We start from the raw sequence: 133586 nt of genomic DNA, 5'->3' as shown, positions 1-133586 counted from the left end.
GGTAGTGGTCCAAGAATATCCATGGCCACCCGCTCAAGGGGGGCCCCCACCTGGTGTAATTGAAGGGGGGCCCTCATCCTCTGTGCTGGTCCCTTTTTAGCAGTACAGGCGTCGCATCTCCAACACCAGTCCTGTATATCGCGCCCCATATTTACCCAATAGAACCTCCGGCGGACACGAGATGTTGTCTTTGTCCTGCCCAAATGGCCGCCGGTGCGGGTACCATGCACCTGCTGTAATATGATGTTCTTGAATTTATTTGGGACTATTACCAACCAGGAAGTTCTTTCAGAGGGAACCTCCACCCACTTGCGATACAAGATGTTGTCTTTCAATTCTAGGGTCTGCCACTGAGCCCAATATTCCTTTGTTGGCGCCCCGAGGGGGGTGACCTCTTCCCCATTAGGTCTTTGCCCCAATCTGACCCATTCGTACACCGGTCCCAGGACGGGATCCTCCCGCTGGGCCGTGCTCCAAGCCAAAGTTCCAAATTCCTCATCTGCGGTTAGTGGCAAAATTGGCCCTCTCACCCGGGTTGCACGGACAACGAGGGTAGGGGCAGAATCGCCCAATTGCTCCCTCTCCTCTTGTCTCGCACAAAATTTGCAGTTTTCCCCCAAACAGGGACGCCGAGAGAGTGCATCGGCCTTCCCATGGGCCTTCCCGGCCCTATGGGTAACACTAAAATCGTACTGCTGCAACTTTTCCAACCACCTTGCAATTTGGCACCGCGGTTCCTTTTCAAGGAGCCATATGCGACAGGACAACCCCCGGTTCTTGCCAGGGAAAGGTGAGTTTTGGGCACCTACCCTTCCGCCTCCGGGGATTGAAGAACCAAATCTTCATCCCCGGAGCGTACTGACTCCCCTGGCTCCAGTGGTCGTACCTGCGCTTCATCTTGCCCCCCGCCAATTGGAGCTGGCGGTGGGCGAAGCTTGAAGGAGCCCTTTCAAGGAGGAATGGTCAATTCGAACCAAAAATTTCCGCCCGTACAAGTACGGGTGGAAATGGTTCATCGCAGCCAGCATAGCCAATAACTCTTTGCAAGTGACGCAATAATTTCGTTCGGGCCTACTCAAGGCCCGACTATAATAAGCGATCACTCTCTCCATACCCTCCTGCGTCTGAGACAAAACTGCGCCCAATCCTTCCTGGCTTGCATCCGTGTCCAGGGTAAATGTCCCGTCACTAATGGGGTACGCTAGAATGGGTGCGGATGTCAAACACCCCTTCAATGCTAGGAAGGCCTCTTGGCACTCCCTTGTCCAATTAAATCTCGTCCCCTTCTCTGTAAGCCGGTGAAGGGGCCGGGCCAACTCTGCAAATTTTGCCACAAAGCGCCGGTAGTAGGAGCAGAGTCCCAAAAATCCCCGCACCTCCTTGATGGTACGTGGTGCGGGCCACTCCTCTACCGCGGTAATTTTGCCTGGGTCTGTTTTTACCCCCTCGCGACCGATAACATGACCTAGATAGGCCACCTCTCTTGCGAACAAAGTGCACTTACTCGGACTCAATTTCAGCCCTGCCTGTCTGAGGCACCCAAACACCTGGTCCAAATTAGCTATTGCCTGGGGGAATGTCTTCGCATGTACCAGAACGTCATCCAGGTACACCAGGCATGACTGCCATGGCATGCCACCCAGAACATGCTCCATTAGTCTCTCAAAGGTGGCGGGGGCGTTACACAAACCAAACGGCATCAGAGTGAACTCATACAGCCCCTTACCTGTGGAAAATGCCGTTTTCTCCTTCCCTGCCCTATCCATCTCCACCTGCCAATACCCACTCTTGAGGTCCAAAGTTGAGAACCAATTTGAGCCCGCAACGGCATCGAGGGTATCGTCAAATCTTGGCAGGGGATATGATTCCTTGAGTGTCACGTTGTTTAGCTGGCGATAGTCCACGCAGAAACGCGTGGTCCCATCTTTCTTTTTGACCAGCACAACAGGTGACATCCAAGGACTTCCCGAGGGCTCGATGATACCTGCATCGAGCATTTTTTCTTCCTGCTCGTCAGCTTCCTCCCTCTTGCTCCAAGGGAGCCGTCGGGCGGGCTGACGAATAGGCCGGGCCTCACCGGTGTGGATCTGATGTTTCACCAGGCCCGTACGTCCAATATCCTCGGGGGACAGGGAGAAGATATCCAAATGGGATTCAATTAATTTGTGTAAGGCCTCCCTCTGGGTACCTCCCAACTCTATGCTACTTCGATTTACCATCTCACAAATGGGCTCGGGCCAATTCCTAGTATTTATTGAAGGCTCCCCCTGGGGCCGGCAAGGCTGGACGTTCTCGCCCCTCACTGCCGCGACTTCGTTAACTGGGGTGCAGCCGGCTATCTTCGTGCCCCTTACTATAGTGCATGGTTCCATACTAATATTTATTACTCGGACGGCCACCACTGGCCCGTCCGTTTTTACGAGGGTGCGGCCCACGATTAAACCCGGGATGGACTGCGCTGCCACCGCTTCGACCAGGCCGCAGGACTCCTGCCATGTTTGGCGAGCTGACCATCAGGCCGGCACTATGGCCTCGGCCCTCGTAGGGATGGTCACGGCCTCGGAAGCCTCCAGCTCCATCCTCTCGGCCGTGCTTACCCCCTCCAATGGTAGCTCTTCTACTCCCACTTGCAGGGTCCCCCAGCACAAATCGATTTTACAACCGCTGGCAGTCAACAAATCCAACCCTATTAAGCATGGGTCGCACACCTCCGCCACCCAAACTTCTATTTCCCTCTTTACCGACCCCAACTTGAGGGTTACAAAACCACGCCCTATGATCGGGGCCGTTACCCCGGTAGCCAGCTGCAAACTATAATTTTCCAGACGCTGGATTTTATCCCAGCCGTCTGCACTCAAATTGAGGATCACAGGGCTGATGATCGTGGCGCGAGCTCCTGTGTCCACTACGGCGTCTACCCCCACGCCTGCAATTTTGCACCGAATCGTCAAGCTACCTGTTCCAATTTGGCCACAATGAATGACCTGTCGCGTCAATGAGGGCGCTTCACCATCCCCTACTACCGAACACGGCCCTGTATTTTTTTTTTTTTTATTTTTTTATTTTTTTTTTGTATACAAGATCGAGGCTCGTGAAAGAGCGAACATTAATCACACAGAAAGACAAACAGACACATAAAACAAATAACATCGGGAGCGGTAGACAAGATGGGGAGAGAGGGGGAAGGACACAAACACAACATTTGAGAGCAGGGACCGAGAGACATGGAGACATCGAGAGATCTGTGGGAGGGAGAGGGCTTTGGGGGGGAGGCATGTGAATGGGGGGAGGCATGTGAAGGGGGGGAGGCATGTGAAGGGGGGGGGGGGGGGTGGGAGAGGTATAAACATATGGACACTGCCAGGATTTCCAGGAAATAAGTTGGAATTTCAAACAAGGTGGATCTGGGGTGAATTAGTGGGGGTAGAAAAGATCAAGGTTATGGATGGGGGAAGATAAGAGATGGTGGTGAACAGCTGTTTTAAAGACCTGGAGGGAGGAGAGGGATTGAAGGGAGTGTGGGAGTTTGTTCCACAGGCGGGAGAAAAGAGGAATGAAAGAGTGAAGGTGAGCAGAGAGCCGAGATTTCGGCAGTTTAACCATCAGAGGGTTGCTGGCAGATCTTGTGCGACCTGTAGGAATATTTGGGGGACAGAGCACAGAGAGAGCTGGGGGAGCAAGGCCGGAGAGGAGTCGGTAGAAGACAGAAAGACCACCTACCTGCCTGCGGTGAGTGAGTGAAAGGCCCTCAGAGATAGCTTCATCGCGGGAGATTCCAATGATTTTGAAAGCTTTGGATTCAACAGCGTGAAGCCGAGCCAGGTGTGAGGCAGGAGCACCAGCCCATAGGGGAGAACAGTATTCCATTGAGCTGCGGATGAAAGTCTTGTAAGTATGCTCGGCACCTTCTAGTTTCCCAGGCCCTAGCGGGGAGGGGGGGGGGTGTCTGGGGTCGGCTAACCCGACCCGTACGGGGCGGAGTTGTTTGTCTCGGCTGCTGGGGTGCGTCCCGGCGAGGAGCTCGACACTCCCACGCACGGTGACCCAGCCGGCTACAATTAAAGCACCTCACCTGGTAAGGTGCCTGCCTCCGGAATTCCAAATTCCCCCCTCCCCCTGAATGTCCGAATTGGGGCATTTGATCGTGGCCTCCGGGGCCGCCTGCCATGGTCCAGGCCCTGCCAGACGCTGGTTCACCAGCCTCCGGACCATGCTCTCCAGGTCAGGGCCCCCTTCGGGGGCGGGCCCCCTTGGGGGCCGCCACCCATCACGGGCCCTGCCTGGCGCACCGCCACGGCATGGCGCTCGCCTCCCTGAGCCAGGGGCCTCGCTGCTTCCCAACGGGCCGCAGCGTCAGCCGCCTGGCTCAAGGTCTGCGGGCACCACATGGCGAGCTATTGTCGGAGCTCCGGATCTGGGAAGGCCTGGATAAAGTGATCCAGCGCCAGGCTTTCCTGGGAACCCGCTGCCATGTCCGCATGTGCAATCCCGACTGCGCGGCGAATTTCGTAGGCAAGTTCCCCGATGGTTTCCTGGGGCTTGCGTTTTCGCACCGCGAGCTGAGCTTTAACAAGCTCGCTCTGCTGTTCAACTCCGAATCTGTTAATTAAAGCCGCACGGAGGGCTGGAAGGGTGAAATCACCCGGTGGTAAGGCGGTCAGCACCTCCACCGCCGTGCTGCGCAGTGCCCCCACAAGGTGTACTCCACCTTCGTCCGGATTCCAACCGTTTCCCTTACACACATACTCGAACTGCGCCAGGTACGCCCTTAGATCACTCTTACCATCATACGGCACGAGTGGGACCTTGTGGGTGCCCGAAGACCAGACCCCGTGCGTCGCTCCTTGTGGGGTTAGCACGGGGCCGAACCATTTGGGCCCCCACAGTACACTATTCCCGGGGGGGCTCTCGTGCATCTCCCGTCCCTCTAAAGACTACCCCTGTCGGTGTCGATGCTTGGGTTGCTCCTCCGCAACCCGCTACCCACTCCATACTCGCACACCCTGGCTCACCAATACCTCTCGCACTCCCCATGGTCGGACATCCTTGCACAAACTCTCTTTCCACACACTCCGGACCAGTCACACACCTCACCATTGGCCTCTCACGAACACCCGGTTCTATACCAACACCCAAGCTCGCTGAACCTCCCCTCACACCATATACATTTCCGAGCATATCGCCACTCACCTCGGCGCCTTGTCTTCTTCGCTCCTCCTCCGCCACCTGCAAACTCTTTATTTGGTCAGTAAGCACATCATCACGCTGTGAGCACAGACCTTGCACCAATTCCATAACCTCCTCCTTTATTTCCTTCTTGGTCTCCCTCCGTCTCTTTTTAATTTCACTCACCCCTTCTTCCACTTCCTCTAACTTTCGTTTCACCTCTTTTATTTCCCGGTGTGCCCCCTCAATTTCTTCCTCTAAGGCCACTTTGGTCGTCTCTATATGCTTCCTGACGTCCCGGTCTCTTGTCTCCAACGTCTTTGCTACCTCGTCCAGCCTCTTTGTCCGTCCCTCGTGTACCGTCTGACATTCTTTCTTCGTCGCTATTAGTTCTTTCTTTATTTCCTTCTGTGTCACTTTCAGCCCCCCTATCACAGCGGTGTTATTCTCTAATTGCTCCCCTAACTCCTTTTGTCCCACTGTCAGCTGATCTACTCCTCGCGTCAGATCTTCTATGCCCCCCTGTAACCTAGCCGTACTCTTCCTCACCTCTTTCTCCATGTGCTTCTCACACTGCTTTACCTAATCGCGTACTCCTCTGACCTCTTCGCTCACCCCGCGCCTTATATCCCCCCCCATGTCTACTATTTCCTTGGTAGATGCCGCCCTCATCTGTTCTAGCTCCCCCTTGTGGGTGTCCAATTTGTTTTCTAGTCCAATTTTACCTCCTCTATCTGCTCCCCCATTCGTTTGATTTCCCGGGCGGATTGATCCCCTATCTCCCTCAATTTGCCTTCCATCCTGTTTTCTAACCCCGTTAACCCATTCTTCACCCCTTCCATTTGGTTATCCTGGGTGGCCATTCTATTTTCCAATCCCGTTAACCCGTCCTTCATTTCCCCAATTTGACTACTCACGTCCTCCAATTGGCCCCCTAATTTGCCCTCTAATCCTACCAATTTGACCTCTAGGCCCCCAATTTGGCTTCCCATGTCATTTCTCAATTCCCCAATTTGGCTTCCCATGTCATTTCTCAATTCCCCAAATTTACTGTCTAGTCCTTCAAATTTTGCTTCTAATTTATTGGTGTTGCCCATTGCTTCTTCCCTCATTGCATCCATCTTACTCCCCGATTCTACCATATAGGCCCTCATTTGTATCATAAACAATTGGAAGTCCCCTGGCCCCGCGGGCTCGGCACTCGCCGCCACCTGTGAGGCGCCGCCATTTTGTGCGCCTGCAACCCCTACTGCTGCATCTTCTTCAACCTCCTCTTCCATTTCTCCCACCTCTTCCCCTGGGGTTCTGGGTTAACTCTAGCCCCTCTTCTATCTCCCCCACCGGCATCCGATCGCCTTGATTATCCATGGCACGATTTTAATTTGGTCTTAGTAATAATTTCGGCCGCTCGTAATTTTGACCAAATTTTTTAGATTATATAAAAATTTGGTTCGGGCTTCAAATCCCACTCCCCGCCACCAATTGTTGCGGATCCGGGGGTCGGCGCTCCCCTTACCAAGGGGGGCGGGGGTTAATCCCCTTGTCTTTTACACTGGCCGATCATCCGTTCCTGGACATTATCTCCCTGCTTTGCAGAGAGATTGGTAAGCAGGTATTTGGGAGTCCATCTTGACCAATCACCCTGGCCAATCTCAACCCCGCAAAGGAGCGTCATAATTTCCAGGAACGGAGGATCGGCCAGTGAAAAAGACAAGGGGATTAATCCCCCCTTGGTAAGGGGAGCGCCGACCCCCAGATCCGCAACAATATGTATAAAGTTTACTCAAGCATAGTATAAAGACAAAGCCATTGATCAGGTCTTACCAAGATGAATGCAGCGCAGACCAGTACATGGTGCATTCAGAACGTGTAATTCTCCCTTCACACATAAAGAGCACTCAACTATATCCAGCATGCATTAGATCACCACACCCCAGAATATTCCTCTCCTTCTTCTTCAGTTTCACTACAGTAAACTTGGTAGCTAAGGAGAAATTGTAGTGGAATATTAAGATGATGGTATTGCCGAATCTGTGCTCCGACGTTCTCCTTCGTCATGACTTTTTGAATCAGCACGGGCGTTTAGAGATGCGATTCAATAGTGAACAACCCACTAAAATCTTCTCGGTATGCAGCTTGATGGAAATGTCGATTGAGCCACCCCAGCTGTTCCCGTGTCTGACTCCTAATTATCACCCTATTACTGTGAAGTCTAGGCGATATTGGCGCCCTGACACACAATTTATTGCTGACGAGACCAAGCGGCTGCTAAGCGAGGGTGTAATCGAACCTAGCAGCTTGCCCTGGAGTGCTCAAGTTCTCATAGTCAATAATCCTAATCACTGGAAGTATATGGTCATCGACTATTCTCAAACGATCAATCGCTTTACCCAACTTGACGTCTACCCGATTCCCAGGATCGATGACATGGTCAGAGAAGTATCTACCTACCTACAGGGTATTTAGCACCTTGGACCTCCGAAGTGCTTATCACCAGATATCTATTGGGGAGAATGATCGTCCTTACACTGCTTTCGAATCTGCTCAGCGGTTGTATCAATTTCGTAGAATCCCCTTTGGGGTCACTAATGAAGTTGCGTGTTTCCAACAGGTGATGGATGACATTTTAACCAGAAAACAGCTGAAAGATGTTTTCATGTATGTCAATAATGTCACAGTATGTGGCCGTGATCAGGAAGACCATGATTCGAATTTACGGCGGTTTTTGGATGTTCCGAAGAAATGCAGATTGACCTTCAACGAGGAAAAGTGTAACTATTCCGTCAAAACAGTGAATCTCTTGGGGTACACCGTGACCGATTGGGAGATATGACCTGACGCTGCTCGGCTGCAACCTTTGCTTTACATGGCCCCTCCCATTGACCGTGCGGCATTGCACAGAGTAATGTGATTGTTCATCCATTATTCCAAGTGGGTTTCAGGTTTTTCAGAGAAGATAAGGCCATTGGTGGAATGTAAAATATTTCCACTGAACGTGGCCGCAAAGGCTGCATTTCAGCGGCTGAAAATCGACATAGCTAATGCTGTTGTGACCTCGATTGACGAGACTATTCCTTTTATGATCGAGATAGATGCTTCAGACTGTGCTATAGCAGCTACCCTCAATCAAGCTGGAAGGCCAGTCGCTTTCTTCTCTCTAACACTGTCTGTTAGTGAAAAGCGACATTCTGCTATCAAGGAGGAAGCTTACGCGATTGTAGAGGCCGTCAGACAGTGGTGCCATTTCCTTCTAGGGAAAAATTTCCAGCTGATTACGGACCAGCAGTCTGTGGCTTTCATGTATGGCGAACGCCATCCTCAGAAAATTAAAAATGAGAAAATTGTTCGCTGGCGCGTTTAATTAGCTGACTTCAGTTTCGACATTGTGTACAGGCCAGGATGAGATAATCTGGCTGCTGATGCGCTATCTCGACCTGTATGTTCGGGAATGACCACCGGCGATTTACGTGCTATTCATGAGTCGCTTTGTCACCCCGGGGTGACTCGATTGGCTCACTTCGTGCAGAGTATGAATCTGCCTTTTTTTTAGATGACGTCCGTGTCTTTGTAAAACATGCTCCGTGTGCACCAAAGTAAAACCGAGTTTTTATAAACCGTCTATGGGAACACTGATTTATGCCAGGCGGCCATGGGAGCGTTTGAACATGGATTTCAAGGTTCCATTGCCGGCGGCATGGATCGCAATCAGTGCACACAGCTCTGCCTTCTGAGCTGAGAATGTGCCTGGTAGCCGTGCTTGCGTCACCACCTTGTGGTCCATGCACACTGCATAGCCTGCTTGCATTGTACCGTCCGGGGCTCGTGCAGCTGATCCGTCTGTGTACAATACAAGGTCCGCGTTGTCAAAAGCAACACCAACTAATAGACCTGAGCCTCCTATACCACTGGTACCTCACCTCCCGATCGGTCTACTGACCAGTTGGCAGTTAACTTCGCCTGTCATCAAACTCCGCTTGGAAGCACGTGGTTGCACATTACCCCTACGTCTCGGTGGTTAAGGCCGTGATTCTCAAACCATTCAACTAACTTCTCCCTCGCTCGGTGTGATTCCGTTAACAGGGGCTTCATGGTTTGTTCCATAGCTGTCAACTCAGTTTCCTTCCATGGTACATGCACAGTATGCGCAGCCTGGATCCCCTCCATGTTTGGGAGTCTCAGCCCTATTTCACACGTGGGCATAGTTAGTAGGGGAGGGGGTCTCTCCATGGGTTTTGCATTTCCCATTCCCATCTGGACCCCCGCTACCGAGCGGTATGTAGCAAATGAGCTAACCAATGGGTTGGTGGGAGAAAATGGTGAAAGGGTAGGGATAGGGACAGGTAAAGGGGGGTAGACAAGTGGAGCTCGGCCATCGGAACTGCATTCGCCACTGCTGAGGCTACTGATCGGGCCCTTTCCCTGGTTTCATTATTTGAGCCAGTTTGGCGATCAGGGCTCGGTAGGGATTCCCAGCCACTCCCGTCCCCAGCTGGGCCACTGGGCCAGTCTCCCTTTTGGTTATGTGGCCTCCACTGGTCTTCCTCCCCGTTGGGGAGGCCCTGCCGCGACTACCTGTTGTACTGCCGGCAGCATCTTTTGCACTTCACCGATGGTATTCTGTGCATTTTGAAGGCTTCCCCTCAAACTGGCCCTCACAGATAGATCCTCTCGACGGAGGAATTCCTCAGCCCACCAGCCAAACCATTTCCAGTTTACCTTAGATGTAGTGATCATTTTTTTTCTCCTTTCGACTCGATTCGATTCGACTTTCGATTCGACTTCGCGTAAATTTTCAATGCACTCGCGTTTAAATGTCCCCTCAATCAGGAACACCAGTCTGTCATTTTTGCTACTCCATGTCCATGCATTCCATAGCTCTATATCCCTTACAGCTTTTTCCCCATGCTTTTTAAACATATATTCCGCGGCTGGCCCGTCCTCGGGAAGATTCGGGCCACCAGATGTTCCTCCATTACCCATCTTGCTGGTATTATTTCCCTTACTCCGCAACCCGTTAGGTAATAGGGGGTGCCCCTTATCCCCCCCCCCCTCACTGACTGGTGCATGGCAATACCCTAAGAGTGTTTCCGTCGCTCAGGCCCTCAAGGCAGAGTACCCTCTCTGGCCTCTCAGCAGGGTGTCCCAGGTGCGTATGCGAATGTACAGACTGTCTTTAAAGCCTGCCACTTTGAAACACTCAAAGCACGTCTGAGTACAACACTCCCTCCGGACCTCCACGTGTTCGAGTGTCCAGACCTTTTTTCAAGGCTGCCTCTTTGAAATACTCACAGCGTGTCCGAGTGTCCAGGCTGTTAACCAAGCCTCCTGGAAACTCCCCCAAGTGCTCGGGGCCCCAAGCCACTTGAATCTTACCTCTTTATCTTTAATAAATCTCTGCATCCTGTCCGTTCCATTTACCTTTCATTTGGATCCGCGCCAAAGATCAAGCAAAGACAGAATCCTTCACTCAATGGCGGCAAGTCTCACCGTTCTACCGAGAAAGTTCTCACCTCTTTATAGGGTGCCCGGAAACCTTGCCGCCATCGAGCAACAACGTCGTCTCTCCCCCCCCCCCCCCCCCCCTCCAGGCGAATCCCATCCTTCGTCACCAGCTTTTTCATGGGTTTCATCCCTCTACCAGGAATAAGCACCTTGTTAAACTCAGACAGTGTACAAGAGGTTTATTAAAGATAAGAATACATGCATGGTAGATGCTGGCGTGGCATGTAGGCTAGTAACACCACATCACAGTGACATCATGTTCCTCACACAGCCGGCCCCAACATCTCAGCCAGCCACAACCCGTAGTCGGCTTAATATACTTTCCTCGACGACAAAGGAACTCAAGGACACAGACTGCTGCCTCGAAGATAAATTGTACAAAGTTGACAGGGCATGTTAAGTCTCATTCGACAAGAATGTCTTGCCGAGGCCAAAGCATGGGATAATGTCAACAGTTTTTCAAAGCCAGACAACCAGACGCCAGGGAATTAGGTCACAGGTTTTTCAACCTGGAACACTGCTGCCCCCCTCAGGATAGGGATTTAATGAAATCCCCTTCAATTTTGTGTACCTGTGTAGTCATTATGATGTCTGTGAGAGGGTCTCTTCAAAAGGTGATTGTGTGTACCTGTGTACTCGTGGTGATATCTGTGAGAGGGTATCTTCAAAAGGTGATTGTGTGTATCTGTGTAGTCATGGTGATGTCTGTGAGAGAGTATCTTCAAAAGGTGATTTTGTACCCCTGTTTGGTCATGGTGTTGTCTGTGAGAGGGTATCTTCAAAAGGTGATTGTGTGTACCTGTGTAGTCATGGTGATGTCTGTGAGAGGGTATCTTCAAAAGGTGATTTTGTATACCTGTTTAGTCATAGTGTTGTCTGTGCGAGGGTATCTTCAAAAGGTGATTGTGTGTACCTGCGTTAGTTTATTCCTCACCTTACAATTACAACCCCTCCATCCCTCCAAAATAAATAAAATAAACTCCCTGGTGATGTTGCTGTGCGCCATTGTTATATTCTCCTCCTCCCCCAGTGAAATCATGTCAATAAACAGATATACAGTACTGAGTTAATGAGTTACAGTGATGTTAATAGAGAACAGGCATGTTCTGCTTCCTCTTCTTCCTCTTCTTCTTCTACTTCTTCATCTTCTATGTATGCAGCATAGGACTGTGGGTGAGTGCAATTGCGCAGTCATGATAGGACGAATGGACTCCCTTTAAAATGAAATTGTATACAAAGTCGACGTAGAAGAGCTTTAGAGCTAGAACATAGAACGGATCAGGACGTAACAGAAGCAAATGATCAGAAAGATACTGTTGTGTGGTGCTGCACACACACACGACTCGATTGCCAGAGAGGTAGGCCACAACGTGTAGGTACAAAAAGAGTCTTTATTAAGAGCTCGCACTTCAGCACTGGGCGGGCTCGAGCTTAGAGCCCGCATATATGTCCCGAGGCCACGCCTTGTCCTCGGGCATGGTCGGTCGGCCGAAAGGCTGGGCATGCATTCCAGTTCCACGCCTGGCCGCTCGCGCCACCCACTGGTGCGCGGAATTATTGCCAGATGTGCCCGCCACACGGGCCCAGAATTCCCGCGCACCTGAAGGGTGAGCTTGCGGGGAAGCCGGATGACCCGGCCGAAACGCCCCCTGACGATGCGTGCAGGGCTGGGGGGTAGCGGGACGGCGGGGCTGGGGGGTGCCGGGGGTCTGACCGCCGGTGGGCGGCCTCGACGCAGAGGCAGAGCTGCTGGCGGGGGGTGGTCAAGATCGAGGTGGGCCGGCTTGAGGCGGTCCACGGAGATACACTCTGGAGCCCTGCCGATGTCCACCGTGAAATGTTTGGCCCCGGTCTCCAGCACGCGGAAAGGCCCGTCGTACGGGGGCCGCAACGGTGCCCGGTGGGCGTCGTGCCGGACGAACACGTACTCCGCCGTGCGAAGCTCCGGGGCGACGTTGGAGGGCGGGCAACCGTGGTGTGCCGTGGGCACCGGGGCAAACCTCCTGGCGGTCTCCTGTAGGGTGGAGCGCTGTTGCGCCACGGACCAAGGAGCCGTGGAGTCAGGGATAAATTCGCCTGGCACCCGCAGCGGCTGTCCGAAGACCAGCTCCGCCGAGGACGCGCGCAGGTCATCCTTGGGCGCCGTCCTGAGGCCCAGCAGGACCCAGGGGAGCCTGTCGGCCCAGCTGCCGTCGTGGAGTCTGGCCCGGAGTGCGGCCTTCATGGAGCGATGAAAGCGCTCGCACAGGCCATTGGCCTGGGGGTGGTAGGCCGTGGTGCGGTGCAGCTTGACGCCGAGCCCTTGCGCCACCGCGCCCCAGAGCTCCGAGGTGAACTGGGGGCCGCGGTCGGACGAGATGTCCGAGGGGGCGCCAAACCGGGCAACACACGTGGCGATGAAGGCTTGCGCAACGTCAGCCACAGCTGTCGCCGCCAGCGACATGGCCTCCGGCCACCGGGTGGTGCGGTCCACCATGGTGACGAGGTGTGTGAACCCCCGCGAGGGGGGCAGAGGTGCCACCAAGTCGACGTGAACGTGGTCGAACCGACGCTCGGGCACCGTAAACGGGGCCAATGGGGCCCGGGTGTGGCGGTGGACCTTTGCGCGCTGGCACGCGAGGCACGTCCTGGCCCAATCGTGGATGTTCTTCCTGAGGCCATGCCAGACGAACTTCGCCGCGACGAGCTTCTGGGAGGCCGTCGTGCCCGGGTGGGACAGGCCATGGATGGCATCGAAAACCGGGCGCTACCAGCCAGCGGGCACGATGGGGCGAGGCCAGCCGAGGGAGACGTCGCACAAGAGGGCCGTGCCCGCGACGTCGAACGGCACCTCGTTGATGCGGAGGCCCGTGACGGCGGTCCGCAAGGCCTGGACGCCGGGGTCAGTGGTCTGGTCCTCCGCCATCCGGGCATAGTCGATCCCGAGGTGGACCGCGTGTGCGACGGACCGGGAAAGGCAATCCGCCACCGGGTTGTCTTTACCCGCGACGTGGCGGATGTCCGTCGTGTACTCGGACACGGCAGAGAGGTGACGCTGCTGCCGTGCCGAACATGGCTCGGCGACCTTGGCCATTGCGAACACAAGGGGCTTGTGGTCGACGAAAGCCGTGAACGGGCGGCCCTCAAGCAGATGGCGGAAGTGTCGGACCGCCAGGTGGAGCCCGAGCAGCTCGCGGTCGAAGGTGCTGTAGCGGCGTTCGTGCGGGCGAAGCTGCCGGCAAAAAAACGCCAGCGGCTGCCAAGCACCACGCACTCACTGCTCGTGCACCGTGCCCACCGCGTAGTCCGACACGTCGGTGGTGAGGGCGATCGGTGCATCGGGCGCCGGGTGCGCCAGCATGGTGGCATTAGCCAGGGTCAGCTTTGCGCCCGCAAATGCCGCGGCCATCGGCTCCGACCAGGCGATGTCACCTTTGCCCGGCTTGCCCCGGAGGGCCTCGTGCAGGCGGCGGAGGAGCTTGGCGACATGGGGCACGAAGCGGTGGTAAAAATTTCCCATGCCCAGGAATTCCTGCAGCCCCTTGATCGTGCGGGGGCACGGGAAATCCCTGACCGCCTCCACCTTGGCCGGTAAAGGGACGGCCCCGTGCCTGGTGATGCGGTGCCCCAAGAAGTCGATGGTGGCGACGCCGAAACTGCACTTTGCAGGGTTGATGCTTAGGCCATGCTGGCCCAGGCGTTCGAAAAGCGTGCGGAGGTGGAGCAGGTGCTCCTCCCGGGACGCGCTCGCAACTAGGATGTTGTCCAGGTAGACATAGATGAAAGGTAAGTCGCGCAAGACGCTGTCCATGAGCCGTTGGAACGCCTGGGCCGCATTCTTCAACCCAAAAGGCATTCGCAGTAACTCAAAGAGGCCGAAAGGGGTGATGATGGCCGTCTTTGGGACATCGTCCGGTTGTACGGGGACCTGGTGGTAGCCCTGGATGAGGTCCACCTTGGAGAACACGGTCGTGTTTGCCAACCGGGCGGAAAAGTCCTGGATATGCGGGACCGGGTAGCGGTCGGGGGTGGTGGCATCATTGAGCCGGCGGTAGTCACCGCACGGCCGCCATCCTCCGCCGGGCTTCGGCACAATGTGCAGAGGAGAGGCCCAAGCGCTGTTGGAGCGCCGTACGATCCCCAGCCGTTCCAGCGTGGCGAACTCCACTTTCGCCACGGCTAGTTTCGTGGGGTCGAGTCGGCGTGCCCGGGCATAGACCGGCGGCCCGACCGTGGGGATATGGTGCTCCACCCCGTGTTTAATGGCCACCGCTGAGAAGGTGGGCCGTGTGAGGGCTGGGAAACTGGCGAGGAGGCGGGTAAACTCGTCCGCTGCCGGAAGCGTACAAACTAAACTCGCCGGGACGGAACTTTTCAGCAAGCCGCTCAGCTCTCTCTGAGAGCCGCTCAGCTCTGAGAGCCGCTGAGAGCTGCTCAAGAGCCGCTCAGCGAGCTGCTCAACGAGCCGCTCAGCGAACAAGCGAGCGAGCTGAAGGTTTCGGCCTGGACGAGACGTCTGCACTTAACGTCGACCAACAGACCATGCGCACATAGGAAGTCCGCACCGAGCAGGGCCATTGGCATGCTGGTGGTGACGAACGACCATTGGAAGCGCTGTCCTCCGAACCGCAGTGAGAGGCAACGCTTCCCAAATGTGCGGATGGGTGTACCGTTGGCGGCAAGCAAAGCGGGGCCCTGGCCCGCGGCTTGCTTGTCGGACGCAGAGGCAGGGAGGACGCTTACCTGCGCTCCCGTGTCGCAAAGAAAACGGCGCCCGGACGAGGTGTCCGTGATGAACAGGAGGCTGCCAGAATGGCCGACGCTCATGGCCGCAAGTGAGTGTCGGCCCGGTCGTTTTTCGACCTGTCAAAAGAACACGGCGGGCGGCACGTTTTAGCCTTGCAGCCGAACCTGGCATGGTAGTAGCACCAGGTTTGCGGTGGTGGCCCCCACGGCGGCCGTGCCGGCGGCGGTGGTGGTGGCGGCGGCGGTAGTGGGTGGGGCATAGCAGCGGCCACGAGAGGAGTAGGGGGCGCTGTAGCCTCCGCGCCGGGATCCACTACGGCAGCACCGTACATCGACCGCGTGTCGCAGGCCGCGAAATACTTGTCGGCCTCTCCAGCCAGGGCGCGGGGTTCCGTTATTTTGGAACCGGCCAGCGCGAGGCGTACCTGTATTGGTAGCTGGCGTAGGAAAAGCGCTCGGAATAAGAAATCCGGGCGCTGGTCTCCAATCAAGGACAGCATGAAATCCATCCGGACGGATGGTCGTGTGTCGCCGAGGGCGGGAAGGTCCAGGAGGCGGTCGGCACGTTCGACCTCCGTGAGCCCGAACGTGGCGAGGAGGAGACGTTTGAGTGCCTCGTACTTGCGGTCGCCCGGCGGGCGCCGAAGGATGGACACGACGCGGGCGGCAGTGCCGGGCCCGAGGGCGGCAACCACGTGGTAGTACCGGGTCTCGTCCGCCGTGATGCCCCGGAGTTGAAATTGAGCTTCGGCTTGCACAAACCAAACGTCGGCTTGCGCTTCCCAAAACTCCGGGAGTTTGATTGCGACGGTGTTGGTAGCCATGGCGCGTTCGGGGGTCAGCAACAGCTGAACCAAGCGGGCTAACCAGTGTAGTGTGGTGCTGCACACACACACACGACTCGATTGCCAGAGAGGTAGGCCACAACGCGTAGTTACAAAAAGAGTCTTTATTAAGAGCTCGCACTTCAGCACTGGGCGGGCCCGAGCTTAGATCCCGCATATATGTCCCGAGGCCACGCCTTGTCCTCGGGCGTGGTCGGTCGGCCGAAAGGCGGGGCATGCATTCCAGTTCCACGCCTGGCCGCTCGCGCCACCCACTGGTGCGCGGAATTATTGCCAGATGTGCCCGCCACAATACAAACAATAGGGATGAGGAACAAAATAGAGGGTGACATGCAGAGATAAGGGATATGGGGAAGAACGAGGACAAGGGGAGGACACATTGAGTGAACAAGATGTATGGATACAGTTCAAGCCAATTCTCAGGAAGGAAAAACTGGAAATTTGGTGGGTAATGGGTGGTTTAATGGGGTAGAAAAGATCATGGTTTTTGATGGGGAATAATCTGAGATGGTGGATTAAAATTTAGCATTTTAGAAATTTGACAAAAGTTGTTGAGCTTTGGCCTATGTCACAAACAGACAGATAAATAAACAGACAAACAAGAAAGATGTCGTACAGAGCACGATCTTTGCGGAATCCCTAAAACCTCAAAAAAGGAATCAAAAAATCAAAAAAGGAAAAGGGAATCCTCAAAATTAATTGGTGGTTGAATTTAGTGACCTGATATGCAAATCCTCTTCAAATTTCAAGGCAATTGGATGAAAATTGACGATTTTAGAAATTTGACAAAGTTATTGACCTTTGACCTGTGTTGACCTTTTAACCTCAAAATCATTAGGCTTCTTCCTTATTAAACCAACTCTACCATTTGGTGAAGTTTCGTGAAGATCGGTTTGAAATTGTGACCTGCAGGTGACTGACAGACATACAGACAGCGGTAAAAACATAACCTATGTCCACCTTCGTTGACGGATGCAATCCGACTTAGGGACACGCTGGAGGCCAACCTACAAGGGGATGAAAACCTAATGGGATTTAAACCTGGGATCACATCCCATCGGCTACGTGCTCAGATGGGATCGGCTACGTGCTCAGATGGGAACGGCAAATAGGTGAAGCCGAAACGAGAACTGGAAGGACAAGACCATTGGACAGATGCTAAAGGTGATTCCACAGACGTGACGGTAAAGGGCGACGAAGGGGGAGTATAGGTGAGTGAGTTAACGATGTGGACATCAGCCGGCTTAACCCCATTACTATACCCCCAAAACAGCGGTGCTTCACAATGGAGCGTCCTCCGTAAAAACGTCAATAAATAAATCACGTCGTGCGCGCTGACGTCACGATGCGTCGTCCGCGCATGCGCAGTGCGGCGCAGAGCTCCTGACGGAACTGTTGTTGTGGTTGAGGTGGTTCGCCCGTCATCATGTCGCTCATGGATCTCGTGTCCAACCCGTTCGGCTCGCCCGTCGGACAGCGCATTGGTGAGACCATTTACACGCTACCCGACGTCCCACTGACGCTTTGCTTTTTCTCTCAGCGATCACGGCGGTCATTGCTCACATCCTCCACTGACTGTGTTGTGTGTAAATAGCACGGAAATATAACTACTACAGTACTAGTACTTCTAACGACGATGGTATATATTAAAGGTGAAGATTTTATTTCCAATTTAATTTCAATGTGCTTATTAATACCTTATATAGGCCTACTTAATACCCCCTTTCCCATAACAGCCTTACACACATCGTCTTCTTCTTCCTCTTTACAGCCACAATTATTCCCATGTTCTTGTGGGTTTGGCCGGCGGAAAATCTTCCCCCAAATCTTTCACGAACCGGTTGGTCGGGCCTGACGTTCGGGCGGGAATTTGTAATTTTGCCAGGGTGCAGGAGATAGCTCGCCTACTCTTTGTGAAGGACCCCGTGGGTTCTTTAAACGTCCACTAGCTAATCCTGGCAGATGGGACGCCCGGTTTAGGGTCGGCACACCGACTGATTAATCACCCTGCTTGTGAAACATCAGGATGGAAGTTTATAGCTAGGTCGGGATTTGAACCCAGGCGAGACAGCTCAGAGGAGAGTGTGCGTACGTCTAAACCAATGGTTCTTAACCTGGGGTGCACCGTGCATGCACCACCCTCCCCTGGGGGTGCGAAACGTAATTTCTTGTGGGGGTGCGAGACGTCATTTTTGGTGTGGGTGCGAGACGTCATTTTTGGTGGAGTGCGAGACGTCATTTCTGGTGGGGGTGTGAGACGTCATTTCTTGTGGGGGTGCGAGACGTCATTTTTGGTGGGGGTGCGAGACGTCATTTCTTGTGGGGGTGCGAGACGCCATTTCTGGTGGGGGTGTGGAACATCATTTCTGGTGGGAGTGTGAAACATCATTTCTTGTGGGGATGCGAGACGTCATTTCTGGTGGGGGTGCGAGACGTCATTTCTGGTGGGGGTGCGAGACGTCATTTCTTGTGGGGGTGTGAGACGTCATTTCTGGTGGGGGGTGTGAGACGTCATTTCTGGTGGGGTTGTGGAACATCATTTATTGTGGGGATGTGAAACGTCATTTCTGGTGGGGGTGTGAGACGTCATTTCTGGTGGGGGGTGCGAGACGTCATTTCTGGTGGGGTTGTGGAACATCATTTATTGTGGGGGTGTGAAACGTCATTTCTGGTGGGGGTGCGAGACGTCATTTCTGGTGGGGTTGTGGAACGTCATTTATTGTGGGGGTGTGAAACGTCATTTCTGGTGGGGGTGCGAGATGTCATTTCTGGTGGGAGTGTGAAATATCATTTCTTGTGGGGGTGTGAAACATCATTTCTTGTGGGGGTGCGAGACGTCATTTCTGGTGGGGGTGTGAGACGTCATTTCTGGTGGGGGCGTGAAACGTCATTTCTTGTGGGGATGTGAAACGTCATTTCTTGTGGGGGTGTGAAACATCATTTCTGGTGGGGGTGCAAAACATCATTTCTGGTGGGGGTGCGAGACGTCGTTTCTAGTGGGGGTGCGAGACGTCGTTTCTAGTGGGGGTGCGAGACGTCATTTCTGGTGGGGATGTGAAACACCATTTCTTGTGGGGGTGCGAAACATCATTTCTGGTAGGGGTGCGATACGTCGTTTCTGGGAGTGTGAAACGTCATTTCTTGTGGGGGTGCGAGACGTCGTTTCTGGGGGTGCAAAACATGCTGTATTTGTGGTTTTGTTGCGAAAATAAAGGAGTGCTAACTGTTAATAATCTCATTATAAGTCTTTAATTCTAAGACTAGTCCTAAGTCATAGATTTTTGACAAGTAGTATGAGAAAGTATTCTGAGAACAGAAGGGGTGCAACCACCAAAAAAGCTTAACAACCACTGGTGTCTAGGCTGTCCAGCCCCATTCACTTAATGCTTTTAAAATCACATTTTGCAAACTTGTACATTGAACCGATGGAAGGGTGATTGCACACATCTGTAGTGATTGTGGTGTCTGTCAATGGGTGATTGCACACATCTGTAGTGATTGTGGTGTCTGTCAAAGGGTGATTGCACACATCTGTAGTGATTGCGGTGTCTGTCAAAAGATATTGTCGTCGGTGTTTGTGCATTCCTCATCCTAAAACTGCCTTCGTCCCCTCTCCCCACGCAAAATACCAAAAATACCAAGTATAAATAAATATATAACTTCATAAATTAATTTTTCTTAACCCTGGTGATGTCCCTGAGGCCTTTGCACTGTTCTTTGCCACTCCTCCCCATCACCCAATGATATTAAGTCGTTTTGATGGATTTATTTAATCTGGCGTTGATGTAGCACAGGCATGATGGGCCAAATGACCTCCTGCATCAAATTTATTTGGTGTTCCTTGTTAACCGTCTCACAACAAACTCATCTGTACTGAAATACTGTATCTTACCATTTGCTTTCTTTAATAGCTCGTGGAGTAGTGCAATACAAACCACAGACACATGCAGACACGTACACGAGAAAACACCAGACTGGACTTTCACACAAACAGTCGGTGAGATTGGGTTCAGTGATAACTCTGGGTAACAGCGACGTCATTTTTACGACGTCGCTGTTTTCTCCGCACTCAGCATGGCAATGGAGGAATAATTTCTTCCTCGCCATGGATGCCAACCTGTGGTATAGTTGTTTGTCCGTGTTGTATCCTTTAAATGCTGATCATCAAGCAAGGAAGCAGCAGGTACCATTTCTAAAGTCTTTGCTATGATTCGGCTGGGGTTCGAAGCTCCGGCCTCCCAGACTCAGAGCGGACACCCTAACCATTACACCACCGAGTGACGTTTGAAGTTTGACTTTAAGGTTATAGTCCGGCAGCTAAGCTAAATATAGCATAACAATTGTGCATTTTGTGAGGAAAGCACCAAATTTGGCACACTAGTAGACTATCATATTATGAAAAGATCTGGATATTGTGCCATCTCAGATTCAGCCCCTGATGGCTATGGCAGCCATTTTTCAAAATGGCCGCCAGCGGTTACTGTTATGATACATATCTACTTTACTTGAGAGGAATGCAGGTTGACAGTGAAGGTTTATTTACTAATAAAGGTCCAATAATGGTCAAAGAAAGTGACAATTTGATTTGGTGTCACAAAACCAGAGCAGACTGTGTCACTGATTCAGAACAATTTCGATATCATACCAAACAGTAAACAGATGTTCACTAGTATGTGAATAACTCGATGCCATTAGTGGCGGCCATTTTGAAAACAAAACGGCCATCTTTGATTTTCTAGTGGCATGCAAGTTTTTAAATATTATGTTTTAGAATAGTCTAACTTTGGCAAATTGACACTAAAATCATTTAAATCAGACAACTCGATCAATTTCTATGAGTGAGATAGTCGCCCGGTACAACAAATAATTAGCGGCCATCTTGAAAAATGGCGGCTATCTTTAAACTTGAGGTGGCTACAGGTTATGTTTTTCTTAATTCAGCTTTTAATAAATGTTCAGACCAATGTTAGTGTTAGTATTATCCTTTGAACGACTGGTACACTAAGGGTTTGTGAAATTATAGTAACCGCTAGCGGCCATTTTGGAAAATGGCTTGAAAAGAAAAAAAAAAAAAAATCCAATCTGGGATTGTTCATATCCAATATCCAAATCTGTTCATAATAGGATAGTCTACTAGTGTGCCAAATTTGGTGCTTTCCTCACAAAATGCACAATTGTTATGCTAAGTTGCCCCACTATTACATCTTCCTATTACCAAAAGCTTTGCCATCAAAGCTTCCAGGTGAAATGGGAATCATTTGAATGCATGTTTTGCACCGGTTCCAGCTCCAAACTGGAGGGCAGATCGTGGAAAATATACCGAAGGAGCAAGAGCAGTACATTGCCCAGAAAGGTGGCATGGCAGAAGTGCTTGGCCATCTTAACCGTAACTGAACTGGGTGATTTTGAGCTTTCCCTGACTGGGGGCTGGAGGGGGCGGGGCAGGAGCGAGGGGGAGGGGTTAATTCAGAGAAACATCATCTCAGGTTTGTCTGTACAATCTTACCCAAGTTTTCTTACTTTGGCCTTTCCGTGATGTACATACATACATACATACATACATACATACATACATACATACATACATACATACATACATACATATACAGTGCATTCAGAAAGTATTCAGACCCCTTCACTTTTTTCACATTTTGTTATGTTGCAGCCTTATGCTGAAATCGTTTAAATTCATTTTTCCCTCATCGATCTACACTCAATACCCCATAATGACGAAGGGAAAACAGGATTTTAGAAAGGTTTGCAAATTTATTAAAAAGAAAAAACTGAAATATCACATTTACATAAGTATTCATACCCTTTGTTATGACACTTGAAATTTAGCTCAGGTGCCTCCCATTTCTCTTGATCATCTTTGAGATGTTTCTACACCTTGATTGGAGTCCACCTGTGGTAAATTCAATTGATTGGACATGATTTTGAAAGGCACACACCTGTCTATATAATGTCTCACAGCGGACAATGCATATCAGAGCAAAAACCAAGCCATGAGGTCGAAGGAACTGCCTGCAGAGCTCAGAGACAGGGTTGTGTCGAGGCACAGATCTGGGGAAGCCTACAAAAAAAATTCTGCTGCATTGAAGGTTCCCAAGAGCACATTGGCCTCCATAATTCTTAAATGGAAGAAGTTTGGAACAACCAGGACTCTTCCTAAAGCTGGCCGCCCGGCCAAACTGAGCAATCGGGGGAGAAGGGTCTTGGTAAGAGAGGTGACCAAGAACCCGATGGTCACTCTGGCTGAGCTCCAGAGATCCTGTGTGGAGATGGGAGAAACTTCCAGAAGGACAACCATCACTGCAACACTTTACCGATCTGGCTTTATGGCAGACTGGCAAGACGGAAGCCTCTCCTCAGTGAAAGACACATGAAAGTCCGCTTGGAGTTTGCAAAAAAGCACTTGAAGGATTCTCAGACTGTGAGAAACAAGATTCTGTGGTCTGATGAAACCAAGATTGAACTGTTTCGCTTCCGTCTGGCCACTCTGCCACTCTGCCCAGATCGGTGGAGTGTTGCGGTGATGGTTGACCTTCTGGAAGTTTCTCCCATCTCCACACAGGATCTCTGGAGCTCAGCCAGAGTGACCATCGGGTTCTTGGTCACCTCTCTTACCAAGACCCTTCTCCCCCGATTGCTCAGTTTGACCGGGCGGCCAGCTCTAGGAAGAGTCCTGGTTGTTCCAAACTTATTCCATTTAAGAATTATGGAGGCCACTGTGCTCTTGGGAACCTTCAATGCAGCAGAATTTTTTTTGTAGGCTTCCCCAGATCTGTGCCTCGACACAATCCTGTCTCTGAGCTCTGCAGGCAGTTCCTTCGACCTCATGGCTTGGTTTTTGCTCTGATATGCATTGCCAGCTGTGAGACCTTATATAGACAGGTGTGTGCCTTTCCAAATCATGTCCAATCAATAGAATTTACCACAGGTGGACTCCAATCAAGGTGTGGAAACATCTCAAAGATGATCAAGAGAAATGGGAGGCACCTGAGCTAAATTTCAAGTGTTATAGCAAAGGGTATGAATACTTATGTCAATGTGATATTTCAGTTTTTTCTTTTTAATAAATTTGTAAAACTTTCTAAAATCCTGTTTTCTCTTTGTCATTATGGGGTATTGAGTGTAGATTGATGAGTGAAAAAATGAATTTAAACGATTTCAGCATAAGGCTGCAACATAACAAAATGTGAAAAAAGTGAAGGGGTCTGAATACTTTCTGAATGCACTGTATGTATATATATATATATATATGTATATCTCAGTTGCCCCCACACCGCCCTTCTTCTCCTCCTCCCCCCTACTACGTTTGCGTCGCCACCCCTACTAGATCAGAGGTTGTGTCAACATCCCCGGAGGGAAAAATACATGAATGACTGCGTACGGTGTGCTCTTACACCGTGGTGATTACATTGCTTTCCAAACATCGGCAAGCTGTGAGCTGTTAATGTGAGGACGATCAAGCCGGTTTCAGAATCTGCTTTGGAGTTTAAACGGTGTCGTGGATTGTAAGAATAATTAGGATTTAATTATCAACAATATCTGATTGACAAGATGTGTTGTCTGACGTTTGGAGAAGTATAAGGTCTACCCATGATGCAATGCAACTTTACAGGTTTTACTTGATCCCTTTCCATTTAGCCGGCATGTGGTTTGGTGACATTTTTTCACGTTTTGGGAATTTATTTTAAGAAGATTATCTCGTGTCTTTTTTGAGTGTCACTTTTTCATCTTCTTCCTCTTCGTCTTCTTTGGTATGCATCATTGGCTGAGGGTGTGGCGGTGCCGATGATGTAAATCCCCCTCTGTAGGTTAGAGCAGGTATTTGTAATTGTTCAAGGTGCAGGCGATACCTCGCCTTCTCTTCGAGAAGGACACCACAGGATCATTAATGTCCTCCAGCTAATGCTGACCAGGGGCGCCACCAGTGATTTTGGGCCCCATGAAAAGATATCACAATGGGCCCCTATGAAGCACGTGTGCACATTTTTACCTCATGTTCTCATAATTTTTAGGGCCCTTGGGATCATCCTAATGCCGACAGACAGGATGCCCAGTTTAACGTCCATCCGAGGACGGCACACACATTGGATGTCTCGCCCTGCCTTTGAACCCACAGTATGACAGTTTATAGCCGGTTCAGGAATCAAACCCAGATTATATAGCTTGAAGGGGAGTGTGCGTACCTCTCCGACATCCTACCAGGTAGAGAGTCAGTGTTTAGCCATTTCCTTACAATTCCGTATTCCGATTGTTGGTCTTAGTCCATGTTGCAAGACTCGTATCAAAAGTTGTTTTCTCGAAGGGTGGATTTTATTTTCCATGAATAAATGGAATACGTGCAATTTTTCACTCCCTGAGAAATTTATTCGGCTTTGCCCGAGTGGTTGATTTTAAGTGGGCTGGTGAAATTTAGCTAATAGTTATGCTGACTCCCTTCGCTCGAGAGTATTGTAAGACGAAGAGATCTCTGATTGAGAGCAATGCACACCCTTTGGCATTGTCGCCATGTTGTGCCACCTTGGATCGTTCCCCTTCCTGGCAACATGCCCTCCATTCCTCCCACCTCCGCTTTCACTTGCACTTTGGCCTAGCTTCTGCCCCACGCAATCGCCTAACTTTAACTATCCACAGCTATGATGCCGAAGCCTGAGGCTAATAACTACAACCCTATTCTTCGATGAATGCTATGATAAAGGAGGCTGTGAGGATCCTCGGACGTTTGCATTGTGGCCCAATAGCCTACCATAGCACCAGGTTGAACCCGGTAGCTCGAGGATTCCCGCCACGTTGGCAGCCAGCGTTGTCCTGCACCCACTCGTTCCTCATCTTGTCTAATCCTTCCTAAATCGTCCGGGTGCCTTCTCCTGATACTTCATTCCTGCCGAACACAGATTGGACCCTATTCTTCGATGAATGCTATGATAAAGGAGGCTGTGAGGATCCTCGGACGTTTGCATTGTGGCCCAATAGCCTACCATAGCACCAGGTTGAACCCGGTAGCTCGAGGATTCCCGCCACGTTGGCAGCCAGCGTTGTCCTGCACCCACTCGTTCCTCATCTTGTCTAATCCTTCCTAAATCGTCCGGGTGCCTTCTCCTGATACTTCATTCCTGCCGAAGATGGCATTGCCTCCAAAGGAGCCGCAACTGAAAGCAGGTGAAGGCTGGTGGGAAACGCATTGCGCAGAAACACATCTCCAGCGTTCCAGCTGCACCCCCAACTCCTTCCAGTGATGATGAGGAATACATAACGGAACTCCACCAAAGTTGCCTGTGGTGGTGTCTGGGGTCGTGACAAAGGGAGATAAATATTTCACCCCTCAGGCTGCCCAAGTGGCGCATCAAAAGCCCCTCCCCAACACAGATTGGACCAGATGTATTGTTGGTTGGTATTCTGTGTATTGCTTTTTACAGTCTATTCTTTCCATGTGCATGTCTCAATAAATACTGTCCTGTCACCAGTGGTTAAGACCGCTGGATGATGGATAACCAAGACAGTTTTACTCCTGAGGCGGCACCCCAAAAAATGGCGGTACTTCTGTCGTGCGCATTATGAAGGGAGCCGAAGCGTTTACCTGAACAGAACACACGGGTTTATTCCAAAACCACTAACAAGTAAACACGACAGTAAATTCAACAAATAATTTAATGAAAATAAATGCAGGAGGGAAATGTTTAAATAAATGTTGAGGTAAATAAAATTCCTATCTGAGGTACTTCCACATACAGACTCAAAAACAGACAAGGGGACAGATGAAAGAAAATAAAATCCCTTTTTGGCCGTCCGGCACTCAGCTTTGGCCTCAAGTCGCCCTTTTTGAGGAGAGTGGTGGTGACGATGCTCAGGAAGCACATAAGATGGCGACCGCTGACGAAAAGCCCGCGCGTCAAAGGCGCCCAGAGTCGTCGGGCGAGCAGTGAAGACCACCTACTTTCAGATTCCACTGCCTGGCTGAGCACAACGCGGCCTCCAGCTCACCCAAAGAGCACCACAGCAAAAACCTCTTTATAAAAGCTGCCGACGCAACAAAAGCTCCACTGGCCCTCCACTTAATTCAGCACCAAAATGGCCAGCTTCTTGTCGGACCCAGCAGAAGAAGCGCACTCCTCTTCCTCCCGAGCGAGAACCAATCTCGTCCCTTGGGGCGTGGCCTGCCGGCCTTCTTCTTCGCCCACTGATCCTTTGCCTCTACTGGGTTGTTAGTGTTCATGTGGGCGGGGCTTAGTTGCTGTGAGTGTTCATAGGGCTGTGAGGCGCTGGTTGTAAAGGTTGTTTAATGGGGGTTTTCATGGCCGGCCTTGTAAATGTAAAACTTTAGGGAAAACGACAGAGTGGAAATCACATACTGGGGAAGACTAACCTTAATCTCTAACTAATTATGACTGCTTCACCCCTCTTGTGAAGACGCATAAACAATCTTAAGCCATATTTTTCCTACTTAAGTACATTGAGATTTCTCCTATGCATCCACGGTCCATGCTATAATTATACAGTCCTACCTTACTATGGGATTCCTTCATCTACTCCTATAAACGTAACGATACTTAATATTAACTACGTGAGGACCTAAATTCCTCCTCAACAATCTCCTAAAGAGTCTGCTCGGATCACATCGGAGGAATGCATTTCACGATACTTTCTGTGCAAACTTTTTAGCGATGGAGGTGCTGCTGTTTCCGCACGGACTGACCTAATGGATATAGTTTCATAAATCCCTCCACCACACTTTGTGTGTGGACACACTCGCAATGGCATTCGATAGACTTTGGAATTAAAATTCTTTCAACGGGAGCATTTTGCCGGCGTTCCTTTGTACTCCTTTGTACCCCATACTAAGTTCTGCCGTGCCATCGTGGTGACCTCTCTCCTTTGTTTTGCTTTATCCATGCACAATCACATTTCTGTCCATTGCACCTGCTGCCCGGAAAGCCGTCTGCAAATGCATTTTCTTTCTGCGTCGCTAGATCGGTGCACAATGCATGAAGGCATGCATGCCCTTTTGGCTTTGCTATATCGCAGAGCACCCTTTGTAACACATCAAGGCCTCACATTATTAAGGTGATAAGTTAGGGTTGCCCCGATTGTTTTTTTTCTTCTTTAATCTTTTTATACAGAGCGAGCAACCAATGGAGCTCTCAAGTCAGAGGACTGGGCTCTCAACATGGAGATTTGTGATCTGATTGCAGAGACGGAGGATGGGTAAGCAAATAATCTAAACGAGACGATCAAGTTGTGCAGTCGACATTGCAGTGTATGGTTGCACACTTGTTGCCCTGACAACCACTTTGTCAATGCAAGCCTGTTGGGCAACTTTGTGTCGACTCCGCAGCACATGTTGATCTCTGAACATTCCGGGAGGGGTTTAAACGGACAAAAGTAGCTAAACTGAATCAAAAAAGTTTTCTTTTTTTGTTGCCGCAGACCCAAGGATGCCATCCGAGCTCTCCGCAAGAGATTGAGTGGAAACAAAAATTTTCATGAAGTGATGCTTGCTCTCACCGTAAGTGTAAACTGGAAAATTGTTTTCCAAGATAGATTCCAAAATTGGGCCGATTGTTTGTTTTCGAAAAATAAACCTCCAAGTTGGGCTGATTATTCCAGACACACCACTCTTGTTACCTCCAACTAAATTGGCCAGATTGTTTTCTTGGGTAAATAAAAAGCCCAATAAATGGGTCGGTACTTTTAAAATCGCGTATATTTATTTATTTTACTTGGTCCATTATCTGTGGAGGAGCTGCAATACGTACCTCTGCAATACGTAATATAGCGCACACACAGACAATTACGTGAGACCACACCGGAGTTGACTTCAGCAAAGCACATCCTGGTGACGACACCTTTCTCTCAGCATTCGGCATGGTTATTAAAGATAAATCTCCCCCCTCCAATGCAAATTTTAAGGAGACATCCTCTCCCCACACTCCTTCCTCCTCCACCCCCACCCATGCGATGCCAACCCACGTTGTTTGTTCCATCCTCTGTCCCCTAAATGTTGACCCTCAAGCAAGGAGACAGCACAAACCCCAACCAACACCACAAGAACGTGAGAATAATTGGGGCCGGTGAAGAAGAAGAAGATGCATTCTTCACTGGCATAGACACAAAAGTTTGTTACAATGTCCTGCAAAGCCTTCTGGTTGGCCTGTTTCATGTTCTCATTTTAAACTATCGTTATTTTTTTGCTCTGAAGAAGGGTTAATGCCCGAAACGTCGGCTTCTTGCTTTCTAATTACCTCCGCCACCAAAGGTGGATGGAGGTTATGCTTTCAGTTTCACCCCTGTCTGTCTGTCTGTTTGTTTGCCTGTGAAGAAGATATCTCAAAAAGTTGTGGACGGATTCTGATGAAATTTGGCGGAGAGGTAGCGTATGTGACAAGGACGAAATGATTAGATTTTGGTGAAGATTCGGACCTGACTAGTATAATTTTTTAAGTGATTCTTCACCATTGGGAGATAGGGCTAAAACTGATACACAGCATGATATCTCAAAAAGTTGTGGATGGATTTTGACAAAACTTGGTGGAGAGGTTGTGTGTGTGACGAGACCGAATCGATTTAATTTTGGTGAATATCTGAATATGGATTCGGATACGATAATTATTTAATTTTTTTAAGTGATTCTTCACCATTGAGAGATCGGGCGAAAAGCGATATGAATGAATGAATGAATGAATGATCGTTTTAAGGCCATTTTCCCCGCTAGAGCAGGGGTTAGCCTTGCAGGCCCCATGACAATCATGGTTCCCTGTTTGAGGCAATGTTTTTATGGCCGGATGCCCTTCCTGACGCCAACCCTTGGTCATGCTCTTAGGATGCGCAGGGATACAGTGTACCTCTTCTAAATCGGGGTACACACCGTGATCATTCATCCCAGCAAGCTGGTACTCAATTTGCCGACCTCGGAAGGATGACAGGCTGAGTCAACCCCCCTGGCGTTAATTCAGCGATCGACCGGGATTCGAACCCAGGATCCTAGGATCCCAATCCATCACCCTAACCGCTAAGCCAACACCAGGATATATAACATGATATTGTTGCGAATATGGAATTTGGCCTCCATATCCGCTTGTAAATATTCCCCTATTTTCTCCGATACTCCCCAACTCTCCCTTACCCCATTCCCTAGTCCCATTGTCTGTAAACAACACCCATTAGAGCCGATCTTCCCCTTCATCCCCCCATTAAATGTCGTGCCCAGGTCCCCCGCACCACACGTAGACAATTATAGGACATCTTGCTAGTTATTCTTAATCTATGTCAGTTAAGGACTTGTTTCCATTAATTATGACTCTTCGTTGCACCAGAATGTGATGATATGGCACCAGTAGGAGTTTAGGACCTTCCCATACCTCCCCGCATCTCTTCCCATCATCTCAAGCTCCAACAACAACCACAACAACAGCGGCTTTGCGTCCTCACTCCGGCTCGGTTGGCCGCCATTGAACATGTGCTCGACGGGGTTACCCAGAAGGGGGCTCCCTGTCGGCCCCTCGTCAAGGGCGGAACCGGTAACCCCCGCACCCAATGAGAAGCCATGGGCCGATGCCATATGGGGCGGAGCTAACGAGCGAGGGCGTGACTCCCCGCCGGATATACGCGGCCCCGCGCCGGACGTGACGTTAGAGATGCGCCCCGAGCTTGGAAGGACAAGACGCCACCCTCCCGAGCGCTGAGCGACCTCCCCGGCATCTCCACCAAAGTCGCGACCCACGAGCGCTGAGCGACCTCCCCGCCTCTGCTGGACACCAACGTACGCGATTCTGTCCCTGAGCCAGGTGCACCTGAGCCATCGACTGCCGCTTTCCTGGCCATCAAACCCCGTGTGAGTGAGCCTTGTCCCGTTTATCTGTGGTCTGTCTAGGGTTAATATAAGAGTGTGTTTAAGTGCCCACCTTCCTATGTTTCCCTCTTGTCCTTGTAATCTAACCTTTTTCCGTACGAATATACTTGAGAACTGAACCCCTGGTGTCGTATTGTGTCATTATAGCCCAGCCGGGTGTCTTCTCTTTCCTATTGAGCCAGCGTAGCGCGATTAGTTAACATTCGGGCACAATCGGGTAACTTGTACGGATACGGCGGCCATCCCGCTCGGCCCACCATACCATCAAAGTCGTATCTGTAACAATTGGTGTCGGGAGTGAGATTCGAGGCCCGACCAAATTTTGAAGAAAAAAAAAAAACGAATAGAGGAAAAAAAAAATTTGGTCAAAATTTGGAGCGGCCGAAATTTGTTTTGTTTTACGAAACTCGAATTTTGCAAGTCGCGCTATGGCGGATCAAGACGGCTGGGGTCCGGTAAAGGAGAGTGAGGTAGGGTCGGTCCAGGACCAAATTGAGGGACATGAGGAGAGCGAAGCAGTGAGGGCGGCAGGTTCGCAAAATAGCGCCGTCACGCACGAAGTAGCGGGCGCGCAAAATGGCGCGCTCGCTCACGTGGTTGAAGGGTCCCAAAATAGCGTCGCCGCGGAGGGCGAGCCTGCGGTGGCGGCTGGGGACGCTGGGCAAACCGGGTTTGACCTCAGATTATTCTTGACCCAACTGAATGCAAAAATGGATAGGATGGAGGGCCAAATGAGGGTTGATAGTGGGCGATTAGAGGGCCAAATGAGGGTTGATAGTGGGCGATTAGAGGGCCAAATGGGGGTAATGGGAAACCAAATGGGGGTAATGAGGGACGAAGCGAGGGGTACCGGTGAGAAGTTAGACAATAATTTTGAGGAGTTAGACAAGAAAATTGAGAAGTTAGACAATAATTTTGAGGGGTTAGACAACGGGATAAAAGAAGTGAAAAATGGGTTAATGGGGGTAGAAAATAGAATGGCTGCCCAGGAGAATCAGATAGAGGGAGTGAAAAATGGGTTAGAGGGGTTAGAAAACAGTATGGAAGGCAAATTGAGGGACATGAGGGACCAAGCGGAAAGGGAAGTTAAACAAATGGAGCAGCAGATAGAGGGGGTCAGAATGGGGGTAGAAACCAAACTGGATGCTCACAGGGAGGAAATGGAGCAGATGAGGGTGGCATCTGGGCAGGAGATGCAAGTGATGGGAGAGGAGATCAGAAGAGGAGTGAGTGAGGAGGTCGGAGGAGTGCGCGAGGAGGTGAGGCACTGTGAGGAGCACATGGAAAAGGAGGTGAGAAAGGGGACTGTAAAGTTACAAGGGGGCATAGAGGACCTGACGCAGGAGGTGGAGCAGCTGACGGTGGGACAGACGGAGTTAGTGGAGCAGGTTCAAAGGAACACTGCGGTATTAGGGGGTTTAAAGGCGACACAGAAAGAACTAAAAGATGACTTGGTAGCGACGAAGAGGGAATGTCAGATGGTACGTGAGGGACTGACAACGAGGTTGGACGAGGTGATAGAGGTAATGGAGACGAAGGACCGGCAGGTGAGGACGCACATGGAAACGGTCAAGGTAGCCTTGGAGGACGAGCTTGAGGAGACGTACCGGGGAATAAAGGAGGTGAAGCACAAATTAGAAGAAGTGGAAGAAGGGATGAGCGAAATTAAGAAGCGACGGGGAGGGGATAAGAAAGAGATAAAAGAGGAGATAAAAGAATTGGTCCAAAGTCTGTGTTTGGATCGTGATGATGTGCTCATTAACCGGATGAGGGATTCGCAGGTGATGGAGGAGAAGCGAAGAGGAAGAGGACCCGGTGTAAGTGGTGACCAATATGGTCGTGCGTATGATGCGCCAGGTGATTTAAGAGGCTTGGGGGTCGAGATAGACCCGGGTGTTCGTGAGAGGCCGTTGGTGAAGTGTGCGACCGGTCTGGTGTGCGAAAAAGGAGGTGTGCGAGAAAATCCGACTCTGGGGTGTGTGAGGAAAAAGTGCGTGCCAAGGAGTGAGTGTGCTGGCGAGAGTGAGTCGGACGTAGCGTGTGTGCGAGGGAGCACATGGAAGCGCGGTGTGGTGAGTGTTACAGAGGGTGTAACGGGAGAGTGTGCGCAAGAGTGTGCGCGAGAAAGGTGTGTAACGGACAGGTGCATGAGGAAAGAGTGCGCTGTCAGAAATAAGGAAGAGTGTCCACCTGTGGTGAGTGTTACAGAGGGTGTAACGGGAGAGTGTGCGCGAGAAAGGTGTGTGACGGACAGGTGCACGAGGAAAGAGTGCGCTGTCAAGAGTAAGGGTGAGTGCGCTGTCAAGAATGGAGGTGAAAGTAGTGAGAGTGACATGGAGCGTGAGTTAGTTGTGACAGGTGAGCGAGGATGTACACCTGGGATGGAAGGATGCGCACCTGGAATGGTAGAGCGTGAGTGGGAATGCACGCTGGAGTTGGTGGTGAGGCACGTGGTTGGGTGTGCGAATGAGGGCACACCTGTGATTGTCACAGAGGAGGTGACAGAGGAGGGGGCGCGAAGAGGTGTATTGGTGAGGTGTGCTACCAACGAGTGTGTGCCAAAGTGTTCGGTGGTCAGGTGTGTGACCAAGGCGGTGAGTGGAATGGGTGTACCTGGGTGTGTAAGGAACGGTACGAGGGGCATGGAAACGGCTGGATGTGTGAGCAAGGAACGGGCTGCGGGGTGTAAGCATGCAGGTGAAGCATCGACGTTAGACGGGGTAGAGTTTAGAACGACTTATAGCCGAGTCGGGCCCTCGGTGCGTGCTGGGCCTCGCTTTGAACGGCCGCGTCCAGGCTCCACTAGGCGGAGCTGGCAGCCCGATAGAAAGGGTCGTCATGGCGACCACTTTTTGGTGAGACGTGCCGGCAGGTCGAGATCGGGGCATTGGATGGCTCCACGCCGAGGTGGTGCGTGGGATCTCGGCACGGGTAAGCCCCCGTCCCTGCACCGAGTGCCGGACGCATCCAGCCGCTGGCACAAAACAACCAGCATCCATTGCTTGGCTTTACGAAGCCAGGCTTTGGACAGGAATTGGCGCACCGAGAGGCAGTAGTGAGTAGACTGGGTGATGAGGTTAGTGTTTTGGACCCAAAAATTAGAGAAAAACAAAATTTGATGATTGGCAAGGGATTGGCAGTAGTGATTGGCAGATGATGGGCAGTGATTGGCAAATTTTTAATTTGTTGAAATTTGATGTGCAAAATTGGTAGTGAGAGACCCCCGATGTGGTGGGATGGCAAATCCACCATCCTTCCCATGGGGGGGCAAATGCGCACTAGCTTATGGGGTGTATGGCGGTGAAAACTAGCCCGGGTGGGTTAGGATAATGATAGGGATCTAGAAGAGATTGACATTAGGTGACGATAAGTTTAGTTAGTGACTGATACCTGTAGTGGGGACGCAGGCAGATTAGTGTGGATTATAATGACGTGGGAGCGCAATAGTTTAAAGGGACGACTGGGAAGCGCAAGTTTCAGAAGGGAGTAGTTAGCTGAGATGATGCCGTGTGTGTGTGAGAATTGAACAGGTGTGATTGCACAGGTGTGCAACTGGACAGGTGTGATTGCACAGGTGTGCAACTGGACAGGTGTGTGGAGCAGTGTATGAGTAGTGAGTGTGTGGATCAGCGCGAATGCGCTTGGGGAGAGAAGGGTGCAGGTGGCACCAGGTGCGAGAGCACAGGTGTGCAGGTACAGGTGTGTGGAGAGAGTTGGAGTAAGTGGTACGGAGTGGTGCGAAGGTGTGGATGGGGGAAGAGTGGACCCCTTTCACGAGTACCCGGGGCGGGTAGTGTAAGTGTTAGGTAGAGGGTGCAGGTAAATTGTGGTTGGATATTGGCATTTGTGGTGCGGTTGCAGAATGGTGTTGTGAATGGGTGCATTAGTGTTGTGGAAATGGCTGGGCGTGTAGCCTGTTAGTGTGTGTAGTTGGTTGGGCACTCCACCACTGTGAGGATGTCGGCCAGGTGAGGCCGCAGGTGGGCTCTGGGAGCCGGTAGTTGTGAGTGGGTGCCTGAGGATCCCGGGTGTGGATCGGGCAGCCCAGTGCCAGAGAGGGCACGGAGTGGGGAGAGAGCCAGAGGGCCTTCCCCAGGTAGTTAGGTTAGGGTGAGGAGCAGGTAAGCTCGGAGGCAACTGCAGTGGTGGAGGTGTGCAGGTGGGTAGACCCACTGGGAGAGGTACACGCCGCAGCCCAGAAATTGTGCGAGGGCACCGGGAGATGAATCGGGGGAGTGAGACCCCAAATTGAAGAGCACCACAGTTTGGCCAATGGGAATTGGTTTTTAGAACCCATAGCGTAAGAGGGCCAATGGTTTGGCCGGAGAAAGACCCCGGGTAGTGTAAAGTTGTTAAAGTCATTTAGGAAATAGTTAGGATTGATGAACCTGTCGCACCATACGCAGCCACTTACCTGTGGTGATGATGATGACTCCACACCTGTGTTTTCTTTGTTTTGTGCAGGAAATGAGAATTGCTGTTGGATTGGTGAGACGCATCACGACGTGGATGAGACATTGGGGTGATTCCATCTCTCCCTCCCTAGGAGGGACTGATGATGAATTGGTGATGGCAAATTTTGATGAGAGTTGAAAATGGCAAATTTGATTGGTTAGGAGGGAGAGAAGACGAATTTGGTATATGGGAGGAACGGGGAAGACAGTAGGGATGTTTGTGGATTTGTAAAGTAGATGTTTATGGGTAGTGTTGTGTTTTGTTGATACAGTAAGGGGTAAGGGAGGGGCCATGTAGGTTACCTGGTGGGGGGGGCGTACGGTAGGAACGTACCTGTCTCACCTGGTTCCCATGTGCCCCCAGTGTGCATCACCTTGCATTGCGTGCACTTTTGCGCCTTTACCACCTTGCTCACTTGTCTTGTTTTTGTCTCCCACCTCCGAGGATCTGGCTTTGGGGTAGAGAGAGAGGAGAGAGAGGTGCTGGCTGCGCAGTTGTGGGCCTGCACTTTCGCTGTTCGCTGCCTGGATCGGTACACCATATGGACCGCAATGTTTGTGGCCACCCACAATGGACCGCAGTTCGTTTGCGGCCAAGCACCACCCGGGGATGGACCTATGGATCAACGTGGCACCTATGCCATACAGGTGAACCACTAATAGTTAACACCACCAAGTGCACCACAAGAAGAGCAAGAGACACCTGCAGGGTTAGGGGTTGTTGAAGTTATTTTTATTCCAATGAACAATGGTGACTGCACCGATTGGTGGTGGGGTGGTGCTGTTGATGCTCGGGAAGGGTGCTCTGCACGTTATTAAAGGCCGTCGGCCACAGAGCACTCGTGGGTTGGTGTATCGATGTTGGCAAGCGCGCTCTCTCTATGCATAACATCTGCATGTGTTCCTCCAAAGACAGGTCCTGGATCGTAGTGTAAATATCAGCGTAGTCTTGTAAATAATGCTCCCTACCGGCTGTATGTTTAGTTTGAGAATTCTTTCCGGATTCGGTTATCCTGTGGGTGTGTTTCTGTGAGGAGAAGGGTGCAACGTCGCAGGGGGACATATTTACTCATTTGTGAATATCTGTAAAACTGTCGCACTCAGGGTAGAGTTAATAGTAGAGGGAACTACATTGCGTGCCACACTAAAGTAGGTAAAAATTTATCGGGTCGGGACGCCCCGAGGGTAGAGAAGGGTGCAATGTTGCGAATATGGAATTTGGCCTCCATATCCGCTTGTAAATATTCCCCTATTTTCTCCGATACTCCCCAACTCTCCCTTACCCCATTCCCTAGTCCCATTGTCTGTAAACAACACCCATTAGAGCCGATCTTCCCCTTCATCCCCCCATTAAATGTCGTGCCCAGGTCCCCCGCACCACACGTAGACAATTATAGGACATCTTGCTAGTTATTCTTAATCTATGTCAGTTAAGGACTTGTTTCCATTAATTATGACTCTTCGTTGCACCAGAATGTGATGATATGGCACCAGTAGGAGTTTAGGACCTTCCCATACCTCCCCGCATCTCTTCCCATCATCTCAAGCTCCAACAACAACCACAACAACAGCGGCTTTGCGTCCTCACTCCGGCTCGGTTGGCCGCCATTGAACATGTGCTCGACGGGGTTACCCAGAAGGGGGCTCCCTGTCGGCCCCTCGTCAAGGGCGGAACCGGTAACCCCCGCACCCAATGAGAAGCCATGGGCCGATGCCATATGGGGCGGAGCTAACGAGCGAGGGCGTGACTCCCCGCCGGATATACGCGGCCCCGCGCCGGACGTGACGTTAGAGATGCGCCCCGAGCTTGGAAGGACAAGACGCCACCCTCCCGAGCGCTGAGCGACCTCCCCGGCATCTCCACCAAAGTCGCGACCCACGAGCGCTGAGCGACCTCCCCGCCTCTGCTGGACACCAACGTACGCGATTCTGTCCCTGAGCCAGGTGCACCTGAGCCATCGACTGCCGCTTTCCTGGCCATCAAACCCCGTGTGAGTGAGCCTTGTCCCGTTTATCTGTGGTCTGTCTAGGGTTAATATAAGAGTGTGTTTAAGTGCCCACCTTCCTATGTTTCCCTCTTGTCCTTGTAATCTAACCTTTTTCCGTACGAATATACTTGAGAACTGAACCCCTGGTGTCGTATTGTGTCATTATAGCCCAGCCGGGTGTCTTCTCTTTCCTATTGAGCCAGCGTAGCGCGATTAGTTAACATTCGGGCACAATCGGGTAACTTGTACGGATACGGCGGCCATCCCGCTCGGCCCACCATACCATCAAAGTCGTATCTGTAACAATATTTTAAAAAAGTTGTGGACGAGCTATGACTCAATTTGTGGGTCGAGTTAGTTAGGTGACAAGAACAAGCGATTCGATTTTGATTAAGATCCGGATGCAGATCCGGTCTATCAGTGGATACAAAACATTAACCGTTCAGCCTGGCGGAGGTATGCGCACCAGTTTAACCTTGCAGTTGGTGTACCTCAACCAATGTCTTGTTTGTTCATTCATGGAGGAAATGGCCCAGCACCAGTTATTGATGCCATTGACAGAGGAATGATGTTTATGTTCCTGAAACTTTATCGCTTTATGAATAGGGCAACGTTCACTTACCCATTGTACTGCTTTGATTTGTCGATTGTGTACTAATGCCCTTGTAATTATTGTTATAGAACACTGGTGTCTCCAAATCTCCTAGGCCTGCATGTGTTATACACAATGTGCAATCACCTCCATGAGACTTGGACCACTTAAATAAATACATAACTAATCAACTAAATAATAATCAATCAAAACGCTCTTAAATTGTTGTATTAATAATATGTCGATGCTCTTCTAATCATCTGTTGTGTTCACTGTTTGGTTTGGTAGGTTCTTGAGACTGGCGTGAAAAACTGCGGGCATCGCTTTCACTCGCTCGTCAGCAGCCGGGACTTTCTCGAGGGGGTCTTGCTACGTCTCATTCAGTCCAAGAACAACCCACCGATGGTGGTGCAGGACCGTGTACTTTTACTCATTCAGGTAGCTGCCAGACTTTGACATTGTACTCCTCGGCAGGTTTTTGGGGTCTTTTAAGTCTTTCACGAACCAGCTGGCCAGGCCTGATGTTTATCTGAGGTTAAGGCAGGAATTTGGTATTTGGCCAGGGTGTTGGCGATAGATCGTCTAATGTTCTTGAAGGGCACAGTGGGATTTTAACATCAACCAACTAATGGTGGCTGATGGGATGCCCAGTTTAATGTCCATCCGAGGGACGGCACACACATTGAATCACCCTGCCTGTGAAACACCGGGATGACAGTTTATAGCTGAGTCGGGATTCGACCCCAGGCTAGACCACTTAGAGGTGAGTGTGCGTACAGTGAGGCTATCCTGCCAGTCCTTCTGTTAATATTATTATTATTAATATTAATAATACTAGGGCATGCCCGTACTATATATATATATCTAAAATTATATCCCCCCCCTCTATTTACATGAAATGGTTTGGTCCAAAGCGAACGGCTTGCGAGTACGGTGACAATCCCCCCCCTCTATTTACATGAAATGGTTTGGTCCAAAGCGAACGGCTTGCGGAGTTTGGTAAAGAAATCGCCATAGCGTGCACAAACGCGCAGGAAAGCGAAAGAATCGCAAATTAGTTTTAATTAGTTTTAAAACATAGTTTAACGCCAACATAGTTTGCCAACGTGAAATAAATGAATACGCTCTCAAATGTGCCGTCCGAGGCAGAGTCTGTTCGCCACGTTCGGCACACGTGATAACTCGCTGCTCTCTGATTGGTTGAATCGTTTTTTGGACATAGCTCGGTAACTACTTGTCCGATTAATATGAAACCTTGAAAAGGCACATCCTCGGGTCCCCAGCAATATACCTGGCAAGTTTCAAGTATATCGGACCCGTGGTTGTCGAGAAACAGCGGTCACAGACATACAGAGATTACTGGAATTATAGATAGATTATCATTATGCCATTATCATCGAATGGAATTGGCTGATTAATTTGTGGTTATAATAATTTTGATGAAAAATCAAATTGGGATGACATAGAGGCTGGAGTCAGGATTGGAGGAAGATGTATCTACATCGAAGGTTTGCTGATGATGACACTCTGTTGGCAGAAAGTAGAGGAATTGATGAAACTGCTGCAGATAGTGAAGAAGGAAAGTGAAAAGCTGGTCTATATTTAAATTTAAAAAACAACTATAACGACACTCTTCGACGTCACAACGTTGGCCGATATGCCTCCGCCCACATTATTACATCATTATATTACTTTTTTTTCTTTCTTTTTTGTATACAAGTTCGAGGCTCGTGAAAGAGCAAACATTAATCACACAAAAAGTCAAACCGACACATAAAACACAAAATAAGGGCAGCGGTAGACAAATGGGGAGAGAGGGGGAAGGACACAAACACAACATTTGAGAGCAGGGACATCGAGAGAACTGTGGGAGGGAGAGGGCTTGCGGGGAGGTTGGAGAGGTATAAAACATATGAACACTGCAAGGACTTCCAGGAAAGAAGTTGGAATTTCAAAAATGTGTCTGGGATGAATTAGCGGGGGTAGAAAAGATCAAGGTTTTGGATGGGGGAAGATAAGAGATGGTGGTGAACAGCTGTTTTGAAGACCTGGAGGGAGGAGTGGGATTGAAGGGAGTGGGGGAGTTTATTCCAGAGGCGGGAGAAAAGGGGGAATGAAAGCGTGAAGGTGAGCAGAGAGCCTAGATTTTGGCAGTTTAACCATAAGAGGGTTGCTGGCAGATCTTGTGCGACCTGTAGGAATATTAGGGGGACAGAGCACAGAGAGAGCTGGGGGAGCAAGGCCGGAGAGGAGTCGGTAGAAGACAAAAAGACCACTAACCTACCTGCGGTGAGTGAGTGAAAGGCCCTCGGAGTTAGCTTCATCGCAGGAGATTCCAATGATTCTGAAAGCTTTGGTTTCAACAGCGTGAAGCCGAGCTAGGTGTGAGGCAGGAGCACCAGCCCAGAGGGGGGAACAGTATTCCATTGGAACAGCTGTGGATGAAAGCCTTGTATGTGGTGAGGAGCTCAGGTGTGCCAAGGAAGGACTTCGCACGATGGAGGATGCCCAGTCGGCGACTGGCTTTGGAGGCCAGATTTGAAATGTGGTTTTCCCAAGAAAGATCATGGCAGATAGTGAGACCCAAAAGCTTGAGCGACAGAACTTCTTGGAGAGGATTCTTGAGAAATTAGATGGGAGGGTTTTCCAGTCGGTCTTTTCGTAGAGACATAGTAAGTGTGAGATTTGTCAGGATTGAAAGACATGTTCCACTTTTTGACCAGTCTGTGATTTTGTCCAGGTCTGCAGAGAGTGAGGAGGCTGCAGACTGCCGATCTGAGGGATGAGGAATGGAGTGGCAGATAGTGGAGTCATCAGCAAAGAGATAGGATTTTCCAGAGAGTCGATACTTGTACCAAGTTTGCTTTAAATCCATACAGCTGTTCTCAACTTATCACATTTTTACCTGACATGACATCTGACCTTTGACCTCTTGACCCCAAAATTTAATCAGTTCATGTTTGCATTGTTATACATACCTGTACCAAGTTTTAATTTAAATACCTTCAGCTGTTCACAAGTTATCACATTTTTACCTCACATGACCTCTGACCTTTGAAATCGGGACCCCAATCAGTTAATCTTTACATCATTATACATAAGTGAACGGAGTTTTAATTGGATCACTTCGGCCATTTTCAAGTTATAGACCTATTACAGACTTTGATCTTTGACCTGTTGACTCCAAAATCTAATCGGTTAATCTTTACATCATTATACATAGTTGTACCAAGTTTTAATGAGATTAACTCAGCTGTTCTCAATTTAATGCCCTATTACAGATTTAGACTTTGAGATTTCACCCCAAAGTCTAATGAATTAATATTTATATCATTATACATACCTGTATCAAGTTTTAATTAGATCACTTCAGCCGTTCTCGTTATAGACCTATAACTGACTTTGATATTTGAACTTTGCCCCCAAAATCTAATCAGTTTATCTTTACATCATTATACATACCTTCACCACGTTTGAATTCGATCACTTCAGCCGTTCTCAGGTTATACACCTATTACAGACTTTGACCTTTGAACTTTTCCCCCAAAATCTAATCATTTAATCTTTACATCATTAAACATACCTGTACCAAGCTTGAATTAGATCACTTCAGCCATTCTCAAGTTATAGACCTATTACAGACTTTGACCTTTGACCTATTGACCCCAAAATTTAAACAGTTCATGTTTACATCATACATACCTGTACCAAGTTTTAATTTAAATCCCTTCAGCTCTTCACAAGTTCTCACACTTTTACCTGACATGACATCTGACCTTTGACCTCGGGACCCCAAAATTTAATCAGTTAACCTTTACGTCATTATACATACCTGTACCAAGTTTTAATTAGATCACGTCAGCCATTCTCAAGTTATAGATCTATTACAGATTTTGACCTTTGATCTCTTGGCTCTAAATTATAATCAGTTAATCTTTACATCATTATACATACCTGTACCAAGTTTGAATTAGATCACTTCAGCGGTTCTCAAGTTATAGACCTATTAGGACTTTGACCTTTGAGCTTTGCCCCCAAAATCTAATCAGCTAATCTTTACATCATTATACATACCTGTACCAAGCTTGAATTAGATCACTTCAGCCGTTCTCAAGTTATGGACATATTACAGACTTTGACTGTTGACCTCTTGACCCCAAAATCTAATCGGTTCATCTTTACATTATTCTACAAGCCTGGTGTTGGGCTAGCGGCTAGGGTGCCAGCTTAGGATCCTAGGATCCTGGGTTCGAATCCCGGTCGATCGCTGAATTAACACCATGGGGGTTGACTCAGCCTGTCATCCCTCCGAGGTCGGCTAATTGAGTACCAGTTCACTGGTAATTCCCTGCTTGTCGTAAAAGGCGACAGGAAGGGCATCCGGCCGTAAAACATTGCTTCAAAAAGGGGACCAAAAAAAAAACAACAACAACCACGGTCCCCGCAAAAGGCCAACCCCCGCAAAGGCCACACAAAGGTGGTTTGTGGTTTTTTTTCCATTATTCTACAAAAGTGTACCAAATTTGGTCAGAATCCCATCACTGGTTCACAAGTTATCGTGGTAACAGGATTTTTACCGAACATGACTTCTCACCATTGGCCTTTGACCTCGTGTCGCCAAAATCTAATCAGTTCATCTTTACCTCATTATATATACCTGCACCAAGTTTGACTAAGATCCCTTCAGCCATTCTCAAGTTATCGTGATAACAATAACCTACACTAAATGGCCAAAAGTATGTGGACATACGAACATCACACCCGTATGTGCTCATCAAACATGTCATTCCAAAATCATGGGCATTAATATGGAATTGGTCCCCCTTTTGCTGCTATAACAGCCTCCACTCTTCTGGGAAGGCTTTGCACTAGATGTTGGAACATTGCTGCGGGGATTTGTTTCCATTCAGCCACAAGAGCATTAGTGAGGTCGGGCACTGATGTTGGGTGATAAGGCCTGGCTTGCAGTCGGCGTTCCAATTCATCCCAAAGTTGTTTGATGGGGTTGAGGTCAGGGCTCTGTGCAGGCCAGTCAAGTTCATCCACACCGATCTCGACAAACCATTTCAGTATGGACTTCGCTTTGTGCACGGGAGCATTGTCATGCTGAAACAGGAAAGGGCCTTCCCCAAACTGTTGCCTCAAAATTGGAAGCACATAATCGTCTGGAATGTCATTGTATGCTGTAGCGTTAAGATTTCCCTTCACTGGAACTAAGGGGACCTAGCCCAAACCTTGAAAAAGCCCGAACCTTGAACAAGGGGCCTAGCCCGAACCTTTTAAAACAGCCCCAGACCATTATTCCTCCTCCACCAAACTTTACAGTTGGCACTATGTGTTCAGGCAGGTGGCGTTCTCCTGGCATCCGCCAAACCCAGATTCGTCCGTCCGACTGCCAGATGGTAAAGCATGATTCATCACTCCAGAGAACGCGTTTCCACTGCTTCAGAGTCCAATGGCTACGAGCTTTACACCACTCCAGCCATCGCTTTGCATTGCGCGTCGTGATCTTAGGCTTGTGTGCAGCTGCTCGGCCATGGAAACCCATTTCACGAAGCTCCCGACAAACAGTTTTTGTGCTGACATTGCTTCGAGAGGCAGTTTGGAACTTGGTAGTGAGTGTTGCACCTGAGGACAGACGATTTTTATGTGCTACACGCTTCAGCACTCGGCTGTCCCGTTCTGTGAGCTTGTGTGGCATACCACTTAGTGGCTGAGCTGTTGTTGCGCCCAGACATTTCCACTTCAAAACAAGTCAAGTGAATCCACTTGGATTCCGCCCAGGTTGGCACATGGAAATTATGATGTAGCATAATTATCATCTCGGGTCAAGATTTGAAATTATGCCATGGTTTTTGTAAAATTGCTACTAGTATTCACATTATGTACTTTTACCAAAACATACATCATCATAGAAACATACATAGAATTTGGGTCCTCTGGGTCATTTGGGTCCTCTGGGTCATTTGGGTCCTCTGGGTCATTTGGGTCCTCTGGGTCATTTGGGTCCTCTGGGTCATTTGGGTCCTCTGGGTCATTTGGGTCCTCTGGGTCATTTGGGTCCTCTGGGTCATTTGGGTCATTTGGGTCCTCTGGGTCATTTGGGTCCTCTGGGTCCTCTGGGTCATTTGGGTCCTCTGGGTCATTTGGGTCATTTGGGTCCTCTGGGTCCTCTGGGTCATTTGGGTCCTCTGGGTCATTTGGGTCCTCTGGGTCATTTGGGTCCTCTGGGTCATTTGGGTCCTCTGGGTCATTTGGGTCATTTGGGTCCTCTGGGTCCTCTGGGTCATTTGGGTCCTCTGGGTCATTTGGGTCCTCTGGGTCATTTGGGTCCTCTGGGTCATTTGGGTCCTCTGGGTCCTCTGGGTCATTTGGGTCCTCTGGGTCATTTGGGTCCTCTGGGTCATTTGGGTCCTCTGGGTCATTTGGGTCCTCTGGGTCATTTGGGTCCTCTGGGTCATTTGGGTCCTCTGGGTCATCTGGGTCCTCTGGGTCATTTGGGTCCTCTGGGTCCTCTGGGTCCTCTGGGTCATTTGGGTCCTCTGGGTCATTTGGGTCCTCTGGGTCATTTGGGTCCCCTGGGTCATTTGGGTCCTCTGGGTCATTTGGGTCCTCTGGGTCATTTGGGTCCTCTGGGTCATTTGGGTCCTCTGGGTCATTTGGGTCCTCTGGGTCATTTGGGTCCTCTGGGTCATTTGGGTCCTCTGGGTCCTCTGGGTCCTCTGGGTCATTTGGGTCATTTGGGTCCTCTGGGTCATTTGGGTCCTCTGGGTCATTTGGGTCCTCTGGGTCATTTGGGTCCTCTGGGTCATTTGGGTCCTCTGGGTCATTTGGGTCCTCTGGGTCATTTGGGTCATTTGGGTCATTTGGGTCCTCTGGTTCATTTGGGTCCTCTGGGTCATTTGGGTCCTCTGGGTCATTTGGGTCCTCTGGGTCATTTGGGTCCTATATTCCTATCCTATAACATATATATCCTATAACCTATCCTATATATATCCTATATCATATAACATACTGTATATCCTATATATCCTATAACATAACATATAACAAATATATCCTATATTATGTACTAGCGAGCGGCCGCGTACCAGCCAAAGGGGTAGCCCATGGTTAGCCTAAATATAGATTTGATGACGTCATGTTTACACATCTGAGCGACAGAAACTGGCTACACATCTGAGCGACAGAAACGGAGCTTCACTTTTGGAGAGACAGAAATTCCCAGGCAAACGCTATAACGCACCAGGTTTACAACCTGTGCGTTAATAACAGCACTTCCAGTTGACAGGGGCAGCTACAATTTTAAGGGCAGAAATTTGACAAACTGACTTGTTGGAAAGGTGGCATCAAATGATACCATGTTGAAAGTCACTGAGTTCTTCAGTACGGCCCATTCTACTGCCAATATTTGTATATGGAGATTGCATTTGATTATATAGAACTGTCAGCAATAGGTGTGGTTGAAACAGCCGAATCCACTAATTAGTAGGGATGTCCGCAAACTTTTGGCCATGTCGTGTATCACGGGACAACGGAGGGATGGACAATCTTTAAACATAATGTCTCCGGCGACTTCGTCAACGGAGGCATAAAAACTAAAATCTTGTCAACTGAGAAGATTTCCGTGTTCAGATTGGGAGACGGGCGATACCATGGAAATAGTGTAAAGTTTCATCTTCCTGGGTTCTAAGATTGAAGTGAGTGGAGAATGTAGATAGGATAAATGGGAAATGAATATCAGATGATTCTTGTTGGGGAGAACAGAAATATCAGTGTTGACAAGGATCTGGAAAGATAAAGATGTAACAATACAAACCAAGAGGAGGCTGGTAAATGCTCTGGTATTTCCAGTTGCAATCAATGTATGGATTAGAGTCGTGGACAGTGAAAAAGAAAGAAAGGAACAACATTTATTTCGGAAAAAAATTTCTGCAAACTGCAAAAATAACAAACAAATCAGTGGGTGAACAAATTACAACACAATGTACATTAGAAGCGCTAATGCTAAAACATAAAATGTCGTACTTTGGGCACATCATGCATGCAGAACATGAAAGTCTGAAGAAAGCAACCATCCTGGGTATAGTTGAGGGAAGAAGAGGAAGAGCAGACCTTGTTCATGCCTGATAGACGGGTAAAGGCTGCAACCAAGCTGTCTCTGCGAGAGCTTCGGAAGCAGAGCAGGATAGGGAATTTGGAGAAATCTGATCATGAATGTCACGAGAAGTCGGACATGATTTGACGGAACTGGATAACTGCTTATAATTTTTACCTGTGATTGGTGTCTGGACCAGTGACTCTTAGCCAATTCACCGCCCATGTGTAAGTACATCCAAATGTTTCAAAATTTCCCTCAGGTGAGTATTAGACAATGCTATTGACCATTAGGAATAGCACGATGCATTGAATAGAGGTCACAATTAGACCATAATAGTGTTGGGGGTACATCCACTCTTTATAGTGGACCAGCCACCTAGCTAAAAGAGCGCTAGAAAAGGTTTTGATGGCATGGCGTGTTAAAAGCAGTCATCCATGTTCAATCTGCTCTACATGGCGTGGGGATTAGAAAGTGCCCGGATGACATTCTCAAATTTGACTGTTAAGGTCATTTCTGAGGTTACAAAGGTCACGTGGGGTCAAATAAGGACAATGTATCTAAATTTTGCAATAACTCATGAATGGAATATACCTGCGTGTTCAAACTTTGGCACTAGATAGCGCATTGTATTGGGCTTATTTTAAGGTCATTTGCATATGCATAGGTAAAAAGCATCATGGGAAAATTCAATATGGCGTCCACAAAATGGCCGCCAAACCTGTCTCTGGTGTGGAGTAATGTACAACATGTCTTTCTGTAAGCCATAAACTCCCCAAACCAAGAACATTAAACTTATCAAGTATGTAGCTTACACTATTGGGCTATTCAGAAGACTATTTGCCTGACAGTGCGAGAAAAGGATCATGGGAAATTCAAAGTTGCGGCCACACAGTGTTGTCACAGATTTGTGTTGCTCTGTTTTACTATACTAGGGCATGCCCGTACGTGGGTGCCCGTTCCTTGCCAAAAAAAAAAAAAAACGCTACCCGTACGCTCTACCCCGCCCGTACGCCCGTAAACAAAAAAAACAACGCTCTTCGCTTCCGCCCTTCACTCTGACTGAATTGGGAGAAATAATGCGCATAAGAAATCGAGAAATTATTATTTTCTCCGGAAGAAATCGAATTACGAACCGTAATGGCGCACGCGCTCGGCTCGGCTCGCTCTCACATCGGCCACGCCTACGCAACAACGCGTTCTGTGATTGGCTGCCGGAAGTGCAGTCTTCACTGTCCGGAAGGTCGCAAATCGCAGTTACGATGAATCGCAAATTAGTTTTAATTCGTTTTAAAACATAGTTTAACGGCAACATAGTTTTCCAACGTGAAATAAATGAATACGCTCTCAAATGTGCCGTCCGAGGCAGAGTCTGTTCGCCACGTTCGGCACACGTGATAGCTCGCTGCTCTCTGATTGGTTGAATCGTTTTTTGGACATAGCTCGGTAACTACTTCTCCGATTAATATGAAACCTTGAAAAGGCACATCCTCGGGTCCCCAGCAATATACCTGGCAAGTTTAAAGTATATCGGACCCGTGGTTGTCGAGAAACAGCGGTCACAGACATACAGACATACAAACATACAAACATACAAACATACAAACATACAAACATACACACAGAGATTACTGGAATTATAGATAGATAACATTGAATGTTGCGTACATGTTCTTGTGGAAGTGTCTTTACAATGATATTTTCTCTTCTCGTTGCAGATTTCACTAGCTTCTCGTCAGAACAGAGATCAGGATTATGGATCCAGTAGCTGTGATTAAGCGCAAAAGCCAGAATCAATCGCACTACACACGTTGTTTCTTCTTGCAGGAATGTACAGCAACATCTGTCGATCTGCGGACAGCGTCTATCGAAGGAAAACGCCGAACTCTCATTGTTGCTTCACAGAGAAGAAAACTTAATGATACAAACAATCTAGATGTGCTAGATAGATTGGATATTGTGTCAGAAGTAAATTTTCTTGCAGAAGAAATGAAATGGCCCAAGGCATGTTACAGTACATTTACGTCCGAGAGCCAGATCAACAGGCTTAAAAAACGACTTGAATCGTGTGTCAGTCCTGTTAACCTTCCTGTTGCTGCAACTTCATCATATACTGAACCCATCCAGAGACGTAGTTCTCAAGCGCCAATTAACTGGAAAGCATGTATGTTTTGTCAGAAGGCTGATGACGAGAAGGCCCATAGAGTCACAACAATGAGGAAATCCGAATGTATCATTGAAATGGCCCAAAATGACCCAGTTATGAGTGTAACTCATACGTTCAATTTGATAATTTGATAATTGATAATTTGATAATTTGATAACTCAATCATTCCTAAATCAATGATTTGATAGCAGCTGAGGGTTGTTATCACCTCCGATGTTGGGTAGCGTTTGACAGGCAAAACAAGCAGAAACACGTTGCTTCTGCATCAGGTCTCGAGCACGATGCGAGTATGGGCACTCTGTGTTGCGAGTTGATTACAGGATTGTCTTGTGGCCATGTGTATGACATGATGGATGTATGGTGCAGATATGAGTGCATATGTAAGGAAGCTGGTTCAGATGTTCCTCTGAAATACCAATCAAGGAGGAAGACTTTCTATGAAGATATTCAGCAGAAAGTTAGGCATAAGGGAAATTATGTTCAGCCTTTAGACCCAAAAGCATACCTTCTTTTGTACCCTGGAGAGAAGTCAGAGTTTCTCATCTCTAAAACTCTCACGAAGGCAGCAGAACAACATGTGGCCTCATCGGAAGAGGAGTCCACCGATGAGGAATTGACATTATCTCTTCATCCTAGCAGTATATTCCAGGAAATGGTGCATGCTGCTCTACGTGTCAGACAAGACCTACAAGATACCCCGGGTCATTCAACCACATAGCAGGGTATTGATCAGGTTCATGTTGAATGGGTGATTCCTGAGAGTTTATACCTGTTCCTGCGCTTGTTATTTGGCGGCACGGCTGTATTGGACGAAAGCCCAGAGGATTACGATGATGATGACGTCAAGCGCAAAGTGTGCAGCATTGCGCAAGACATAGTGTATGCTGTTTCTGACAGTTCTGACAGTCATAAACTAACTCCAAAGCATATTGGATTGGGTTTGGCTCTTCACCAAGCCACCAGATCCGAAGCACTGGTGGATATGTTTCATGCAGAAAACCACACCATTGGTATTGATACCATCAGACGAATTGACACTGCAATAGCACAAAACATCCTAGACAAGATGGAAAACAATGATAACGTGTTCATACCGGAGAACATAGTTGAAGGGCACATGGTTCACTGTTCATGTGACAATATCGATGTGCTGGAGGCCACTCTGGATGGCAAAAACACCTTCCACTGTACACAGATGGTGGTTTGGCAATGGGGGCCGGAACCAGAACGGGATACAACTAACTACATTGACCCCACCATTCAGAGAGCAAGAGCCATAAAGCCTGGGAGTTTGTAGACATTTCAAATGATTGATCGCGCACGCTTTCTATCGGGCCAGAGGCCATCACCTGTCTTTGGTAAAGATGCAGAGATTGATGCTCGTGTTTGGTTCAACCATGCTGATGAGAGATCAAAAGTCTCTTCACAAAGGGCAAGAAGGACCTGGAGAAACTTCCACCGACCAAGGATGCTCTATATCTTCATATCACTTCATATCACTTCATATCAGAGTTAATCACCAGGCGAAAATCTGGCTACAGGCCGACAAGGAATTAATGGAGATCCAGGACCCTGTTAGCACAGAGGCATGGACAGCAGCTGACGATGGTGCTCTTCAAGTTGTATGGAAGAGACTTCCTTCTGTACCAGATGCATGTCTGGAATTGATCACGTGTGGTTGCAAGGCGAAATGTGGCTCTGCAAGGTGTCGTTGCTTCATTGAAAAACTTGAGATGCACTCCTGCTTGTGGTTGTGATGCAGAGGACTGTAGCAACCCTGCAGGACAATAGATTGACTCGCGTAAATTCTCTAGTTCGATAGTTGATCTCAGAAGATATATCAGGGATGGAGGATGGGACGGACTGATGATTCTTGTTTCTCTAGCTACATTCTTTAATTCTGTAGTTAAAGCACTATTTCTGGCAATCAGATATGCTGCGATGCTTTAAGATTTGTGGGAAACCATCAACATGTGGATCTACCAGAGAAATATTACAAGAATTGAAATATACTAGGGCATGCCCGTACTATATCTATATCTAAAATTATATCCCCCCCCTCTATTTACATGAAATGGTTTGGTCCAAAGCGAACGGCTTGCGAGTGGTGACAATCCCCCCCCCTCTATTTACATGCAATGGTTTGGTCCAAAGCGAACGGCTTCCGGAGTTTGGTAAAGAAATCGCCATCGCGTGCACAAACGCGCAGGAAAGCGAATGAATCGCAAATTCGTTTTTATTAGTTGTAAAACATAGTTTAACGCCAACATAGTTTGCAAACGTGAAATAAATGAATACGCTCTCAAATGTGCCATCCGAGGCAGAGTGTGCCCGCCACGTTCGGCACACGCGATCGTTCGCTGCTCTCTGATTGGTTGAATCGTTTTTTGGACATAGCTCGGTAAGTAATTGTCCGATTAATATGAAACCTTGAAAAGGCACATCCTCGGGTCCCCAGCAATATACCTGGCAAGTTAAAAGTATATCGGACCCGTGGTTGTCGAGAAACAGCGGTCACAGACAAACGTACAAACGTACAAACGTACAGACAGAGATTACTGGAATTATAGATAGATGCCCGATGATTTGCAAATATGACAATGTAACTTGTATCTGATATGACCAGCTATGTGATAACGATGTTTCGTCTTTTTGTTCTGTCAGTTGCCATACAGACACTTAAAGATCCCAAAAAGACTCTTAGAATGACCTATTATTACGATTGACCAAAGGATCAACATTAGAATGCCATATTCTGTATGGCTATTCTGTATTGCCGACAATGACCACTAACAACACAAGCACGATCTCTGAGGATGCTATATGGTTGCCCTTTAAATTTCCCATGATCCTTTGCATAGATTCTTATGCAGATCAGATTTGAAATGGAAGCAGGTGTTGAGCTATGGAGTTGTGAAGTTTCATATTAAAATATTGATTGGTATAGAAGTAAGAGAAAAATACACTGCATTACTCTACTTTAGAGCGACTTTTTAAATACCTCAATTGGCAGCCATGTTGAATTTTCCCATGATGCTTTGTATTTATGATTATGCAAATTGATTGAAAAAAGCCCAGTACACTGGCCTATCGAATCTCTTCTCGTTTGGGGCCTCAATTGTTTTCGTCCCAAATATATTGCAAAAACCAGATAAATATTACTTATTTGACCTCACGTGACCTTTATGACCTAAAAAATGACCTTTAAGGTCAAAACTGAGAATGTCATCCGGTCACAACTTTATCCCCATCACATGTAGAGTTGATTAAGCATGGATGACTGCTTTTAACACGCCATGCCATCAAAAGTTGTCTTACGTCCCTTGGCTGGCCAACTATTAAGGGGGTGGCAGGAAAGGCCATGTTCGGGAGTAATGCATTCGATCGTGTGTGTGTGTGTGTGTGTGTGTGTGTGTGTGTGTGTGTGTGTGTGTGTGTGTGTGTGTGTGTGTGTGTGTGTGTGTGTGTGTGTGTGTGTGTGTGTGTGTGTGTGTGTGTGTTCGTGTACAAGATATCTGGAAAAGTTCTAAACGGATTTGGATGAAAGTTGGTGGGATGATTGCCCTTGGGATAAGGAAGAATTGATTAGTTTTTGGTGAAGCTCAGGATATTATTCCGGATCCAGGAATTTTTTTTGGGGAATTTATTTTTCTGTTTTACTGCATTCAAGCTTTTATTCTTATTCTGAAATAATGTTTTTCTCCTCTAATTCCGAGATATATCAAAATTAATTATCTGACAGTTAGGGCCTACTTTCTTTTTCATTTATTGTTTTGGGGAGAGGGGATGTTAAACAAAACGTATTATTCCAACTTGACCCACGGCGGGAGTATGCGCTCTACTGAGTGCCGTTCTTGTCTTCTTTATGGTCTATAGATTACAGTAGATCTCGGCTGAGGTCTGTTAGTCTGTGATGGATGCGATAAGCATATAATGCCTCAAGGGCATCAGGATTCCTCCAGGTTTGTTTCAGTTTAGTGTTAAACAGCAGTAGTAAATAGTGGTTAATAATATTTTTTTACTTCTGGTAGGCGTGCTGTGCTCCCATGAAACGCCATGATAAACTGTTTGCACACGTTAACACGGCATTTGTCCAAGGAGGAAGAACTCCTTGGGGAATGGGGGTATGAGTCGTATTAATATTGTTTTGTAATAACTAACATTAATATTATGCTATTATTAGTTATGCTAATATTATGCTATTTACCTCACCCCTTGTAAAGGGAAAAGGAGGAGAACAACAATAACATTAATGTTGTTATTACCCTCACCAGAGAGGGTATTGCATTTGGGTCCGTTTGTTTGTTTGTCTGTCTGTTTGTCCGCATGGAATAAGTATGCTTTTCTCTGCAACCGTTGGTTCGATTGCCACACATTTTTCACCATAGGAGCGCCTCCTCCTGTATAATTTTTTAAATGATAATTATGACGTCATATGTCACGTGGTACGGGCGCAATCTTGGAAAACCCGAAAAACATTGCACCTCTATATGTCCGAAACCGCTCCATGGAAACAATTGAAGCATTACTCATTGTCAAGTGCTCCCGATGGGGAACAACATATATTCATGATGGTGTCAGCGTTGCCTTCATTATGATGTCATAATTAGACAAGTAGAATGCTTGATCCAATCGGTTTGATATCTCTTGAGCATGATCTACACAAAAATGATATGGGAAAATTCAATTGACGATGTCATTGGTCACGTGTTTTGGCAGCCATATTGGATTGAACATAAATCTATGTCATCAATAAACCACACAAACACAGCAGCTAATAAACACACCACAAAATACACCACACAAACACGTCCTGGCGAGGGTCTGCAATCTCTGATTGCTCTTTATTGTTATTTTTGTTATTAGGAGCAGCTTTGGAAAAACGCCATGATTAGCTATCTTCACACGGACATGCACCTTAACACAGATTTCGCTCAAGGCGGTAAAACTCCCTTGCTGAGGGGGGCAAATGAAGTCGCTACAACCTTTATCGTGTGACCCTTAGTCCTCCTGTCAAGATTGGATAAGTAACGACTGAATATATCGTGGTCAGACAGATACCCACAAAATTGCATATTTTGGTTTGATGATGGGGGCATTTGCCCGGTATTTACATTTGCGGGGATATAATCCTGCTTTTTGAGTTTTTCCTTGGTTATGGATAATAAAATTGGTTGTGGATATCAAGTGCAAAATTAATTAAGTGAACAGAGAAATAAATATAATGGTGATATGACACAGGCCTGATGGGTTAAATGACCTCTTGTATGTTATTTTGTTTTACAAAAAGGTATGCTTATCATGAGATTTTCAGTGTTTACTCAAGTGGTCCTACTTTGGATTTCCGCAAAATATTTTTCTGAAATATTTGGAATTTTTTTTTTTGGGAATTTTTGGATATGCCAAAAATTAAGTGCATTTCCAAGAATGTGCCACAGCACATTGCTCACCGATAGTGGGCCGAGAAGGGCACTCCAACCCGGAAGGTGGGATTACCTACCCGCGAGTGTACTATATTCCATGAAGCATAGTGTTTGTGTTGTGATGGGTATGCAAACAAGATGGTTTCTGTTCTGCCGCGCTGATACCTGGTGCCAGGCCTGGGCTGATGCATTCCGGAGTTCGCCAGAATTGACGGGAGCTGTGCACGTGTACGAGGATCTCAAAAGGAAGGGAGTGGAGTTTCCAGCCATGGTGTCTGAGCCTCTGTCACCCATTCACACCCCTCGCAGGGTGAGGGTAATTTATCTACTGCAATCAGTATTTATTTGTCTTCATACTAGATGATAGTTTATTCTTTAATTGCATGCTGATTTGCCCATCTTCCCAATTCAAATTTCATATTCGTTAGAGTGTTCGGGCACCTCTCAACAACACCGTCAAGGTACCAGCGACGACGGCGGCCGCCCAGTGGAGCTTTCTGTCCCAACAGAACACGGCGACAGACGCCTGGGTTCCCACACCTCTTACAAATCAAGGTGTTGGGGGTTTCGTCCCCACCACTGAACAGGTCAGACGTGTGCTGTAAACCAAAGCAAGCTAAGTCAATTTTACTTTTTACTTTTGTCGATAAGTGGCCATCTTGTATTTTTTTTAATTCAGCCTCATTGCATACTCCTTTAATTGACAGGTGACCAAGTTGGAGCAGGAGGTGGAGGTAGTGCGGGGGAACATACGCGTTCTCTCTGAGATGCTGCACGAGCTTGCACCGGGGCAGGAAACACCCTCTGACCTCGAGCTGTTGCAGGTGACTTGGCAACGTCATGTTTCTATGCGCTGTGCCATCTGTGAGTGTGCATATAATGAAGGGATCTTGCAATACAGCTGGGCTATCTTTCTCATGCAACGTTTAGAATCGTCCTCAGCATCTATGCATTGGTTTTTTTCTTGGTTAGTGGGGGCACTAGGACAGCCTAGGCCTTAGACGTTAGTGTATTTACATCTGAGCTGTTTGATTCACGGTTTGATCCCGACTGAAATCGCAACCAACGAAAAATTGGCACACTGGGGGTGCTGCATTGTGGATTGCGTAACGTCTTATTGCATTGACATTGCTCTCACTGGTATGGGTTTGATCTGAAACCTGGCCTTGAGAGGAGATGGCCACCACCAGGCCTATTTGTCCTTAGAAACAGCACCCCAATGACCTCGATTCGGTTACTGGCCCTCTACAACCAATGGAAAGCCCCCATAATACTTGAGGCTTGATATTCTTGATAATCACTGTAAGGATGATTATACTGTGATGTATTTTTACTTTATTTTTTTTGTATACAAGATCGAGGCTCGTGTAAGAGCTAACATTAATCACAAAAAAAAAAAACTGACACATACAACATATGATAAAGGAAGCGGGAGACAAGATGGGGAGAGAGAGGGACACAAGTACAACAGCAGAGAACAGGGACATCAGGAGATCTGTGGGAGGGAGAGGGCTTGGGGGGAGGAGGCATGGGAAATGGGGGGGTGGGGGGGCGGAATGGGGAATGAATGTTGAGGATCCATGTAGCATATTGGGTGGAGTCAAAGATCTAGCCATATTTGTGTGTCGTAGGCAGTTGGCCCCATACTTGAATCTATTTCTTGTAGGTCGTGAATATATGTATAGTCATCAATTTACATGCGTTAAATATTTTTGAAATGTTTTACTTCAAATACAAGTTTTTATTTCATCGTTTTTGACCTTTTCACGATGAGAAATTTCAATTGGTGCGTGTCTTCGTACAATCGCTCCTTAAATGGGGCAGCGTTAAGGAGACCAGGCACTTGGCTCATGTCCATGAACCTGGCAGGACCTCCACGGGACGTGCCATGCCATGCAGCGCCGCGTCGTCGACCTGTTGGCACAACTTTCGGATGAGAGGCTTACAAGTGACCTCCTGAACATCAACGATGACTTGAACAATGTGTTCCTGCGCTATGACAGGTGTGTACAGCACTTGAGCTAAATAACCTTCTTTTCTCTTTTGACTTTATTTTCTCCTCTTTCCTTTCTTCTTTCTCATCCTCTCCCATTCTGTATCAGTCGCCGGTCTTCAGGACCGTCATGGCACCAGGTGGGTATGGGAAGACAAGCGCTCTTTGCGTCCGCCCGGATAGTTTTGGTGCTAGTTTAATTCTCAGACAAACAGCCGCAGCAAATTTTCCTGACAGGATTGGCCAAGCGAGAACCATGAAACAATTCACTTTTATAGTGCCTCAATTGCGTGGACCCAACCTGCCCAACTATTGGATTTATCTGCCAATTCTTTACATGATATGGAGTTCCAATTTCCCGATGACCACACAATGTTCATCAAAACGAAGGATTGATTGACAAGAAAATGTGGTGGGGAAGAGGAAGCAAACATAGCCATTCATGCAGCGAAACAAACTGTATCAAACAAAACCAAAATAAATACCTCACACTCCCTCAGAACCAGGACGGAACTTAATTACTTAAGGCATCAACGCATTCACTCGGGGTGACGAGATTGACAGGGTCTGAGAGAGAGAGAAGATGCGACAGAGAAAGAGGATGGAACCTATCCCGCATGTCATTTCTCACCATGTACGGCAGTTCGGTGTGGTTTCTTCTTGCCATGGGTCACTACCGGCACAAGAAGCTGTGGGGCAACATGGAACTCCACACGGCGTGAGTAAGATGGAGGGCAGGAGCCACACAGAGGGAGCGCAAGAGCCTGCCAGAGAGAGTGCAAGAGCCAGCGAGAGCCTTCCATAGAACACCTTAAGCCTTCGATCCTCCGCGATCTTCAGCATGAGTGTGCCTGCAAGAGAATAACCTCGCCCAACTCGCTCTTGGGCTTTTTATAACCCCGCACGGGGAGGTCATTGAACTCATAGTGGTGCATCATTATTGGTCGCGTTGCGAGGGGTAGTTGGGGGAAGGTGGGGAAACTCCCACGATGCGCTGCATGAACTCCCCTTCATTGTGAGACATGGCCTCTCATGTCCATCTCCCACGTGAGCCACGCAGACTTATACGGCCTTGTGTATGTTTGTCTCCCACTTGGACATCAAGTCTGGTGGTGGCTTAACAGTTAAGGTGGCTGGCTTGAGATGCAAGAGTCTTGAGTTTGAGCTCCTGTCATTCCATTGAATTAACACCAGGTGGGTTGACTCAGCCAGTCATCCTTCTGAGGTTGGCAAAATGAGTACTAGATGACTGGTTATAAAGAGGCATTGCATCAGCGGCAGCCGTGCCCCCGGAAAATGATGAAACCAGCAGCCACAGGCTGCACACGGACCACCACGTGGACATCATGGAGTTCTGTGCACTGCAGGATGACAGATTACACATGAAGGCAGATCACATCGGAGAATGTTGCCGAATGGAAGGAAGTGGGGGTCCGGCAGGGGAGGGGTGGATACACAGGGCTTGGACTAAATTAAAAGCTTCACTCGACCCCATCTCTTTAATTACGGTAATTACATCACACTTATGCTAACATGTACCATAAGATAACTGTTCTAATCTATACCGATTTTCACCGAAGCCAGATTCATAACAATTTTCTTTTTCCCCTTCTTTCCGCTCCTTACCTTCTCTGTTTCTCCATCTCTCGATGCGAGTTTAGACACCACTCCTTCAGAGTTGTTCCCTTTGGTAGTTTAAGTGGAAACTTCAAACTTTTTTCTTGAACTCCTGTTTCTTGGCGATGTTTGTCAATAATTGTGGATGTATGTGTTTATTGTGTATGTACGTGTTGGCATGCAGGTTTGAACGCCTGCGGACAGGCCGCACTGGGTATTCTGAAAATCCTTGCACCAATGAGGAACCCATCTATTCCCCGGTGTGTGCTCTTTGGAATTTGTCAAATTAGATTCCTCCTTTTCGGAACAGGTTTCACTCGTTTAAAATATACTTTTGAGGGTGTAACAAGTGCAGTTGTTTTGTTTATCTTTAACACGGGTTGGTTTTGTTTATTAACGTCATCATGTTTGACCGATGAGACAAAGGGGACAGGAGAGGTTTACAGATAATTTTTGGAGGATCTAGTTTTTAAATGCACCTGTGGTGTTTAGTGAATGATGGTATCATTTATGTTATTGTACGAAGAGCTTTTGTAATCGTGGCAGTAGAGGAGTTTGGGTCATCAGGAATTGCACAAAAGCCTGTATTTGGAATTCCAACTGGTACTTTCCTCCCAGGTTGCCTGCATGGTGTCACCATCTGCCCTGGACAGAGGAGACGATTCTCTGATTGACCTCGGACCTGGTTCCCCGTCGGTAGTCGCTGGAACTCGCCAGCAAGCCACCTTGTCCTCTCAGCTAGCCACGTTAGGTGTGACCTCACATCTCTTGTACTCTGCTTTCTTTCTTATATCTTTCAGATCAATAACTGGCCTAGATGTACACTTTTTGAAGAAAAAAAACAAGCGTTACGCCTAGGTCCCCCGTCGGGGAAGTGATGTGAGTTGACAAAGTGGAAGACGCAGAAAACATGCTATGATATGATATTTCGCTCACAAGGTTCAGACATACATGGAGGCGGCCATCTTGGATTTTGACATGGCGACCCAATTTTCAATAGCGTTTTTTTTTTTGTTTTTTTTTGGTTTGTTTTGTATACAAGATCGAGGCTCGTGAAAGAGCGAACATTAATCACACAGAAAGACAAACAGACACACAAAACAAATAACATCGGGAGCGGTAGACAAGATGGGGAGAGAGGGGGAAGGACACAAACACAACATTTGAGAGCAGGGACCGAGAGACATGGAGACATCGAGAGAACTGTGGGAGGGAGAGGGCTTTGGGGAGGAGGCATGGGAAGGGGGGGGGGGGGGTGGGAGAGGTATAAAACATATGGACACTGCCAAGACTTCCAGGAAAGAAGTTGGAATTTCAAACAAGGTGGATCTGGGGTGAATTGGTGGGGGTAGAAAAGATCAAGGTTTTGGATGGGGGAAGATAAGAGATGGTGGTGAACAGCTGTTTTGAAGACCTGGAGGGAGGAGTGTGATTGAAGTGAGTGTGGGAGTTTGTTCCAGAGGCGGGAGAAAAGAGGAATGAAAGAGTGAAGGTGAGCAGAGAGCCGAGATTTCGGCAGTTTAACCATCAGAGGGTGGCTGGCAGATCTTGTGCGACCTGTAGGAATATTTGGGGGACAGAGCACAGAGAGAGCTGGGGGAGCAAGGCCGGAGAGGAGTCGGTAGAAGACAGAAAGACCACCTACCTGCCTGCGGTGAGTGAGTGAAAGGCCCTCAGAGATAGCTTCATCGCGGGAGATTCCAATGATTCTGAAAGCTTTGGATTCAACAGCGTGAAGCCGAGCCAGGTGTGAGGCAGGAGCCTTCCTGTTCTTCCTGTTCTAAGTTCTTCCTTATGCCTAGATACACCCACACACCAGATTATAAGTTGGTACTTCGCTTATTTTTGCAAGATATTCCACTCACAAGGTTCAGACATACATGGCGGTGGCCATCTTGGATTTTGACGTGGCGACCCAATTTTCAATAGGGTTCTTCCTTATGCCTAGATACACCCACATACCAGATTAGAAGTTAGTAGTTCGTTTATTTTTCAAGATATTTCGCTCACATGGTTGACATATATATGGTGGCGGCCATCTTGGATTTTGACGTGGCGACCCAATTTTCAATAGGGTTCTTCCTTATGCCTAGATACACCCACACACCAGATTAGAAGTTGGTACTTCGCTTATTTTTCAAGATATTTCGTTCACAGGGTTCAGACATATATATGGTGGCGGCCATCTTGTATTTTGACCTGGCGACCAAATTTTCAATAGCGTTCTTCCTTGTGCCTAGATACACCCACACACCAGATTAGAAGTTGGTACTTCGCTTATTTTTCAAGATATTCCGCTCACAAGGTTCAGACATACATGGCATCAGACATACATGGCGGCGGCCACCTTGGATTTTGACGTGGGTTAGTAGAGGAAAAATGTTGTTCCTGGACCACCCCTATTTCTCCATTCACTTACATGTAAATTTTCCCCTCACCCTCACTTTTCTTCATTTCCCCTTAACACCTCTATTCCTGCCCCCCTTGGTCCTATGGACCTTTTACTCTTAATATCAATGATCAATGTTTTCTAGTAGACCACTCAAACAACGATCCTACAAATATTTGTTTATGTGTAGGAAATAATTTAATTCTCTTACCACTTCCATCACCATCTAATATATTAACAAAAAAGATGTTTGAGTTTGGTTCTTTATCAAGATATTTTAACTGAGCTAAGATAAAATGATAAACTTCCCTCAATGTTCTTGTTTGAGCACCTCCAGTGCCATACACCATTTTAAAATTAAGGTATATATTTTCCTGACAACCATCAAAGTTTTCCGTCCACTCAAAAATATTTCCATCTTTTTCACCCAACTCACCGGTATTTAAGTTAATTCTCTTATTTGTTTTGTGAACTTTTTTACCAGTTGCCTTTTCAATAAGTCTTATTTGATATTTTTCACATTCGTTATGTTTACCATTTATATACCAAGGTTGATTACACCTCCACTCTTTAGTCTGGTTGATACTTGGTTCTATCATTTACATATTCATAAAAAAGGTGGCGGTAGCCCCTTAAAATCCCCAACCCCATTATCTTATCACTTATATATATCTTATCACATATCTTATCACTTATATATCTTATCACTTATATATCTTATCACTTATATACATCTTATCACTTATATCTTATCACTTATATATTTTATCACTTATATATCTTATCACTTATATCTTATCACTTGTATATCTTATCACTTATATATATCTTATCACTTATATCTTATCACTTATATATCTTATCACTTATATATATTTTAACACTTATAACCATAAGGGAGACTATCAATTCCATTTTCTAAAATAAACCTCTTGTCATCAAAAGCCCCCAATGCTTTCTTATTCACCTCTTCTGAATATAATTGATGTTTATAACTTCTTATTCCATTAATCTTTCTAAACTCTCTTTCTTTGTTGTTAAACAGTTATAATAATCCTTAAAGTTTATTGTTTCTTTGATAACATTTTTCTTTACACCTTTTAACTTCTTATCAGTCTTTTCAACGTTATTCACAATGTATTTATAAGCATAAGCCTTAGACCTCAATCCCACAAATTCACTCATAACATTTCCTCCTAATTCATCCTTGAACTTTCCAATCACCTTTTTATTTTTAGAAGAAAACAACTCACTCTCTGGACTGTAATTACTAGTATCATAGATATTAATGTCCTTTTTCATGTCTGAATAAACATCATCAGTATTAATTTTCAAAATAAAACTATCTGTATCCATATAAAGTAGATTAACATCATTTTGATATTTCTTCCTCAAGTTATTAAAAAAGTAATCCTTTAATAAATCAAGTATTGAGGTACCAATATAAATCGGTCTGTCCATTTCAATACTCTCTTTAACCAAATGGATCGCACAAAAGTTCTCAGTAAAGACCTCAGCTCTTATAAAACTCGGTCTATTAATAAATTTTGATGCTTGTTCCCAAGATGTTGATAGTCTGATATTTTGTCTTTTCCTCACATTCTCCATGGTCTTACCAAAGACCGCATTATTCATCAATTTATAAAAGTCTTTCTCAAAATGTTTTTGACTCTGTTCTTCTTTGTGTATTAAAATCAATGTACCACTTTAACCAATGTCTTTGATTGAACTTTAGAACCCTATGGATCGACTCTACTCTTAGACCTTTTGATAAATATTGCTGCAAATTTCTTTGGTGTAGAACATAATTTTTCTTGTTCTATAATGTAGTAAGTAATTTTTCTGTTGATTCACCTATATCAAACGATCGTTGATAATCACTCAACCATTCTTTCTTTGGACTTTCTTTCTCACAAACAAATGGAAGATCTTTATGTTTGATATGAAGTTCTTCAGGATATTTTAAATCAACCTCAAAATAATATCCAACCTTTGATCATCCAATTCTTTTTGTGTGGAGATACATACATCTCGCAAAACCTTTTTATAGTCTTTTTCATTAACCCATCTAAGTCCACAATAAGGGAGAGCCTGAGACATTGCCCAACCATACAGGTTGTTCGCATCATAGTACATCAAGTAAGAACTCTCTTTCATTGAATCATAATTCGGAAGATATTTGTTATTTGCCTTTGCGTATCTGCTTGAGCAGACTTGTGAAATTCCACCTCTTTTTGCCTTTCAATCATCAAAAGCATATCAACATCGGTTATCAAATCCAAATCTTGTTTTGTCATTTTCAACATCACACTCCTTCAGGAATTGAGTACCAGTTCACTGGTAATTCCCTGTTTGTCGTTAAAAGGCGACAAACAGGGTTGGCGTCAGGAAGGGCATCCGGCCGTAAAACATTGCTTCAAAAAGGGGACCAAAAAACAACAACAACCACGGTTCCCGAAAAAGGCCAACCCCCGCTTTGCGGGGAAAAATGGCCTCTAAAGGTGGTTATTTTTAAATATACACTCCAAGCCAATCCAGGTGCTGTGTAGTAGTGAGCAGGATCCAATCCATATCCAGCATGACAAATGAATCTAAAAGCCTCAAACACATCGGCCAACAAAAGAACATCAGTTTTGAGATACAAATCGTGATACTCACCAAGATTCTTGATGTTATATTTTTCCAAACATTTTGTGCGTGTACATAATCTTTATCAGATATATGACTGTTGTTTAATTTGTTATAGAAATTTTCTTTTGAAGGAAGTTGTGTTTCATTGAATCTCTCAAATGAGTCCATATAGTCATAGGGATAAATTCCCTTTTGTGTTAGTAAATCTTTGTCTGAAAAATACTCTGAAAGACATGGGAACTCTTTTAGATTTTGAACCAAGTTAGCCAATGGACTTGCCATGAATTTAAATGTATCAAGAAATCTGATATGAGTTATCGGAGATGTATGAATTGTTTTTGTGAATGAAATGTATTTCTGATCCGTGTTAGGAATTGCTGAAATGTGTCCAGAAGTCTTTGAAAGTTCATTAATAAATAGATGAGTGTCATTATGAAGAAAGACAGGAATGAAAGAGGGGAGTTTATAATTAATATTACAACTTTGATGAGCCGGGCCTCTATATTTACCAGTGAGATGACAATGATCTCTAACCTTTAGGCCTTCACCAATTTTTTTCTCACAAATATGACAGACATTGTTTTTTCTTAATTCCCTTTTCTCTTCACTCGTCAAGGACATTGGTTTATTGGTTTCTCTCATTATTTTGGTTAATCGAACACAGTCTTTTTCTAGTCGTTTCACAAACTCCTCTGGGGCATTTGAGCCTCTATACTCCTCTAACTTGTTATATTCATCACCAACGGATGATTTGATATGATAACAAAAACCACAAGGAGTATGTTTTTGATATTTATTTGTGTATGATTGTTTTGGATCTGGAGAAGCAGTATCTATTTTTTCTAGAATACTTTCAAAATCAGCATATATAACAAATGGGTGTTTTATTGTTTTCTTTTCATCTTTGAATGAGATATTTGAGCCTTGTTTAGGCATATTGATTACCGTTGATTTATGATCACCACAATAATTTGAATGTTTATCTAATCTTTCTTGTGTATGGAAGAAGTTAAGACAACGCATACAAATATATATTTTATTTGTTCTTTTACATACTTGTGGTTTTATTAATTTTGTAATATCTTTGATGTATGTATAATGTGAATTTTCCTCTGAATTAAAATATAGAAGATTAATATTAGTTTGATCTTTTTTATAATTTTCAGAAAGTTTTAAAACCAGAACGTTGTTTGTTTCTGTTAGACCATAAACATTAACTGATAAATTATTCATCTTTTCAAATTTAGGAATATCATTTAATGTCATTGGAAAATTTTGATCTTTTGTATTTAATGTATTCTCATATTTTTTATAATGAGATACTCTTTCAACATGACTATCTTGTGGATGTAAATGTGTTAGAATAGACCAGAGAAAACATTTATTGTCTTTATTTTTGATATTGATAACTGCTTTTCTATTTTTGATAACACTAGGTAAATCAATGTAAGAAGAAGCTTTTAGAGGATCTGATTTAAGAATATGAATGTCAATGAAAATAATTTTTCCTATATTTAATCCACTTCCTACGATTGAATTTTTATCCACATCTTGTTCTTGTTTAATAAGTTCATCATAGACTCCCGTTTTAAAATCTTGATATGATGATATAAAGTATGGCTCAGTTCTCATGTATGGTGTATCTATAACTCCTCCATCTTTTGACATTTCTAATTTTACTCCCATATAAAATTTAAGTGGTTTCATTTCTTTTAGTGTTTTTTCAATCAACGTTTGAACAGCAGTGATGGCAAGTGGTAAAGCATGTGGTGAGGTGGAAAGAACTGGGAAGTGGCCATGTGCTGTGTGCAGGAAGGGTGTCGGAGTGAACTCCATTCAATGTACAATGTGCGCTGAGTGGGTTCATCAAAAATGTAGTGGTCTGAGAGGGTCATTAACCAGTGTGGCAGCTACATTCAAATGTAAGGTGTGCACAGAGGGAGCTGCAGATGGAGGAAATGTTGAGTTGGATCTTGGAGAGGGCGTGAAGCTGGAAGGTGTGAAAACATTTTGCTACCTCGGAGACATGCTGAATGGAGAAGGTGGATCAGACACGGCAACGGTTGTTAGAGTGAGATGTGCATGCAAGAAGTTTCGGGAACTGAGTGGCGTGCTGATGAGGAGGGGAGTGTCGTTGAAGCTGAAGGGAAAGGTGTATGCTGCATGTGTGAGAAGTGTTATGATTTATGGGAGCGAGACATGGGTCATGAATGTAGAGCAGCAACGAAGGCTGGAAAGGGTGGAAATGCGAATGGTTCGGTGGATGTGCGGAGTATCGTTGAGAGAGAGGAAGACAAATGATGAATTGCGAAAGATGATGGGAATAGAGCCTGTGATTGATGCTGTGAAGAGGAACAGGTTGAGATGGTTTGGTCATGTGTTGAGGAAGGATGAAAGTGACTGGTTGAGAAGAGTGATGGAAATGAATGTAGAAGGAAGTAGAGGACGGGGAAGACCGAGAAAGACTTGGCTAAAGATGGTGGAAGAAGAAATGCGTGCAAGGGGGTTAACAAGGAGAGATGCAGAAAATAGGGCGAGATGGAGAACATTGTCATGGGGACCGCAAGGCTAACCCCCGCTCTAGCAGGGAAAATGGCCTTAAAATGCATGTTGTTGTATTTATGAGAGATTTGAATCGAGTTTATCAAGGTGAAGGTTGAGCTCCACACAGGTAGAGTCTCCAAAATGAAACCAGTTTTCAAAGTCTCCAAGGTAAAACTCTTTTCCTGATTTTATTAAATTTAGTGAGTCTCCAAGGTAGGTATTAAAGCCATCTCGGCAGAACTCATAATATGTTTTTCCCAAATTTAGTGAGTCTCCAAGGTAGGCTCCACAGTTAGAGCCATCTAGGCAGACCTCATAATATGTTTTTCCCAAATTTAGTGAGTCTCCAAGGTACAACTCTTTGGCTGGGTCATCAAGGTAGAACTCGTTCTGAGGGTTATGGTTGTTTAAAATGTCTTCAAACAAATCAATAACTTCATCCCAAGTTGTGTTAAAAGCAGTATTTTCATTTTGTATCTCAAATACAATTTCCTGTGAGAGAAAATAACAATGTATTAATTTAATACAATATTATTATTTATATAAATCAAGCTTTTTTTTCTTCTTTTTTTTCTTTTTTTTTTTGTATACTGAATCGAGGCTCGTGAAAGACCTGACATTTACTTCACAAACAAATCAACCAGACAAACAAAATATATAAAAAGAGGGAGCGGAAGACAAGAGAATGGGAAGCACACAAACACTTGAGAGCACACAACATTTGAGAGCAGAGAGATGTGTGGGAGGGAGAGGGCTCGGGGGGAGGAGGCGTGGGAAGGGGTGGGAGAAGTATAAAACACAAGGACACCAAGGACTTCCAGGTCAGAAGTTGGTATTTCAAAAAGTGGAATTGGGGTGAAATTATCGGGGATAGAAAAGATCAACGTTTTGGATGGGGGAAGATAAGAGATGGTGGTGAACAGCTGTTTTAAAGACCTGGAGGGTGGAGTGGGATTGAAGAGAGTGAGGGAGTTTGTTCCAGAGGCGGGAGAAAAGAGGAATGAAGGAGCGAAGGTGAGCAGAGAGTCTTGATTTTGGCAGTTTAACCATAAGAGGGTTGCAGGCAGATCTTGTGCGACCTGTAGGAATATTTGTGGGACAGAGCCCAGAGAGAGCTGGGGGGGGCAAGGCCAGAGAGGAGTCGGTAGAAGACGGAAAGACCACCAACCTGCCTGCGGTGAGTGAGTGAAAGGCCCTTGGAGTTAGCTTCATCGCGGGAGATTCCAATGATTCTGAATGCTTTGCTTTCAACAGCGTGAAGGCGAGCTAGGTGTGAGGCAGGAGCACCAGCCCAGAGGGGAGAGCAGTATTCCATTGAGCTGCGGATGAAAGCCTTGTACGTGGTGAGGAGCTCAGGTGTGCCAAGGAAGGACTTCGCACGACGGAGGATGCCCAGTCGGTGACTGGCTTTGGAGGCCAGATTTGAAATGTGGTTTTCCCAGGAAAGATCATGGCAGATAGTGAGACCCAAAAGTTTGAGTGACAGAACTTCTTGGAGAGGATTTTTCAGAAAGTAGATGGGAGGGTTGTCCAGTCGGTCTTTTCGGAGAGACATTGTAAGAGTGTGAGATTTGTCAGGATTGAAAGACATGTTCCACTTGTTTGCCCAGTCTGTGATTTTGTCCAGGTCTGCATAGAGTGAGGAGGCTGCAGACTGTCGATCTGAGGGATGAAGAATGGAGCGACAGAGAGTAGAGTCATCAGCAAAGAGATAGAGAGGATTTTCAAGAGAGTCGGGGAGATCATTGATGAAGACCAGAAAAAGCACAGGGCCCAGAACACTGCCTTGGGGAACTCCAGCCTGAACAGGAAGAGGAGATGAGAGAAACCCATTCAGCGCCACACGTTGACTACGACTAGAGAGGAAGTCCGCCAGCCATGCGTGGAGATTTCCATGGATACCAACAGAGGAGAGTTTGGTGAGCAGGGCGGGGTGCCAGACCGTATCGAAGGCACGTGATATGTCAAGGGAGACAGCTCGAATTTCCTGTTTGGCATTGAGGACCTCCATCCATTGCTGAGAAAGCAGAAGCAGCATGTCCAGAGTAGAGTGACCAGGTCTGAAACCAAATTGATGATCAGAGATCAAGCCATTGGAGAAGAGGAAAGATTTCATATCTGAAGCAATGATGGATTCCATGACTTTACTGATAATTGAGAGAAGGCTGATTGGTCTGTAGTTGCTAGGATCTGTTTTTGCACCTTTTTTGTGCAAAGCGGTGATGTTGGCAGATTTCCAAGCAGATGGCAGATGACCTTGAGCAAAAGAGAGTGTGAAGAGAACAGAGAGAGGGAGTGAAAGAGCGGAAGAACAAGATTTTAGGACCCGTGAGCTGATGCCGTCAGGTCCAGTTGCAGAATCAGAGTCGAGGGTTGACAGAAACTTTTCCACCTTGTCAGAAGGAAAGGACACAGAGTCCAGGAGCAGCTGGGTACGACTGGGTATGGTGGGTACAGAGAGGGATGGGTTTGGGACACAAGATTTAGAGGCAAACACAGAGTTGAGGCATTCAGCTTTTTCACGCGCGGAGTCAGCCGTGTGGCCGTTTGAGGTGAGGGAGGGGATGGAGGGGGAACAAACACCAGAAACAGATTTGACCAGACGCCACCAGGATTTGGAAGAGGGAGACAGATAAGAGAGTTCTGTCCTGAGAACGGATAGATATTGTTTCCTGGCTCTCCTGAGGGTGGACACACACTTGTTTCTGGCTTTGTGAAAGGAAATGAGATTTCCTTCCGTTGGATTTGCTTTCCAGGAGACGAAAGCAAGTTGTTTCTGGGCAATAGCCTCACCACAAGATTCCGTGTACCATGGACGGGAGGAAGGGTATGACAACTGAAGACGAGATGGGATAAATCTGTGCATGAGAGAGAGCAGTTTACTTTGGAAGAATTCCCAGGATGAGTTGATGTCAGAGGCGGTAGAGATGGGAGACCAGTCCAGATGATTGATGGCTGCTTGAAGACCATGCCAGTTGGCCTGAGTGAAATGCCAGACTCATCGACGCTGAGGAGGCTCTCTGAGAATGGTCAAAGAGATGTCCACTTTAACAAGCACATGATCAGTTGAGCCGATTGGAGCAGAAGAAGAGCAGCAGACATTTTCAGGGAAGTTAGTCATAACCAAGTCCAGAAGAGAAGATGCTCCATTGATTGAGATCCGGGTCGGGAAATTGACAGATTGTGTCAGTCCCAGTGAGTCACAGAAGTCCTTTGCTGAAGGGCCAACCATGTTGGCAAAAAGTGGGCAGAGCTTAACAAAAAGTGGGCGGGGCTTACCAAAAAGTGGGCAGAGCCTACCAAAAAGTGGGTGGCACTGGAAGCGCTCAAACAAGAACATTGAGGGAGGTTTATCATTTTATCTTAGCTCAGTTAAAATATCTTGATAAAGAACCAAACTCAAACATCTTTTTTGTTAATATATTATATGGTGATGGAAGTGGTAAGAGAATTAAATTATTTCCTACGCATAAACAAATATTTGTAGGATCGTTGTTTGAGTGGTCTACTAGAAAACTTTGATCATTGATATTAAGAGTAAAATGTCCATAGGACCAAGGGGGGCAGGAATAGAGGTGTTAAGGGGAAATGAAGAAAAGTGAGGGTGAGGGGAAAATTTACATGTAAGTGAATGGAGAAATAGGGGTGGTCCAGGAACAACATTTTTCCTCTACTTGGGTTGCACCCACACACCAAATTCGAATGCGGTCCTTCGCTTACGCACGCACGCACGCCCGCCCGCACGCACGCACGCACGGACGGACACACGGACAGAGGGGAAAACCATAGTCCCCCTTTCGCTCCGCGGTGCGACGGGGGACAAAAAGAGGGGATATTGTAATGACCTCCGCCACCGAAGGTGGATGGAGGTTACGTTTTCACCCCTGTCTGTCTGTTTGTTTGCCTGTGAACAAGATATCTCAAAAGGTTATGGACAGATTTAGATGAAACATGGTGGAGAGGTTGGGTATGTGACGAGGAAGAATTGATTCAATTTTGGTGAAGATTCAAATCGGGATCAGATAATTTTTTAAAGTGATGCTTCACTTTTGAGTGATAGGGATCTCAAAAGGTCATGGACGGTTCGGAGAAACTTGGTGGAGAGGTTAGGGGTGCTACAAGTAAGAATTGATTCAATTTTGGTGAAGATCTGAATATGGATTCAGATATGAGAATTATTTAATTTTTAAAAGTGATTTTTAACCATTGAGAGATGGGGCGAAAAGCAATATATGTTGTTGTTGTTTCATATGCAGCCTGTGGCTGCTGGTTGCATCATTTTTCTGGAAGTGCATATGTGCCGCTGATGCAGTACCCCAATTACCAGTGAGCTTGTACTCAATTTGCCGACCTTGGAAGGATGACAGGCTGAGTCAACCCCCCTGGCGTTACTTCAACGATCGACCGGGATTCAAACTCAGGATCCTCGGGATCCCAAGCCAGCACCATAACTGTGAAGCCAACACCAGGCTAAGCGATTATATAGTATTATATTTTAAAAAGTTATGGACGAGTTATGACTAAACTTGGGGGATGAGTTGGTTATGTGACAAGAACAAGCCGATTAGATTTTGGTTCAGGTCCGGATCCAGATCAGACCTATCAGTGGGATAGAAACCATGAAATGTTCAGGCTGGCGGAGGTATGCACTCTACCGAGTGCCGTTCTAGTTGGCTCTGTAATTCTGTCTGTCCGTCCATCATGCTATCTCCTGAACGGTTTGGCAGAAATTCACCAAACTTGGTAGTTATTATCACCACATGGCAATAATGTGCAAGAACAGTGTTACTTTTGGCCCCAAGCCCTGGGATGGGGTCAAAAGGTTAAATACCAAAAAAATACAATTACGGGCACATTATAAAATATGTTTTAATGAAACTTTATGTATGCAATCAACATTGGGGGACACATGAAATATGTAACGATTTTTTTGGGATTTGACTCCAGTTCATTCCCCAGGGGGTGGGGACTTCTGGTCACAAGGGTCAAAACACGCAAAAAACATTGTAACTCAAAATTTGATATTTGGTCATTCCTGGTGGAACCTTTTGCCATCTTTCAACTTTGCTTTAGGTGGGAAGCATGGGGATTTGCGATGGCATGCCATCAACTTCGCTCTCGTTTTCTTCTTTTTCTTCTTCTTCTTCTTCTTCTTAGAACTGCTGGAACTCATTACTTTGAATGTTGGAATTTTTGTTTTCTCTCATATGTCCCACAAATGGCATGGCACATGCATCTTCTTCCCTTTTTACCTTTTTTTCAATATCGCCGCTCACCCTAACAAAGATAGTGTGTTAATGGTTTCAAATTGAGGTTTTCATTGTCGAGTTAACAAGTTCAATCTACAACCTAAATGCCGACAACACAGCTGGCTTGACGTCCCAATTTGAAGGCCAGCGTTCTCTGAGATGCGGCACCCTGCCCCACTCAATTGACCCTGCACCAGAACGGACGTTTTAAGTCGAACCCAGTTTGGGATTGAACCCAGACTAGACAGCTCAATGGCGGACCTGAGATTGACCGACATATCATGTTGCTTGTTTGATGTATTTATTGGTATCTGCAGCACCCTCCTGTAAACCAGGTGGAATATTCTACAGGTGTTAATGGCAGATGCTAAACCAGCATCTGTTGTTTTGGTGAATATTTTCTTTAAATAACGGTAATTATATAATTGGCTGACAGGATGGCCTAGAGGTACGCACACTGACCTCCAAGTTGTCTAACCTGGGTTTGAATCCCTATCCAGGTATAAACTGCCATTCCGGTGTTTCACAGGCAGTGTGATTAATCAATGTGTGTGCCGTCCCTCGGATGGAGGTTAAACAGCGTCCTGTCTGCCAGCATTCATTGGCGGACGTTAAAGACCCTACGGTGTCCTCCGTGAACAGTAGGCGGACTGTCGCCGACACCATGAACAAATTCCAAATTCCTGCCCTAACTACTGCTGGGAAGGCAATGGTAAACCACCCAGTATAGCCCTTGCTCAGGAAGATGCTTCGGCAGCACCGAGTCTCCGTGAAGAGTATAGTACATCAGAGAGAGAGAATGATAAAATATTACACATCCGATGAAATTATTCCTGAATAAATCCTGATTGTGTGAACAGAGGTCGGTGAAAGCACAACGGGCGGCACCCTGAGGTCACTGCAAACCTACGGAACCACGACATCCCCTCATTTGACTCACGACGCTCAGGCGAGGTAAGTGCCCCTTCGCTCGCTCACGGCTCGCTTCCCAGGCCCCCTCGCTTTCCCATCAATCAGAGTGAGCTCATTGGAGCGTGCGCTAATGTTAAACACAATGTTGTGATGTTTTGTGTTGCAGCCACGGATCTGATGCACCTGTCTTGGCGGTGGGTGTTTTGTATTCTTATGCCACATATCCAGCACCCTATATGGTGGACCTTTAAGGTTTACCTTTGGCTTCATCAAAATTCCCACCTCCTCACTGAGTCGGTACACATTTTGACTTGGCACAGATATCCCTTCCTGTTACTGCCTGTCAATGATTTCCTCGTCAGTTACTCCATTGCCTGCTTGTGTTGGCTTTGCCTAATCTCAAAATGATGGCATCATCCTCCCTATTTTAATTTGATCTTTTAAATCTGCGCAACAGTTAAAATCCATCAGTTGTTTTATTTATTTGTTGTGCAAATCAACCTTTCACGTTTTGCTTCTGCCTTTTATGTGCTGGCGGATCCCTTGCATGCGATGCTTTTGCATGTTCCAGCCTTCATCTATGGAAGCCGTAGATCACTGGTTGTCACGGCAAGGAATGGTGGGTTGCGTCTTAACCCGCACACCCCCTTCATCCATCTGTCTCTTACAAACCCTCATGTTGCTCACACAGTTTGTAAAATTTTCCTCAGTATACTTTGAAATCTTTAGCAATTATCAAATAATTTGCTTGCCCTAACTTTTCTCGTTTATTTGCATAAATCCTCAGCATATTTTCCCTTCCTTTTGTCGTTAGCCCTTCGCAGGAGTGAGCAGGGTTAGGTAGTTTTTGGATACCGATGACAGCATTACCCAACTCAATTTTTTGAGGGACGTTTATTGATTTAACAGGTCAGATTTATTTTGGATTAACCTTTGCATTTACTTGATCAGGATTAAAGTGTTTCATGTATAGCACAGCACAATCCTGGTGGTCGTTCCTGTGTTTCTGAAAGCATAATCACGTAAAGGAACTAGAACGGCACTCGTTAGACGCACTCCACCAGGCCGACCAATTTCAGTTTTGTATCCCACAGATAGGCCGGATCTGGAACTGTACCTTAACCAAAATCGAATCGGCTTGTTCTTGTCATCCACCAAACTCATCCAACAAGTTTTGTCATAACCCGTCCACAACGTTTTGAGATATCGTACTATTCATAGTGTTTGGCCTCATTCCTCAATGGTGAAGAATTACTTAAAAAATTAATAAACTCATATGTGGATCTGTTTTTTTTCCCCCCCACCAAAATGGAATCAATTCGTCCTTGTCGCACAACTCAACCTGTCCACCAAGTTTCGTCTGAATCCGTCAATAAGTTTTTGAGATATCATCCTCACAGACAAACGAACACACGAACAGGGGTGAATACATAACCTCCCTCCATCTTCGGTGGCACTTTAGATTGCACAGCTTTCACTCATTCCCGTTACTCACTCTTAGCACTCATTCCTTCGTACCGACAGATAATAACCAAATAGAATCTCATTTCTCTTGTCGTCATATTCTCCCTGCCTGAAATGCTGAACTTGCATTCTTTCCACTTTGGGGTTGTTCTCTTTGTCAGAGATATCACTGCCGTCTCTTTTTTCCCCCCTTCACAACCTGCTTTAATTCTTAAATGTGGATTTTTATTTTTATTCTTAAATTATTATTAAATTCTCTAATAATTCTTAAAATTCTCTAATAATTCTTAAATTTATTTTCTCTAATATATATATTTTTTTCTCGAATTTTCTTTTCTTTTTTTCTTTTCTCGAATAAATTCATAAATTCTCTAATAATTCTTAAAATTATTAAATTCTTTAAAAACCTTACATTCTTAAATGTTAACTTTACTACCACCTCTTCTCTCATGTCCGTTTACCTCCTCTCCATCACCCTCATTTTGAAGCCTGGTGTTGGCATAACAGTTAAGGTGGCTGGCTTAAGATCTTAGGGACCTCAGCTTGAGCCCCCGTCATACCATTAAAATAACACCACGTGTGTTGACTCAGCCTGTCATCCTGCCGAGGTCGGTAACATGAGTGCCAGCTTCCTGGGAATAATGAGCCATTCAAATATCCTGCGTTGGGAGTGGCGACCCGACCAGGATTGTGACCTTGCCAATGGAAAAATTCCATGGCAGCCCTGTGCGTCTGAAGACACAAAAGGATTGTGGTGGTTCTTCTTCACAGCCTCCTCCCCCTTTGCCCTCTTTTTACCTTCCTTTCTCCCCTACATGCTCTTTCTTGCCACCTCATCGTTTTTACACTTTTATTCCTTTCATCTACATCCATTTGTTGCATGTGTCCAGATTCCAGTATCAGAACCAACGATGATGGACAACGTAGAGCAGTGGTTAAACACAGATTCGGTGAGCATGCTCACGCTTTAACCTGCTCTCACCCTCCTCATCTGCGCTGCATATTCTATTGTTCTTTGTGAAATTGCTTTCAGAACTCGTGTTCAGTTTAATTTGTATTTTTTTTTTTGTACATCCGTTATTTGTTTCTCCTTAATTAAGCCTCCCCCTATAGCACGGGACTTTCGGAATGAAAATTTGCATCAATAATCGGGAATAAAAAGTATATAGGGTTAATATAACTTTTTGACCTTGACCTAATTTTTAAGGTCATGACCCAATTATAGACATATTTCACCAAACCTCCACTAAGGTTTGTCTGGTCAGAACAAAATTACCCTCACTACATAGCCCAGAGCATGGCGCATTTATGTTTCATTTACATCATACCCCTCCGAGTTAAAGGTCAAGGTGAAATGGCGGTCTGAAAAAAGAAATGCATTTTTTGTCATCTTTCAACTTTGCCGATGCGGTATCTCATAGACTTCTAGGCCTCCACAATATTTTGCATAATAATAGTGTGCCTTCATTGAAGTTGTGCACCTAATACACTACGTGACCAAAAGTATGTAGACACCCCTTCTAATTAGTGGATTCAGCTATTTCAGCCACACCCATTGCTGACAGGTATATATAATCAAGCACACAGCCATGCAATCTCTATAGACAAACATTAGCAATAGAATGGGCCGTACTGAAGAGCTCAGTGACTTTCAACGTGTCACCGTCATAGGATGCCACCTTTCCAACAAGTCAGTTCGTCAAATTTCTGCCCTGATAGAGCTGCCCCGGTCAACTGTAAGTGGTTATTCTGAAGTGGAAATGTCTAGGAGCAACAACAGCTCAGCCGCGAAGTGGTAGGCCACACAAGATCACAGAATGGGAACGCCAAGTGCTGAAGCACGTAGCACGTAAAAATCGTCTGTCCTCGGTTGCATCACTCACTACCGAGTTCCAAACTGCCTTCTGGAAGCAACGTCAGCACAACAGCTGTTCGTCGGGAGCTTCATGAAATGGGTTTCCATGGCCGAGCAGCCGCACACAAGCCTAAGATCACCATGCGCAATGCCAAGTGTCAACTGGAGTGGTGTAAAGCTCGCCGCCATTGGACTCTAGAGCAGTGGAAATGCGTTCTCTGGAGTGATGAATCACGCTTCACCATCTGGCTGTCCGACAGATGAATCTGGGTTTGGCGGATGCCAGGAGAACGCTACCTGCCAGAATGCATAGTGCCAACTGTAAAGTTTGTTAGTGTTTGAGGAATAATGGTCTGGAGCTGTTTTTCATGGTTCGGGCTAGACCCCTTAGTTCCAGTGAAGAGCAATCTTAACGCTACAGCATACAATATTTTTTTTTGTTCGTATACAAGATCGAGGCTCGTGTTAGAGCTAACATCAATCACAAAAAAAACAAACCGGACACATACAACAAGCAGCAGACAAGAGAGGGAAGCACACAAGTACAACAGCGGAGAATAGGGACATCGGAAGATCCGTGGGAGGGAGGGGGCTTGGGGGGAGGAGGCATGGGAAGGCGGGGGATGGGGGTCCATACAGAATGACATTCTAGATGATTGTGTGCTTCCAACTTTGTGGCAACAGTTTGGGGAAGGCCCTTTCCTGTTTCAGCATGACAATGTCCCCGTGCACAGAGCGAGGTCCAGACAGAAATGGTTTGTCGAGATCTGTGTGGAAGAATTTGACTGGCTTGCACAGAGACCTGACCTCAACCCCATCGAACACCCTTGGGATGAATTGGAACGCCGACTGTGAGCCAGGCCTAATCACCCAACATCAGTGCCCGACTTCACTCATGCTCTTTTGGCTGAATGGAAGCAAATCCCTGCAGCAATGTTCCAACATCTACTGGAAAGCCTTCCCAAAAGAGTGGAGACTGTTATAGCAGCAAGGGGGGGGGGGGGGGTATAAACCAACTCAATATTAATGCTATGATCTTGGAATGAGTGAGATGTGTGATGATCGGGTGTCCACATACTTTTGGTCATGTCGTGTATTTATAGTGCACCTGAAGTCTGAGTAGATCGCCAAGAGGTTGGGGAAGCTTACCCTTGGCGATCGCTGTGTGGTCACAGATATCTGGTTAATGTATGTCGTTACAAAGTTTTAGTCTTTGAGTTGTGTTCTTTGAATTCCCTGTTGGCACACCCATTGACTGTTTGCATCCCAGCTGCCCCCAAATTCTCGAGGAAGTTGCATCAACTGCAATAAGCGGAGAGCACTCTCGAGTATCAGCTGGGATACAGAACCACGCTAACACAGAATATGTCAACCGGCACAGATTTGAAACCCGATTGGAGAAACTTAGATGTTTTTGGTCCAGAATGAGGGGTTTGGTAAATGTTAATGCTGTTTATTTTGAGTTGATTAATTACAATGGGCACATTTACCATCTGGCTGGTAGTTGTGTTTGTTTGTGTGTTGTTTCAAAGTCAAGACTTGAGAGATTTCCTGACGTTGTGTGTAACCTGTCGATTGACCGATTGCGTTTTTCCCTCCTGCAGTCTGAGGAACACAAGGATCACGATGGTGTTACTAGTGAAGGTAAGGATTTGTAATAGGCCGCTCGCTGTTGTTGTGTTTGTTGTTTGTTTTTGTTTTGTCAAAAAGTTGATTTTGATTTTGCAGTAATGGTGACACAATTTGAACCTTGATGTGCAGGACGGGGATAAAAGAATGTTTAAAGATGTCATACCGGTCGACGTAATTCTGTGTATAGATGAAGTTGAGATGTGCGAAATACCCTTTTTGTGTTGGTATCCTCCGTCGGAATGGTGACCAATCCCGGAATGTAACTACTGCTCAGACGATGCTTCGGCAGAGCTTTTATAAACAACAGCAACAGGCATTTTAAGGCCATTTCCCCTGCTAGAGCGGGGGTTAGCCTTGCGGGCCCCATGACAATCTTCTCCATTTTGCCGTATTTTCTACATCTCCCCTTGTTAACCCCCTTGCCCGCATTTCTTCTTCCACCACCTTTAGCCAAGTCTTTCTCGGTCTTCCCCGTCCTCTACTTCCTTCTACATTCATTTCCATCACTCTTCTCAACCAGTCACTTTCATCCTTCCTCAACACATGACCAAACCATCTCAACCTGTTCCTCTTCACAGCATCAATCACAGGCTCTATTCCCATCATCTTTCGCAATTCATCATTTGTCTTCCTCTCTCTCAACGATATGCCACACATCCACCGAACCATTCGCATTTCCACCCTTTCCAGGCTTCGTTGCTGCTCTACGTTCATTGCCCATGTCTCACTCCCATAAATCACAACACTTCTCACACATGCAGCATACACCTTTCTCTTCAGCTTCAACGACACTCCCCTTCTCGTCAGCACGCCACTCAGTTCCCGAAACTTCTTCCATGCACATCTCACTCTAGCAACCGTTGCCGTGTCTGATCCACCTTCTCCATTCAGCATGTCTCCTAGGTAGCAAAATGTGTTCACACCTTCCAGCTTCATACCGTCTCCAAGATCCAACTCAACATTTCCTTCATCTGCAGCTCCCTCTGTGCACACCTTACACTTGAATGTAGCTGCCACACTGGTTAATGACCCTCTCAGACCACTACATTTTTGATGAACCCACTCAGCGCACATTGTACATCGAATGGAATTCACTCCGACACCCTTCCTGCACACAGCACACGGCCACTTCCCAGTTCTCTCCACCTCACCACATGCTTTACCACTTGCCATTCTTGGTACTGTGACCCTTCAACTCCAAGATGGTGACCGAAGGCCTGAACCGCTTTTCTTTTCTTTAACACTCCTGCAGAGTTTGACCGGTTCCTGGAAGAGCGAGCACGCGTCGCGGACAACCTGCCCGACCTTCCTTTGCCCCCCACGAACCAGCCGTCCGCATCGAGCCGCCACTCACAGAGAGCGGGCATGAACCGCTCTGACGGAGACGGGAACCTGTTGCCTTCTTGATCACCGTTCTGCCGACGAGTCCCTCTCGTAGCCCCTGTGTCTTGCCACTATCATCTCACAGTTTATCTTACGGTTGCCTTCCTCAAGCCAATCCAGGCCTTCAGCTTAATAATCCCGTCGTCATTTTGTTTTCGTTGATTTTCCCCAAAACTTTAAGTGTTAATTTGTTCGTGAGTTTTTGAGTTGCATGCGTGAGTGTGCTTCGTCATGAGTTGGTGATTGATACATGGGGCCTAAAACCTTTTTGTGGTTGTTGACTTTATCTTTTTTTCTTCCTGTTGTGTTGGCGTTTGGTTTTTGAATCCCGATTTGGAATCCATACTTGAACAGTTCGTCCCAGTAAATTTTCAGATTTATTTTATTTTAACCTAAAAACACATGAACTGTATTTTAGTTTGAACTGTCGGTTAAACTAAATGTATTTATTCATCATACAACAACAGTTCTTTTGACCTCTCATTGAGACGATAACATTAAGAATCGATTGTCGAAGCTCGATGTCGATGTCAGGTGTACCTCTGTAATGTAACAATGTAAATGCAAAGAATTATATTGTATTGCTAATCGATACACGGCTTGGCTGCCATGCCTGTAATGAAATGTATGTATGGTTGGTTGCTTGGACAAAGGGAATGTATTTATTTTGTGTATACTTATGCTGGAGTATCGACCTGCACTGCTTATTTGTTCTGTGTGGTTCGAGTTTCTATCTCTGCTTCTCTTCGTTCCTTGTTCCACTACGATTGTTAACCCCTCTCATGTTTGCGGATTGTGTGCCCCCTCCCCTCACCTCCATACACCACTCCCCATTTGTGCTGGTATCTCGACATTAAAGGTGCATGCACGGACCTCTGCCAGAATGATCGATTCAGGTTCTACTTTGTTGAGTACGACCTTTCACCCAACGATACCGGCTCCTGAAAAAATCTCCTTGACCACCGTTCCATCGTCTGAGAGAGGTATTGATGGGAAGTGCCGGTGATATGATTTATCTAGGGCTGTGCTTATATAGACTCTTTGATTGGTAAAATCAGCAGCTGTCAACCCTTAACTACATGTGCTTAAGTCAATATTTGTTGACGTAACAAATGGCATGTTGCTGCCATTTTTTTAGCAAAGGTTAATTTCGAATTTGTCACAGCATTGGCTTTGCGTGATGTCATTAAAGTGCTTTAAGGCTGTTCTGAACTTGAGCGTTTTCTAGTTTTTAGCTCACCTGGAACGTACTCGTAGTTCCGAGGAGTTTATGGAATGGCGCGACGTCCGTCCGTAAACACTTGCAACTTCTTCTTCGAAACTGCTGATGGCATTGTGACCAAACTTGGCTAAAATGATATTTGGTATGTTGCAACTCAAGTTTGTTCATGGCATTAAAAAAAATCGGGATCTAAGGGGGGTATACCAGGGGTCAAAGTGGGTCCAGGTTTGACCCCCCCCCCCCCCCCCCCCCCCCAAAATATGTATTTACTTTTTCCTCTGAATCTACACACACAATTTCGATTAAAATTGACCACAACCCTCATCACCCAAGATGTACCAAAGTTTGTTCACGGCATTAAAATTAAAAATTGGGCCGTAAAGAGATCTACTTGGAGAGTGGAGGAGGGTTGCCCCCCAAAATAGGTGTTTGCTTTCTTCTCAGAAATTACACACACAATTTCGATGAAACTTGACCACAGCCTTCACCATCCATGATATACTAAAGCTTGTTCACGGCATTAAAAAATCATCACTATCACGGCATAGTATACTTTAATTAGTCCATGAGAGGTCGTCATGGTTCCTTAAGGCATTTTTGAACAGGCCAAAACAAAATGGTGGCTTAAAATCCCTGTGAGGTGAAAGCGGGCTGACCAAGGGAAAGCCTTTTTTGTTTTTTCATGATGAGCACCCGGTTAATTATCTTCTAAGTGGGTGTTTGAATTTACCCAAATACCCAGTTTTCATTCATGCACTCCCTTTGAGTTCCCTTAGTATGTATGAAAAGTTTAGGGCCACTAGGTTTCATGGTTTTGGAGCTATGGTGGAGACATGCACACACACTCTGACATTTATTATTTTAGACGAGCAAAGGTATCCGGTGTTGCCGGGCAATGCAGAGTCGCTTAGCTGACGGGAATATTGAGGAGGGAGAGAGTGTAGGGGAGGCGGAAGTGAGAGGAGAGGTCGGGAGGGGAGCGAGGAGGGGAGAATGGGGCATGGGAAGGGGAGAGCAGTAGGACAGGGTGGGGGAGTAGGGGCATGGGGAGGGGGAAAGCAGGATGAGGGGTGAGCGGGGAGTAGGAGGCATGGAAGTGTTTCATTACCAATAAGCTTTTTGAGCGCTCGCAAAGTGGCTTAAGCACTGAAGCAGGCACTCCAATGAAACCGTTGAGAAGGAACGGCTGGCTTGGCAAGCGCTAGCTCACTGCTTGGTAACTGAAGACCTCCAGGTCTCATGATTCAATGGACAGAACATGAGGCTATGGATATGGGCCGATTTTCCACGAGGTGAATGAATAGCCTTCTGCAAGAACCACTTCAAACCATCAGTGAGAAGGTGAGATTTTTTTTGTATATACAGCTCAGTGCTCAGTGGCTCCAGTCATATATACAGGTCAGTGGGGAGAACATAACCCCGGTCTAAGGCCGGATTAACCTTTTGTGGTCCAAGCACCAAACAAATTTGTGGGTCCCCATTTGGGAAACCATTGCAAAAAAAACTATAACGACACACTTCGACGTCACGACGTCGATGGATATGCCTCCACCTACATTATGACATCAAGTATCACATTTTTACCTGATATGACCTCTGCCCTCACCAAAATCACCTCACCTTTAATGCCAAAATATAATCGGTTCACCTTTGCATCAAAATATATACTTATAGCAAGTTTGGTCAAAATCCCATCACTGGTTCAAAAGTTTGTGCAGCAACAATTTTTATTTAACATGACCTCTGACCTCTTGCCTCCAAAGTCTAATCCGTCCATGTTTACATCATTATACATACCTGTACCGAGTTTGATTTAAAATCCATTCAGCTGTTCTCAAGTTATTACATTTTTACCTGACATGATCTCTGACCTTTGACCTCTTGACTCCAAAATGTAATCAGTTCATCTTTGCATCATATATACTGTCGTGTCCATAGCTAGTTAACACCAGCCTTAGATGAATGAGCCAAACCAGAAAAAATCCCTGAGGCGACCTCCTGATTATGGCGGTTATTGCGCGAGCGAGATGGAAGAGACACGAAGCATTTAACTACACGAAAACACGGATTTATTCCGAAACCCATACCAAGAACAAGACAAATAAAAATGTACCAATTATCTTTTATATATATATATATATATATATATATATATATATATATATATATATATATATATATATATATATATATATATATATATATATATATATATATATATATATATATATATATAAATAAAGTTTTTGTTTGCTTGTCTGTACGTGACACCTCATTATACATACCTGTGTGGGGGTTACCCCATTGAGGCATAATCGACAGGCACGGGACCAGTGGGTCTATTGATGGTATGGGCATGGCGTGTGCTCGGTTGTTGGAGCCACGCCCCCTTAAGAGACTGGGGCAGAAGTGATTTGAGTTATAAAGATGCATGAGTTCCGGTCGGGTTTCAGTTCTGTTGAAATAAAGGAGCCTTGAACAAGTCAAGAAGTGTTTCACCCTCTCGTTGTCCGCAACTCCTACATTGGTGACCCCGTCTTGCTCTTGAACGTTTTCGGAGCTTCAAACGAACATGGCGACAAGCGCAGTTTCGATTAAACTGCCGGAGTTTTGGGAACGGCAAGCTGCCGTTTGGTTCGCACAAGCTGAGGCCCAATTCGCCATTCGGAGCATTTCTGCTGACGACACGAAGTATTATTATGTCATGTCTGCTCTCAGCGGCTTCACTGCGACCAGGGTGTTGAGCCTTCTCCAGGATCCTCCGAAGGGCGGCAGGTACAAGACGCTAAAGGCGCTGCTGCTCAAAACCTTCGAGCTCACTGAGGCTGAGCGCGCCCGTCAGCTCCTGTCTCTACCCGGGCTGGGCGACTCCAAGCCGTCGGAGCTGATGGACCACATGTTGTCTCTCCTGGGCAGCTACTGACCATGTTTCCTCTTGAAAGAACTGTTCCTGCAACAACTGCCAGGACAGGTACGGTCAGCCCTGGCCAACTCGTCTGTTAAGGATTTCCGCACCCTGGCCAGGGAAGCAGACAAGTTTTTCTCAGCCAGACAGCAATGTAGTGCGGCTGCATGGGACCCCGGCCCCGTCAAGCCTACGCCGCTGGCGGACACCATTGCGGCCGCCATTACGGCCCAGCGGCGGAAGGCCCCAGGCTTGTGCTTTTACCACGCAAGGTTTGGTCTCAAGGCCAAGGCATGCCGGCCACCCTGCAGCTTCAGCGAGTCGGGAAACGGGGTGGCCGGCACTCGTTAACTGCCATGAGCGTCAGCCATTCATGCAGTTTGTTGTTCATTTTGGACACCGACTCCAGACATCATTTCCTCTGCGACACAGAGGCCCAGGTGAGCGTTCTCCCTGCGTCACCATTGGACCGGGAGGCCGGGGGTCACGGCCCCGCCCTGGAAGCCGCCAACGGCAGTGCTATTCAGACTTTTGGCAAACGGACCGTGGCACTGTGCTTTGGCGGGCAGCGGTTTACATGGGATTTTGTCACGGCGAGGGTGTCCACCCCCTTGCTGGGCGCTGATTTCCTCTGCGCCAATGGCCTATTTGTGGATGTTAAAAATCGGCGGCTCATTAATGCAGAGACCTTCAGTTCACTTCCATGCTCGTTGAGCGGTTCCGGCTCGACGAGGCTTGCTGGCATGCTCTCGACCTCTGATGAGTTCGCCCGCCTCCTCACCGAGTTCCCGGCCCTTACATGGCCCACCTTTTCGGCCGTTGTCGTCAGTCACAGAGTGGAGCATCACATTCCGACCACCGGCCCACCTGTCTACGCCCGGGCTCGACGCCTCGACCCGGCGAAACTTGCTATCGCAAAGGCGGAGTTCGACACGTTGGAGCGTCTTGGCATCGTGCGACGGTCCGACAGCCCATGGGCCTCGCCTCTCCACATTGCGCTGAAGCCGGGTGGCGGTTGGCGCCCGTGCGGGGATTTCCGCCGCCTTAACGACGCCACTACCCCTGACCGCTACCCAATCCCGCACATCCAGGATTTTTCTGCCCGCTTGGCCGGTAAGGTTTTTTTTTCTAAGGTGGACATCGTTCGTGGTTACCACCAGGTCCCCGTCCGGCCGCAGGACGTTCCTAAGCCTGCTGTGATTACACCGTTCGGGCTTTTCTAATTCCTCCATATGCCTTTTGGGCTCAAGAACGCGGCCCAGGCTTTCCAGCGCCTGATGGACAGCGTGTTGCGGGATTTGTCGTTTCTGTTCGTCTACCTGGACGAAATCCTCATCGCCAGCGCTTCCAGGACGGAGCACATGCTTCACCTCCGAGCGCTCTTTGAACACCTCAGTCAGCACGGCCTGATCATTAACCCGGCCAAGTGCTTGTTCGGGGTGGCCTCAATTGACTTTCTCGGCCACCGCATCACGAGGGAGGGGGCCGTCCCACTGCCGTCTAAAGTGGAGGCTGTGAAGGGTTTTTTGCGCCCCCTCACCGTCAAGGCCCTGCAGGAGTTTTTGGGCATGGTGAACTTTTACCATCGTTTCGTGCCCCGTGCGGCCCAGCTGATGCGGCCCCTTTACGAGGCCCTCAAGGGCAAGCCTACCAAACGCGCCATTGACTAGACCGAGGAGATGGCCAAGGCTTTCACGGATGCTAAACTGGCCCTCGCCAGCGCAACCATGCAGGCGCATCCGTCGCCCGACGCACCGATTGCTCTCACCACGGACGCTTCGGACTACGCGGTTCGCGCCGTGCACGAGCAGTGGGTCAACGGGACGCGGCAGCCGCTTGCTTTTTTTAGCCAGCAGCTCCGCCCTAACGAACGAAAGTACAGTACCTTCGATCGTGAGCTCATAGGCCTCGACCTAGCTGTCCGACACTTCCGTTACCTGTTGGAAGCCCACCCGTTCACGGCGTTTGTGGACCACAAGCCCCTGGTTTTTGCCATGGCCAAGGTCTCGGAGCCATGGTCTGCCCGTCAACAACGCCAGCTCTCCTTTGTTTCCGAGTTCACGACGGACATCCAACATGTTGTTGGGAAGGATAATACGGTCGCCGATTGTCTCTTCCAGTCCATAGCTGGTGCGGTTCACCTTGGCATCGACTACGCCCGCATGGCGGCCGATCAGATCTCCGACCCGGATGTCCAGGCCTGCAGGGCGACGGTCACGGGGCTTTGACTGTCTGATGTGCCGTTCAAGGACACGGGCACCACGCTACTGTGCGACGTTTCCTTGGGACAGCCTCGCCCCGTCGTTCCCACCAGCTGGAGACGGCTGGTGTTCGATGCCGTCCACGGTCTTTCTCACCCAGGCAGGAAGGCGTCGCAAAAGTTGGTGGCGGCGAAGTTCGTTTGGCACGGGCTCAGGAAGGATGTGCACGACTGGGCCAACACCTGCGTCGAGTGCCAACGCTCGAAGGTGCATCGCCATAACCAGGCCGCATTGGCGCCATTCACAGTGCCCGAGTGACGGTTTGACCATGTTAACGTGGACCTGGTAGGGTCCCTCCTCCCCTCGCGGGGATTCAGCCACCTCCTCACGATGGTCGATAGGACCACCAGGTGGCCAGAGGCCGTCCCGCTCACATCTACAACGTCCGCCGATGTGGCCCGGGCATTCATCGGCACTTGGGTTGCCCGTTTTGGCACCCCCTCGGACATCTCTTCAGACAGGGGGCCCCAGTTCACTTCAGAGCTCTGGGGTGCTTATGGGCATGGCGTGCCCTCGGTTGTTGGAGCCACGCCCCCTTAAGAGGCTGGGGCGGAAATGATTTGAGTTATAAAGATGCATGATTTCCGGTTGGGTTTCAGTTCTGTTGAAATAAAGGAGCCTTGAACAAGTCAAGAAGTGTTTCACCCTCTCGTGGTCTGCAACTCCTACACCTGTACCAAATTTAACGAAGATCCATTCAGCCGTTCTCAAGTTATAGACATATTCCGTTACAGACTTTGACCTCTTGACCCCAAAATATAATCAGTTCATCTTTACCTCATACATACATGCACCAAGTTTGACTAAGATCCCTCCAGCCATTCTCAAGTTATAGACGTACTAGTACCCTACTGCAAAGCCGCAATGAGCCGGCGAAGCCAAAGCCTCTTGCCACTATTTTACCCATCACTATGGCATCAGTAGGTTAGGTAGTTGGTAGTAGGTAGGTGTAGTAGGTACCGTACCTGGTAAGACTTGGTAAAAGAGAAGAGCAGACAGTCCTCCCCAATGGCAATACCTGCATACAATAAATGTCACAAGAAGCTTAAGGAAGTAACTATACGATGTGCTAGCTTAAGGCCTATTTTAAGAAATTTTAACTGGGCTTAACATACGTTTTCACAGTATGTGTGTCGTGTTCTAACTTCAGTCGCTGTCAGGCGCCAGGGCTGGTTCTCTGACTCTCCGGGCACTGCGGCTTCCTCCACCAGAAGACGTTAGCTTGCAGTGATTAATTCGGTGAATTCCGTCTCAACTTCGGATATTTCCGGCCGTGAAAAACTATCCGTATTTCTAAACTAAATATGTAAACCGCTTATACCATATTTCTGGGCGTGAAAAACTATCCCATACGGCCGCGAGATTTCTAAAAAATAATTCTTCGTCAATGTTAGAATATTTGACGCCATTTTCACCCTCCGAAACGCGTAATAATATTTTTTCAAATGCTCGAATCTCATTGGTTCTGGTGTTTGATGACGATTTTCGTTGAAGATAACGAGGTTGGTCTTAACGTATTTTAATTACTAATTAGAGGTTTCATTAGATTGTGAATCAAAGAACGAAGGGTGAAACAAACTCTTATTGAACTTTTTCGCAATTGTTTTATGCAAATTTCCGCATCCGGTCGATGGCGGCGACCATTGAGTGATTTCATTTTAGAAATATTTTTGCAAATGCTCGACTCTCATTGGGTCCGGTGTTTGGTGACGCGTTTTGTTGAAGATAACCAGGCCCGTGCGGGCCGATGTTGGTCTTAAATTATTTTATTAATACATTGGAGGTGCATAAGATTGTGAATCAAACGATGACGGGTGAAAGAAACTCCTAATGAACGTTTTAAATTTGTTATGCATACTTCCGCATCCGCAAGATGGCTGTGTCCACTGCGTTCGGAATTCTCGAGCCAAGGCATAATCAGGTTTTCAACATAATACGTACTCGTTTATTGACAACACCGGCTTCGTCGGCTATTACAGACTTTGACCTTTGACCTCTTGACCCCAAAATCTAATCAGTTCATCTTTACCTCATTATACATACATGCACCAAGTTTGACTAAGATCCCTTCAGCCGTTCTCAAGTTATCGCGGTAACGAAAACCTATGACGGATGGACGGACAGACGGATGGACAACCCGAAAACATAATGCATCCGGCAACTTCGTCAGCGGAAGCATAAAATCAAATCTGCGTGTGGCACTGTAACTGGACCATCCCCCATTAACGGTGTGGTGATGTCACACGCCAGGAAATGGTTGTTTTTTTAAATTTAAATATATATATTTTCAGTAGCATTAAATTATATACATATTATTTATTGAAATGTATCGTAATGTGTACACTTGGTCAAAAAATCTGACGTTGGGCCTGGCGCCATTGTAAACCCGCCCTGCCCTGTGCGCATGCCACTTATGACGGTAACTGATTCCTCTTCTTCTTTAAAAATTACCGGCACGGTTTTTACAATCGTAAGCAGCACACGATGGCATTTCTTAAATACTATAACAATGCGTTTTTCAATCCGGGAATGGACTCAAGTGGGAAGGTCGAATTTCCATATGAAATATGCATCTTGAAGCAAGTATTTGCATTGAGGTAAACGGGAAAAGCAATATGGCGAATGGAGTGCTTCCGGTGGCTTCAGAACCGCCTGACCAATCAACATTTTTTTGGGGTTTTGGATTTTGCACCCTGTCCCTATCCACTTCGTATAGAGATCAGTGAATAAGATGTGTCCAGTAAATTTTTAACAGCGCATTAAATGTGTGTTTCCCACAGTGCGATCACTCTTGTTCAACTGTAAAACCTCAAAAAAATATTAGAATTAAAAACCACATTCAGTTCTTTGTTTATTATTTAAAAATCAATATAGTCACATCAAAAAAGAATCTGTGTCTGTGGGGCTTTAAGCACCCAAGACTCAAGCCTTGCCATTCCCACTCTCTCCGTCTTTGAGCCTGAGCTTGACGACTGAGACGACTGTTCCGCCATGGCGAGCGAGATGTGTGCGAAACGTGCATCGCGGGGGGTTATTTTTTTCCACAGCTCTTTCCACTCCCACCAAGGCTGCTCCAAATCACATTCCCATTTTAATTTTATTTTAAATTTCCTTTTAGCAATTTGTATCTCCCGTCCCAAACCGCAGCTGCAGGTAACAACTCCCTCAAGTTGTTCTGCCCCTCCCAGCAGCTGATCCAAATTCCCTACGGGGACCAAATTGTCTGAGGCTCGATCTCCCGACTCATCTCCGTCCGAATCCAGCTCGGAGCCAAAACACTCCCCCAGCTGGGTATGCAATTTCGGAGCCTCCTGTACCCAATTTGTGTGCACGGTGAGGATCCCCTCAGTCACCTCAACCACCTCCTCAGACTGACTCACCTCCTCCCCCAAGCTCCTTTGGGCCTGAGTACAGTCCTCCCCGATGGTACTCACAGGTCTCCAGCCGCTGAGTCACATCATGTACATTATCCCCATCAATAATTTGCGGCCTCCACAGGCCTTGATCAATAAATACCTGGTCCGGCTCCACCACCCGGACCCCAATACCTCTACCCCCTGTTGCACTGCACAACCATCCTAGTGCTGCACCATTCCAAATGCATCCCCCTGTTGAGGTGTTGTGACATCCACCCGGCCCTGATAAACCTCCAGGCCACCAGGTGGGAAACATTCCCCATTTACCTCCAAACATGCAGTCTCCCCATCTAAATTTTGGCACTCCCCATTCCCTTCCAATTTTAATTTAATTGCCATTCCCAGCTCCGTGTGAATCATTCTTTTGTTCACACGGGGTTCCCGTTTCTTGAATCTGGGCTCTCCTGCGTTCAATACTGGCATCCCATTTGTCATTAAATCTCTTCCTTTCTCCCCTCCATTCGTTCCTTTGGGAATCCATTTTTTTATTCAGTCCACCAATTTTATTGTTCAATTGCTCACTCTGCTCACTCTGAGGCTTCATCAAATTTACTATGGTCTGGAGATCTATTGGGGCCGTCTTGATAGCCGGGGTAACTCCATCACTGTGAGCAACCCCAACTACCTCCGACCCAATTCCAATGCTCTCCGCACACTCCATTCTTTCTTCCTCCATATCGCTCACCTCCCACTCCGTCGAGAGAAGGTCGTTTCCCCGCGCGGATTTTACCTCAGGAATAAAATTTAAATTTAACGACGCTCCGCTCGCATCTCGCTCACCGATTGACTATTCAAATTTATCGTCTCTGACAAAAAAAATTGTTTCCAAATTCTCCACACTCCTTCACACCAAATTTATAATAGGGTTCGTATCCCACTCCTTGACAACAATTGTCTGTTGTCAACAAGTTCGTATCCCACTCCTGACACCAGTTGTCACGCGAATACCCTCCGGTTAATACCAGGGCTCGCGGATGACCGAACGGGCTTCAACTCTGAGGTGACAATCAACGGTGGATTTGACTAACAAGCACGGGAGGAAGAAGGGAAGAAGAAGAAGCAGAAGCGCTTCTCAGAATAAATGAAATCCGTCAAAATCTCAGATTTACGCCTCGGACACCACCCCCCTCATAGAAAAGTGGCTGCCATTTATTGTTGCTGCCACAATTTAACTGTACATCAGGGCTGGATTTGTTCTACAGATGTATCCCAAGCACCCTCAAATGACAAACCAACTGTGTAGTGGGTGTTGCATGAAACTCATTTTCTAGGCCTCTCTTGAAAACTGGCTCCTGGACTACTTCTGCTTCTTGCAATCTTTGCCTTTGTGGTACAGGACCCTGTCGATTGTCGTAAAAGACGCTGCCTTCTCTCTTAACCGCCGCTTATCTTCCTTGTCAAAATCAGTATGATCGGTACCAGATACAAGATAGTCTGTCAGATATGTCACCTCTGGAGCATCCATGGTGATGAAATAACTTGTGATAGCAGTGACTTCTCAAGCAAGGGATGAGAGGACAGTGGTATGAATGATATATATATACCGAAATACAAAAAAGCCCCAAGCATGTCAGATTAATTAAATGATAGTCATTTAAATACCTCTGCCCCTCTCCCACCTACATCAAACTTTCATGCACATATGCTGGGGCACAGTTTTAAGTGACATTGATTACCAGATTAATCAACTGATTATCCGTTTCGGAGATCGTAATGTGTGCGTTTATCAATTTATTTCTTGTTCTTGAGTATGTAGTTTTCTTACTCATTGCGCTGCTAACCAGTTAATCTAATCTAATCTAACATTAATCTAAACATGTTTTCAAACCAGAAAGAGTCTCATTCTAGAGTCTAATCGTTTTGATTTATATTGCGTCCCTGTATTGTATAATACGACTATTAATATGCACATTTTGAGTATTGTACTAAATATGTAACATATAATATGACGAATACCACTTCTGTTAATATCGATACAGGGTGAGTCAAAAGTAGCGCCCGATTTCTGTTTATATTGTTGCGGATCTCCAAACGTCGGCCTCCCCCTTATCAAGGGGGGGATTAATCCCCTTGTCTTTTTACTAGCCGACGCGATCCGGGCTATCACGTTCCTTCCGGTCGGTGTTAAATAGGGTTGTAAGCCGAATTAGTCTTATTACCTAAGTACTAACACCGGCCGTGAAGCAAGGAAATAACCCCACCCGAACCACGGCGTTGGTGGACACGCCGAGCGAAAGTGAGCCGCGATTCGGGCCGTTAACGGGAACGAACCCGATTGGAGCGGTTCTTAATCGTGCCACGCTTACCCAATGGAGAAATCACTAAGACGATCGAATTAAGAGGAAAACAGGAAGAACAGGTAATTTATTTACAATTGTATGGGAAGGAAGAGAAGTACACACTTTGTACAAAGAAGAGGAAGAAGAAGCAATGTACAGGGAAGAGGAAGAAGCAGATACACAGGGCAGCCTTATACAGTCTTATACTTATCCCTGGACACGGGCCCGTTCGCACTCAGACTCACTCACACGGGGTTTGTAGATGGTCGGGTTGATGGTCCACCGATGGCGTCCACAGCTCGCTCCGGTCCCCGACTCGTACCACGAAGCAGATGGTGAGGTAGACGGCAGGCAAGATCGTCCCGTGGCGCGGATCGGACAATTACACTGGGGGGGATCGGTAAGCTGGCGATTATACTGCGTATGTAATAGTTGTACCGGCGCCTTTACACGCACTCCCGGTATCGCTCGGTACAATGCGCCACTTCCACAATGATGTCACCAAAGCGCCTTCCCCAATCGAGTCCTTCAATACTGGCGCCTTCCACGAAAGTCCTTCTGCACGAATGCCAAACGTGACGATCCTGGCACACGAGTCCTTTGTAATCGCATCAGTCGTCTTGGTAAAACGCAATCGTGCAAGTTCTCTCGTAATGCGTGCTGCTGCATCAGTCCTTCAGAGGGCTTTGCGCTCGTGGTTATATAGCGCCGCTTTGTGAACCCTCTCGAATCTGGGAGATGCTCACTCACCACGCGCTTTAGCCATGCCCACTCGAGCCCTGGTTGGTTGATGGGGTCTTACCGGCTCCGCCCTTGATGGCTGCTTTACATAGCCACATCCCCGACCTCGCGCTCCGCCCCCTTTTCGGGCCTTACCTCGTGGCATTTGGGCTGGTTTGAGCGAGCAACTGGCAGCTAACGCTGCCGACCCAACGCGTAACAAACTGCGCAAAGGGGGCAATGGGGGTGCAGACTGGATTGGCGCAATGGGGCATGGGGTGCAAACTGGATAGTGCTCAATGGAGTCGATTGGAGGGAGGGCTGCAGCTGAACGGGGCCTACTGTTATTTGCTTTGCACAACGCAGATGATAACTATTGGAAATGGCCTTATCTCACATATACTAAGAAATAACTAAAGTTCTAAGGTGACCTACGTGTTGCATGTGGCCTAACTATGGGGTGCAACCTTTAACCTTTAATGATGTTACCTGTGTGGGTTCTCAAAACCGCAACACTATATATATATATTTCTGTCAGTTGATGGTTTGTTTGCCATTTGTATTAGTGTACAAGAAGGTAGAAATAAATGAATGATATGTTTATCTAACCATTTATTCGGGGGAAAATTATTACGGAAGCAGATAAATGGCGAGTTGACTTTTGCGGACTTTGTTCCAGTCTCCTGATGGCTTCTTCAGCCTTAGCTACATTCGTTGCCGTTTTCGGATGACCAGACTTCTTTGCAGTGGCTACTGACCGTGTTGCTTCAAATTTCTCGACAATCAATCGCATGTTTCTTCCCTGGGGTGGGTTAATATCGAATTCCTGTGCCAAACGGCGTGCCGCCATCGTTGGTTGTTCATTACATTTGTAGTAATGTTTCACGGCCGCAATGCGTTGATTCATTGAAAGGTAATTCATTGTTCAATTTGGTGCAAATTCAGTAACTTTCCAAACTCTCAGCAATAACCTGCAAAACAAAAACAAAAATAAATAAATTAAGAAAATTAATAATCTGCAAGACAATTATTAACAACATGACATCCCAGAAAGAATCTGACAGCCGAAAAAACAAATCTGGCGTGGGCGCTACTTTTGATTCACCCTGTATTTAAAATTTCCATGTACGCACGTTTTGTAATGTACGTCAGTATTTGTATCGTTATGGGAGTGATTAGTATCCCTAACTTAAGGTTCATCTGTGAAAAAATTTAAAAGAAGCTAATTTCAACTGATTTGGGTAGGTATGGGTATGGACAACTACCAAAAAAAAGTAAGGAGGGATAGGGGTTGGGGAAACGCGAGATCTTGGAGACGGCGATCTCGCGAGATCTTGGAGACGGCGGCAGGGATTTTCGAAGCTCCACACGGTCTCCACGTTTTTCAAAGTTAAGTCTGTTCACAATTGTATTTTGTCGAAACTGTATTTATCTTTCGGTGTGTGAAGTTATTGTGTGCAACTTTGGTTGTTTCTCGGTGTTTATCTTTCATAAATTGATCGTCTGTTTGCCGTGTCGCGAGCAAGGCCTTGTACAGTGTGCACTGTACAACCTTGAGGCTTTGTTTTTCTCTCAGTGGTCCGTCGTTTGTGATCCAATAACTTTCGTTCTCTGTATTCCCAGTCTTTTCACCCATAGCCTACTTCCTTGTGTAAATCTCAACTCAAAAAAAAAACAAAAAAAGAAAAACATTTCCTTCTCTGTTCTCATTCGTTTATTCATTCTTATTCGTTCGTTCGTTCTTCGACCACGTGTTTCTCCCCCATTTCCCCAGATAGTTTTCACTCATTAACCTTCAATGTTTACACTTTCCCCTCAAGTTATGTATTCCGTCATATTTTATAACACCTTTTTCTTCTTCTTCTTTAAAAGGCTGCTTTCGACTTGCTCACCAAATCAATTCATCCCAAAAAAAAATCCATCTCCTATAGTGCCTTTTTTCTACATTCCCTAAACTCTCCTGCACTCCATCCTCCATCCAGCGTCCTTAAACGTATTTTTAACTCGAAGGTCACAAGAAACTCATTTTGCAATAAATGTTCGTTTCCCATAAATCGTACACTTTCAAAAATCCAATCTCACCCCTCCCCTCCAAATCTTCCCCATAACCCCTCCCCTCCAAATCTTCCCCATCACCCCTCCCCTCCAAATCTTCCCCATCACCCATCCCTTTCAAATCTCCCCCCTTGCCCCCTCCCTCCTAAACTACCCCCTCACCCCTCCCCGCCAAGATGCCCCCTCGCCCCTCCCCTCCTAGACTCCTGCCTCACCCCTCCCCTCCAAATCTCCCCCATATCCCATCCCTTTCAAATCCCTCCCCTTGTCCCTTCCCTCCCAAACTCCCCCCTCACCCCTCCCCTTCAAATCTCCCCACCCTCATTGCTTCTCAATTTCCCCCCGCTCACTCCCCCTCCTCAAAGCGTCCTCCCCGCTTCTTCCCCCTTCAAACTCTCACCTCCATCTCCCCCAACCTTCTGCCTCGCTCTTCCCCCTCCTCAAATAACACCTCATTGTGGCTCACCCAATCACCATCAAACCTTTTGTCCGCCCCATCCTTCCCTTTCTCCGAGCTATTCTGAAATCTCTGACACACCTTCAACAGCTCTCCCTACCTCTTCCACCTCTTCCACATCTTACCCTACCCCTCCTCCCCCCTGTTCTGTATCTGATGCTCCCCCTTCCTCTTCATTAACGGTATGGACCTCAAACATCAGGGGCCTTCGTTCAAACTTAACTGATCTCTCCATACAGGTTGCTTCTGTCAAACCAGACGTGATCTGCTTAACAGAAACTTTCCTCCTTTATGATGTCTCTGATTCCATAGTATCTCTCCCGGGCTACTCCCTCCTCCGGTATGATAGACCTGAGCCTCGTCCTGGAGGCGGGGTTGCTATCTTTATCAAAAACTCTCTTCCTCACTCGCCCTGCACTGCACTCTCTCCACCTCACCCCCAGGAATACCTCTGGCTACGGCTTCCCCTTCGCTCCCACCTCTTGTTCATATGTGTGTTGTACCGTCCACCAAACAGTGATGACTCCATCTACATCTCGCTGTCTGATGATATGGACCAACTTCTATCTACTCATCCCAACTCTCTCTTCCTCATATGTGGTGATTTCAACTGTCATCATGCCAGTTGGCTGGGTGTGGGTACCTCTCTCACCAGCCATGGCTCCTCAGCAAAGGACTTCTGCGACTCACTGGGACTGACACAATCTGTCAATTTCCCGACCCGGATCTCAGTCAACGGAACATCTTCTCTTCTGGACTTGGTTATGACTAACTTCCCTGAAAATGTCTGCTGCTCTTCTTCTGCTCCGATCGGATCATCTGATCATGTCCTTGTTAAAGTGGACATCTCTCTGACCATCCTCAGGGAGCCTGCTCAGCGTCGACGAGTCTGGCATTTCACTCAGGCCAACTGGCACGGTCTTCAAGCAGCCATCAATCATCTGGACTGGTCTCCCATCTCTACCACCTCTGACATCAACTCATCCTGGGAATTCTTCCAAAGTAAATTGCTCTCTCTCATGCACAGATTTATCCCATCTCGTCTTCAGTTGTCATACCCTTCCTCCCGTCCATGGTACACGGAATCTTGTGGTGAGGCTGTTGCCCAGAAACAACTTGCCTTCGTCTCCTGGAAAGCAAATCCAACGGAAGGAAATCTCATTTCCTTTCACAAAGCCCGAAACAAGTGTGTGTCCACCCTCAGGAGAGCCAGGAAACAATATCTCTCCGTTCTCAAGACCGAACTCTCTTATCTGTCTCCCTCTTCCAAATCCTGGTGGCGTCTGGTCAAATCCGTTTCTGGTGTTTGTTCCCCCTCCATCCCCTCCCTTACCTCAAACGGCTACACAGCTGACTCCGCACGTGAAAAAGCTGAATGCCTCAACTCTGTGTTTGCCTCTAAATCTTGTGTCCCAAACCCATCCCTCTCTGTACCCACCATACCCAGTCGTACCCTGCTGCTCCTGGACTCCGTGTCCTTTCCCCCTGACAAGGTGGAAAAGTTTCTGTCAACCCTCGACTCTGATTCTGCAACTGGACCCGACGGCATCAGCCCACGGGTCCTAAAATCCTGCTCTGCTGCTCTATCTCACCCTCTCTCTGTTCTCTTCACCCTCTCTTTTGCTCAAGGTCAACTGCCATCTGCTTGGAAATCAGCCAACATCACCGCTTTGCACAAAAAAGGTGCAAAAACAGATCCTAGCAACTACAGACCAATCAGCCTTCTCCCAATTATCAGCAAAGTCATGGAATCCATCATTGCTTCTGATATGAAATCTTTCCTCTTCTCCAATGGCTTGATCTCTGATCATCAATTTGGTTTCAGACCAGGTCACTCTACTCTGGACATGCTGCTTCTGCTGTCTCAACAATGGATGGAGGTCCTCAATGCCAAACAGGAAATTAGAGCTGTCTCCCTCGACATATCACGTGCCTTCGACACGGTCTGGCACCCCGCTCTGCTCACCAAACTCTCCTCCTTTGGTATCCATGGAAATCTCCACGCATGGCTGGCGGACTTCCTCTCTAGTCGTCGTCAACGTGTGGCCCTGAATGGGTTTCTCTCATCTCCTCTTCCTGTTCAGGCTGGAGTTCCCCAAGGCAGTGTTCTGGGCCCCGTGCTTTTTCTGGTCTTCATCAATGATCTCTCTGACTCTCTCGAAAATCCTCTCTATCTCTTTGCTGATGACTCCACTCTCTGCCGCTCCATTCCTCTTCCCTCAGATCGGCAGTCTGCTGCCTCCTCACTCTCTGAAGACCTGGACAAAATCACAGACTGGTCAAACAAGTGGAACTTGTCTTTCAATCCTGACAAATCTCACACTCTTACTATGTCTCTCCGAAAAGATCGACTGGATAACCCTCCCATCTACTTTCTCAACAATCCTCTCCAAGAAGTTCTGTCGCTCAAGATTTTGGGTCTCACTATCTGCCATGATCTTTCTTGGGAAAACCACATTTCCAAGCTGGCCTCCAAAGCCAGTCGCCGACTGGGCATCCTCCGTCGTGCGAAGTCCTTCCTCGGCACACCTGAGCTCCTCACCACATACAAGGCTTTCATCCGCAGCTCAATGGAATACTGTTCTCCCCTATGGGCCGGTGCTCCTGCCTCACACCTAGCTCGGCTTCACGCTGTTGAAACCAAAGCTTTCAGAATTATTGGAATCTCCCGCGATGAAGCTATCTCTGAGGGCCTTTCACTCACTCACCGCAGGCAGGTAGGTGGTCTTTCTGTCTTCTACCGACTCCTCTCCGGCCTTGCACCCCCAGCTCTCTCTGTGCTCTGTCCCCCAAATATTCCTACAGGTCGCACAAGATCTGCCAGCAACCCTCTGATGGTTAAACTGCCGAAATCTCGGCTCTCCGCTCACCTTCACTCTTTCATTCCTCTTTTCTCCCGCCTCTGGAACAAACTCCCTCACTCCCTTCAATCCCACTCCTCCCTCCAGGTCTTTAAAACAGCTGTTCACCACCATCTCTTATCTTCCCCCATCCAAAACCTTGATCTTTTCTACCCCCGCTAATTCACCCCAGATCCACCTTGTTTGAAATTCCAACTTCTTTCCTGGAAGTCCTGGCAGTGTCCATATGTTTTATACCTCTCCCACTGCCCCCTTCCCACGCCCCCCCCCCCCCCAAAAGCCCTCGCCCTCTCTCAGATCTCTCGATGTCACCATGTCTCTCGGTCCCTGCTCTCAAATGTTGTGTTTGTGTCCTTCCCCCTCTCTCCCCATCTTGTCTACCGCTCCCTATGTTATATGTTTTATGTGTCGGTTTGTCTTTCTGTGTGATTAATGTTCGCTCTTTCACGAGCCTCGATATTGTATAAAAAAAAAAAAAAAAAAAAAAACCTTTTTATTAGAGGTCAAAGGTCATTGACCTCTGCCTAAATCATATAAAATTGTATTTCAGCAACAAAATATGGTATATAGATGATCTTGGTGTCAAAATGCACAGGATTACGAAAGAAGATGACATAGAATAATGACTGACCCATGGAACCAATTACTGACCTCCGAAAATGAGGTCAAAGGTCAAAAATAGACGTCTTATCACCAAAATATCATATCAAATATCATATTGGTAACAGTAACAGAATTATACCAAGATACAAACTAAATATGAAATGGATTCTTCACCACCAAAATACGAGGTTAATGGTCAAAATAAGCAGGGGGGGGGGGGGGGGGTAAAGTTCATTAGTGTCAAATAGTTTGTGTATGTAAAGTATATGTGAATTTATAATCAACAATTTGCAGAATACTACTCACAACTTAGAACTTACAGTATCTATCGGCAACAACAAATTAATAATACTCAGTCTGTTTCCTCTTCATCGCTACCAATTTCTTCTTCTGCATCTATGCTATCTGTTCCATTGTCGCAATGCCCACAGCACACTCCACATGCAGATACACACGACATGCGAGCTTTCATGCAGCTGCATCTCATTGTTTGACATTGCCTCTCCCCTTCCTTGCAGTTGCAACAAATTACTTTCAGAAGGTTGTCTGGCGCGATACCAACAGATAGCATTTTTGGTCTGAGTTTTCTGTTGGAATCTAACTCCCATCCTCTTCCTTTGGGATCAAGAATAGAGGTGTCAAGATGCTTCCATACCACAACTTGAAGATGGACTACTTTGATCTATGGACTACATACCACAACTTTGATCTGCCCCATGGCATGAAAACCTGACTTTCCATCTAATGTAATCAAATCATGATCCATGTTGTCACCAATGTGTTGCTCAAGCTGATTCTCAAGGACTGCCATTGATGCTGCATTTGTGTTATTAGTCGAGTCAATGTACGTGTACTTGTAGTTCACGGTCTCTTTTTGACTTTCACATATGCCCAGCCTGTGCATGACATCAATCAGCTTATCTGAACCAAACTTGTGATCAAGATATAAGCTCATACCAAGCTGGAAAGGCATCTTAGATGATCTTGGGCGTTGTGAAGATATGATATTCTGCCCTGCAACATTTCGTCGAACGGATGAATGAGGCATTAAGCATGTTAACATCAGTTCAAGAGAATCTGGCAGCTCATACATTGATGTCATTTCTTTGAGTGAAGGAAAGTCATCTTTGCTGAAATTAAGGCACTTGATGTCATTGATAATGAATGAACCCGCTGTTTTGATGATGGCTCTTTTCTTTGCGTCTTCATCATCAGTTTTCATCTCATGGTAGTCTCGGATGATGCTTGCTGTACAGCTTCTAAAGCAGACAACATCCTTCCTACGTTCTTGATTAGTAATGAATATACTATCACCATAGTACCTTTCAAGTGCTTCTTTGAAGTATCTCTCATGATAAACTGGAATGTCATCACCTACTATTGTCTTCATCTGTTCATGCAGTTGACCTACTGTATACACACCATTCTCCATTTCACCGTCAAGCCATCCGCAAAGCTGGTGGAAGGCATTTTCCTTGCAACTATGTACAGGCCTGCCTGGTTTCTGAAGAAAAATAGAAACATTCATTGTCATGATAGATTGAAAAGAAACAAAGTACGTCATTTTATTAAATAATTATAAAGAAATAGTGCAATGGAGAAGAAAGAAAAAAAAAGAACCACCTTTAGAGGCCATTTTTCCCCGCAAAGCGGGGGTTGGCCTTTTTCGGGAGCCGTGGTTGTTGTTGTTTTTCGGTCCCCTTTTTGAAGCAATGTTTTACGGCCGGATGCCCTTCCTGACGCCAACCCTTTTTGTCGCCTTTAACGACAAACAGGGAATTACCAGTGAACTGGTACTCAAATGTGCAATGGAGAAGGAAAAAGATATTAACAGTATGAAGAAACTGCAAGGACGAACGTACAAAAAACTAGCTTGTTTCATCAAACGAATTTTCTTCAAAATGAATTGTTTAAATGTGTGTAGGACTGCGTTTATTTCAAAATGACCCGCTTATAAGCCTCGACCAACTGTTGAATGCCTCTTTTGAAATGTGAATATTTGAATGTATTTCACATTGTGACATACTTTACTATTCCGCAGTACCCCATATTACAAGGAACTTAACAAATATGTACATGTATGTATATTGTATTAATATACTTACATTGCATTGTCCTGGAACATTGTACATGGAACAGTAGCATTTATTATGATAGACAGCCTCTTCCGCTACAAGATCTGCCATTCCTTCCGAGCGTCCTTTCACAGCCATTCCAAGACTATCTTTTCTTTCACTTGCGATTCTCAGAAGTGATTTCTTTAGCGTCATAGTTGATGCTCGATGTATGGTCTGCTGTCTATCAGGATGTCTTTCATCAAAATGGATGTCCTCATTGCATATGAAACATCTTTCACTGTACGGAAATCGAGTAGAACCCTGGCCTGAAAACATTACATGAAAACATGGACAAAGTTAGTTGCCATCCCATGTAAATCACCATACTAACTTCAAACATTCAAAATTCAAACAAAATAACATAAAACAGGTATGGGCTTGGAATCTTAATGAAATTTACATGAATCAAGTAAAGAATTACTTTATCTTACCATCAACTTTGTCATCATTTACTGCTTGAGACACCTTTTGTCGCTTTGGTCTTGGCGCATGCTCTTGCTCCTCAACATCTGGCTCCTTTTGCATGAAAAGGGTTTGGCATCTACGATGGACTGTCATAGGAGTGTTGCTACTCCATTTTTGTTCCAATCGCTCCAATAATGAAGAGTTGTTGATAAGTCTACACTGCTCTATTAGATTCTCATATCCCTTTCTGTACAACCTCTGTAGCTTTCCTGCTTCTGAAAAGTCCTCACTACATATTTCACATATATCCATCCTGGTAATTTTGTTATTTTACAGTATTGTTCCAAAGGCCTCAGGGAACTTTTGGGACATCTCACTGCACTGGGGTAGTCAAGGTACATGTAGGCTAGCTAGGTTTTCTCAGTAATCACTCCTGAAACAAAGACAAAACAAAGACTTCATTCATGCAATATATAGTGTTTTAGTCTAGGGTCAATGACATTTGATCCCAAGAAAGGTAATTTCCCCCTCCCCCTCTGCTCTTGGAATAAATAATAACCCCCATATCCACCACGTAAGTTGAAATTAACCTCTTCGGTTTTTTTTTTGCTCATTTTTATATAATATGGTAATTTTCCTGTTATAAATATGACATTTTAGTGATAAAACAGCTTTTTTGACCTTTGACCTCATTTTCAGAGGTCAGGATTTGGTACCAGACGGTCAATAATTATCTTATGTCATCTTCTTTCGTAATCCTGTGCATTTTGACACCAAGATCATCTATATACCATATTTTGTTGCTGAAATACAATTTTATATGATTTAGGCAGAGGTCAATGACCTTTGACCTCTAATAAAAAGGTTTCCCCAACCCCTATCCCTCCTTACTTTTTTTTGGAAGTTGTCCATACCCATACCCACCAAAATCAGTTGAAACTAGCTTCTTTTAAATTTTTTCACAGATTGGCTAATATATGGCTAATTTAGGGTTACAAGATGTGTTGATGAATGAATGAACCACAAAAATGAATGGTTGATGCACATCATAACGTGCGCGGTTTATTCGAAAATTTTGATTTACGCCATCATGATGTATGGTTACAACAATGTGATATTGATATCAAATCTTAAGAAAAGAAAATATACACCATAGGTATAGATTACACGATAGTAGGGTCAATATACGAGAAAAAACTCACCTAACCCCCAAAAAATTGATACAAAAGGTTTTTCAATGGATTCTGGTACCATTGGGCATGCTAAATAACATACTAAAAATCTAGTAACATCTGACTTCCGGAAAGGGGTCATTTTCAAGATGGCGTCCAAGATGGCCGCCGGGAGCTTAAAATGGCCACATCTCAATTATTATTCAACCTAGAAAGGTGGTTTTGGTGTCTAACCCTAGGTTTTAGGGCCCAATGAATCCAATTGAATCAATAAAATTACCATCAGTTAATTATTTATTGAAAAGTCCAAGATGGCATCCCAAGGTGACATCCTGATCCACTAAAATGGCTCTGTCGAATAGTAGCCAACCTAGAGAGATTTTTTCAGTGTGTATACCTAGGTTTAAGGCAGCCAGGAAATCATCAAAATTACTTAAATAAGCACAAAGTCATCAGGTAATCCAGTAAGCCAGGTTTACCAGCCCATTAGGCATTTGTTGTCTTATACAGTTAGTCGCTATTCATCGTCATCCTCCGACTCCTCTGGAAGAAACTTGTTATGTGGATTGTCACATTCTTCAAGTTGCCACGGTCCACAGGTAGTAGTACATGGTCGTCCATATCGTCTACAAGAGCGTCGGAAGTTCTGTGAATGTGATGTCTCGGCGAAGGTGTTTGGCAAAACGATGATCTATTATCGTAACCTTTGACTTCTCTACAACATTCAGTTCTGTTGTTTTGTGCCTAGGGATACTCTGGTCTGTTTTCTGTCCTGGTGTCAAGGCAGCTATGCCCATCCCATGAAATGTTCCTTTCCCATCGATTGTAAGAATGTTATGATCTACATTGTCTGTCCCTTGCCATAACCTCTCAAGCTTTGTACAAACCTTTGTCTGTAATGATCACTGAATACTGTGGACTGGAGTCACAGGTGGCAGTGGTGTAGACTCATTACACTCTTATCTCCAATCTGAAACACACACTTGGTTCATTAGCTGGTGAGTCGGAGGATGAGGATGAATAGCGACTAACTGTATAAGACAACAAATGCCTAATGGGCTGGTAAACCTGGCTTATTGGATTACCTGATTACTTTGTGCTTATTTGAATAATTTTGATGATTTCCTGGGTGCCTTAAACCTAGGTATACACACTGAAAAAATCTCTCTAGGTTGACTACTATTCGACAGAGCCATTGTAGTGGATCAGGATGTCACCTTGGGATGCCATCTTGGACTTGTCAATAAATAATTAACTGATGGTAATTTTATTGATTCAATTGGATTCCTTGGGCCCTAAAACCTAGGGTTAGACACCAATACCACCTTTCTAGGTTGAATAATAATTGAGATATGGCCATTTTAAGCTCCCGGTGGCCATCTTGGACGCCATCTTGAAAATGACCCCTTTCCGGAAGTCAGATGTTACTAGATTTTTAGTATGTTATTTAGCATGCCCAATGGTACCAGAATCCATTGAAAAACATTTTGTATCAATGTTTTTGGGGTTCAACCATATATTGACCCCTCTACGAGTCGTTTCTTCAAACATGGTCTAACACATGTAACGTCTTCCACGGTGAGCGTCAAAATCTATCAATAATTACTATATCAAGTGTTCAAGTCTCTTTAAAAAATTGAGAAAATGTGTAAGTCCGCACTCAATCGATTCCCCAAACAATATTAGAAGTACCTTTATCATGTCCCCTCTTGTAAACCAATATTTCCATATGTATATTTATATTTGATGTTAATTTATCAAAATATAAACAAATGCATACGAATGTAAACATTCATCTTGAGGCCCATAATTGCTTCAAAATGTCGCATGTATATAATAGTGAAAAAAATTCATATCTATGGCACACGCACACACTTCCTAACATCCTGTAGAATTGTATATGTCCTCTTATATGCAGCGTCACACGGCAATGCAAGAGAGTAATAAAAGTTCAGTTCATTTAGGTAGATATTGACATCCTTGTTTCGATTGACAGGTGTTGTGTCGTTAAATAATTGAGATAATTCTATTGTAATTATATTTCAATTCGGAGTAACAGGTTCATGTTAAACAACTGAAATAATCATTATTTATATTAAAAAATCACGCAATGCCTTATCTGCTTTCTGTGTGTTATATCAATTGTGAGAATACGATAAATAGTGCGCGTATTGAAACGCCAAGACCTTATTTGTTGAGAAACTGCTCAGCAAATGTTTTATTTAATGGAAATTTAAACGAGAATGGGGGGCGATTCTATTCTGATGGGGGCGAGTTTATACCGGTACAGATTCGCCGGGGGGGGGGGTTTATACGGGGGGCGGATTTATTTCGCGACACCGGCATGCTATCTCGGGAAATACGGCTCCGTCAGGGTCGCCATTGCTATTGTTTGCGCACTGCTCCCCTCTACAAAAGGAAGTTTATTTTGTCAAAATCCAACCAGCCCTTGCAAACATACGAGTCGTTTTGTACGCAGTGACGTCATCGACCAACGAGATTAAAAAAACAAATGGACATTTTTGTCGGGTTTTTCTGAGGCAACCACAACGGTCTCACAGCTGGGAGTGGTCGCTTTAGTTAGGCCTGAATCCTATCTAGTATGACAGGAAGTTTGAGCTCTGTAGGAATATGTGCTCGAGCAGGAAAAGTGATCGTAGCAGAGCATCCAAATGGGTCCAAGCACTTCCAAGTTGTTCCATTTGCGCATGCGCCCAAGTGTTTGCAGATCATAAAATCAAGCACTTCCAAGTTGTTCCATTTGCGCATGCGCACAAGTGTTTGCAGATCATAAAATCAAGCACCTCCAAGTTGTTCCATTTGCGCATGCGCCCAAGTGTTTGCAGATCATAAAATCAAGCACCTCCAAGTTGTTCCATTTGCGCTTGCGCCCAAGTGTTTGCAGATCATAAAATCAAGCACTTCCAAGTTGTTCCATTTGCGCATGCGCCCAAGTGTTTGCAGGCCCGACCATAACAGCAGCGCATTTGCGCATGTGCAAGTTTGCAGTACAGGCCGAATCAAGTGTTCCACATATTATGTACGTGCCCACACGTGACCTTGTATTACAGCGCGCCCATTTACGCATGCGCAAGATTGCAGTGCAGGCCGAATCGAGTGTTCCACATATTACATACGTGTTTGGGGAACCCCACGCGTGACCTTGTATTATTAACGCACAGGTTGTAAACCTGGTGCGTTATAGCGTTTGCCTGGGAATTTCGGGCGCTCAAAAGTGAAGCTAGTTTCTGTCACCCATTTCTGTCGCTCATTTCTGTCGCTCATTTCTGTCGCTCAGATGTGTAAACATGACGTCATCAAATCTATATTTATAGGATAGGTTATAGGAGATATATATGTTATAGGATAGGAATATAGGACCCAAATGACCCAGAGGACCCAAATGACCCAGAGGACCCAAATGACCCAGAGGACCCAAATGACCCAGAGGACCCAAATGACCCAGAGGACCAAAATGACCCAGAGGACCCAAATGACCCAGAGGACCCAAATGACCCAGAGGACCCAAATGACCCAGAGGACCCAAATGACCCAGAGGACCCAAATGACCCAGAGGACCAAAATGACCCAGAGGACCCAAATGACCCAGAGGACCCAAATGACCCAGAGGACCCAAATGACCCAGAGGACCCAAATGACCCAGAGGACCCAAATGACCCAGAGGACCCAAATGACCCAGAGGACCCAAATGACCCAGAGGACCCAAATGACCCAGAGGACCCAGAGGACCCAAATGACCCAGAGGACCCAAATGACCCAGAGGACCCAGAGGACCCAAATGACCCAGAGGACCCAAATGACCCAGAGGACCCAAATGACCCAGAGGACCCAAATGACCCAGAGGACCCAAATGACCCAGAGGACCCAAATGACCCAGAGGACCCAAATGACCCAGAGGACCCAAATGACCCAGAGGACCCAAATGACCCAAATGACCCAGAGGACCCAAATGACCCAGAGGACCCAAATGACCCAGAGGACCCAAATGACCCAGAGGACCCAAATGACCCAGAGGACCCAAATGACCCAGAGGACCCAAATGACCCAGAGGACCCAAATGACCCAGAGGACCCAAATGACCCAGAGGACCCAAATGACCCAGAGGACCCAAATGACCCAGAGGACCCAAATGACCCAGAGGACCCAAATGACCCAGAGGACCCAGAGGACCCAGAGGACCCAAATGACCCAGAGGACCCAGAGGACCCAAATGACCCAGAGGACCCAGAGGACCCAAATGACCCAGAGGACCCAGAGGACCCAGAGGACCCAGAGGACCCAAATGACCCAGAGGACCCAGAGGACCCAAATGACCCAGAGGACCCAAATGACCCAGAGGACCCAGAGGACCCAAATGACCCAGAGGACCCAGAGGACCCAGAGGACCCAGAGGACCCAAATGACCCAGAGGACCCAGAGGACCCAGAGGACCCAAATGACCCAGAGGACCCAGAGGACCCAAATGACCCAGAGGACCCAAATGACCCAGAGGACCCAGAGGACCCAGAGGACCCAAATGACCCAGAGGACCCAAATGACCCAGAGGACCCAAATGACCCAAATGACCCAAAGGACCCAAATGACCCAGAGGACCCAAATGACCCAGAGGACCCAAATGACCCAGAGGACCCAAATGACCCAGAGGACCCAAATGACCCAAATGACCCAAATGACCCAGAGGACCCAAATGACCCAGAGGACCCAAATGACCCAGAGGACCCAAATGACCCAGAGGACCCAAATGACCCAGAGGACCCAAATGACCCAGAGGACCCAAATTCTATGTATGTTTCTATGATGATGTATGTTTTGGTGAAAGTACATAATGTGAATACTAGTAGCAATTTTACAAAAACCATGGCATAATTTCAAATCTTGACCCGAGATGATAATTATGCTACATCATAATTTCCATGTGCCAACCTGGGCGGAATCCAAGTGGATTCACTTGTTCCTATTGTTATGAAGACACAAAGTCGGTAATTGGTTGAAAATCTGATGCGATCGACGCGCGAAGGCAGTCTCGACAACTACACATCTGTCAAGTTCAAGCAACCACTCAGCAATTTGCGCATTTATTCACGCTACGCAATAACGTTCGCAGCGTCAAAATCCATCCAGCGGATCTCAAGATATATCAAGAAATGCATTTTGCCTCAAAAAGAGCACCATTGAAGCGCGGTGCTACGCGCGCGACTTGCTACCGAGGAGGAAGCGGACAAAGCGGTTAAACAAAAGTGTCTTTATTGACAGGAGGTCACTGTAGCACTGGCGCGCTCCGGGCTGCGCGCCCTGAGGCCACGCCTACCCCTCGGGCGTGGCCGCCGCCCACTTGGTGCGCAGAATGATGTCACCACGCCAGTGGGCTTTCGTGTCCGCCACACGCGCCCCCCCAGAATTCCCGCGCACCTGGAGGGCCAGTTTGCGGGGCAAATGGATGAAACGGCCGAAGCGCCCTCTGGCGACCGGCGGCGTCCAGGGTGCAGGGATGCCAGCTGGGATGCCCCCGGCTGTACCCGGGATGGGTGCCGGACCGGGGGGCGGCGTGCCGGCGGTGCTGGGCGGTGCCGGGGGTCCGCCCGCCGGGGGGCGGCCCCGACACGGGGGCCGAGCCACCGGCGGTGGGTGGTCCACGTCGAGGTGGGCCGACTTGAGTTGATCCACCGAGACGCGGTCGGGAGTACCGCCGATGTCCAAGGTGAAGAATTTCACCCCTGTCTCCAGCACGCGGAAAGGCCCGTCGTACGGGGGCCGCAGTGGTGTCCGGTGGGCGTCGTGCCGGATGAAGACATACTCCGCGGTGCGAAGCTCCGGGGCGACGTGCATGGGTGGGTGCCCGTGGTGCGCCGTCGGCACCGGGGCGAACCTCCGGGCGGTCTCCTGCAGCGCGGAGCGCTCCTGCGCCGCGGACCAATGTGCCGTGGGGTCGGGGAGGAACTCGCCCGGCACCCGCAGCGGTTGTCCAAAGACCAACTCCGCCGCGGGTGCGCGCAGGTCCTCCTTGGGCGCCGTCCGGAGGCCCAGGGGAGCCTGCCGACCCAGCCGCCGTCGCGGAGGGTGGCCCGGAGCGCAGCCTTCAACGAGCGGTGGAACCGCTCGCACAGGCCGTTAGCCTGGGGGTGGTAGGCCGTGGTGCGGTGCAGCTGGACCCCGAGCCCCTGCGCGACCGCCCCCCAGAGCTCCGAGGTGAACTGGGGGCCGCGGTCGGACGAGATGTCCGAGGGGGCGCCGAACTGGGCGACCCAGGTGGCGATGAACGCCTGCGCGACGTCCGCCGCCATCGTTGACGCCAAAGGCACGGCCTCCGGCCACTGGGTGGTGCGGTCCATCATGGTCAGGACGTGGGTGAAACCCCGCGAGGGGGGCAAAGGTCCCACCAGGTCCACGTGAACGTGGTCAAACCGACGTTCCGGCACCGCAAACGGGGCCAATGGGGCCTGGGTGTGTCGGTGCACCTTTGCGCGCTGGCACGCGAGGCACGTCCTGGCCCAGCCGCGGACGGCCTTCCGGAGGCCATGCCAGACAAACTTGTCGGCGATCAACCTCTGGGAGGCCCTCGTGCCCGGGTGGGACAGGCCGTGGATGGAGTCGAAAATCCGCAGCCCGTGGGCATGATGGGGCGAGGCCGCCCGAGGGAGACGTCGCACCAGAGGGCTGTGCCCGCACCGTTGAACGGCACCTCGGTGACGCGGAGGCCCGTAACGGCGGTCCGCAAGGCCTGGACGTCGGGGTCGGCGGCCTGGTCTGCCGCCATCCGGGCATAGTCGATGCCGAGGTGGACCGCGTGGGCAACGGACCGGGAAAGGCAATCCGCCACCGGGTTGTCCTTCCCCGCGACGTGCCGGATGTCCGTCGTGTATTCGGACACGGCCGAGAGGTGACGCTGCTGCAGGGCCGACCACGGCTCGGCGACCTTGCCCATCGCGAACACCAGTGGCTTGTGGTCGACGAAGGCCGTGAACGCACGGCCCTCGAGCAGATGGCGGAAGTGCCTGACTGGCAGGTGGAGCCCGAGCAACTCGCGGTCGAAGGTACTGTACCGGCGTTCGGGCGGGCGAAGCTGCCAGCTGAAGAACGCCAGCGGTTGCCAAGCTCCACGCACCCATTGCTCTTGCACCGCGCCCACCGCATAGTCCTAGGCGTCGGTGGTGAGGGCGATCGGTGCATCGGGCGCCGGGTGCGCGAGCATGGTGGCGTGAGCCAAGGCGAGCTTCGCGCCCACGAACGCCGCGTCCATCTGCTCGGTCCAGGTGACGTCACCTTTGCCCGGCTTCCCCCAGAGGGCCTCGTGCAAGGGGCGCAGGAGCTGGCCGATGCGGGGCAGGAAACGGTGGTAAAAGTTTACCATGCCCAGGAACTCCTGGAGCCCCCTGATCGTGCGGGGGCGCGGAAACCCTTTCACCGCCTCCATCTTGGCCGGTAGGGGGACGGCCCCGTGCCTGGTGACGCGGTGCCCCAAAAAGTCGATTTCGGCGACACCGATCCGGCACTTGGCGGAGTTCACAATCAGGCCGTGCTGGCCCAGACGTTCGAAGAGCGTGCGGAGATGGTGTAGGTGCTCTTCGCGGGACGCGCTTGCGACGAGGATGTCATCCAGGTATACGTACACAAAATCCAAGTCACGCAAGACGCTGTCCATGAGGCGCTGGAACGCCCGAACCGCATTCTTCAAACCGAAGGGCATCCGAAGAAATTCGAAAAGACCGAACGGCGTGATGACAGCCGTCTTCGGGATGTCCTCCAGCTTGACGGGTACCTGGTGGTAACCGCGTATGAGGTCCACCTTCGAGAAGAAGGACATATTCGCCCAGCGGGCGGAAAAGTCCTGAATATGGGGGACGGGGTAGCGGTCGGGGGTGGTGGCGTCGTTGAGACGGCGGTAGTCCCCGCATGGTCGCCATCCCCCGCCGGGCTTGGGCACGATGTGGAGCGGCGACGCCCACGCGCTCTCGGAGCGCCGCATGATGCCGAGCCGCTCCAGCGTAGCAAACTCCGCTTTAGCTACCGCGAGCTTCGTCGGCTCGAGGCGGCGTGCCCGGGCGTAGACCGGTGGCCCGGCGGTGGGGATGTGATGTTCCACCCCGTGCTTGATGGTCCCCGCTGAGAAGGTGGGCCTCGTGAGGGCCGGGAAACCCGCAAGGAGGCGGGTGAATTCGTTCGCTGCCGGAAGCGTGCAGATGAACCTGGCCGGAACGGAACCGCTCAGCAAGCCGCTCGGCGAGCCGCTCGATGAGCCGCTCAGTGAGCTGCTCAACGAGGCGGGCAGCGCGCACGCGAGCGAGCTGAACGTCTCAACCTGGACAAGCCTTCTGTGCTTGACGTCGACCAACAGGCCATTGGCACAGAGGAAGTCCGCGCCGAGCAGTGCCATAGGCACGTCGGCAGTGACGAACGACCACCGGAAAGCCTGCCCTCCGAACCGCAGAGAAAGGCAGCGTTTTCCGTACGTGCGAATGGGCATACCGTTGGCAGCAAGCAGCGCGGGGCCCCGGCCCACAGACTGCTTGTCGGACGTACCGGCGGGAACGAAACTCACCTGCGCTCCCGTGTCGCACACGTAACGGCGCCCGGATAAGGTGTCCGTTATGTATAGGAGGCTGTTTAATCGGCCGGCGCTCAGTACCACTACCGAGGGCCGGCCCGGGCATTTCCTGACCTGCCGAATGAGCACGGCGAGCGACATTGCCGAGCCTCGTGGCCGAACTTAGCGTGGAAATGGCACCCGGTTTGCGGCGAAGCCGGAGGCCGCGGTTTCCGCGGTGGTGGTGGGCGGGGCGTGGCGGCCGCCACGAGGCGCCCCTCGGAGCAGGGGTGGGCACCCGCAAGAGGTTCGGGCTCGGGAGCCGCTACGGCCGCACCGAAACCCGCCCGCGTGTCCAAAGCCGCGTAGTACTTGTCGGCCTCGGCCGCGAACGCACGGGGTTCCGTTGTCGCGGAACCGGCCAACGCGAGGCGGACTCGTGCCGGCAGCTGACGTCGAAATAACGCCCGGAATAGAGTGTTCGGGGTTTCGTCGCCCATGAGCGACAGCATATGGTCCATTCGGACTGACGGTCGCGTGTCACCGAGCTCGGGGAGGTCCAAGAGGCGATCGGCCCGTGCGTCCACGGTGAGGCCGAACGTGGCGAGGAGGAGACGCTTGATCGCCCCATACCTGTCGTCGGCCGGTAGGTTCCTCAGGACCGACACGACGCGGGCGGCCCCGAGGGAGGCGACCACGTGGCAGTAGCGTGTCTCGTCCGCCATAATGCGTCGAAGCCTGAACTGGGCTTCGGCCTGCAGGAACCAGATCTCCGCCTGAGCTTCCCAGAACTCGGGGAGCTTTATCGTTACCGAGTTAGTTGCCATGGCTGTGGCGGGTTCGGGTGGTCAGTGACGGCTGACCAAAACGTCGGAGTCACCAATGAAGCGTGGTGCTACGCGCGCGACTTGCTACCAAGGAGGAAGCGGACAACACGGTTAAACAAAAGTGTCTTTATTGACAGGAGGTCACAGTAGCACTGGCATGCTCCGGGCTGCGCGCCCAGTGTATATCCTGAGGCCACGCCTACCCCTCGGGCGTGGCCGCCGCCCACTTGGTGCACGGAATGATGTCACCACACCAGTGGGCTTTCGTGTCCGCCACACCATGACAATTACAACTACATATGGGTAGGGTGCAGCCCGAAGTGGAGATCGGTTTCTGAGGTTTGGGACATGGAATGTAGGGACAATGACAGGGAGATCAGGAGAAGTGGTGGAAGTATTGGTCAGAAGAAGAGTGGACATATGTTGTTTGCAAGAGACGAGATGGAAGGGAAGTGGTGTGAGAATGGTGAAGGGTAGGCAGGGACAGAAATACAAGTTTGTGTGGCAAGGGTGCCCGGAGGGCGTGAATGGTGTTGTTGTCCTGTTTTCTGAGGAGTTTATAGACAGTGTGGTGAGTGTGACTAGAGTGAGTGATAGGTTGATGATGGTGAAAATGATGATTGGAAAGCTCTTGGTGAACGTCATCTCGGGATATGCTCCGCAGGTTGGTCGGAGCGATGAAGAGAAGGACAAGTTCTGGTGTGCGATAGAGAAGCTGATGGAAAACGTGAAAGATGAGGAAGTTGTTGTGGTAGGAGGAGACCTAAATGGACATGTGGGAAGGAGTATGGACGGTTTTGAGGGAGTTCATGGGGGTTACGGATATGGTGTGAGAAATGGAGAAGGTGAAAGGATTTTGGAGTTTGCTGATGGAGCTGATTTGTTGATTTGTAATACTCAGTTCCAGAAAGGGGATAATAAGCTTGTTACATACACGTCAGGTGGGTCGACGACAACTGTTGACTACCTGATGGTGCGTAGGCGAGATAGGGGACACCTCCGGGACACAAAGGTGATCCCGGGGGAGGAGGCTGTTTCACAGCACCACTTGGTTGTCTGCGACATCAGGGTGAAAGGTGCGAGGAGAGCTCGGCGGGTGAAGTACCAACCGAGAATGAAGGTGTGGAGGTTGAAAGAGGTGACAGTAAGGGAGGCATTAAAAGAGAGGCTGAGTCGGGTCGAGGATGATGTGGTTGAGCTTGAAAGTGGTTGGATGTCAATGAAAGATAGTCTGTTGGGAGCCGTTGGTGAGGTATGTGGATGGACAAAAGGACCACCGAGGCACTCGGAAACATGGTGGTGGGATGATGAAGTTGGACAGAGGATTGATGAGAAGAGGAAGAAGTTCAAGGAGTGGCAGAAGGCGAAGGGTACGGGAGCAGAAAAAGCAGAGCATGAAAGTTATAAGGCAGCCAAGAAGGCTGCAAAGAAAGAGGTAGCAAAGGCGCAGGAGACATGTAGGAAAATGTTCGGAGAACGCTTGGATTCGGAAGAGGGTCAGAGAGCGGTATTCAGGATTGCAAAGCAGATAGCGAAAGAGGTGTGATGTGATGGGGGTGAGTTGCTTGAAGGATGAAGTGGGACAAATCGTTGTGGACCCAGATGGAATTAAAGGAAGATGGAAAAGATATATGGAAATGCTGTTGAATACAGAGAATGAATGGGATGGCAACAAAGAGAGTAACCCAGTTTTAGGACCGGCAGAGAAGGAAGTTGAGGAAGCGATAAAAGCAATGAAGAGTAGAAAAGCGGGAGGGCCGACGGGAGTTGTGGGAGATATGTTGAAGGCAGCAGGAAGTTGGGGTGTGAAGAGAATGACAGAGATCTGTAATCTGGTGGTTAAAGAAGGCCGCATTCCAGTGGATTGGGAACTGAGTACCCTTGTCCCTCTATACAAGGGGAAAGGTGACCCTCTGTAGTGTGGCTCGTACCGAGCGATAAATTTATTGGAGCATGGAATGAAGGTATTGGAAAGGGTGTTGGAGAGGAGGATAAGGAAGAAGGTGAAGATCGACGAAATGCAGTTTGGATTTATGCCAGGAAGAGGAACGACAGACATGCTCTTTATTGTGAGGCAGTTGCAGGAGAAGTACATGGAGAAGAGGAAGAAGTTGTTTCTTGGGTTTGTTGATCTGGAGAAAGCATTCGATAGGGTTCCACGCGAAGTATTGACATGGGCATTGAGGAAGTTAGAAGTGGAGGAATGGTTGATCAGAGTTGTGATGGCAATGTACAATGGAGCGCGCACAGCTGTAAGGACGAAGGACGGGAACAGTGGTGAGTTTGAGGTGAAGGTGGGAGTGCATCAGGGGTCGGTACTAAGTCCACTACTATTTGTAGCTGTGATGGAGGTGCTGGCTCAGACCGTAAAGGAGGGTTTACCGTGGGAGTTGTTGTATGCAGATGATCTGGTGTTGATTGCGGAAAGTATGGATGCACTGAAGGAAAAGATGAACAAGTGGAAGGAAAGTATGGAGACAAAAGGTCTGAAGGTGAATATAGGAAAGACGAAGGTGATGGCAAGTGGTAAAGCATGTGGTGAGGTGGAAAGAACTGGGAAGTGGCCATGTGCTGTGTGCAGGAAGGGTGTCGGAGTGAACTCCATTCAATGTACAATGTGCGCTGAGTGGGTTCATGAAAAATGTAGTGGTCTGAGAGGGTCATTAACCAGTGTGGCAGCTACATTCAAATGTAAGGTGTGCACAGAGGGAGCTGCAGATGGAGGAAATGTTGAGTTGGATCTTGGAGACGGTGTGAAGCTGGAATGTGTGAAAACATTTTGCTATCTCAGAGACATGCTGAATGGAGAAGGTGGATCAGACTCGGCAACGGTTGCTAGAGTGAGATGTGCATGGAAGAAGTTTCGGGAACTGAGTGGCGTGCTGATGAGGAGGGGAGTGTCGTTGAAACTGAAGGGAAAGGTGTATGCTGCATGGGTGAGAAGTGTTATGATTTATGGGAGCGAGACATGGGTCATGAATGTAGAGCAGCAACGAAGGATGGAAAGGGTGGAAATGCGAATGATTCAGTGGATGTGCGGAGTGTCGCTGAGAGAGAGGAAGACAAATGATGAATTGCGAAAGATGATGGGAATATCATCCCCTAACCCAAAAGCTTGAGTGACAGAACTTCTTGGAGAGGATTATTCAGAAAGTGGATGGGAGGGTTGTCCAGTCGGTCTTTTCGGAGAGACATCGTAAGAGTGTGAGATTTGTCAGGATTGAAAGACATGTTCCACTTGTTTGACCAGTCTGTGATTTTGTCCAGGTCTTCAGAGAGTGAGGAGCCTGCAGACTGCCGATCTGAGGGAAGAGGAATGGAGCGGCAGAGTGGAGTCATCAGCAAAGAGATAGAAAGAATTTTTCAGAGAGTCGGAGAGATCATTAATGAAGACCAGAAAAAGCACAGGGCCCAGAACACTGCCTTGGGGAACTCCAGCCAGAACAGGCAGGGGAGATGAGAGAAATCCATTCAGGGCCACATGTTGACTATGACCAGAGAGGACGTCCGCAAGGCATGCGTGGAGATTTCCATGGATACTGTAGGAGGAGAGTTTGGTGAGCATAGTGGGGTGCCAGGCCATATCGAAGGCACGTGATATGTCAAGGAAGACGGCTCTGATTTCCTGTTTGGCATGGCGGACCTCTGTCCATTGTTGAGACAGCAGAAGCAGCGTGGCCAGAGTAGAATGACCTGGTCTGAATCCAAATTGATCAGAGATCAAGCCATTGGAGAAGAGGAAGAATTTTATTGATGTCAGAAGCGATGATCGATTCCATGACCTTGCCGATGATTGGGAGCAGGCTGATTGGTCTGTTGTTGCAAGTTTCTGTTTTTGCTCCTTTCTTGTGTAAGCGGTAATGTTGGCCGATTTCCAAGCAGATGGCAGATGACCTTGAGCAACAGAGGGTGAAGAGAATTGAGAGAGGGTGAGATAGAGCGGCAGAGCAGGATTTTAGTACCCATGGACTGATGCCGTCTGGTCCAGTTGCAGAATCAGTCGAGGTTTGACAAACTTCTCCACCTTGTCAGGAGAGAAGGGCCGAGTCCAGGAGCAGCTGGGTATGACTGGGTAAGGTGGGTACAGAGAGAGATGGGTTTGGGACACATGATTTTGAGGCAAACACAGAGTTGAGGCATTCGGCTTTGTCACATACGGAGTCAGCTATGTAGCCGTTTGAGGTAAGGGAGGGGATGGAAGGGGAACAAACACCAGAAACAGATTTGACCAGACGCCACCAAAAATTGGAGGAAGGAGACAGGTTTGAGAGTGGAGAGATTGTGTTTCCTGGCTCTCTTGAGGGTCGACACACACTCATGTTGGGCGTGATTTTATCCATTCAATTTCAAGGTTGTCAGGGACCATCAGGGCAAATATAATATATTTACTTCTTCATGCAGCTGTATGAATCAAATTGGTGCCCCTTCATATGAACTCTTCTGGAGCTTTACTTGGTTCCTCCTCATAACACAACGGTAGTCCAGCATGCACACAAGATTTCTTTGAATGCCCCTTTTCTATTGTTTGGCATTTTCTACAAGCTCTGGAATGTCCCTTCTTTTCTATACTTTGCCACAAGGCACATACCATATAAAGGGGCCTTTTCCATGCCACTGGCAGTTTTCCCAAGAATGATAAATACGATGACAAGACAGCCTCAGGAAAGTTTTTGTTCATGTTATTGATCATGATAGCTTCGTAAAAGAGGAATCTACCCTACCCCATCGGCAAGTAAAAGCTCTCCAGAGCGAATCGGGAGGAAGAGTAAAGCGTGGGGCAGTGTTACTGCTCCATCACAGAATTGTACTTCTAGTGCCAGGGCTAAAACCAGATTAACACCGATAGCCATGGCATTGGCAAATCGAAGGCTTCACGCTCATCCTGCAGTAGTATCCGACCATCTATCTATAATTCCAGTAATCTCTGTGTGTGTGTGTGTCTGTGTGTGTGTGTGTCTGTGTGTTTGTCTGTGTGTTTGTCTGTGACCGCTGTTTCTCGACAACCACGGGTCTGATATACTTGAAACTTGCCAGGTATATTGCTGGGGACCTGAGGATGTGCCTTTTCAAGGTTTCATATTAATCGGAGAAGTAGTTACCGAGCTATGTCCAAAAAACGATTCAACCAATCAGAGAGCAGCGAGCTATCACGTGTGCCGAACGTGGCGAACAGACTCTGCCTCGGACGGCACATTTGAGAGCGTATTCATTTATTTCACGTTGGCAAACTATGTTGGCGCTATGTTGGCGTTAAACTATGTTTTAAAACTAATTACAACTAATTTGCGATTCATCGTAACTGCGATATGCGACCTTCCGGACAGTCAAATGAGGACGTCACTTCTGGACTTACGGATAGTCATAGTGACGACGTACTGATGCTGAACGTGGCGAGCAGACGCTGCCTCGGACGGCACATTTGAGAGCGTATTCATTTATTTGACGTTGCAATCTGTGTTGATTGTTGTAAGGTACGATCGATTGTAGTACACGTTTATAATAACTCTGCCGATACAGGCCCGATTAACTGCAGCGCCATCCGAGCTGCGGCGTCGGGACGATACATTCATTGTACGGTCACATCACGCACTTACGGGCACGCCCATGGGCCCATGGGCACGCCCATGCATGCATGGGCGAAGACATTTTTTTTTTTTTTTTTGGCAAGGAACGGGCACCCACGTACGGGCACGTCCTAGTAGAGTAAATGACCTTAGGCTCAGTGCAGATCAGTATGTGAACTGCAAGTTTGTAATTCATGATGATACCAAGCACAGTGCGACTTCTATGCTAAGTGGGGGGTCTCTGTCCTTTACCAATATGCATGATGCAGTTTACAATGCCCTTGCCAAGGATAATCTGCCCAATTTTGGGTGGTCATGTGACATTTTGTGTTAAATGTTCTGCCCACCATGAAAAACTGTTACAAAGTCAGGAATGCAGGCTCATACCTTCTTTCTTTTTTTTCAATGTTGCTATGTGAAAAGGTTCCCCCCCCCCCCCCCCCCCCCAAGTGTGCAGGAGGTGCTGCAGGTGTTCTTTGAGAAACGAAACATCTGACGCCGATGAGGAATCAAAATCTTCTGATTCTGCATCAGGCTCTGACTACCATCCTGATGCAGATATCGTGCGTCTTCAACTGCAGGATGTACAAATGGCTTCAACCTCTGCAGCAGTTGAGTCCTGTAGTGGTGAGGACAGGCCGAAACCAAAGGCGCCCCCGACGGAGGCACACGCAAGTCTCGGATTGGCACATACTGGAGTGCAAAACCACCACCTCAAACAAAACCTCCCAGCCACAACCGTCAGTACGAACACGTGACTGTCTACCAGCACATTGCACCACGACATCTTGATCACCGAAGGAGGGAGGACAAAAGGAGTCAGAGACCAAGTACGACAACAATACAAATGGCAGCGTTAATACTAGATGGTTCGCACGTACTCGTGCAAGAGGCAAACTAGGAGGTGGCCCCTAGTAATGTGGTATGTCATCGATGTTGCTTGCCTGAATTAATACGTGGTGTATACATCATGTATGGTGGGCCACAGAAAAGGAAAAGGTGCTGTTACTGCCCTCCAAAGGTCGACAGAAGCACCTTCACGACCTGCAACAGATGTGCACAATATGTGATCGAGGAGCACAGCCTCTGGACTTGCAGGCTTTTTAATCACAACAATGGGGTTTAACCCCCCACAACGACTTGCAGGCTTTTCCAGCACCAAATTGCGAGGACACCGTCACCTGGCTTCCCTGCGAAAGTGAAGCACTCTCAATCGCAATGGCTACAAAACATTTGACCAGTCATCATCCAGTCCAATCATAAAGCTTGCATACTGACCGATAGTAAGCCATGTGCACAATCTTTTGAAAAGCTATGCTGAGGAGAGATTTTGGCTGGTCCCTGCATCTCAATCTTTTTGTCGATGGTCAGCCGTTACCAGGCCTTAATCCGCCATCTTGCGGGCTCCGCTAATGTATCAGATTTCGCCAGCCGGAATGCCCTTGATTGTAACAATCCCCCCTACCAAATTTGCTCGTTTGTGGAACTGACTGATGACTGTCATCCGTCGTACGTCAACCGTTCAGCCTGGCTAGCCCTACAGTCTGAGTGCGCAGATTTACACTGAACATATGCCCATCTCAAACAAGGGAGCCGATCTTCGAAAAAGCTGACCAATATTACAGACGTGTAAAAGGTACTTGAATTCAGCCACCATCTCAAAAGACGGGTTATTGGCTATTCAATATTACGACCTTTTCCAACCTTTCAGTGAACACATCGTCATTCCTCGCCTCGCCGTGGACGGCCTTGTCACGGCTCTCCACATCAAGCTTCATCGCCCATCTTGCCATCAACTTAATCAGGTGATGTATCGCCACTTATTTGCCCTTGATATGGAGAGGCCCATCAAACATGCAACTACCAGTTGCCACAATTGTTTCTCTGAGATGACCCTCCCGATACAATTGGTGTGACTTTTGCAGCAGACATCCTAAAGCGTGAGCGTAAACTGATCCCGATCTTGCGTGAGTGCATCACTACCTACACCCATTCCCCTCTCATTTATGACGAATGCCATGACGCCCTGCGTGGCAACCTGCTCCGACTCGTCGTTGAACTTCGTCGGATGGATGGGCCACCGGCTGTCATCCGGGCTGATCGAGCTTCTGCATTCAAGTGACCAGCTCCAAGATCACCGCATCTCCATTGAGCTTTGTCGTGCCAAAGACTCCAACAAGCAACCCTGTCGCTGAGAAAGCCATTCAAGAAGTTGAAGCTGAATTACTACACCAAGACCCGTTAGGAGGTCCAGTTTCTCCTTGTCAGCTTTCCACTTCCGATTAAACTCGCGTATCAGATCTTGCGGTTTGTCTACGTGGGAAATGTTGACTCAACGTGACCAGTTCACCAACTACCAGAGTCCGTTCTTGGATTAGAACCTTATCCGAGAGCAGCATGCCCAACGCTCCAGGAACCATACTTACTAGCCGAAACCCGTGGAACATCCACGGAAGGGAGGATGTGGTGTATGGATAGAGTGTACCATTATGGATGGCATAGGGGATTTGCTTGTCCGAGTAAGAGTTAGGAAGAAAGATGAGAATGAAGAGTGCGTATATGAACAATGATCGCCGACCGGCACAAATGCATGCTCTGAATTGTCCACTAAGTGGACGGCTTGCTTTCGCCTTTGCCTGTCCAATCAGCGGACGGCTTGCTTCGCCTTCACCCAGCAGGTGCCAATACGATGGCGTCGTAAGATGGCGTCGTATCGGCAGTTAATCGGATGCTTTTGGGCCCCAACGTCGGCTAATTCAGATTTTTCGAGTATGGCTGTACGTGATAAACAAAGAGCGCGGTTCGTAGATCGTAAATCCATTAGTGCCGTGGGCATCGGGTCACTGGGTGCGGCGTAAAAGGGATAACAAAGTCGAGTCCTTACGCTATTATTATATAGAATAGTGAGAAGTCAAAGTCCACATCAGCACACCATTCTGCCACTCCGACAGTTCATGTTGGTTTCATCTAAATGCAAGTACACCAGGTCAACACGTCTTGAGTACGGGATTGTTACCTGGTTGTGTCTGTAGATGGGAACTGGTGTGACATCTGCAAGTTTGCTGGCTCTCAACATCGATGCTCATTGTACCATGTACGACAGTCTGAGTGTTACAAGGTACGCAGGTGGGCCATACCTGTCATCATGCATCCACACAAAGTTTCCTATTGTGATTCTCTTTGCGATGAAGGCGATTCGGAGAGGCCACCTATCGCTTCCCCCAATCAACCTCACCAGTGTTGGGTGGTGGTGTTTTACTGCTTCAGGCGTGACGTCATCTGACGCCATCCCGCGCATGCTCGGTTGTGCCTTGGTCGCTCACATGTTCTTCCTCTTCGCTCTCTGATTTCCATGGACTCGGTGTGTTTTGCGTGAGCTCCCAATAAACTTGAGCTGTTCACAGAAACTACGTGCTGTGTGTGATCCTATGGATTGAGAATACGATAAGGTCTATCTCAGCTAACTGGTGGAGGAGAAGGTTTGAAAAGATTTTAAAAGCAGCATTTAAGTCATGAACTTATCCCGAGAGTCTTATACAACTTGTAAACAATATTGCAGGAGCTGAAACAATAAATTATCTCGTATATTGGTGAACATTTGGAAATCCTTCAAATTGCACGTTGACTGGGAAAAAAACCTCTGCGGTGTAGTTTTGATGTTTATTTATTATGTACGCTGAACTGCCGATGTTTTTGTTCCTCAGCTTACGTAATATATAAATCTTTGCTCAGTTCGAATTTCCTTTTTTTTTTCCCTTGAGGGGGAAAGGTAAGGTTTTAAGGTAAGCTCGATTTCTGAAACAGCAGATATTTGAGCGATGTATAAGTAATAGTTTGCTCTATATTTTACTTCCGCTTTTTGTCTTGTTGAGGTAATTATTTCGTTATTTTTGTAATGCGGCGTTTTTTAAATTGCTATGAAGCTTAGAACGAATGAAAATTGTAGTATTCGGATGGTTGTAGATGTTTTCGTTTGGCGGTGTAGCGGACGATGGAACGACTGGTAGTGTAACATTTAAAATCCCGCACTGAACGGACTTTTTAATCCTTCGTCCATGTTCAGTTATTTTTACTTTATGTTCAAAGTATGAATATTTCGGAGAGGAAACACACAATGTTCTCGGTATTCTCTTCAGTCATGGTTGTGGTGCTACTCGGTTAGTGTAACGGGTTAACGGTGTGTTTCGGTGATGTTGAAGACATTACCTGGTTATGGGAGTAACTGTGACGCCAGTGAACACGCCACGTGGTTTCCAGACGGTTGTGACGGACAGAACGCTGGTTAATGGTAACCAGCAGGTAAGCACTAACTGGTGAGTGGTGAGGTGCTGATACTGATGGTGATACCTTTTCCCAGTGGATGGGAATTGGTAATCATTACCTTCTGTCGGAGAATCGAGACATGGCACACGCAGGTAAACTGGGTTGGGTCTTGTTGAGGTTCATTAATAGTCATGTAAACTCAGGTGCATCATAAACGAGCGTCGCGTTCAAACCGCGATGTTTTGATTCGTATCATACCAAGGTGAGCACCTGGGACGTTACAGGTTCGTGTCTCCCGTGTGCTTGATCTCTGTTGGTGTTTTACCCTCATATTCAACGAAATTGGGCTGTGTGTGTGTGTGTGTGTGTGTGTGTGTGTGTGTGTGTGTGTGTGTGTGTGTGTGTGTGTGTGTGTGTAAGAGAGACAGAAATGAAAAAATCAGGTGTGTCTTTGAATAAGAGACAAATGAAAAAACAAGGTGTGTGTGTGTGTATAAGAGAGAGAGAAATGAAAAAACGAGGTGTGTGTGTATAAGAGAAATGAAAAAACGAGGTGTGTGTGTGAATAAGAGAGAGAAATGAAAAAACGAGGTGTGTGTGTGTATGAGAGAAATGAAAAAACGAGGTGTGTTTGTGTATAAGAGAGAGAAATGAAAAAACGAGGTGTGTGTGTGTGTGTATAAGAGAAATGAAAAAACGAGGTGTGTGTGTGTATGAGAGAGAGAAATGAAAAAACGAGGTGTGTGTGTGTATAAGAGAGAGAAATGAAAAAACGAGGTGTGTGTGTGTGTGTATAAGAGAAATGAAAAAACGAGGTGTGTGTGTGAATAAGAGAGAGAAATGAAAAAACGAGGTGTGTCTGTGAATAAGAGACATGAAAAAAACGAGGTGTGTGTGTCAGAGAGAGAAATGAAAAAACGAGGTGTGTGTGTGAGAGAAATGAAAAAACGAGGTGTGTGTGTAAGAGAGAGAAATGAAAAAACGAGGTGTGTGTGTAAGAGAGAGAAATGAAAAAACGAGGTGTGTGTGTGAGAGAAATGAAAAAACGAGGTGTGTGTGTAAGAGAGAGAAATGAAAAAACGAGGTGTGTGTGTATGTATAAGAGAGATAGAAAAGAAAAAACGAGGTGTGTGTGTGTATGTATAAGAGAGATAGAAAAGAAAAAACGAGGTGTGTGTGTGTGTATGAGAGAAATGAAAAAACGAGGTGTGTGTGTGTGTGTGTGTGTGTGTGTGTGTGTGTGTGTGTGTGTGTGTGTGTGTGTGTGTGTGTGTGTGTGTGTGTGTGTGTGTGTATATAAGAGAGATAGAAAAGAAAAAACGAGGTGTGTGTGAGTGTATAAGAGAGAAATGAAAAAACGAGGTGTGTGTGCGTCTGTCTCGCCTCTCCTTTTCCCCTCTCCTTTTCCCCTCTTTCCTCCCCCTCCCTTTTCTCGTATGGTCTGCTTCCCCTCTTTTCCCCCCTTTACTCTCCTTCTTCTCCTTCTCCTCAATGACAGTAGCCCGGGTTAACGTCCATCTGAGGGACGGCACTCATATTGATGCATCGCCGTGCCTGTGAAACACCAGTAGTCCGGCAGCTAAGCTAAATATAGCATAACAATTGTGCATTTTGTGAGGAAAGCACCAAATTTGGCACACTAGTAGACTATCATATTATGAAAAGATCTGGATATTGGGCCATCTCAGATTCAGAGATTTGATTTTTGCAAGATTTGCATATTTGCAAGCTGAGATTGCAACGTCAGGGACGGCCGACTCCTTCCTGCGAGCTGCCCACGTCACCCGCACAAGAAGAGCTCATCAAATCACTGCAGCGGCAGTGCACATCCTGCAACACCGTGCGTATGAACGCCACTGTATGACATATGCTGATGATGCAGAAGACCTGCCTGAGTTCGAAGACTGGTGTCACCAGAGAGGAGAAGACATTCCCAACTTTCAGTACTGGGCAACTGTGCTGGAACTAGAGATGTTGGTACTGGTCTACGTGCGTTCTCTGCGGCAGGCTTCACTCACGATGTACCTCGATGCCCTGACGGAACTGGTCCCATGGTTCCATGCCTTAGACCACACACACTATGCCAGGTGGGTCCCTGTTCACCTGAGGGACATGGTTGCACTCCCAATGAAGCACCCAGATGTAGCCAGAGAATTCAGGGCTGGCAACTTCACTGTACAGAAGACGAAGAAGGTGTTCTCTTCGATCCCAATCGACCAGGCGCATGAACAGAATAACGCCTGCATCAAAGGAGATGGTGGAGCAGTCGGCCTCACTGACAACCCAAGTGTGCCCTGCAGCGTTGGATGATTGCCGGGCCAGAAGTTGCAAGGGCCAGAGAAGAGTTCCAAGATGGCCATCAACACTGGGGGAGGCGAGAGGACACACGTCATCACGACCAGACACCAAGTGTGCAGACCTCTTTCGCCAAGGATGTCCGCGCCCTTGTCAGCGTCATAGAAGAGCTTGGCAACCCCTTTGAGGAAGAGAGCATGGATCTGGTTGTCCTTGACACAAAGGAAATTGCAGGTCCTGCTGCAGTTGAGACTGTCAGGAATGTGAAGAAGATTGGCCAAGAGCAGTTCCAGGCTTTTACCAGAGAATGCCTGGTGGAAAGGACCAAGCCAATTGATGATGCAATTCGTCAGAACAAGCTGAAGGTGTCGTTTTGGAAAATGGCTGCCAGAGCCATCAGGGGCTGAATTTGAGATGGCCCAATATCCAAATATGTTCATAATAGGATAGTCTACTAGTGGGCCAAATTTGGTGCTTTCCTCACAAAATGCACAATTGTTATGCTAAGTTGCCCCACTACAGGATAACAGTTTATATTTGGGTCCTGATTCAAACCAAATCCCATGCAGTTTGGAGGGGAGTGTGCGTACCTCTTTTCCTTTATTTATTTATTTATTAATGGTTTTTTTTTGTTTTGTTTTTTTGTTTTCTACCGCCATGAACCCTCCCCAAGCCAATCCCTTTCCAATTTCCTGTTTTTCCTTCCTTCTAGTTTGTTTCTGTACGCATATTGTTCACACCGTGTGTCCTCCACCCTATTCATCCCCATATCCCTTATCCCTCCACGTCTCCCTCAATTTTGTCCCCCATCCCCACTGTTGCGAGTGTTGGTGTTTTCCCTCACCATCCCGCCCATCCGCCCCTCCACATGTTCCTTGTGTTCTGCTGCGTCCTCATCCGTTCTATGTTCTTCCAGGTTCGATTTTTATTTGTCCAACCTAAAAAAAGTTAGTGAAGGTTTCCATTCAGCTACTCCACCTCTGGTAGACCTCCTGCGAATGTGAGCGATGTAATTTGACCTCATGCGAATGTGAGCGATGTAATTTGACTTCATGCGAATGTGAGCGATGTAATTTGACCTGCGAATGTGAGCGATGTAATTTGACCTCCTGCGAATGTGAGCGATGTAATTTGACCTCATGCGAATGTGAGCGATGTAATTTGACGTCCTGCGAATGCGATGTAATTTGACCTGCGAATGTGAGCGATGTAATTTGACCTCCTGCGAATGTGAGCGATGTAATTTGACGTCCTGCGAATGCGATGTAATTTGACCTGCGAATGTGAGCGATGTAATTTGACCTCATGCGAATGTGAGCGATGTAATTTGACCTCCTGCGAATGTGAGCGATGTAATTTGACGTCCTGCGAATGCGATGTAATTTGACCTGCGAATGTGAGCGATGTAATTTGACCTCATGCGAATGTGAGCGATGTAATTTGACCTCATGCGAATGTGAGCGATGTAATTTGACGTCCTGCGAATGCGATGTAATTTGACCTGCGAATGTGAGCGATGTAATTTGACCTCCTGCGAATGTGAGCGATGTAATTTGACGTCCTGCGAATGCGATGTAATTTGACCTGCGAATGTGAGCGATGTAATTTGACCTCATGCGAATGTGAGCGATGTAATTTGACCTCCTGCGAATGTGAGCGATGTAATTTGACGTCCTGCGAATGCGATGTAATTTGACCTGCGAATGTGAGCGATGTAATTTGACCGCCTGCGAATGTGAGCGATGTAATTTGACGTCCTGCGAATGCGATGTAATTTGACCTGCGAATGTGAGCGATGTAATTTGACCTCCTGCGAATGTGAGCGATGTAATTTGACGTCCTGCGAATGCGATGTAATTTGACCTGCGAATGTGAGCGATGTAATTTGACCTCATGCGAATGTGAGCGATGTAATTTGACCTCCTGCGAATGTGAGCGATGTAATTTGACGTCCTGCGAATGCGATGTAATTTGACCTCCTGCGAATGTGAGCGATGTAATTTGACCTCCTGCGAATGTGAGCGATGTAATTTGACCTCCTGCGAATGTGAGCGATGTAATTTGACGTCCTGCGAATGCGATGTAATTTGACCTCCTGCGAATGTGAGCGATGTAATTTGACCTCCTGCGAATGTGAGCGATGTAATTTGACCTCATGCGAATGTGAGCGATGTAATTTGATGTCCTGCGAATGCGATGTAATTTGACCTCCTGCGAATGTGAGCGATGTAATTTGACGTCCTGCGAATGCGATGTAATTTGACCTCATGCGAATGTGAGCGATGTAATTTGACCTCCTGCGAATGTGAGCGATGTAATTTGACCTCCTGCGAATGTGAGCGATGTAATTTGACCTCCTGCGAATGTGAGCGATGTAATTTGACCTCCTGCGAATGTGAGCGATGTAATTTGACCTCCTTCGAATGTGAGCGATGTAATTTGACCTCATGCGAATGTGAGCGATGTAATTTGACCTCCTGCAAATGGGAGCGATGTAATTTGACCTCCTGCGAATGTGAGCGATGTAATTTGACCTCCTGCGAATGTGAGCGATGTAATTTGACCTCCTGCGAATGTGAGCGATGTAATTTGACCTCCTGCGAATGTGAGCGATGTAATTTGACCTCCTGCGAATGTGAGCGATATAATTTGACCTCCTGCGAATGTGAGCGATGTAATTTGACCTCCTGCGAATGTGAGCGATGTAATTTGACCTCATGCGAATGTGAGCGATGTAATTTGACTTCATGCGAATGTGAGCGATGTAATTTGACCTCCTGCGAATGTGAGCGATGTAATTTGACCTCCTGCGAATGTGAGCGATGTAATTTGACTTCATGCGAATGTGAGCGATGTAATTTGACCTCCTGCGAATGTGAGCGATGTAATTTGACCTCCTGCGAATGTGAGCGATGTAATTTGACCTCCTGCGAATGTGAGCGATGTAATTTGACCTCCTGCGAATGTGAGCGATGTAATTTGACCTCATGCGAATGTGAGCGATGTAATTTGACCTCCTGCGAATGTGAGCGATGTAATTTGACCTCATGCGAATGTCAGCGATGTAATTTGACCTCATGCGAATGTGAGCGATGTAATTTGACCTCATGCGAATGTGAGCGATGTAATTTGACTTCATGCGAATGTGAGCGATGTAATTTGACCTCATGCAAATGTGAGCGATGTAATTTGACCTCCTGTGAATGTGAGCGATGTAATTTGACCTCCTGCGAATGTGAGCGATGTAATTTGACCTCCTGCGAATGTGAGCGATGTAATTTGACCTCATGCGAATGTGAGCGATGTAATTTGACCTCATGCGAATGTGAGCGATGTAATTTGACCTCATGCGAATGTGAGCAATGTAATTTGACCTCATGCGAATGTGAGCGATGTAATTTGACCTCATGCGAATGTGAGCGATGTAATTTGACCTGCGAATGTGAGCGATGTAATTTGACCTCCTGCGAATGTGAGCGATGTAATTTGACCTCCTGCGAATGTGAGCGATGTAATTTGACCTCCTGCGAATGTGAGCGATATAATTTGACCTCCTGCGAATGTGAGCGATGTAATTTGACCTCCTGTGAATGTGAGCGATGTAATTTGACCTCCTGCGAATGCTTTTTACCATGTGCAGTGATGTGGGTGACACGGGGAGGCATTCTCTGCGGTACGCTCTTGGTGTACTATACCATCGCACGTGCCTTGGGACAAGACCATGAGAACGGATCCAGTCACGATATGAGCACAGGCCCCAGCGGTGGGAGTGACCCCACAGCCGACGCACAGAGGCGCAAACTTACCCTTACCATATGTATCCCTCAACGTACCAAGCATCTCGACATGCCATCAATTATATTTGGAGCGGACATGACCGTCGTGTTATTTGCACATTTGTATTTCCCTTTCGTTGGTTGAAATCGCCTGTGGTGTTTATTACTTAACGCTTCCGGGGACAGACAAAACACTGTTCGAAGCCAAACGAAAGGACCAGTTGGCGGCTCTCAAGACATTGGTGGAAATGCGGGACGTGAACCAACGGTACAAGATCATTGACATGATGTTGCAAGGCCTTTTCAAGGTAAGTGATGTGGATCCTTGGTGCTCTTTCTGGGTGGGTTCTGTTTGTAGGCCCTAACTGTTCGACAGAGTGACGGTATAACCAAAAGTTCCAATCGTGGATTACAAGAATGTTTTAGAATGCTATGAGCGCCGTCCGTAGATGTTTACTTACGTGTGACGTTTGAACAACCGAGGAGCGTTCACTCGTTTTACGGAGGAGGAAATGCTGAACCAGACAACCACCACTGTCTGAGAGACGCAAACTGTCCAACCTGGTGTTGAGGGATTGCCAGGTAGACCAGATCATTTGTTACCTGCAGATTTTTGCAGAAACTTGTAATGATTCTGGGCTCCAGTGATAACTCGTCTACTCGGTGTGAAGCGCACCATGTCATCTTTAACGTACACTCTCATCTCCAGTGCGGGTAGACGGGTCACCCGGCTTAACATGCAATTTGATGCCTCACCCGGCATGCGAAACACCGGGATGACAGTTTATAGCTGGATCGGGGTTCAAACTAAGGCGAGACAGCTTAGAGGTGAGTGTGGATACCTCTAGGTTAGGCATGGTAAACGTCCGGCCAGCGGAGTCATGGGCGCTAGCGCAGAAGAGACAGTAATCCATTAAACATTTTAGAGGTAAAAATTGAAGTGTGGTGGTTCGTCCAAGAAAGATCATGGCTGATCGTGAGGCCCAAGCATTTGATTGATTTAACTTCTTTAAGAAGATTGTTAAGAAAGTAGTTAGGAAGGTTTGCCAGACGTTCCTTTCAGAGAGGGTGAGAGAGAGAGCTTAGGGAGGGAGCACATATTGATGACTCGGATGGACTTTAAACTCGGCGTTCCATTTGCTCGATTAGTTGGTGGACGTTAAAGATCCCTTTGCGAAGAGAAGGCGAGCTATCACCAGCATCCTGGATGGATTACAAATTCCTGCACGTGCAGTCAAGAATCGTGTGACCTAACGGAATCCTTCCATCTCCTCTCCCTGTTTAGGCTGGTGTGTCCCAAGGCAATTTTCTAGGCCCAGTCCTATTCCTAATCTTCATCAACAATCTTTCTCTCTCAAAAATTTGCTGATTGCTCCACCCTCTCCCATGACATCCCTCATCCTTCAGACAGACAGACAGACAGACAGACAGACAGCAGCTTCTTACCTCTCTTCAGACGATGAAAAAAAAAAAATCACGAGCTGGTCAAACACTTGGAATACGTATTTTTCTCCTGAGAAGTCTCTGTCTCTGTCTCTGTCTCTCTCTCAGGAACTTCTGGCAAACCTTACTATCTACTTTCTTAACAATCTTCTTGAAGAAGTAAAATCAGTCAAATGCTTGGGCCTCACGATCAGCCATGATCTTTCTTGGACAAACCACCACACTTCAAATTTTACCTCCAAAATGTTTAATGGATTACTGCTCTCTCTTCTGCACTAGCGCCCCTGCCTCACACCTTTCTCAGCTTAACGCAGTGGGAGCCAAGGCTTTCAAGATCATTGGAATCTCCCGGGATGAAGCTGAGTCCACCGGCCTATTGGATATCTGTATATATACTGTTTTAATTACTTACAAATCACTAATTGAGAGTTTCCGGCCTACACCAAGTTTAACAATAGATGTTAAAGCCCTCAGACTAGGAAAGGTTCCCCACCTCTGCTCCAGGTCATCCTCCCTGTCCAGGAATGTTATAAATTATGGATTATGTCATGTGCTTTCAGCCTATTCAACTGTTTTTATAATTGTTTTGAGCTCGGAATTGGTCTGCTCAATGCAGGGCATATGACCCAAGACAATGGACCTTTACTCAAACTGGTTACTGGGCAACGCAAACACAAATCTCTTCTGCTTATATATAGATGTTGCTGTATTTGCATTAAAAATCACTATAGCTGTAAATTTTTCAATAAAGATGTCATTGTAATCACCAATTGTTGAGTTATTTATCTGTTTGCAAAATGCAAATATGTCGCTGATTTGCTGATTTGCTGAAGTATTGATATTTTAAAATATTGTTAATTACTAAGTAATCATAGTAATTAACAATTTGTTAATTACTAATCAATTGTAATAGCACACTGTGAATATTGCATGTTTAATTATACTAGTACACCCGCAGACTCCGGGAGGGGCAGGAAGGGTCATTCCTCTTTGGGGTATATGGATTACAGTCGATCTATGATCGGGTCTCAAGAACATTGGGTGTGTGTTCATTTACCAAGTTTCTTGTGAAGAGATCGCCAAGTGGTTTAAGCATTTGAGCAAGCACTCCATTCAAAACCGTTAAGGAACGGCTGGCTTGGCAAGCGCTAGCTCGCTGCTTGGTAAAGGAGCACAACCCAAGCTTCTCCCTTTCAGTTTCGTATGAAACAGCAGGGTGAGTTTCAAAAGTTCGCTACGAGAAATGCCACGGTAGTGGCAGGAAGGGCCATGTTATTAACCCCACATTTGTGGGTTATATAGAGTACAGTAGATGTTCGCTCAGTTCTGTAAGTAAACCTTACTTCACGGATGTCGGGATTCCTCCAAATTTCTTAATTTAGTGTTATAAAGAGCATTAGCGACTGTTTGAAAAGCTGAGCATACGTGTTTGTGGTTTATAATATTTTCACTTCCTGTAGAAACCGTTGCTCCCACGAAAACGCCATTATAACTATAAGCTATTTATACACGTTATCACTGCAGGAAAAACGCCTTGGGGAAGTGCGACATTATTAGTATTAATATTGTTTTGTAATAACATTAGCAAAATGCGATTATCATTAATTTTGTTATTAAAAGCGTCTTTGGAAATACGCCACGATAAATCTTCTTTGGAAATACGCCACGATAAAGCTAATTTAGCATTTATATACACCTCAACATGCAGCCCCATTGACCAATGGTGGGGAAACTCGCTTGGGCGGAGAAAACCCCCTTGGGGAGGGGTGGGGGGCAAATGAATGCGCTACAACCTTCATTGTGTAACCCTTCGCCATCCTGTCAAGTTTGGTTCAGATTGGATAAGTAGCGACAGAATGTATTGGCGTCAAAAATTTGACAGACACAAATGGCGTATTTTAGTGTGATTGCATTTTCGGCCACATGACCTGCCATTTTTTTTTTGGTCATTGTTTGATGAAGTTGATTTTGAATATGCAACATTTTTAGTTTGTCTTTTGGCTTGCACATCATCGTAACCTCCTGCTCTTGAATATAAAGCTCTCACGATGCACTTCATCAAATATATGAAGCTTATATTTATTATGTCTGCACGTAGGATGCAGCCGCGTTGTACTTTATATGATCGTCACACGTATTGTTTGGTTCCATCTTCCACGTGTTCAGGTTCTGGAGGAGTCGAGAACAGAGGTGACTGTGGGAGGAATTGGCCCCGACGGTCCCGTTCCAGCAGAGGAGAAATTGCGCGACGGTGGGCGGGACTTGAGGACGCTGTGACATAATGCGGAGTCATAAGCATGTGCAGTGCGTAGCAAGCACTTGCTCCTTATCTTGAATGCATTTGTTTCTCTTTCCTTTTCTGTGCAGCTTACTCGCGTGTTGTAGAAAACACGGCCTTCTTTGGAGATGTGTTGCTGCGCTTTCCCAAGATCGTTCACGGATACTTTGATCCAAACGTCAGATGGCAGGCACTGGCACGCTGGGGCATTGACTTCTGCAATCGGACAGGAGTGTTTGACACTGGAACATACTCCAAGCTCCTAATGTTGGTAAGGTGAAAGGAAACGAGCCGGATTAAAATGGAACTTGAGCCTTGTGATTTTTTTTTTTTTTGGCGGATCTGTGTGGTTGTGATCCCGTTGATGCTTCTTTGTCCCATACCACCCATTCCTCAAGATGTCTCAGGAGCTGGGGTTTGTGGAAAAGTTGCCCGACTTCCGCAATCCCTTCCGGGTGGATGAAGACAAGGTTTGGCATTCTTTGTCTCTGCCTTGTGCATGGATAATTATTTATTTTGAATTGATTTAGAAGGTGGTTTTGGACTGTATATCAATACATATTGTATTTGGGGTTTAAACCGAGGTTCCGACCATCATGCGGCATTAGTAAGGATTTCAATGCTAAATCATCTCGATCTGTTTGAACCCCACGATTCAGAGTTGTGTGATTTTGACAAAAAAAACTACTTCATCCTGGGACCTTGTTACTTCACCACAAGTTATATTTTTAAGCAGTGAAGCCGCTTCAGTATTTGGCTCTTTTCGTCAAAATGAGGAAGAAGAACCTTTCTAACCCACTGTGTTTAATTCTAATGGATTATAAAGGGTTTCATTCATTTTAGGCTTTGCCCATTTCATTTTTAAAATGCCAAACTGAACCTCTTCCTTCAAACATGGATGCGATTATTTGGATGCTCTCGCGGGGAAAATGGCCTTAAAACGATCATTCATTCATTCATTCATTCATTCTTCCCTCTCACTGCTTTTGCTGCATCCTTCCCTCTCTGCTTTCCCTGCATCCTTCCCTCTCTGCTTTCCCTGCATCCTTCCCTCTCTGCTTTCCCTGAATCCTTCTCTCTCTGCTTTCCCTGAATCCTTCTCTCTCTGCTTTCCCTGAATCCTTCTCTCTCTGCTTTCCCTGAATCCTTCTCTCTCTGCTTTCCCTGCATCCTTCCCTCTCTGCTTTCCCTGAATCCTTCTCTCTCTGCTTTCCCTGCATCCTTCCCTCTCTGCTTTCCCTGAATTCTTCTCTCTCTGCTTTCCCTGAATCCTTCTCTCTCTGCTTTCCCTGAATCCTTCTCTCTCTGCTTTCCCTGAATCCTTCCCTCTTTGCTTTCCCTGAATCCTTCCCTCTCTGTTTTCCTTGTATCCCTCCCACTCTCTCTGCTTTCACTGATTCCCATGTGTCTCACCCCCTTGATCTGCTTCCCCTGTGTCACTGCCACCTTCTTGCTCATCGCACGTACCATTCCACACTCCGCAACTTTTTAATTTTTTTTTTTTGTATACAGTGAGGCTTGTTGAAGAGCTAGAACACCACAGAACAAAGAAAACCGTAGAGAGAGGAGGCACACCAACAGCAGGGTTGAGTGACAAAATATAGGGAGACTTGGATAAATAACGGATGTGGGGAAGATTGAGGGCAAGGGGTGGACGCACAGGGTGGACAAAATGGATACAGAAGCAAACTCAGGAAGGAAAGAGGAGGGTCTGAGGGGTGGGGTAAGTTAAGGCATGGAAAGGATCACGGTTTTGGATGGATCGTGAGTTTATGGGCCTCTTCCCCACTCCCTGCTAACCGCACCTTCTCCCCCATCCCAAATCACAGACACGTTTGTGGCCTCTTTGTTCTACTGCCTTATTTGTGGATGTGTCCCTCAGGTTTCAGAAAGGTGTATGTGGTCTGATAGTTTATATATCCTGGTGGGGTGTATATTAAATGTTCAGTATTATAATTACTAGTAGAATACCCACCCTATGGGCAATCTTGTTGCAAGCACACAACGTTATTCTGACACATGCCTTTATTTAGGTGGTATATAGGCAACTGACAGCTTCCTCAATCGCTCCCAAACCCCCCGCCACCCCCTCCCCCGGGGAACATGTCTACTGCTTACAATTCAAAACACCTCACTGCCCTGGAAAACGTAGGGACAGGAATACTCTACTGGACTTGTAATACACGCTCCCACCTATAGGTGGTGCTACACGATACACATTTACATAGAGAATTGGCATCCCTCCTCTCTACCCCTACCCTCTACCCCCTTGCCCCTCACCCTCTCCCCTTTCTCAAGACCATCGACAGATAATATAAAAAAAACACGCCCATACACTAATTAGGGTCATGCTGATCCTATGTAGCAAGTCTGGATGTAATCGGCCAATGAGTGTAGGAAGAGTCGCACAAAAAAAAATAAACCAACACCGCTCCGTGAATTATAATAAGGATTATTTATTTTGATATGAAATTACGTCATGAGTCAGGATCCCCATCAAGTTAATTCAAATGTTTAGTGTAATGATCTCTAATCTTCAGTTTCCATCCTCATAGATTCTCCGAGAGTCAGAGCTGCTGCACAAGACCCTTGTAAAGGAGAAGCGCCGCAAGAGGAAAGAGGAGCAGAGAGCTAAAATGAAAGGTCCACGGCTCTCACGTGCTCAAGATGATCTCTAAAACTCCTTGCGGGGTTATTTTATTACCTTTGTGAATAACAGGATGTGGTGGTCTTTGGTTGCTCAGACATTTAAAATGTTTTAGGTTGGTTTTTTTTAAATGAAGAAACATTAACTATACGAGAGCTCCAACCAAGACAAATGGGAGCCTTTTGTAAATGTTATTCACTTTAAAGTATCCATCATTCAGGGATTAGTTTGAACACAAATAAAAACATCACATTTCCCAAGATGCTGTGCTGGATTATTGTGAACTAGCAGCGTACTCGCCATCCGGGCGATCTTGTACCAAGCATGGGACACGTTCTTCTGCCACATACATTTATTGGGCGGTGTATAGGCAACTGACAGCTGTCTCAATCGCATCCAAAAAAAACAAAAAACCCCTGGGTTACATGCATGAAGCAAAAACATGCGTACTTGTTGCAAGCCCAAAAATACAAACGGTGCAGTACGTCCAATCACTAGATAGGAGGAGCGAAGCCACAGCTCGGGAAGACTGTGCTGTGACAGATGAGACAGCCGGCTGTGTTTTCATTGTGCCAACATGAGACATAACATGTTAAATGTTCTGTTGCAGAATAAATGAACACAACAGTTGTTGCATACACGTTTCCAGCCTCATCATTTACCATACACATGCCATTGTGAAAGCTGGGTGTGACGTATTTGCGAGCCAGGCAGGAGGAAACGTTCAGAAAGTAGAAACCAATACATGAACCAACCTCGAGAGATGAACCTACAAATTAACCTGGACTTTAATTTCCAGTGCAACCCACCTGTGAAATTAATCAGGATGAGTGTGGAAAGACTGCAAGAACAGCCACTGTCGCCCTGAATGTTCTGTCAAGGGACCAATTACTCGACGTGTGCAGACCATCATACTAAAATACACCATTTGTGTCTGTCCGTCTGTCTGATGAATTTTTGACGCCAATACATTTCGTCGTTACTTATCCAATCTCAACCAAACTTGACAGGATGACCAAGTGTTACATAACGAAGGTTGTAGCACATTCATTTGCCCCCCTCCCCAAGGGGGTTTTCTCCACCGAGCGGGTTTTCCCCCGCCATTCCCGTCAATGGGTTGCGTGTTGAGGTGTATAGCCATATTAAGTTAGCTTTATCGTGGCGTTTTTCCAAGGCCGCTTCGAATAACAAAACTAACGATAATAGCATAATGTTAATGTTATTACAAAACAATATTAATACTAATAATATCCCACTTCCCCAAGGCGTTTTTCCTGCAGTGATAACGTGTATAAATAGCTTATAGTTATAATGGCGTTTCTGTGGGAGCAACGGCTTCTACAGGAAGTAAAAATATTATAAACCACAAACATGTATGATTTGCTTTTTAAACAGTCGCTAATGCTCTTTATAACACTAAATGAAGAAATTTGGAGGAATCCCAACATCTGTGAAGTAAGGTTTACTTCCAGAACGGAGCAAAGATCTACTGTACTGAAGCACGGTGCTACGCGCGCTTACTTGTACAACAAGAAGGAAGCGGACAACGCGGTAAGTTTAAGAGTCTTTATTATCAGAGCTCACTGTAGCACTGGAGCGCTCCGGGCTGCGCGCCCGGTGTATATCCCTCGGGCGTGGCCGCCGCCCACTTGGTGCATGGAATGATGCCCTCACGCCAGTGAGCTTTCGTGTCCGCCACACGCGCCCCCCCAGAATTCCCGCGCACCTGGAGGGCCAGTTTGCGGGGCAAACGGATGACCCGGCCGAAGCGCCCTCTGGCGACCGGCGGCGTCCGGGGTGCAGGGATGCCAGCTGGGATGCCTCCGGCTGCACCCGGGATGGGTGCAGGACCGGGGGGCGGCGTGCTGGCGGGCCTGGGCAGTGCCGGGGGTCTGCCCGCAGGGGGGCGGCCCCGACGCGAGGGCCGAGCCACCGGCGGTGGTTGGGCCACGTCGAGGTAGGCCGGTTTGAGGCGATCCACCGAGACGCGGTCGGGAATACCGCCGATGCCCAAGGTGAAATGTTTCACCCCGGTCTCCAGCACGCGGAAAGGCCTGTCGTACGGGGGCCGCAGTGGTGTCCGGTGGGCGCCGTGCCGGACGAAGGCGTACTCCGCGGTGCGAAGCTCCGGGGCGACGTGCGTAGGCGGGTGCCCGTGGTGCGCCGTCGGCACCGGGGCGAACCTCCGGGCTGTCTCCTGCAGCGCGGAGTGCTCCTGCGCCGCGGACCATGGTGCCGTGGGGTCGGGGAGGAACCCGCCCGGCACCAGCAGCAGTTGTCCGAAGACCAACTCCGCCGCGGATGCGCGCAGGTCGTCCTTGGGCGCCGTCCGGAGGCCCAGCAGGACCCAGGGGAGCCTGTCGACCCAGCCGCCATCGCGGAGGGTGGCCCGGAGCGCGGCCTTCAACGAGCGGTGGAACCGCTCGCACAGGCCGTTGGCCTGGGGGTGGTAGGCCGTGGTTTGGTGCAGCTGGACCCCGAGCCCCCGCGCGACCGCCCCCCAGAGCTCCGAGGTGAACTGGGGGCCGCGGTCGGACGAGATGTCCGAGGGGGCGCCGAACCGGGCGACCCAGGTGGCAATGAACGCCTGTGCGACGTCCGCCGCCGTCGTCGCCGCCAAAGGCACGGCCTCCGGCCACCGGGTGGTGCGGTCCACCATTGTCAGGACGTGGGTGAAACCCTGCGAGGGGGGCAGAGGTCCCACCAGGTTCACGTGTACGTGCTCGAACCTTCGTTCCGGCACTGTGAACGGGGCCAATGGGGCCTGGGTGTGCCGGTGCACCTTCGCGCGCTGGCACGCGAGGCACGTCCTGGTCCAGCCGCGGACGGCCTTCCGGAGGCCATGCCAGACAAACTTGTCGGCGACCAACCTCTGGGAGGCCTTCGTGCCCGGGTGGGACAGACCGTGGATGGCGTCAAAAACCTGGCACTGCCAGCCCGTGGGCACGATGGAGCGAGGCCGCCCGAGGGAGACGTCGCACAAGAGGGCCGCGC

The 133586-nt window shown here is 47.4% G+C and overlaps 2 protein-coding genes across 7 annotated transcripts; both read left to right on the top strand.

Moving 5' to 3' along the window:
• The first annotated feature begins 17574 nt into the window (after nucleotides 1-17574).
• Nucleotides 17575-77696, top strand: LOC137427914 (TOM1-like protein 2). Of its 4 annotated transcripts, XM_068117726.2 has the most exons (16): nucleotides 17582-17722; nucleotides 27365-27449; nucleotides 27672-27750; nucleotides 37416-37565; nucleotides 52991-53125; nucleotides 53244-53402; nucleotides 53523-53639; nucleotides 54685-54818; nucleotides 56610-56685; nucleotides 57044-57176; nucleotides 70099-70192; nucleotides 70317-70344; nucleotides 70722-70769; nucleotides 72505-72564; nucleotides 75074-75113; nucleotides 76354-77696. In XM_068117726.2, the coding sequence occupies exons 1-16, from the start codon at nucleotides 17665-17667 to the stop codon at nucleotides 76506-76508; spliced, it is 1551 nt and encodes a 516-aa protein (XP_067973827.2). In that variant the 5' UTR covers nucleotides 17582-17664; the 3' UTR covers nucleotides 76509-77696. The 4 variants fall into 4 exon arrangements, with proteins under 4 accessions (XP_067973828.2, XP_067973827.2, XP_067973829.2 ...); XM_068117727.2 differs by lacking the exon at nucleotides 70722-70769 and having other exon boundaries at nucleotides 17575-17722; XM_068117728.2 differs by lacking the exon at nucleotides 72505-72564.
• Nucleotides 77697-117868: 40172 nt separating this feature from the next.
• CCDC134 (coiled-coil domain containing 134) lies at nucleotides 117869-131228 on the top strand. 3 transcript variants are annotated; one of them, XM_068117738.2, is made up of 7 exons: nucleotides 117869-118203; nucleotides 124089-124265; nucleotides 124411-124532; nucleotides 127834-127918; nucleotides 128035-128216; nucleotides 128344-128415; nucleotides 130501-131228. In XM_068117738.2, the coding sequence occupies exons 2-7, from the start codon at nucleotides 124091-124093 to the stop codon at nucleotides 130621-130623; spliced, it is 759 nt and encodes a 252-aa protein (XP_067973839.1). In that variant the 5' UTR covers nucleotides 117869-118203; nucleotides 124089-124090; the 3' UTR covers nucleotides 130624-131228. The 3 variants fall into 3 exon arrangements, with proteins under 3 accessions (XP_067973839.1, XP_067973840.1, XP_067973838.1); XM_068117739.2 differs by having other exon boundaries at nucleotides 117997-118189; XM_068117737.2 differs by lacking the exon at nucleotides 117869-118203 and adding an exon at nucleotides 118278-118305.
• The last annotated feature ends 2358 nt before the right edge of the window (nucleotides 131229-133586 follow it).

Source organism: Myxine glutinosa, chromosome 5, assembly GCF_964187855.1.
Source record: "Myxine glutinosa chromosome 5, kmMyxGlut1.1, whole genome shotgun sequence".
Taxonomy (NCBI): Eukaryota; Metazoa; Chordata; class Myxini; order Myxiniformes; family Myxinidae; genus Myxine; species Myxine glutinosa.
The sequence above is the reverse complement of the archived record's forward strand: the minus strand, read 5'-3'. Positions and strand labels throughout refer to the sequence as shown.

What these genes read in the sequence shown, in the direction of transcription:
- CCDC134 (XM_068117737.2), top strand. An exon ending in TGTTGCAAGGCCTTTTCAAG is followed by an intron (nt 124,533 to 127,833) that starts GTAAGTGATGTG and finishes CCACGTGTTCAG; the next exon opens with GTTCTGGAGGAGTCGAGAAC. An exon ending in TCCGGGTGGATGAAGACAAG is followed by an intron (nt 128,416 to 130,500) that starts GTTTGGCATTCT and finishes CCATCCTCATAG; the next exon opens with ATTCTCCGAGAGTCAGAGCT.
- LOC137427914 (XM_068117726.2), top strand. Translation starts at nt 17,665, where the DNA reads ATGTCGCTCATGGATCTCGTGTCCAACCCGTTCGGCTCGCCCGTCGGA. An exon ending in GTGTACTTTTACTCATTCAG is followed by an intron (nt 37,566 to 52,990) that starts GTAGCTGCCAGA and finishes ACCTGGTGCCAG; the next exon opens with GCCTGGGCTGATGCATTCCG. An exon ending in CGATGGTGTTACTAGTGAAG is followed by an intron (nt 75,114 to 76,353) that starts GTAAGGATTTGT and finishes ACACTCCTGCAG; the next exon opens with AGTTTGACCGGTTCCTGGAA.